Raw genomic sequence first — 144,179 nt, forward strand, 5'->3', positions numbered from 1 at the left:
ACAGCAACGTTTTTTTACGAGACCTAGCGAGTCAAATGGAAATGCTACCAATGTCACGTCAAACACACAGGGTAGACCCAATCGCGTAACGTTTTCGCACACTTTTATTGAAAGAAAGAGGAAGAACAGCTCCCGCGGTCCGATGCTCGCTGGACGCGGGAACCAAGTCGCTCTCTTACTCGGATTGTGTTCCGAATACGGAAGTGGATCTTCCGTCGCGGGCGATGGCAGTGTCAGGAACGGAAAAACAGGTCGATAGCCAAGATAGGGGAGCAAAAACGTGGTCGGGATCAAAAACGAGTCGTAAGTCGGGACGGGAGAGCAGACGTGGTCGTGATCAAAACGGGCCGTAGCCGGAGACAAATGGGAGCAAAAACGGGACAGGCGGGAGTCAGGGTCGAAAAAAAGGCTTGCCTTGTAAAAACAGAGGTTCGCAGACGGACTGACAGCAGGGTACTGACAGGACTAGATCGAAATAGGGACAGGGAGCAGAACCTGCGGGGATTGGTGCCAAATGGGCGGGTACAGGTGATTCACATCAGTAATCATGACAACCAGGGCAAACTCTGAGGTCGCGACGCTGATTGCCAAGCATTGCAAACCTTTCACGGAGGGTACATTTATTGAAAATTGTTCAAAGAGAAACAGGCTGAATAGTCGGCCTTCACACATTTTCAATTTACTAGATCTGGCCCGCTTTCTGAAAAGTTTGAACAACCCTGACCTACAACTATACAGCACCATTTGGTGGTCAAATTATTACACGTGTCCCTTTTAAGTCCCATTGTGCAATATTCGACCACTCGATGGAACTTTATTGTCTAATGCAAACGAAAACCAGTGCCACAAAGCACAGTGTAGCTGCAAGTTGCCAGACCAACACAGTGGCAACCTTAGCTAGTGGTTCCACTATCAACCTAAAAATCAAAATTGGTACAATAGCTCAGGAAGTTTCGCCTGATATCCAAATCCATTTTTTATGTTTTTAGCACCACTTGAAGGGTCTAATATTACCTACCTTCTCATTGAGGCCACCGTACTTCTTTATATTTGAAAATAGTTATTTTTCTTGTTAAAAGTAGACTTGCGTGAGTGGTAAACTCGCTTTAATACCATTTGGTATAAAATACAAGATCAAACACTTTATTCTCGTAAACCCATCTGTGCATGCAGGCAGCCTACTCATTACAATATACCCTTAGGCCTGCATGAAGGTAAAGAGCACCATCATTATGCATTAGTGGGTCACCAAGTACTCTAATGCACCATGCATTATTGATCACGATGTGTACTAATTAAAAGCTGTTCCATCGCTAAAATGAAGTTGCTGGTGCAGACGTCCCATCCAGCCACCTGACTCACTCCTCAGCCCACCTAAGGGGAGGCGGGGCCCAGGGGGGCGGGGCCCAGGGACCTATTTTGCTAGGTTCTGAACATCCAAGCACACGACATGATGTCGATTCACTTTTGCCAAGTTCGTTTTATTGTTGTTATTGAACATAGAAGTATACGATTCATGGTTCACGAATGCTTTAACTGCTAGGGTCGTCGGGGCCCCGCTTCTTGCGGTGTGTCTTAGTGAAGTAAAACCCGGCGGCACCCATCCCTCTCCAAGACAGTTTTTGGATAGGGGTTTGCTCCCCCACAGGAAAGTAATAGGACAGTAATCCCTCAGTTATCACGGTGAACAGGGAGCAGAACACCCCGCGACACGTGAAATTTTGCAAAGAAGCAATGCCTCCTGATAAAAGCCCAAGGGTCAAACTTACCTCGAGATGATGTCTTTACCGACTGAGAGTATACGACTGTAACAAAACATCTATAGATCTACGGATAAAAACACAGTACATAGAATAATAATAATAATAATAATTTCCTTGTATTGTCATTCTGTGTAACAATGTACACAGAACGAAATGTCGATTGCACCTGACCCGTTGTAGCGAGTCGATGCAGCCGCAGCCAACAGAGGGCGCCGCCGACCACTTTTTAAGTCTTAGGAATGACTCGGCCGGGGCGCGAACCCGAACCTCCCAGACTCAAAGCGGGCGCCTTACCATCTAGGCTACTGAGCTGGTATTGTGCTTAACAAATGTTTTTTATTGTCATTATGAAAAACTACAACAAATTTGGAGTGCTTATCCTTTCAGTGTATGAAGGCAATTTAGAGAGCAGATGGCTAGCTGCATGAAATAAGAAAAAACATGAAAAAATGAAGTAAAACGCCAGGAAAAGGGAAAAGAAAAGAATAAGGTGGAAAAGAAAATAAAAAAAAAAAAAGAATTAGCTAAGAAAAATGAAACAAGAAAAAGTTAAACGAAAAAAAAGGAACATATAGAACAAAAGAAAAAAGAATGAAGCTAGGAAAATAAGTAAAAGAAAAAAGAGGAAAAAATATAAAACAAGAAAAATTCATGAAACATTGGTAGAAAACAAGTAAAAAAGACCCTTTGATCAGTAAATCACTAATAATAATGTAATATTATGCATGGACTGAATTACTATTTTTGGTCTATTTATCTAGTAAATTATATTAATATTAATTTTCAATTTTTATTTACAATCCAGTACATTTTTAACCTATTTAAACTTTGAACCTTTTTGTCCTAAGCTACTAATTATCATATTTCCTATAAATGTCAAAACCCGAACAGACGGAAGACCCAGACGCGGAAAGTTTTCACACAAGCTTTTATTTATGGGAATGGGGCATGAACACAAACGCTAGTGATTCGGCGATCGCTGGGCGGAAGAAGTGAGACAGAGAAGTCAGGCGCGGGAAAACAGGAAGCCAGAAGCAGACGAGATCGAAACCGGACAGGATAGTCTGTAGTTTGCAATAGTCTTTGATCTGCAGCCGTTTGAGACTCTTTGTGATTAAGGGCTATACAAATAAACATGACTTGACTTGACTTGACAGATGGGATCGATACCAGATACAGGATACAAGAGCAAGATACGGGACAGGACGAGACCGATACTGCAGCAAGATACCGGACAGGACAGGACAGACGGAATCGATACGCGAGCAAGATACTGGACAGGACGGGACAGACGGGATCGATACAGGATACTGGAGCAAGATACCAGACAGGACGAGACAGGCGGGATCGATATTGGAGACTAGAGCAAGATACCGGACAGGACGAGACAGACAGGGTCGGTACTGGATACTGGAGCAGGATAGTACAGGATAGACAGGATCGATACCGATACTGGAGCAAGATATTGGACAGGGTGGGACAGGCTGGATCGATACCGGAGACTAGAGTGAGATACCAGACAGGACGAGACAGGCGGGATCAATACCGGATACTGGATACACGAGCAGGATACCGGACAGAGTCAAAATACGAGCCTTGCAAGTGCAGAGGTTCATTGACGGACTGACCAGGAGTGAATGAGAGTTTAAATAGGAGGGAAGCCAATCGGGCAACGAGCAGCAGCTGGCGCGAAACGGGCGGGCCCAAGTGAGGGCAATGGGCAACTGTGGCAATAAATGCATGTTTCAATTGCCAAAAACAATGTAATTATTTAGGACACTACAAAAATATTATGCTTTTCAACAGTTTATGTTGTATATTTATTTGGAAGTAGTGTAAAACTGTAGTGCATTGTACTAAACATCCATCCATCCATTATCTGCACCGCCTATCCTCAGTATGTACTAAACATATTTTTAATAAAACAAATTGAGTTCAGAAATATACACAAAAGAAATCATAGTCAGAACAACACTTTCTCGAGTTCTGTATCAAAATGATGCATTTACCTATAAAATGAATTATGGGATTTATGGTAACCTAAAAGAGTCACATACCAGCCAATATGTAAAAATACAGACCATAGTAAACACCGTGTTAAACTATTATGACTCCTAAACACTAACGCACATTAAACATAACAGCACATCTCGCAGCAGCTCACATCAGATTTCATTATTTAAAATAAAAGACAGCCGGCTCCATTCCGGATGCTCTTTCTCCTCTTTTGATTGGTCAATATGATTGTTTCCATTGATTCTGCATTGTTGACGTTACATTTGTTGTGTATATAAAAGGTTAAAGTTGTTTGGTATATTTGTGTTTGTTTGTTTTAATTTGTAAATATTTTTTCAGGTTTAAAGTGTTTTTCAGCAATGTGTTTTATGATTAGCTTTTTAAAAAAAACGTTTTGTTTTTTTGTATTTTGTAGTTTAGTCGTTGCTGCACTGAAAAGTCAATACTTTTTTTTAAATTGACATTTTGTTGTTTTACGCAGGGATCTCAGTTTCTTGACTTTAAAGTTGCTTTGTAGAAAAGGGTTCGAAGTTTAAAGAGTTAAAAGTTCACTGGAGAGTGAAAAAAGAAATGCTATTATAATTTAGTAGAAAAATAGATTTCCTACAGAATCATTAACTCATTTTGTGCATAATATTAGATTTTGGGGGTCTGTTTTGTCTTTTTTCCTGTTTTTTTCTTCTTTTTTATTTCCTTTTTCTCCTCCTGTTTCTTTTTTCCTGGTGTTTTTTTTTCAACTTTTTTCCTTTTTTCTTCCTTATATGTCAAAGTGTCCTTGGGCAAGACACTGAATCCCTAATGCCCCCAATAAGCAGGTCGGCGCCTTGCATGGCTGCATGACCGCTATTGGTGTGTGAGTTTGTGTATGAGTGTGCGTGAATGGGTAAGTGTGAAGCACATTGTAAAGCGCTTTGGGAGGTCTTCATTGACTTGAAAAGCACTATATAAATGCAGACCATTTACCATTTTTTTTTTTAAAATGAGCTTCTTACCTTCCCCCCCCCCCCCCCCCCTTTTCTTTCTTTTTTGTTTCATTTTCCCAACACATCTACTTTTCTTTGGGCGGACAGAACGAATCTGTGAGTAGACACTGGCCAGCCCTGCCCCCTCTGGTAACGCCCCTGCCGCGTACACTATTAAAAATGAATAAGTAAAATATGACGTAGTAATAGTGTTTCTGCTGAATGATCCTAAATTACTTTAAATGGGAAAAAAATATTTTAACCAGCCAGACACTTTGAACCTGTCGCCCTCTGTTGTAAATGCAATTATCTTTTAAAAATATGTATTTATTATTTTTAAGGTATTTCTGAACTTGAAAATGTAGACTGCGACTAATATGAAATGACGTTCTCCTTTTTTATTTTATTTGGCAAATGTTGGCTACACTCACGCGCGCGTTCACGTGCGCGCGCTTACAACAGGCGAACCCCAGTACGCATGCGCGTGGTACTCGTCTGAAGACTGACGGTCTTGTGTGTTATGTTGGCGAGTGTGGACTCCATCAAAAGGGCCACGGCTGCAGAACCGGCGCCTCCACACACCCCAAACTACAAAACTAGCTTTTGTGGACACAGAGTGGACACAACGAATGGTTTCGTCAAGCGCTTTGCGGCGCCAGGTGCCATATTTCTCCCCGAAATGTAGCCCGGCAGCGTGGGAGATCACCGCGGCAGAAGAAGGCAAGCGGAGGGAGGTTGATGCCATGAAAATCCCAACAGGCTACTGAGGAAGATCAGAGGCACGATGAAGAAGATGAAGATGTCGATGATGGACCTGAATGTTGCGATTCGAGGCAGGTAGCGTCCGGAGACTGTTTTTATTCAGTCGCTTTCGGGTGGAGGATGGATTTCAGCCAGCTCCGGAACATCATCAGCAGATATGTAAGCGACTAAGCAGCACACGCCACTGGAAATTGCACTATATCACACACACGCGAGCATGCAACAGCACATCAAAGCTTGTTTGATGCACATTTAGAGGATTCATCTGGACCAGCATGCCAAAAACAATTGGACTTTCCTTTCTTAACAGCAGGAGTAGTGTGGGCCACGTTACTGAAATACTAGGTCCTTCATTTCTAAAGTAATTGTGTCATGCTCAGACTACAGACACCCAACTGTGTGTGCTATTCAGAAAGTAAGTAAATCTACTTATACAAGTGACCGTGTATACAGTACTCTCATTGAAACCACCCACTAAAACTGTTTAAAAATAGCCGCATAATATAATGAATAGAAGATCACAAGTACACCAACCTGTGCAATGGTGAAACATTTATATAACTTGTATTGTGCAATCTGGAGAGCTTGCAATCAAACACTTATCCGAGACACTCCATATCCATTTGTCTTCAGACCGCTTGAAGAATTCCTTCTCCATTTTTGAGTAATGTCCAAGAGGTTTTCCTTTTTTTTCGCCAGGCATGGTGCACAGTAATCCCTCAGTTATCTTGCCCAGAACCCCCCCCCCCCCTCCAGTAAAATGTGAATATCCACAAAGTAGCAACGCCCCTTCATAAAAGCCCCAAAAGGTCAAACTTACCTCAAGATGACGTCCTTACCACCTCAGAGTAGACGTCTGTAATAAAATAACAACTAAAAATCTACAAATAAAATCACAGAACAACAAATTGCAGTTGAATGAATGGTCTTAATTTTCAAAATATGACGAAATTCCAGGGCTCCTCTTTTTAGTGTTAGAGAGCAATTTAGAGTCAGGCTGGCTAGCTACACGCTAGCATAGAGCATCCTCAAAATGGGCCAGTTCTCCCTGATGATTACAACAATCCTGAACAAAGCGGTTTTATGGGTAATGGATCTGGTGTTAGTGAGCTACAGGCTCGGCCGGGGTAGCTTGTGAGAATTGTTATGTAGAAGCCGCAGTAGACTGGGTAACCTGTGGCGCCACTAATGCCTTCTCTCCCAACGGCGACCCGATAACAATCCACAGAGCTCTGCTTCACTGTTTTGGGTGGCCACTAGTTACGAATTACCATATATGTATATTAAGCTTAAAAATAGCCATGTAATAAAATAAATAGAAGTAAATTTGTACTTCAACCTGTGGAAGTGGTGAACTCTTCAAATTTGTGCAATCTCGAGAGCTTGTAAACTAACAAAGTTGTGACACTCCATATCTATTTTGTCTTTTGTCTTCAAACACATCCTTTACCATTTTTGTGTAATGTCCAAGACTTTTTTTGATTTTCCAGGCATGGTTCATTGCAAAAATAGTTTTACAAATCCAAATCCAAAAATTCAACACTTTTGTGCTCACACTTGGCCCATGTATTTCGTTGGTCTTGTGTAAGCGGCGCCCCCTTTCCACAATTTGCCCGCCATTGATGACACAACCAAATATAAGCTTAGAAACTGCCCCCTGATTTCAGGATTTTACAGTTGTAGATATGGCTTGGATGGGAGTCTATAGGTAGTGAGAATACTAGAATATCATTGGGGAGAAATTCTCGTATGCTGTGCTTGAGATGGCGCCACAGTATGTTTGACATTATGCAGCAAACACAACCCCTAGCAAAAAGTATGGAATCACCTGTCTTGGACAAGTACGCACTCCGACATTTTACTCTGTAGAACAAACTCAGATAAAAAGCATGAAAAAACAATCATGTTTTTCAAAAGTGCAACTTTTTAGACCAAGTACATGGAGATAAATATGGAATCATGAAAAACAGACAAACAAATAACAATCAAAACGTATCACTAGTATTTAGTTGCGGCACCTTTGGGTTTTATGAGAGTTTGCAGTCTGTGAGGGATGGACTTGATGAGTGACAGTATTCTTCATCAACTCTCTTTGATTGCAGTTGCCAGATTATCTTTGCAGGTCAGACCCTTGCTGTGGACAATCTTTTTCAATTTCCAACTCGGGTTTTCAATTAGGTTGAGATCTGGGCTATTTGCAGGCCATGGCATTGACCTGATGCGTCTTTCTCCAAGGAATTCTCTCACAATTTTTGCTCTGTGGTATCTTGGAAAATGATTTCATCACCCCCAAACATTTTTTCAATTGAAGGAATAAGAAGGCTATCCAAAATGTCAAAGTCAATGTATGCATTTATTGCAGATTTGACCACAGACATCTCCCAAGTGCCTTTGCCTGACATGCAGCCCAAAATCAATAAGGATTGTGGAAATGTTGATGTTTTCTTTAGGCAGTCCTATTTGTAGATCTTACCGGAACGGCACCGAACAAAAGTTCCAGCATCATCACCTTGTCCAATCCAGATTTGTGACTCATCACTGAAGAAAACCTTCATCCAGTCATCCACAGTCCGTGATTACCCCTTTGCAGGCTTGTCCTTTTGTGTTTAAGTGTCAACGATGATTTCTTTTTAGCTTTCATTTATGGAAATCCCATTTCCTTGAGGCCATTTTGCACGGTTCTGTCACATACATTGACTCCAACTTCCTCAACTTCAATACATGTGTGATTTAGCTTTATTAGCTGCATGCTAAAAACAAACCCAAATGTTCGTCTCCTCTTGTGCTTGCCAGTGGCTGCTGGAATAGTGAACACGGCTGCAAAGCCCCAAATGCAACATTGCGAGCCCAATGTGCGGAATAGAAAAAAACTTGGATGGCCCACTTTAGAAGTTGCTAAGAGGAAGCCCACAACTTGCATACAAAATGATCCACTCAGGGGCCACATCATTCAAAGCACCTGCACCAGTTGCAGGGTTGGGTAGGGTTACTTTAACTTGATTACTTTCAATTTCTTTTGGATTACTCCAACACCAAATATGCTAATAAAAGACAAAATAAACTAAATATGAATAAAGTTATGACTCACAACACGTGGTGAGCTTTCTCTCCTGGCTTTGATCTCTTTGATCTCTGGCAAAACTAACATAAAATGCGACAGAAACAAAACGAAAATAAATCCAAACAGCTTGACAACATCACTTTTGCCGTTCCATGTATTCCGTTACTCCCCAAGCCTGCACAAAATTTAGTAATTTTATTCATATTTAGTTTCTTTTGTCTTTTATTAGCATATTTGGTATTGGAGTAATCCAAAAGTAATTGAAAGTAATCGAGTTAAAGTAACCCTACCCAACCCTGACCAGTTGGATATTTTCTGATATTTTCGCATCCTTCTTTAATTTCTTTTCTATTGTTTTCAGTTTTTTAAAATATTTTGCACTTTTGAGATTTTATATAGAAATCAATGTAACAATCATTTTAGAAAGATCTATTTTGATGATTTTGTCAATGAAAAAACCTCACTCCTTGTAAGTGGATGCGATTTTTACATTAGCACCTTTTAAGTTCAAACTTAAGTAGACACTAAAAGAGGAAAGGAGACATCAATGATTTTGAACTTGCAAGGAGGACAGGGAGAAGGGCTCTCAGATAAGAAAAATCCATCCCTTTCTAAAGCTCTCCTCTGAGCTTCGTCTTTTTATGAAATATTTAAGGTTTCAAAAAACAGATTAGCCCAAAAGGGCGTGGGATATCAGAGAACAGCATCATGATTGGCCTAAACGACAATGATGCAGTCAAAAAACACATAACAGTGAATCTGAATAAGGAACAAACTATTCATGAAATCTCCTTCACTCGTTACTCAATACAAACTAATCAGCATCTCATTGGTGTTTTAGTTTAATCGATAAGCAAAAAAACCCGAATCGAAACTTCGTATGCATTAAAACATTGTTTGATTCTTTGTTTATTGGTTTTGGTGTGGGGCTGGGGTGGGGACAGAACTGGTGCATATATCTGCATACTATATGGTTTGTCCTTGCTAATGGGTGCCCCTTTTTACATTACAAATCATACATTTTTTTATCCGTATTGGGTTCTTGGCTTGATTTTACAAAAATGGGAAATGTTTTTACTAGTGTATTTCTTGTCTTTGTTTTGCCCTGTGGTGAGGGGCCTTCTCCTCATGAGAGGTAAAATAATTCTCCCACCGTGGTCCGCTGTGTGTCGTAAGAGGCAACAAAAGTGGAGGGAGCGAGGGGATTGGGTATGCTCTCCTCTCAATCTCTACTCCCTAAAAGACAGCAAGGCAAAGAAAGGGGGGCGGAAGACCGAAAGGTCTCGCAAACCCTAGTTATAGGGTCACGAAATGTGAGAGGATGTGGAAGTAAAGCGACTGAGTGGAAGAAAGAGGAGATCGGAAGGATGATGACTAAAAGGAAGGTTGACGTGTTAGCCTTGAGTGAAACAAAGATGAAAGAAAAGGGTGGATTACAGCTTGGAGGTATGTAAGGTAGAAGGTCTGGAGTTACGGGTGGACATGCTAGAGAAGGAGTAGCTGTGCTTTTGAGTTCGAAAGCAAATGAAAAACTGGTGGAGTGGAAAGAGATATCTTCCAGATTGATGTGGGTGAGGTTGAAGTGGGGTGTAGAAGTATGGATGTTTATAAGTGCATATAGACCTGGTTCAGAAAGAAGCGCTGAGGAGAGAGAGGAGTTCTGGAAGGACTTGTCCGAATGTGTGGCAAGTGCGAAAGAAGGGTGGAAAATGGTAATACTAGGTGACCTGAATGCTAGAGTGGGTGATGAAACGGTTGAAAATATGATTGGTAGATATGGAGTACCTGGAAGAAATGAGAGTGGGAAGAAATTGATTGAGTTATGTGTGGAAAATGAGTTGGCGATTAAAAATACATTGTTTAAAAAGAGGGACGTGAATAAGTTTACCTTTGTCAGAGTGGACAGTGGCAAGATGGTGGACAGAGCACGGATGGATTATGTAGTGGTTAGGAAAGGGATGTTAAGTAGATTGTTGGATGTGCATGTTTACAGAGGTGAAATGAGTGGTATGTCTGATCATTTTTATGTGGAAGGAAAACTGAGAATAGATGATTTGTGGAGGGCTAGTTATAAAGAAGAGTGTGAGGTAAGAGGTGAAAATGTCAGAGTTGAATAAGGCAGAAAAGGAAAGAGAGTTTAAAGAGAGGATAAGGGAAGAGTATGAACGGATTATTAGAAGAGAAATGGAGGGTGGAAATTGAATGGAAGTGGTTTAAAGAGGCAGTGTTGAGGAGTGTGTGGAATGAGAAAAGTTGGTCGAGGTATTGGGAAAGGAAGTGAATGGTGGAATGATGAAGTATCAGAGGCTGTGACAGAGAAGAGACGTGCCTTTGAGGAGTGGCTGCAAGATAAGAGTAGCGATGCGTATGAAAGCTATAAAGTGAAGAAAAGGTTGGTAAAAGTGGCAGTGGAAGCAGCAAAAAGGAAAGCAAATGATAAATGGTGTCGAAAGATAGGAGTGAACTTTGAGCAAAGGAGAAAAGTGTTCTGGAAAGAAGTGAAAAGAGTAAGAAACAGTGAGTCTGGAAAGGAAGGGAAAGTGAAAGATAAGGATGGTAGATTGCTGGTTAGTGGTAGTGCAGTCAGGACGAGATGGGCAGAGTATTTTGAGGAGTTGCTAAATGTGGAGGATGGGAGAGAAGTGAGAGTCGAGGCGATCGATGGTATGGAGAGAATGCCCGTGTTGGGTGATTTAAATGTGAAGCCTGTGGAAACATGGGAGGTGCAAGAGGCAGTGAAAGAAATAAAAGGGGGGAAGGCGCCTGGGTTGAATGGTTGTACTGATGAATGCCTGAAAAAAGGTGGCACAGCTATGATTGACTGGTAAGTATGCTTGTTGAATGTATGCTTTTTAAGTAGTGTGGTTCCTGTTGATTGGTGTAGTGCATGTGTGGTGCCATTGTACAAGGTTAAAGGTGATAAGTATGAATGTAGCAATTTGAGAGGTATCAGTTTGTTGTCTGTGCCGGGTAAGCTGTATGGAAGAGTCTTGATTAAGACAGTGAGAGAAAGAACGAATGAGGTGGTGATGGAGGAGCAGAGTGGTTTCAGGAAAGGAAGAGGATGTGTGGATCAGGTGTTTGCAGTACGACAGGTGTGTGAGAAAAAAATTGCAAAAGGTAAGGATGTTTATTTGGCTTTCATGGACTTGGAAAAGGCGTATGACAGAGTTGATAGAGAGGCGTTGTGGCAAGGGATGGTAATGTATGGAGTGGGTGGAAAGTTGTTGGAAGCATTGAAGAGTTTTTATATGAACAGCAGAGCATGTGTAAGAGTAGGGAGTGAGACAAGTGAGTGGTTCCCTGTGTTGACTGGTGTGAGACAGGGGTGTGTGATGTCACCATGGCTGTTTAATATGTACATGGATGGCGTGGTGAGAGAAGTGAATGCAAGAGTATTTAGTAGAGGTGTAGAGATGATGGACAACAGTGGAACAGTGTGGCAGGTAAGTCAGTTGTTGTTTGCAGATGACACAGCGCTTGTGGTTGATTCTGAGGAAACGTTTAGAAGGTTGGTAACGGAGTTTGGAAGAGTATGTGATAGGCGTTATGTAAGTTATGTGTCAATGTCGGGAAAAGTAAGGTGATGAAGTGTTCACGTGATTGAGTGGGCATGAAGTTAGAAATAAGGTTGGACAGGTGCTGGAAGAAGTTGAACGCTTTAGGTACTTGGCTTGTGATGTGGCTGCAGTTGGTGGAATGGAGTGCGAGGTATTGCACAGAGTGAATCAAGGAAGCAAGGCTTTGGGTGCTTTGAGGAGAGTGATGAGTAACAAGAGTATGAGTATGGATGTTAAGAGGGGAGAGTGTGATTGTGCCGACTGTGTTGTATGGTGCAGAGACTTGGAGCCTGAATGCAGATTTAAGAAGAAAATTGAATGTTTTTGAGATGAAGTGTTTGAGGAGTATGTTAGGAGTGACAAGATTGGATAGATTGAGAAATGAAATTGTGAGAGACAGAACTGGAGTAGTCATGGAACTGAGCAAGCGTGTTGATAAGAGAGTACTCGGTTGGTTTGGACACATGGAGAGGATGGATGAGGAGCGAATGTTGAAAAGGATCTACAGAGCAGAAGTAAATGGAAGGAGACCAAGAGGAAGGCCGCAATTGTCGGGCCCTGCTGTTGAACAGAAGAGTGTGTGTGTCACCCTGACCCGAGTAACATGGCCGCTTTCTGGTGTCCCGTTTCATCTGGAGGGACGAAAGCATGACCAACTTAGATGCTTTTTTTTTTTCCCTTTTATTTTCTTTGTCATTGTATGTGTTTTTCTTGCTGTCAGTCACCCCTCTTGAGGGATATGACCAAGGTAGATAGATAGATAGATTTCTTGTCTATGTAAAAGATATTAAGCCGCAACATTTCCTGTTGAGTAGTGGTCCACAAAGTCGGCCTACCTCCATATTTTATCTAGCCGTCCAAACAATATCAGAGAACAGTTTGAAGCAGATTATTTATTTACCTAAAAATAACTCAAAGTCTGCGTGTGTTTTTGGTTTTAATTGGATTCAAATCCAGATCGCCAAACTCTCACGGGACTAGTGATATCATATTAAAAGGCATTGATTGGCTCTTATCTCATTATCACACTATCTCTAGTGATGGTGCCAGAGACAAATGTTGATTTTGTTGTGCATTTCACATGTTAGAATGACAATGCATCTATCACTTACAATGCTTGGAATAGAGTAGAATGCTTCTTCTGCGACTAACTTTTGGATCCTGACCCAACATTTGAGAATATAATAGAGTAGAATAGAAGCATTCAATTGTCTTCCAAGCATCGTAAGTGATAGATTAATTGTCAATGTAACATGTAAGATGCACATTGAATTTCACAATTGTTTCTGATACCATGACGACAAATGGTATTATAATGAGGTAATTTCTACTGTCTTTTCACTAGTCATCTATACCAGTGTTTCTCAACTGTTAGGTCAGGACTCAAATGTGGGTCGCGAAACCGGTTTTCAGTGGGTTGCAGGCCTTTGCCTTGGCAAAATAATGCCAAGGAGAAAACAACAGAGGGTGAATTACACTCCTGGCAATAATGCCCTATTCTCTCCTACCTCTTCAGTCAATCGGCACATTCATTTTCTGGTTATTTTGTTGGTTTCATTTCCTTTTCCTGCCCATAAAAAGGTGTCCCAAGAAAATCAGTGATACAAGACAGAAAAGGGTGAAAACAGTGACAACAACAATCATATCGAAGGACACGACTGCGAAAGACAAAATAGTGTCTGCCATCAAAGCGTTAAATGATTTTTAAAATATTCTGTTTTAAGGTTTTTACCAGGAAATCAATGTTTATTAAGCAATTAAATAATTATCAATATTTATATACACACCTTATTAGTATTTTAAATTTATTTTATTACGTTGTTATTTTAAAGTAGTTTTAGGGAGTTGCTTATATACAGTAAGATGTAGGCTTATATGAGAGTATATGCGGTATTTGATGTTGTTTTGGTTTTGCTGTTCATTTTGTTTGTTGAAAAATAAGGTGAACATATTATATTATTGACCAGTTCAGGGTGTCCCCTAACCTAAGATGGCAAGAATGTGTTCCAGCACCCCGGCCACCCTAGTAATGGTAAGCGGTGCAGAAAATTGATGGATGTCATATTATCTCTGCTTTAAATTGCACAATATTTTAATTGGGTATATTTGAGAAGTGGGAATGGTTTCTTGTTTGGGTCGCAGCTTATCAGACCAGTTGAAAAAACCTGTACTCTGTAATTGGAGCTATTTTCACTCTAATAAATTACATTTTTTAACTTTTTTCATTTATAAGATATGAAATTGATGCATGGTCTGATTCGTTGAAAATGGTAAACATTACGTTGTAATAGACATGAATCGGCAACGTTTTCTGTGTAGTAATAAGTTTTATGATGGCCACCGTTTGACTCTGGAATGAATTGAAAATGTATTTCTCTATTATTTCCTCTGAGAAATAGCATTTGAAGTAAAGAGCAACAAAGAAAATCATAAAGCAAACTAGTGGGGCACTTCAGTTTGTTGTTGCTCATTAAGGCTGCAGCTGCTTACATGGCTTCCGACTGTGCCACTTATTCCTCTCAACATGTGAGCTCTGACCTTTGAACCTCACCTTAAAAGTGTCTCAGGTGTTGCGAGGAAACAAGCCTTGCAATTATATTGTATTGTTTTTTTGCGCGCCAGCTGAATAGCGCATAACTGTGTGACACTACAAAGAGCGGAGTGTCATTGAACTCATCCTCTCACCTCATTTGTCACCAGGCTCAAATACAGTGGTACTTATAAATAGGAGCTTTATTCTTTCCAGGATAATGCTCCTAGCTTCAATTGCTTGTGTCAATAGCATATCTTCCCGATATAAAATTATTAAAAATCAATTAGTGCGTCCCCGTCCTCCCAAAAGCTATGAAATAGCTCTTAAACACATCTCCCTGATCACTAAAAACACATTCAAATAGTAATATAACATAAGCATAAGAATGGTACGCCATTAGAGCATCACCCGCATTGAGACGTGGAAACCATTTTTGGGTGGCATTTTCCTTTTTGGCAGGGTCATCGGCACATAAGAGTCGCCTAGGAGAGTGGAATGTCTTTCAGGGAAAAAATGCTGAGTAGACAAAACCAAAAGTGCCGAGTCAGCATTACATGTATACTATAATAATAATATCATTTTCTGTGTGGAGCTCAAAGTATCTGATCTGAGATCATACATTATTGCATTATTGCTCCTTTTTTATGTGTGTGTTTTTTTATGTTTCTACCTTTTATAGTAATTTCAAATTGTGTATGTCGTATAACAAATTACATACGGTTTTCTTTTGTTTTTAAAATAAATAAAGACAGGTCTCGTCTTGACCATCGTCTCGGTTACTGGTAGGTGAGAATATTGTCATTGTAGTTAAGATAATAGTGTTGTAATATTCTACCTTGTCTTTCTTGCTGTTGTTTTTGGTTTGTTATCACTTAATAGAGGGATAAATCGGCAAAGGTTGACAGGTATGAGATTGAAAAACTATTGATCATACGTAAGCAGTTACTGAACAATTAAAGTTAAATTTGCTATAACTACTAATAAGCGTATATACAAAATAATTTTGCATCACAATTTTTGCATTTTTCTGCTGGTAGTAGTAATCCTGGCGGTGAACGGTCACGGGCATTGAGCTGACTCTATCGGTCTCTAGTGGTAGCCTCTGGGACTGCTCGGTAACTGGAATTGCCTTTGTAAAGTAATCAGGAATTTAGTTGCAAATAAAACTTGTGTTCCAAAATTCTTGTGTTTAGAGGTGCTCGTATAAAGCGGTACCAATCTATTTGTACTTTTCTAATTATTTTTGCGTGCCGGCAGCATAGCTTGGAACAGCTTGGCACTAGACAGAGCGGGAGGGTCATTGAACGCATCCTGTCACCTCATCTGTCACCAGGCTAGAATATTCGTATCCGGGCGGCTCGGAAGGGTTGAGGGCCAATAAATCATAAGTTCAATTATGCGGGTATTGACTGAGCGGAGGGCTGTAGAGGGTTGATATATGTCTGGCCCGGCAACGCTAACCATTTGCGCGGCAATATTTCCAGCAGACGCGTCTTTAACGAGAGCCCGTGGAAGTTCCAACAGTGCAATGCGGCTTGATTAACATAGTTCCTCTCTTGGTGTATTAGTGAATAGTATGTGGTCAAAACAACCCTAAGAAAAAAAAAACATGGCTTGCATTTTAATCATCAATAAACTGCTTTACATTATCCGCTGGTTTAAGTTGAAATGTTTAGTAGATGGTTAACACTGTAAAACTTTCTCCTTATACTCAAAGATTGAAAGACTTGGATTTTTAGCCATACAATGATATGCCTAATTAATAGGGGTGGTACAAAAAATCGATTTATATTTATATCAAGATTTTATTTTTGGCGATTGTTAAAATCAGTGTTTCTTCGGAATAGTTTTTTGTCAGTTCAAGTCATGTGTCACGATTACCCATTGCCTTCACCTGTGCCCGCTCGTTTTGCGCCAGCTGCTGCTCGTTGCCTGATTGCTTCCCCTACTATTTAAACTCCATCCATCCATCCATTATCTGTACCGCTTATCCTCAGTAGGGTCACGGGGGTGCTGGAGCCCATTCCAGCTATCTTTGGTCAGTGGGCATGGGACACCCTGAACTGGTTGCCAGCCAATCACAGGGCCTTTTTAAACTCAACGCTTCCATTCACTCCTTGTCAGTCCGTCAGCGAACCTCCGCACATGTAAGGCAAGCACTATTTGACTATGGCTCCCGTCTGTCCCGTCCTTACCTGTAACTTGCTCGTCTGCACCTGGCTTCCTGATCATCTCCGGCTCCCTGACTTTTTCTTTCCTTCGACCACGCGCCGATCTCCTGCCTCGGCTACCCGACTTGTTTCTGCCCATCGACCGCGTTACGATCGTCGTCCCGGCTACTCAACTCGTTCCCGCCTTCCGAACATGCTCCAATCCCGTGAGACCCCTGCTCCTCCTGCTCAGCGATCGTATTGCTGGCGCTTGCTTTCCCATACCTGACTTCTCAGCTTCTGCAATAACGTTACACGTTTGGGTCGACCATCTCTTCTGGTTCCGACATCATGTTTATTTGTAAAGCCTATAATCACAAGGAGTCTCAAAGGGCTGCACAGACCAGAGACCAGACTACAGACTATTTTTACACCATCCCTTGATCTAAAACCTACATGAGGACTAGGAAAAACTCAAAAACCTCAGCATGAGGAAAATGAAGAAACCTTGAAAAGGGGCCGCACGTGAGGTAATCCCCCTTGCAGGATGACCATAGGAGACTAAACTTAAAATATTCACACATATACCATAGACATTATATCCTATAACTAGATTACATCAAGACCAGCATTTAAAATATATATGACAGTGACATTTAAGTTGGGAAAAAAACACAGTGTCCGATCTCTGCTGTTTCTGATACTGCCCTCAAAGTAAAATATTACTATTACGTCAAATACTAGCTTCATTTTGGCTTCCCAAGGCTTATGCATAGACTCTCTATTGGGAAAAGATTTAATTAGCCTGAAATAGCAGTCGGGTCAAATATCGATAGAACAATTGTTATCTTCCCACAGTACAAAATCAATAGCCTGCATTCAACATTGATTTTTGGTCGCCGTATACCATTGTTGCTCTGATAGTAGTATTTGGTCTCTCGTCCTCATCTTTTGTCCATGAGAATACATTATTGGTATGTTTGTGTCTTTATAAATATTTTGTTTTATTTTGAGAGGTTTATACCTGACTTTTGTATTGCTGTAATAACATGCTCTGCTGCCTGAGATTGTTTGTTTAAATCTAGGCTTAAAACACACTTCTATTCTATAGCTTATGAATGACCTATTTTTCTTGTGGACAATATCTGTTTATTATTTGCTTTTGCAACATCCATTGCAGCCTGGTCATCCCTTCTCAAGGTTTCTTAATTTTCCTCATGACGTTTTTGAGTTTTTCCTTGCCCTCATGTAGGTTTTAAATCAAGTCAAGTCAAGTCAAGTCATTTTTATTTGTATAGCCCTAAATCACGAAGAGTCTCAAAGGGCTTCACAGATTGTTACACTATATTACACAAACTATTTTCAACCGACAAGAGGAGTAGGTTATTCGTATGCAATGGAGTAGAAGTGAGTTTTAAGTTTAGATTTAAACATTTCCACTGAGGTTGCAGATCGAATCTCAGGGGGAAGAGCATTCCACAGCACCGGTGCCCGGATGGAGAACGCTCTCGAACCAGCCGAAGACTTCTTTGCTCTCGGGATCATCAGAAGACCAGCACTCTCAGATCGTAGGCTTCGGACCGGGACATAGTGGCAGATCAGATCTGAAAGATAAGAGGGAGCAAGTCCATGTATGATTTTGTACAATACTAAGAGAACTTTGAAGTCACATCTTTGGCTAACTGGGAGCCAATGCAGGTTAGCCATAATCGGTGTTATGGGATGGTGTAATAATAGTCTGTTAGTTTGCAATAATCTATTCGGCCTTTTGAGACTCATTGTGATTTAGGGCGTCAAAAATAAACTTGACTTGACAAATTTAAATATTGCTTTTAACTCATTCAATGTCAGGCGTTTTCTTTTTTTTTACTTATTTTTTGATCAGACGGTGACAGCTAGTTTTAGCCATTTTGACTCAATTTTAAAGGTCTAAAGAACATTTTGTTTTGCAGCTATATGTGCATAGGACATATCAAAAGCTTTAACCCTCATCTTTTATTCAAAAACAATTATGTTTCTTGATTTTACCACAGTTAAGTAAACAGTTGAACATTACTAAATTTCTAAGAAAACTTCCGATAAGAACAGCTTTTTGCAAAAAGATGCATTTCAAGCAGAACTTTCCCGTTAGTATTTCTTTTTTTTTTTGCATTTGTGATATCTCCAATATCTACAGCAATGCTTTCTATAAACACAAGTGGCACTTTTTCCTGCAAAATAACATTTTATTGAAAAAAATGATACATGAACTATTGTTGCGGTTTTGCTTCATTTTATTTTGTGTTAGGGGGACAAATTGTGAGTCTTTCGAGGTTCCTTCGTTTTGCATGAGTTTGTACCTAGTGTATTTGTATTTGACACTATGCAAGTACTTTTCAGCGCCCAATGTTTGATCACTCGATTTGGGTCACCGTGGCAATTGCGTTCCCTTGGGCAACAGCGTTCCTGCGGACGTGCACAAAACGCCATCCCTCTCTGACTAGACAATGACCGTTAGATGCAATCATTTTTATTTATTTTTTAAGGAATACGCTCTGTTAAAGACGTAACTGTCTATTTCTATTTCATTTGTCTATATCTCGTGACTTTCACCACACTGCTTCAGTGCGCCTTCTTGCCACCTACACACACACACACACTCATTTAACAGATAAGGGAAGGCTTCCTCTATGTGTGGACAACAATCTGATAAAAGCCACTCCTCCCCTCTAATTGTGATTTTTTTCATACTGAAATAATTCCCAGAGGCTTGACACTTAACACTGAGCAGCGCCCTACCTTTTATAGCGTAATATTTGGACTATAAGCCGCAAGTTTTTTCCCAAGGTTTCAGCCCTGCGACTTATGCAACGATGCGGCCAATTTATGCATTTTTTTTCTATCGACTGCTCGGGGCGCCAGTGCAGTAAAGGTAGGAGTTGGACAGGTGTTGTAAATGTGTTGAGGAAGAAGCAAGTTTAATGTAACTTTGCGCTTTGTGCATGAATGAAACTAGCATAAACGGACCCTAATTATGGAAAAGGTGTCAATCGAAACGGGAGGGATAACTGCCATTTTGGGAATCATTTGGCAAAACGAACGGATTACAAGAAGCAACTTCCAATGAAGGTGGTTTCCCTTTTTATCTGTCGGCATTATAATGTTTTTTGAAGTAAATATTTTAAATGGATTCTATGGATTGTCCTTGCTGTAACAAGGCTTTTTTCCCGGACATTCAGATAAATTGAAGACGGCTAGGGGATGTACTGTTGACTTACCTCAGCTTTGGCGTTTTCAGGTATCATGTTCCAGACTGATGGGGATGTTTCTATGACGAGTATATATCTTGAATCCTAAGAGTTAAAGCTTTCCAATGATATGTAGCATGACTTATTTCAGTGATTGGTGACATCGTATGGACCAGCAGTGTCAAACTTGTGGCCCGTGGGCCGGATCAGGATGGAATCCGGCCTGTGAGATAACGCTCAGAGAAGCGCAAGAGAAAAATGAGATTCGGGTTGAAATATGTCCACTCACAAACGCTATACTTGTATTTCTTTCTCTCGCTCTCTTTCCTCCCCTTTTCTATCACTCTCTATCTCTCTCATTCACTCTCTGTCTCTCTTTTTCTCTTTCTTTGTTCCTCTCTGTCTCTTTCTCTCTGTGTCTTTTTACCTTCTTTTGCTCTCTCTTCCTTTTTTCCTTTTCTCTCTCTTATCTCTTTCTCTCTCTGTTGCTTTCCCCTTCTCTCTTTCTCCCCTTCTCTCCCTTTTCCCCTTCTCACTTTTTTTCCTTCTCTTTTCTCTACTCTCTTTTTCTCTTTCTATTTCTCTTTGGATTTTGTTTTTTTTGCTCTCTTTCTTTCCCCCTCTCTCACTATTTCTCCTTTTATCTCTTTTGTTTATTATGCTCTCTCTCTATATATCTTTCTCCCTTTCTCTCTTTCTTTGTCCCACCCTCTCTACTTTTCTCTCTCTCTCTTTCTCTTATTTCTTTCTCCCTTTTTGCTTTCTCTCGAATAAACCCGAGAGAATGCTCCTTCTATCGTGAGGCCCCCGAGTTAAAATGAGTTTGACACCCCTGGTATAGACACTTATTTGTTTAGCAAAAGTTTACCGTCTTTCTTTGTAAATATCTCATGTTTGAATACAGGCACATGCAGCTTATCATGAAGTGCGGCTTATGTATGTAGAAAATGTTTTCTCCCTTTAAAATGCACTGGGTGCGGCTTATAATCAGGTGCTCCTTATAGTCCGAATTTTACTGTAATAGTTTTTTTTTTTCAAACAAGAAACAGCTTCTGAAAACATATGTTTATTCATTCGATTTTACTTATTTTATGGCATTGATTGACAATAAAATTTTAAGTTTCGGAAGTAAATCTGTTCTTTAAGGTAGCATGAAACAATACCCTGTGCTGGTGTGTTAGTGCTAGTACACGTGTTATATGTGTCTCCTCTTGTCCCTTTTGTCATGAGGTAATAATAGCTGTGGCGTGATACCTCGACTGAGCGGCGACTGTGAAGCCTGCACGAGAGGGTCATGATCTCGATTAGATGGACACGTATTGCATGTAAAGATAGAAATTGTGCAGCTCGTGTGCCCAAACTAAAAGCATCCTGCTCTCCGGTGAAAGCGGACCGATCCAGATTTCGACATTATCGATATTAAGCAAGTACCGTATTTTCCGCACTATAAGGCGCACCTAAAAGTCTTAATTTTTTTCAAAAGCTGACCATGCGCCTTATAACACAGTGCGCCTTATATATGGCTCAATATTAAATTCGCAAGGTCTCGCAACTTACTCAACAGCCGCCGACTCGATTTTACCCCGAACGTGGAGTAGTCCGCGGTGTATGCTGGGATTTATATACCAGCGTTTCATTGGCTAACCAATGTGTCAATCATCATTTGAATCGATCACTATTGGCTGAAGTTATTCGGAGCCTCGGATTGGCGAGATGGCCAAAACAAACCCTGCAATTGGCCGAAAAAGATGTGTCAATCATCAGTTAAATCGATCGCTATTGGCTGAAGTTATTCAGAGCCTCGGATTGGCTAGAGGGCCAAAACAAACCCTGCAATTGGCCGAGTTTAACAATGGCGTAGCAAGCTTGCTAAAGTACACCATAAAGAAACATGTTTTATTAATCTGTATTTGCAAATAATTTACTCTCCTGGATTTACTTCACTAACAGTTGTAAGAAGACCATGATTGCGTATCATTATTGAACGTGAGAACTTAGGTGAGTTATGCGGCTTTATATTTTCCCGGTATCTTGTTTTAGAACGATCTTGATGTTGCTGTGAGTTGAGTGAATTAAACTCAATTCCAAGTGTATATTGTCATATGCACAGTAAAGTTGTGAGCGAAAAAGAAAATAGAAATGTTTGGCATTTCTTGAATCCCAAGACTTCAACCTTCCGAATGATATTTGAAACGACGCATTTGAGTGACATCATACGGACACCGCATCCGCACGTGTCTACGACACATATTTGCTTCTTTGCAAGCTTTGGGAATGTTAAGGGGGTAATACGTTTGACTGAATCATCTGACTGTTTTGTCGAAGTTCCCATTGTAGCGCCTTATAATCCGGTGCGCCTTATCTATGGAAGATATAGGACCAAAAACTATTTTTTGGGGGTGCGCCCTATAACCCGGTGCGCCCTATAGTGCGGAAAATACGGTACTTGGATTGGAACGATACTATCGTCTTAGAATCAATACTTCCACCCTCCACCAATTGCTATATCTTGCCTGCCACACAAATCTTAGCGCGCACCCTCATCAGAAGCTAAATATAGTATTTTCCGCACTATAAGGCGCACCTAAAAGCCTTTATTTTTTTCAAAAGCTGACCATGCGCCTTATAATACAGTGCGCCTTATATATGGATCAATATTTAGTTGCTAGGTTTCGCAACTAAGGCAATCACCCGCCGACTAGATTTTTCCTCGTAGGCGATGTGGTCCGCGGTGTATGCTGGGATACATATGCCGGCATTTAATTTCCCAGCCAATATGTCAATCATCATTTGAATCGATCACTAAAGTTATTCGGAGGTAAAGCGGGCGGATCCTTTTTATCATTTACAGGCTCGCATAGGCTAAAGGGGCAAAACAAAGCCTCCAATTGGCCAAAAAAGATGAATGTGAATCACATGTTGGGTTGCACTACGGCATGGAGAAAACATTTCTTACTATTCTGTATTTGTAAATATTTTACTCTTCTGGATTTACTACACTCACGGTTGTAAGAAGACCATGGTTTGTATCATTATTGAATGTGAGAACTTAGGTTAGCTATGCGGCTTTATATTTTCCCAGTAACTTGTTTTAGAACGATCTTGATGTTTCTGTGATGAGTCTATTTTTAAATTAAACTCAATTCCAAGTGTTTATATGCACAGTAAAGTTGCGAGCGAAAAAGAAAATAGAAATTAAGGAATGGTTGGCATTTCTTGAATCCCAAGACTTTAACCTTCCGAATTATATTTGGAACGATGCATTTGAGTGACATCGTACAGATACTGTTTCCGTACATGTCTGAGACACGTATTTGCTTCTTTGCAAGCTTTCGGAATGTTAAAGGGGTAATGGGTTTGACTGAACTATCTGACTGTTTTGTCGACATTCCCTATTGTAGCGCCTTATAATCCGGTGCGCCTTAAATATGGAAAATATAGGACCAAAAACTATTTTTTGGGGGTGCGCCCTATAACCCGGTGCGCCTTATAGTGCTGAAAATACGGTAATTAGTTTGTATTGTGTAAATTATGCTAAATAACTGGTGAATCCAGTGCTTAAACACACACACACACACACACACATATAAAATAGTTTTGAAGCCTTTCTTTTGGAAAAAAATGAGCCTCAACGATCTTAAGTAACTGTGGGAAGGAATCTTATTTGAAGTGGTATTTTTGTTAATATGGGACACTCTGACATTATTATTTTTTCATAAATTATTTCAAATCGACAAACGTCAAACAGGTAAAAAAAAAAAAAAAAAAAAAAAAATATTTTGCTTTTGTGGCTCTTTGGGTCAAAAAAGTTTCCCTAACCGCTGGTCTAAATGATTCACTTGATTAGGATATTCATGTGATGACTTAAGAGGATGATAACGGTATAACTGGAAAACTCACAATTATGACTATCTGCAGTGACATATTTCAATATTCTAACATTAGATGGTTCTATTTCTCTTGCCACACTCTCAGCCTCATCTCACAAGATAGTTGTAAATTTGTGTGGTTCTCCTGGCATATGGGAATGACTTTTCACCGCTTCCCACCAGGTTGTTAGTGCATCGCCTGTGTCGAATCGGGATGAAAGGAGGAAGAGGGTCACGGACGGCGCAGATTACGCTGGTGCTAGGGAAGAGGGGAGTGAAGTTGCACTGCCAAATTTAAGAGTTACATCACAGAGTCGAGCGGGGGACGAAGAGACGGCGTACACGTTTTTGTCTTTTTACCCAGAGTAATCCGACTATGTCCTCTTTTTTTAATCCTGTGATGCCGCGGGATGTTTGCATCATGAGACATTTGGAAAGAAGGTGGTTGTGGTATTTCTAGACTGTGCTCTGATTAGACTTTTTGCAGAAATGTTTAAATTTAGGAGATTTACCTTTCGACTTAAAAGTGTGTGCTCAACTCGGTATTGTCTAAAATCCAACTCATTCAATGCCAGCCATTTTCTCCAAATCGGGAGAGTTGGTGCCAGCCATTTTTTGAATTATTTTAAAGGCCAATATATAATTTAGTTGTGTAGCTATATAGACATAGGATATATCGAAATTAAGCTTTTATCCTTATCTTTTAGGTATGTTTCTAGCTTTACCATTGTTTAGTAAACAACAGTTGAACATTGTTAAGTTTCTTAAACACTTGTTTCCAAGAAAATTTCTGAGAAAAACGGCTTCTTGTAAAAAGATGCATTTCAGGCAGGACATTCACTTTGGTACTTTTTTTGCATCTGAGAAACCGGCAATACCTAAAGTATGCTTTTCACAAACACAATGGCACTTTGCTTGTAAAATAACAGTTTATTGCAAAAGCACTGAACTGAAGGGTGCATGAACTTTGCAGAACTTTCACATGATCCCTGTCACCATAGCGATCGCGTTCCCTCGGGCGATCGCGTTCCCTCGGGCGATCGCGTTCCCTCGGGCGATCGCGTTCCCTCGGGCGATCGCGTTCCCTTGGGTAACGGCGCTCCTGTGGACTTTTACAGGATGTCATCCCTTTCTGACCAGACGATGAGGAATGGACTTTGTCATCTTTTTTTGAAAAGGAAAAAGCTCTGTTGAAGAGTTAACTGCCTACTATTATTCGTCCATATCTCGGGACTCTCACTACACTGCTTCACTAAGCCTATTTGCTATAAGGGGCCGCCTACATACACTCATTCGCAGGATACAGGAAGCAAAACTTGGAAGTTAGGCTTTCAGATGTGTGGACAAAGATCTGCTCAGTCGCTCCTGCCATCTAATGGTGATTTAACATACTGAAATCATTCGCAAGGACTTGATAATTACCGATGAGCAGCGCCAAACCTTTTCTAAAAGTTTTTTTGAAATGAAACAAGAAGAACATATATTTATGTCTTGCACTCAGGGACAATACATTGCAATGAATGAGTTAAACGTTTGTAATTGGTACGTGAGTGGCTACTAAGTAGAGTCACTATTGTAAGGTATATTTGTATTTCCTACACTAATGGATAAACAAGTATAATGGCTCACCTGCTTGGTTGCCAGCTCCCTTTCTAGCATTGGTTGTATCTTGGAAGCTTGCTCCCCACTACCAGTGCCTTATTAGAAATGATTTGATGTGTCTTCTGGTATCAGCATTCTAACTCAACATTATCTACAACAGATCATCATGTTATATTTTTTTCAATATGAATGTGACTTGACTCATGTGGTGCAAATTTAGTCACCAAAAAATCATCAACCTGTTTTGATTGATATTCTTGCTTTTAAAATGTTTTCCAATATCCGGTCAACAACAACGTATTAGAATCATCAAATGAATGGATATCAGACCTGGATAACCCATAGCAAAGACAAAATAGTTATATTTTGTTTTTTTTTTAAAACAAAAACTACAGGGAGTGCAGAATTATTAGGCAAATGAGTATTTTGACCACATCATCCTCTTTATGCATGTTGTCTTACTCCAAGCTGTATAGGCTCGAAAGCCTACTACCAATTAAGCATATCAGGTGATGTGCATCTCTGTAATGAGAAGGGGTGTGGTCTAATGACATCAACACCCTATATCAGGTGTGCATAATTATTAGGCAACTTCCTTTCCTTTGGCAAAATGGGTCAGAAGAGGGACTTGACAGGCTCTGAAAAGTCAAAAATAGTGAGATATCTTGCAGAGGGATGCAGCACTCTTAAAATTGCCAAGCTTCTGAAGCGTGATCATCGAACAATCAAGCGTTACATTCAAAATAGTCAACAGGGTCGCAAGAAGCGTGTAGAAAAACCAAGGCGCAAAATAACTGCCCGTGAACTGAGAAAAGTCAAGCGTACAACTGCCAAGATGCCACTTGCCACCAGTTTTGCCATATTTCAGAGCTGCAACATCACTGGAGTGCCCAAAAGCACAAGGTGTGCAATACTCAGAGACATGGCCAATGTAAGAAAGGCTGAAAAACGACCACCACTGATCAAGACACACAAGCTGAAACGTCAAGACTGGGCCAAGAAAAATCTCAAGACGGATTTTTCTAAGGTTTTATGGACTGATGAAATGAGAGTGAGTCTTGATGGGCCAGATGTATGGGCCCGTGGCTGGATCGGTAAAGGGCAGAGAGCTCCAGTCCCCCTCAGACGCCAGCAAGGTGGAGGTGGGGTTCTGGTATGGGCTGGTATCATCAAAGATGAGCTTGTGGGGCCTTTTCGGGTTGAGGATGGACTCAAGCTCAACTCCCAGTCCTACTGCCAGTTTCTGGAAGACACCTTCTTCAAGCAGTGGTACAGGAAGAAGTCCGCATCCTTCAAGAAAAACATGATTTTCATGCAGGACAACGCTCCATCTCCACAGCGTGGCTGGCAAGAAAGGGTCTAAAAGAAGAAAAACTAATGACATGGCCTCCTTGTTCACCTGATCTGAACCCCATAGAGAACCTGTGGTCCCTCATCAAATGTGAGATTTACAAGGAGGGAAAACAGTACACCTCTCTGAACAGTGTCTGGGACGCTGTGGTTGCTGCTGCACGCAATGTTGATCGTGAACAAATCAAAGCACTGACAGAATCCATGGATGGCAGGCTTTTGAGTGTCCTTGCAAAGAAAGGTGGCTATATTGGTCACTGATTTGTTTTTGTTTTGTTTTTGAATGTCAGAAATGTATATTTGTGAATGTTGAGCTGTTATATTGGTTTCCCTGATGAAAATAAATAATTGAAATGGGTATACATTTGTTTTTTGTTAAGTTGCCTAATAATTATGCACAGTAATAGTCACCTGCACACACAGATATCCTCCTAAAATAGCAGCTTTGATATTAATGAGACTTTTGGGTTCATTAAGAACATGGTTGTTGTTCAATAATAAAATTAATCCTCAAAAATACAACTTGCCTAATAATTCTGCACTCCCTGTATTCTTAATCCTTACACAAAGTTTTTCTCATAACCTTAGAACTGGTTGGCTCCTGCCTCATGTTTATCATCACTTTGGAAATGTTGCCCTGTTGTAGGCGACTAGATGTATTTTAGAGGTTCTGGCTCACTCGCAACATTAAAGTAAAGTCATGTTTTTTTTTCTATAGCCTTTAATCACAAGAAGTCTCAGAGGGCACATGCGCTAATTCCCCTTCCAGGATGACCAGGCTGCAATGGATCTTGTAAGGGCATCTACAAATAATAAACTGACATTCTCATAATTAAATATCGTTCATTCATAACTATAGGATATAAGTGTGTTTTAAGCTTATATTTAAACAGATCCGCCGTGGTTGCAGATCAAACCTTGGAGAACAGAGCATTCCACAGTACCGGGGTCGGGATGGAGAACACCCTCAAACCTGCAGATTTCTTCTTGGCTCCTAAGATCACTAGTAGACCAGTATTTTCTGAGCAAAGTCTCTGAGCAAGAACATAAGGGGAAAATAAATCTGAAAGTCCATGCAAATTTATGTGTAATACCACCAGAACCTTAAATTCACATCTTAAACTGAAAAGGAGCCGATGCATGAATAGCAGGAGTACTTGTAGGAGTACTTGTACATGTCCAGTGTTTGTCTATTAGGACAGAATGATGCTGGAACAACCATTGCCCATCTAAACAAAGAGAGTTCATTCAGAAAATGAAAGAGGGCTAAATGAGGGACGCCACCCTCAACATGGCGTTCATTGGTGCGGCAAAGCATGGTGGCTACATGAAGATAGGACAAGACGCCATGATAGTGTGTTACTTTTTGTTGAGATTCTGTATGGAACCGTGCCGTAAAAACTGCTTAGGGTCAGAGATTGCTCTTTTTGGTACTACCTGAGACCGTCTGATTCAAAGCGTGACTGTCAAAAGGTGACCAAGAACCTTTTTACGGCAAAGGCAATAGCACTTTGCCGCAGTAATGGCAGGCCGCCGCCATTGTGTTTCAGCTAATAAAGACGAAGCATTTGGTGTCAGGTCCCGACTGGCCAGGTCTTTTGGTGTGATACAGTGAACACAGAGCCAGGGATGGAATGGAGAACCGGAGGTCGATTGGGATCAGTGAGGATTAATGATCAGATAAGTGCAAACAATAATCTGATCCCTTCCTCTGCGTACCCAGGTCCATAAAGCGCTTTGGGAATGTCAATATGAAGGAAAAGAAGAATGGAACAATGTGGATTGAAGGAGATTAAGGTTTAAATGGGTTTTCATGATGCAGTGGAACGTTTAACAGTGAACGTCATCTGTTCTGGAAGACTCATGATTTATCTATTCCTATTGAGTGCTTTGATCTTGGGTATTGCCGCCCTCTGGTCTGGTGCAATTGCAAGATTCTTGTACTTTACAAACCTCCATTTCATTAAAGCTCTGTAAAATTCCACCTCACATTTTTCAAACCTATATTCGATTGAATAAACTACAAGTGATTTGATAAGTCCTCATCTGATAAAGTACCTGAATGGACATTCTGTATTCAAAAAAGAAACATAGAAGATTTTTACTGGGCCTTAATGAAAAGCCGAAATCATTGATGACTAGGTTTTAATGTTATTTATTTATTCGTTTTGTTTTTTTTCATCTGCGAAGATGACACGAGCATGGAAAGTTATAGAACAATTTTGCAGCCACAAATCACTAGGTTTTCAATACCATATATTTTCACGCCCATACCGATTCAATACCCAGATTTTATGTAGTCATCGATATTGATACCACATACCGATATCATTGGCACATATCAAGCCTTTCCCTCTGCATATAGTGACCAAAAATCCCAACATGTTTTTGATTAATACTGCATTCATTAACAGCTATGTCTATTAATTTACTTTAGATTTTTGAATGTTAAATGGTCACTAGAAGGCAGCTGATACTGAAATTGGCTGAGATCGCAAGTACCAAAACCTTAAAAAGGGCTGGTGTCGGCACAGATTAGGATACTTGGTATCAGCACTCAATCATGACAACAAAAATATATATACACTCACACAGGACTCTATGCCGCACTTATCTATTGTGCTTTTTTATAATTGACATTTTTATACCAGCAATGTTTTTTTTATGAGTAAACATCTGTTCACACACTAGCTGTACATTTTTTACGGCGTGCATCTCAATTTCCCTCTATTTTTGTCAGCAATGACACATTCTCTTCTATTTAGCATGATTAGCATACAAGAATAAAACAATAAAATAATCCATCATTTTTCACGCGGGTTACGCTTGATAGGTAAACTACGTTAAGTAAAAACCATTAAATAAATGGTTTAATGAGTGCACGGATTATTTATGAAATCTCGACTTTTGTGCAGTTCGACTTCACAAACTTTAGGATCTTATTATGATGTCTTTAAAAACTGAACATTGCTTTTGTAAAGATTGTTGTTTGATCCAGCTTTTATATCGTGTATTGCAGCATTGTTTTCTCCCCTCCAGCTCTTGCACTCTCTCTGTGTTTCTGGGTCATGTTGCACCCACCCCTTCTCTCTTCTTGATGGGGTCTCAAGCCAGCTGACACTGTTGGCAGCTTGTCTATTTTTGTCGCTTCACCCCAGCCAGCGCCTGTTGATCGTTTCCTCCGCTGCAACTTAAAGATTTGCATCTCACTGCTCTCTCCTACCTCAAAGCTATCTCTTAATGTTTATACAGCGGGTAAAAGCGTCTCATCATCTATTTTTTACAGTTTCATGCCTTTTAAAAGAAAATCAATGTTATAGAAACAAGTTAACATTATATTTATCAACACAAAATGAATAACAGGAAGGGCCAATGCACAACACTTTAACTCATTCAATGCCCTGTATTAATATGCTTGTAAAGCATTGTCTCTTAGTGTCAAAACGTAAAAATGTTTTTTTTTTTTTATTTATTTAAAGAAACATTTGTAAAAGGTTTGGCGCTGCTCATCAGTATGCATTAGGCCTCTGGGAAATCACCTTTAAGTGGCAGGAGTGACTTTGATGAGATCTTTGTCCACACATCGAGGAAACCACTTCTGACGAACGAGTGTGTGTAGTTAGCCCCATACGATAAGTAGGCGTGGCGACGCAGTGTGGCTAAATCCGTGTGGGATAGACAAATACCAGCAGTTAACTCTTGAACAGAGCTTTTTCCTTTAAAAAAAGATACTGTCCCATTTGTCCCATTATTATCGTCTGGTCAGAAGGTCATAACGTTTTGTGCATGCAATCATCCCGGTGACCAAAGTCGGAAACATTGGGCTCTAAAAAGTTCTTGCATAGTTCATACATCAATCCAGTGTTCTTGCAGTGTGCTGGATTTGGAGGTATCACGTGTCAAAAAAAAGCACCAAAATAAAAGTTGTGTCTCAAATGCATCCTTTCACAAAAAGCCATTTTCAGGAAAACAAGTATTTTCAAGAAGCTTAGCAATGTTCAACTGGTGTTTACTTAACAATGGTTAAGGCTATTTTTTTATTTTCATTTTTTCTAATGAAAGATTGGGGTTCAAGCAGTTATCTCCAAGAAAGCCCATTGACCTTTATTTTGGGAGTAGGATAATCCAACCGAAGCCTTTACAGTACTTACCGTGTCCGTGCCAAAGTTGTGAGTGCTCATTAAAACAATGAAGTGCTTGTTCCAGAACTTTTCAATGAATAATCTGCAATGCCCGTTTGAGCTGTGTCAGCCGAGCCACGCTGCCAACGGATGTTTTCATCGGGGCCAAAGTGTTATGAGGCTTGCCCAATGAGGCTTCATGAAGACCACCTTGAATGTCCGACTGGATTATAATAAAATATTTTTTATCATACATGAGCAGTGAGGTTAAAAGCATTTTATTATATCTTCACCTATGCTTCTATATATGCATACCTTTGTTTCTCTCCAACAGTGTGCGGGGGAGGAGAACTGGGTCGACACTCGGACGGTCTACATCGGCCATAAAGAACCCCCTCTGGGTGCTGAGGCCTACATCCCTCAGCGTTACCCCGACAACCGTATCGTGTCCTCAAAGGTCAGAAGAACCACCTATTATTTAGAACTGCCAAGGGAATAAGGCATATTTTCTCTTCAAGCTATATTTAGTGAAAAAAAGGTTTTAGAGCTCAAAAAACTGAATGTGTTGTTTGTATCGAGATTTGAAACTAATGGACCAAATCAACATGATCTGTAGTTTGCCCCCACCCACACCCGCACCCCCCACCCTAAAAAAAACACAGTTCAAACTTTAGTTGGTGCTCAAACTAAGGCTAGAAGACATCAATAGATTTTGAACTTGCAAGGAGAACCAGGAGATGGGCTTTCAGATAAGCTATTCTATCCTTTATCTTAAACCCTCCTACAATCCACCCTCCCCCGTCTTTTTATTATATCCTCAAGGTTACAGAATACAAATCAGCCCTAAAAGAATAGCAACATTATTGGCCGATGGCAACAGTGAATTGTCAAACAACGAACAACAACAAAGCAAAATAAGGAACTAGCATCCCATCAAATCTCCTTTGCTTTCGTCCAATAGTAACTAACTTATCAGGGAACGATTTGAAAATTGTAAAGTGCGCTTGAATAACACTTGATCATTATCCTCCAAAACAATTTCTTCAAATGTTTAAAATAAATCACTCATGTCCTGCTACTATATGGTGAGGTTTGTGTCAGGTGAGGCACAGTCAGATATACGAATAAATGGACCTACATTTTATTCATCATATGATTGGAAGTGCAAGAAAGCGATACATAAACTGTAGTGTTGAAAAAAATCTTTTTAGCGTCCTTCCTTAACTTATAAATTAAGTCTATGCACTGTTCTTTTGAGTAAAATGCTTCAACAGATGGGTAATCCTTCATTATGAAAAAAAAGTCCGTGCAACAAGATTGAAAATTACTGCACAGGTTCCCTTACTGTTGGCTTGCTAGCACTATCACTCATTTGGGGCTGAGGTGTGCACCAACTCAGAATGCTTGCTCTTACTATCGCCCTCTGCCGTGAGGCAAGAGAATAGAGTGCCTCACTCTGCATTTACAGACGCCCAGTACAGTACTAAGTTACATACTAATCGCATTAAAATTATTCTTTATATAATGTGAAAATTCTGCGATTTTTCAAACCCAAAGCTAAATGAGAAAGTATTTTAGCACTGAATTAATATAAAAATGCTATATAATTTTAATTTAATATGGTCAAGAGCCTCACCTGTCTCTCGTGACTATGTCATTCCCAATACTCTGACTAAGAGCAGACCAAAAGCTCCTTTAAATCAATCTAAGTTGCTACTATTCTAGTGAAAATAGCATGTTTCTTTTATGTTTGGTCTTACTGATACTTTTGTTTTAAAACGCTATTTACTAATGTGTTAAGAGCTTTTACAAATATACAATATATGTATTGATTAGCTGGGGGGAATTTTTATGCAAATATGTACAACGTGTACAGCTCTTTTTATTATAAAATTTATTTTAAAAAAACACTCCGTTCAGTTTTGTTGTTTTAGAAATGATTGAATTTTGAGTGATGTTTATCCTGTTTTTGCATTTGATAGTACACATTCTGGAACTTCATCCCCAAGAACCTGTTTGAACAATTCCGAAGAATTGCCAATTTTTACTTCTTGGTCATATTTCTCGTTCAGGTAAGAGTGAGTCGTCTTGTTAGTCATTAAATGAATTTTCATGATTGTATAGTTCAGTCTAGATAGCCACTGTATACTTTGAAACGGCTGCTTTAATCACACATTCTATATTGTTATGCATTGTTTCTTTCTGTTTATTCCCGGGTCAACCATTTTTCATGAGATTTCAAGTGGCATCGTTTTTGTAAACTCTCTTTATGGTCGAATAGAAGACACAATGATATGTTTGCCTTAACTTCCTTAACTGATACTTCTACTTAATACTAAAGCAGGGATGAGCACATTTTTGGAATCGCAAGTAATAGCCTTTTATCATTTACTTTTGATAGTTGCTCACATATTTTTATTTTATTTTAAAAGAAAAAAATAGTGTAGAAAGAAGTAGATGTTATCAACACAAAATAAATTAGAGCTAGAGCCAATGCATTTACATTACTCTTTCCTTTATTATTATAATTTCAGATTCAGCATTGGGTTCTTCAAAATTTTGCAAAGGTGCAGGGCCAGGAGGAAAAATAATGACTGATACAGTGTCCAATACGGGAAATTGGTAATTAAACAGTAAGAATTAAAGCAAAATGTTATATGTCTTTTTTTAAGCACGGCAATTGATAAAAAAAGAAGTGTTTTTTTTGCTCGGCATTTGATTTTTGTAGCAAATCATTAGGTGTGTTTTTTTCTTAATAAATAAAATGTAAACAATTTAAATCTTTTACAAAATACAGAAAGATGTAGCCATTATATTTACGTAATTATAACGTTGGACTTGAGCGCGGTACACTTTAATGTGCATCTAAGATGCCTTATAAATAATATATATTTTTATGGGGGGGGGGGGGGGGGGGGTCAAGGGGACTCTGGGTACACCAGGGTCTCTAATGGGTTTGTGCTTGCTAAAAATGCAACACAGTGACTTATTTCCTCAAAAAATAGCACAACTTATTTGTGAGCTTGTTAAATTCCACTAATGGGGCCACACTTGTGTGTCCTCATATGATTAGCATTCGTTTAAAACATATTTAAAGCTACGTGCATCATAGCTGCTAATTACCCTCATCATTGTTCTCTCACCTCTCCAATCTATTTGTGCACTGTCCATTTTTCATTTTCTTTTAAATGAAGGGTCAAATGTCGACTTGAAACGGATAGAAAACTAAACAAACAAAAACCTAACTGTAGTTCCGGTTACCAATTGTGCGCCTTGATGGACGGGATGGTGTACTTCAAACGGTGTTAAATGTGGTCTGAATGCGCCATATTTTGGGGGGAATGTTTTTTAAGATTCTATTTTTACTATTTTCGTTCTGCGAGCCAGGTACAAAAGCCCAATGGGCTATAAGCAGCCCGCGGGTCATAGTTTGCCCATGCGTGTGCTACAGAGGCTCTTTAAAGCAACTCTTCACTCTAAAGAAAAACAATGTTCTGCAGGCAGGTAATGTTGCCTGTTTCATATAATAAACTTTGTACTTTACCTTAATTGTATTCTCAATTATTAACCGGACGTTTACAGTATGGAGCAGAAAGCATCAGAGAAAATAGTGACATGGGAAAAATGTAATATACGGGCTTGAAAATCTCTCACCTATAGAAAAAATACATTGTTTTGAACTCAAAATGATGACCTTCATGAATGGTATAGATCTGAGGAGAAAATGTTTTTCAAGTGGGGAGGGGGGTATTGTGAGATTTTCCAGAGTGAATCAGGCGTTTAGGTGGTGTGGGGTTTTGGGGTTTTTAAGGGTTATTGATCTATCTTCGTTATTCATTATCCATTATCCGTTATCGGTCAGTTCATAATACGCTACAAAGCCTAGGAGCCGGGACACTTACTCTCAGCCAAAAGGCCAAGCTAAGGTCCTAGCCCTTAAGCCTTCACATTAACGGGATGCTCGTGAATTTCATAGTTACGGGACGGCTATTTCTAACAGCTAGTGTGTTTGAATTAAGATTTGTCTAGTCAGGAGTACTGTATTTATTCTTGTGTAACGTGCATTAAATTTTATCTCATTATCACACTATGTTTATTCACGGTACCAGAGATGAATGCTAGTGAAAACAGAAAGTTGCCCCGAAAGATATAACTACAAGCCTACGAGCACGACAGGGGAAACAACTCTTGTGCATCTGATGATGAATCACACTGTGGAGGACATGCAATAAATACATTGTAAATCTTATGTTGGTTTTGTATTGTCCTTTTTAGTGCCTCTTAGTGGCTCAAAATAACTTTCATTCAGGAAAAAAAACATTAATTTGAATACTAGGCACAAATGCCAGAACTATCAAACCAATGTTAATTTTTAAAAATAAAAAAACCATAGGTCAAGAAATTTGTAAGTTTCTACATAGTGGAATCCCTTTAGTAAGGTCACCACCATATTTGTCTGGAAACTTGCTTCTATGCTGTGCTCTGTGGCACTGGTTTTCTTTCTCATTATACAATGCACAATACAATAGACAATGCAATGTCAACTAGTGCTCAAATATTACACACTGGGGCTTGAACTGACTGGAATCATGTCTGCATGTATCCAACAATGTTTGTCACTTTCAATGTTTAATTTAATCTGAGAGAAAGTCTTATACCATTTTGTACTGATTTTTAATCAAACATTAGCCGTGCGTGTTATACACAGATAAATTCGATATTTCCTCCACACCCTTCTCACTTTTTTAAGCCCTGATTTATTTTCATGCCAAAATGATTGTGTTTTTTTCTGATTTTAGCCTATTTATTCTCAATTTTCCCATTTGCAATTTTTCAATGTGGAGCTGCAAGAATTGCAAAAAGGAGTAAACTATGAAAAGTAATATAGTCCATAAAGAAATGTAATTGTCAGATGATTTTGGAACATTTTACTTTATTATGTTTTTTTCTGTGCGGCACGGCGGATGGGTGGTTAGCGTGCAGTCCCCACGTTGTGGGGGTTCAGGGTTCAAGTCAGACTACCGCAGCCACACAGTGTGGAGTTTGCATGTTCTCCCCATGCTTGCGTGGGTTTCCTCCGGGCACTCGGTTTTCCTCCCACAGTCCCAAAAACATGCATGTCAGGTTAATTGGCCAGTCTAAATTGTCCCTAGGTGTGAATGAGCGAGTGAGTTGTCTGTCTCTGTGTGCCCTGCGATAATGGGTGGATGGATGGATGTTTTTCTCTATTCAGAATTAGTATCGTTGCATTGATTGTTTGTGTGTGTGTGTGTTTTAAATCACTGCCCTCAATTTTCTTACTGTAGCCCACATTCATTAGACCTGCAGCATAGTTTAGTATGCCCATAGGAATTCCACAACAAAGGAAAACCATCAAGCTTGCGACTGATCATAAAAGGAAAAAAACTCGCACCTGATACATCTCCTGCTCTTTCCCTTCAAGCTCATCATCGACACCCCTACCAGCCCAGTCACTAGTGGCTTGCCCCTTTTCTTCGTTATCACCGTTACGGCCATCAAGCAGGTATATACCACACACAAAAATGCATGTTCACTTCCGGCACACACCTTGCAGCCCCCGGTCTACAATCAGCTGTTCTATTATCTCTACATGCACACATTCCTCTCTGGGTATATTGAATATGCCTGCTGATGTGAAAAAAATGCTAATGAATGCTCTCCTCTGTTCATCACCGGAGCCCCAGGGGAGATGCAGCCGTCCCCTTGATCGGCGCTTCTATCAGTGATAGATGGGGTCGTGCCAGCTAAACAGAAGCGAAATTTAGCAGGACATAAATCTTAACATGTGACACGTCGGCCTGAAATCAAGCGAGCGGGTCACCCAGCTCCGTGTGCACAACTATAATTAATCAAACCTGCTCGATTTACATTTGCACAATTTTCCGCTCGGCCTTCTCCACCCTTCATACTCTTTTTCTTAAAGGTGTTTCCAAACAGATTTTTTTTCAATTTGGCACAGAAGGTGTAGTGTGGCGAAACCCATTACCACAGCCTGTGAGGCAGCTCCAAAACAGACGGCAATTGTACTGAACAGCAATTGCATGGAGCTTATTTCTTCTTGAAGGAATTGGAACTTCGCTTACCCTGTCGCTAGGGTCGTTGTGAATGTTTATTTGGTGTTGCATGCTTCCACCGCTTAAAGCTGCGTGAGATTAACCTCTTACAGTGTGTGTTCCTTGTTTGCCCTCTCCTCCTTTTCAGTAGTTTTAAACGAGGCGTTTGTCGGGATTGGTATGATATTTATCCAGCTAGCTACCGTTAGCGTCGGGGCTGCCGACGACTTTGTTCTGTCTGCTCCTGGTTGACACTTGTTGGCTGCCCGCTGTGAGTTGTTTGGCCGGTTAGCCCGGCTTTAGTGCCCGGTTTGCCATGTTCCTTGGTTTGCATATTCCTGGCTGGCTTTGCATTTGTAGCGGTTGCCGTTTTTTGTTCTTGGTCCGCTATTAACCTGGCTGCTCACTACATGATCTGATCGCCAAGCCTGGCATTAGCGCCAATGTTGCTGTGTCCCTTTGTTTATTCCCGGCCAGCTTCACGTTCGTCACTATTGCCTCTTTTCGTTTTTTGTTCGCGGTTAGCCTGACTGCTCACTGCTTGTTTTTGGGTCGGCCAGCCTCGTGTTTTACCGCCGAAGATGTGGCGCCCTTTTGTTGATCTGCCCCAGTTAGCCCCCATTGCCTCTTTTTGGCTCCTCACCCTTAGTTGTATCGTTATCTTATCCACCTGTGGCACAATACCTAGGCTTCTCCACAAAAAAAAAAAACACCAAATCTTTGCTTTAAACACTTCTTCGTCCAATTAACACGTAAAAAGACAAGGCGGCTTGGCTTGCTAAGGTGCTGGTGTATCTCCATTGACATCACAGCTCAGGTTGACAAAGACAAGACATACTGTCTTTAAAAGGCATTATTTCAGTAAATAATTGGAATAGATAGATAAAATATACATAAACATTTTTTTAATTAAAAAAACATGTACTAATTCCCTAACATTTTGCATGTTTAAGACTTTTGTACTACCTTTAAACCGTCTCCTCCTCGCAGGGATATGAGGATTGGCTCCGACACAAAGCGGACTGTTCCATCAACGAGTGTCCGGTAGACGTGGTGCAGCGGGGGAAAGCGGCGAAGACCCAGAGTCACAAGCTGCGGGTGAGGCGAACGGCTCTTGATGTTGTAATAAGGTCACGGTTTACGAGAGACTCAAAACAAGGAGAGAAGACATCAATGAATTCAGACTTGCAAGAACACGAGAGGACTGTTATTAAAAGCCTCACAATGCCAAATTCCAAATGTGTTCTAAAACCCTAAAACAAGTGCATGCAGGACGATTTTTGGGTAGGGGTTTGCACCTCCACATGAAAGAGATACTGGTTTTCATGGATACCAGTAGCAGGAAAAACCTCCTGATCTGACTGATACAGCACTTTTATCATCTGTTGTTGTTTTCCGGTGTTTTAATTGCTACATAGCGTCGCTCATCATACTGATGCTGTCAGTTGTTTTGGAGTTGTAAAAGCTTTGCGTTTACTATCTCGTGAATTTGAAGTTGTACAAATTTACATCGTGATTCTGTAGAAGAATGCATTACCCTATCCAGAAATCAAATGACATTATCCTGTACCCATATTCTTAAATTTAATCTTACTTTTAAAAGTAATGATTCTAAGTTCCTTTTTCCTTCCATCTAGCTCTGAAATATAAATCTAACACTTTCTCATAAAGTTTAAAATAAAAAATAAATAAAAACAGATCAAAAACCAAAGCAGCTTATTGCATTATTCCTTGTGAACTTCGCTGCGTAAACTGTCTGTCTTGATGTTTTTGCTTGATGTATTACAGCCGCTCTAATCTTCCTCAATGTCTATCACACAAGAAAATAAGTGTTATTCCTAATAAATTCCACATTCACGTGCAGGGTAATGTGTCCCCTGCCGTATTATTTCCTTCGCCATGTCTGCCCCCCTTTTACAACTCCCTCATCCCCCGTGGTCACGAGTGTCTCTCTTGTGTTCCGTGGCCGTGTTTTATGGATCAAACGAAGCGGATTAGCCCGTGAGCCGGCAGAGAGAATAATGACGAATATATTAATCACTCAGATTCGCAGAGCATGTGTCATGTGTACAGTTGCCATGACGACTTTTTTTCATCCTCGCCACGTAAGCTGCTGGCTTGGCATTACCGGTTATGCAACTTCCCAATCCCTAAAAAAGAAAGTGTGTTGGTGTGGGGAAAAGGGACTTCATCTATTATGCATGTTGCTATTGTGTGGCTGTGGCAGGTGGGCGACATTGTGGTGGTACGGGAAGATGAAACATTCCCCTGTGACCTCATCCTGCTCTCCTCCAGCCGACAAGATGGCACCTGCTACGTCACCACCACCAGCTTGGACGGGGAGTCCAGTCACAAGGTGACATGATGACAAAAGCTTAAATTATGAGAAGTAACGCTGTGGTTTTTTTGTTTTAGTTCATGAGCGAAAGCAATAATCCTTTCCCGTACCTTTGTTTTATAATTATATCTGTTGAAATGTTTTTTTTTTCATTTGCTCAGTTCCAGCATTCTCTACTGGTTGCTACCCTATTTTCCAGACTATAAATCACAGGTTTTTTTTCCAGTTTGTCTGGGGATCCTAATTATACTCCGGTGATACTTTTCTGTAAAAGTATTGACACATTTTCCAGGGTATATCATTTTACATGTTTTTACCGCACTAAACCGCAAGAGGCCGCTCTAGGCCTGTGTTGGTAATTTCAACCTTGCCGATAAATGCTTACCCCCTCACAGTGGAAACATCACTTAAATTACTTTGTGTTTTGTTTTTCGGGAAAATGTAAAAGACCAGTAAAGCACAGAGCATTTTCCCCTTGTATAGGAATCACTTTTGAGCAAGTTGAACATATTTACTTTGACGAAATGACACCATATTTTTTACTAATCAGGAGACGAATCTTCAGCAGATAAGGTATCATTTCCCCAAAGTAAACATTTTTCAACTTTCCCAAAAGAGATTTTTATGGATAAAAACAACTGAACAAAAATGGCACCAAAAAAAGTCAAGTCAAGTCAAGTCAAGTCATTTTTATTTGTATAGCCCTAAATCACGAAGAGTCTCAAAGGGCTTCACAGATTGTTACACTATATTACACAAACTATTTTCAACCGACAAGAGGAGTAGGTTATTCGTATGCAATGGAGTAGAAGTGAGTTTTAAGTTTAGATTTAAACATTTCCACTGAGGTTGCAGATCGAATCTCAGGGGGAAGAGCATTCCACAGCAAATCTTATTCTTCAGAGTACAAGCTGTGAATATTGAAATATGCAGAAAAAAAGCAGAAAGCAGAGGTGACAATGAGTCTGATGTAAGCAACGTAGAAGCAAAAGGCGGAAGCGGTCGGATTGTTTACCGTGAAAAGAACTCTGCATGCACCTCGTTTTGACATTATTTATGAAAAAATGTCGGTCAAAATGAGCCTCAACAATCTTCAGTAACTGACCTTATTAATAGTTCATAAAGGTTATCAAATAATCAAACGTCACAAAGTGAAATAAAATGCACTGAAAAATAAGCCTTTGTCTGGGGAGCAGGTATTGTTGATAGTTTTTCTTAGTTTATATGGTGTGGCTCTGCCCCTGAAAAAAAATTTCCAAATATTTTGCTTTAATGGCTAAAAAGGTTCCAAACCCCTAACATAGTGCTTAGAGACTGGTCTAAGTTATAATGATAGTGCATGGTTAGTGAATGAAAAAGAATAGTGCGTCGTGGCAATAGTGCAATAAAAAGAAGGGCAATAACATTTAGAAGCAACAAAATCCCCAAGATAAGTCACATGGTATATATTTTCACAGTTCTGTGCAATACCTTCCCGCAGTAACAATGTTGAATGAGAACCCTATGATTATCCCACATCTAACCAAATACTGTTTTGAACTTACATTACCTCTTATTCCATAGACGTACTACGCCATACCAGACACAATGACCTTTAGGACAGACCAGGAAGTGGATTCCCTTCATGCCACCATCGAATGTGAACAACCTCAGCCTGATCTCTACAAGTAAGTATGACACCTCTCTGATGTCAAAAGTCTAGATCACTTTCCTTAAAGTCTTTCTTTGGTTTTGTTCGCCTGCAGATTTGTGGGACGTATCAGCATTTACAACGATAAAGAAGAGCCTGTTGCGAGGTGCTTGTTTATATGATCATAAATTAACCACTCTTAAAATAATTCAATGTCATAAGTTTGTTCCTTGATAAATGTATCGTAAATTCCTTACTACAAGCCTCTACTTTTTTTGCTCCAACACTGCTGCTTTAAATACGGTGCTGCTTATTCTTTTTAACAATGCATGCGTTCTAAGTACATAATGCCGCGGTGACCTTTTGAAACACTCATGATCCCCAAAGTTACTTGATGTTTTTGCTAACTATATTAATATAATACAAAATAGGAAAAACGGTAGGTTTGACAGTACTTTATTCAACATTTACAACATCCTCACAATAGGTCAACGTTTTCACCTGCAATACAAGGCCTCAATTCATCCTTCTGAATTGAACAGCAGTGTAAGTTATCAATCAAAAACGCTACGCTTCTCTTTCCGTATGTAAATGTCAGGTCGCCGAAGTTTCCTTTAATTCTCGGGGAAAGATAACAAGTGAATGCAATCAGATCCATTACCAAAACAACACACGTCTGTCTTGCAACTTGACACTATTCTCCACAGAATAGTTGCCCCAGCGCTGGCGTCTATAAAAATAGGCCTCACACTTTATGTGGCGGAGCCGTTATTAACGTTGTCTTTCGTTGCAGGAGTGAATATGTGCTTTTTTTTTTTAAAAATCACCACTTTGAATGGTCACATGAATGGACATGAATTAATTCATTTTTATGGCTGTTTAAACCTGCGGGTTGAAATTCTGTGCAACTTTTCCGAAGACACTATTACGTGTCGTTTTTAAACCGGTGCGCTGTGTAGTCCGGAATTTACAGTACTTTTAGTCTAACAATAAAATCCCATGATGTCCAATCTCTCTTCTTTTTTTTCAAGACCCCTTGGTGCTGAGAACTTACTACTCAGAGGTGCAACACTGAAGAACACACAACATATTTACGGTGATACTCTGCTATAAATCGGTGGTTTTCAATTGGTCCGACTTCAGGACTCACCCTAATTAGAAGCTGCAACTCAAATCAAGCATACATTTCCACTCCTCAAATGTATAAAATTAAATGATGGTGCAAAAGAATGTTGCACAAAGTATGAACTCAAAGGGGGGGCAATATTTTTGCAACACCTACTTTTCATTTTTTTCTGTATGTTAGCACAATATAAAATGTTATAAACATTTCGTTTATATTCTCACATGTTATGGATTCTTAGAACCTTTGTTTTTTTCGTTTGTATCTATAACTGGGGTCCTCATTTAGCGTACCGCGGTCCACTACCTGACCTCGGCACACCTCTCTGTGGACCCAGGGCGAATGGCACTTTTTTAAACAAAATGAAAACAACTTTTTTTAAACATGTATTTGTTCGGCACCGATCTATTGTCATGCGCTATTATTATCATTATTTCCTGCGTGACATGGTATTATGGGCTGTCATCTCTATGACAACAATGCGCTGATTGGCTAAGAGAGCGTGAACGCTGCTAGCTTGACTGGACGTGTCATACCTGATAAAGTGGCTGATCTGTTGCTAGAACCAGATAAAGAAGAATACATTCATTTTTAAAAAAACAACAACAACATGGGTAAGGGTTAGTGTAAGAGGTTTAAGTTGAGGGTTAGAGGTTTAGGATTGAGGTTAGGGTTTGAGGGTTAGGGTTTAGAGTCAAGATTAAAGGGTTAGGGTTAGTATTATGTTAGGGTTTAAATGAACATCAGTTATTTGTTTATTTTCCTAGCATTATTTTTCCAAAGCAAAGGCAAGAGATCAAGAGAAAACGTGTCCGCGCCCCCTTTTGGGTCCTGACCCACCAGTTGAAAAACAATGCTTGAAATAATGTCTCTCCATGTCTAATGTTGTTGTCATAGTAACCGTTTGTTCCCACCTGCTCAGCTGTTGCCATCTATACTGGCATGGAAACCAAGATGGCTCTCAATTACCAGTCAAAGTCTCAAAAGCGTTCTGCCGTGGAAAAGTAGGGTCTCGTCTGACCGCACCTTATTATGTTTTGAGCCATTCTGATGATCTCATCGGGACTTCTCGGTCTCCCCCCACAGATCCATGAACGCTTTTCTGATTGTGTATCTGTGCATCCTGATCAGTAAAGCCGCCATCAACACCGTTCTCAAGTATGCCTGGCAGTGGTCTCCGGACCGGGATGAACCCTGGTACAACCGCAGAACGGAGAAGGAGCGAGAGCGCCACGTGGTGAGTTCATGTTAGATGTGTTTATTTTACATAACATAAGGGACATAACATAAGTGAGAGAGACCTGGAAAAAAAAGAGAATAAAAATGGAGGGGTTTTGGTCATTTTTATTGTCTGTAGTTTGTATTATTTGTTGTGCTTTGTAGCACACGTTTTTCAGTTGCACTACACCGGGGGTCAGCAACAAGCGCTTCCTCGTGGCTCCCTGGGGCTTTTTCAAAAACGATAAGGTAGATAGGTAAAAATATGTTAACTATCATATAAGCGTGCATTTATTGAAATATTTGTGGTTGGATAAATTTATATTACTTACCATGAGCCTCATATAAAGGTGATCACCATTTATTTGCACTCTTCTGACTGTAATGTAGTTGATGAATTTCTTTTCAATGGCTGCTAAAATACTAGCGACTGCCGGGCTTTGCAGTTTGTTTTGAGGGCCACATTGACTTGTGCGCCGGCCCTGCTGTTTAACTGACAGCATAAACCAGCCTATCACGGATTGCATGCCGACCTAACACACACACACACACACACACATGCCCCGTGACGGCATTTGCTGTGTGCTGTCAGCTGCAGAACATAATGCACAATATATTGATATCAATCACACTAAAAATAATCTGCAAATCAGTGAACCAGTGTTAACCAAGCGCAAAGTAGCGAGAGTTCTCTATCCTTTGTATAATTAATTTATTTTTGTGGAACCGTTTCTTATTGCAATCCCCCCTGTGTGTTCCCATTATTCCTTTAAGACATAGCTTATTTCACTCGCAGGTTGTACGTGCGTTCACTGACTTCCTGGCCTTCACCGTGTTGTTCAATTACATCATTCCCGTGTCCATGTACGTCACGGTAGAGATGCAGAAATTTTTGGGCTCCTATTTCATCACATGGGATGAGGAGATGTTCGACGAGGAGTTGGGGGAGGGAGCTCAGGTCAACACCTCTGACCTTAATGAGGAGCTGGGGCAGGTACTTGCTCGTTTCTCTACTTGTAAACATTTTATTAACAGACTCGTCAGCATTTGTTTGTCTTCGTTCGCAGGTGGAATATGTTTTCACTGACAAAACCGGCACTCTGACGGAGAACAACATGGAGTTCATCGAATGCTGCGTAGATGGGAACGTTTACATTCCGCACGCAATCTGCAACGGTCAAATCCTCAGCGCTGCCTCCAGTATAGACATGATAGATTCATCCCCTGGTGGATACCGCAGAGTAAGTGTGTCCCTCAAAACTACCTGTACAACCATAAATGTTTTCTTATTGTGTGAGCACAACATTCATAATATCCCTAGCAGAAGTCTAAATTTTGGCTTAATCCTTTTGTCCATCCATTATCTGCACTGTTCATCCTTACTAGGGTTGCTGGAGCCCAACCCAGCTATCCAGGCCAGTAGGCACCCTGAACTGGTTGCCAGCCAGCCGCAGGGCACATCAAGACAGACAAGCATTCATGAAATCATTCATACCCAGGGAAAATTTTGGAGTCACCAATTTTCCTGCCGCGCATGTGTTTTGGAGTGTGGGAGGAATCTGGACTCCCCAGAGTAAACATACGCAGGCATGGAGAGAACATGCAAATTTCGCACAGGAAGGCTAATGGCTGGACTTGAACCCATGACCTCAGAACTGTTTCACGCATGCGCTTATCAGGGGAAAAGCCATAAAAGCAAAAATAATTATTTTTTTTGTTGTTTGTTGTTGTTTTTGTCTTAAAGAGAGAGAGCGCCACTCAATACATTTTAAGACAAAACTCAACAAAACTGCTAAACCCACTCTTTAAACAAAGGCTAATTCTTAGCACATTTGATTTAAATACATGATGTTTGATGATTTGATATAATCTTAGAAATAATAATTTTATAGCCTGTATCCCATATAAATATACCACTTAGAATTTGTCTCCCTCCCGCAGTTACATTAAGAGTGTTGAGGCTCATTGTGACGGACAGTTTTGTCTTAACGGTTTCAAAAAAAAGGTGAAAGCAAATAAATACTGCAAACAAGGATACTAAGGTTTTAACCTTTAATGCAGACAGCGCAGGGCAAAGGAGAAAGAGTACGGGTGCCCCTTGTGTTCAGACATTCCTACCACTCACCCAATCAAATTGCTCTATGTGCTTTGCTATCGCTTTTGGGTTTGTTCGGTGGCTTTTCATCATAAAGTGTCTCAACAATGAACATAATTAGTTTAATAAGCTTCCATATTAAGTATCATTCAGCAATTTACAGCCAACACAGGGTCTGTTGGTGTGACACCTTAAATGTAAACTGTTGTTAAAATTGTGTCCTATATATACGGGACTGAAACCTTTATGCATCCATACTGTCTTGGTATCGCATGTGCGGCAATTATCTCTATATGTAGCAATGTATTAAAGAATTGCATGAGTTCATTTTATCTCAGAGCCATATGTACTCATGAAAAAAGCCATATAAGCCTCGCGAACAATAGGTTCCCGGCCCGTGTGCTTACCCCTCAGCCGCCCTGCTGCCCTTCACCTCATCCTGTAGTTCAAAATAGCAATATATAAACTGCAGCAAAGAAAAAAATGTTTTATTGTCTTACTTTAGCTGATAAATTACAGTAAGTCTTTGCGGTTTTCATTTTGAATAAAAGTATCAATAGATAGGTAACCCTCCATTATGAATATTGTTTGGGGTTTAGGTGTGCGCCAAATCAGAATCCTTGGTCTCAACACAGCCCTCTGCCATGAGGCAAGAGAATTGTGTGCCTCAGTCTGCATCTGCAGACACTTAGCACAGCAATACCTTACATACAAAGTGAATAAAAAATGTTCATGATATAATGTGAAAATCCAGATTTTGTAAAAGAAACCAAAATTTGTGGATTTAAATGAGGGGAAAAAAAGTAAACACTGAGTAAATATAACTATTTAAAATATTTTTATTGCCTACAATTTTGGGGAAACTTACAATTTGAAAGTTTTCTAAGTCGAGATGAGAGCCTCAGTCAGCTCATCTCTCAAGGACGAAAAAACTATTTTTAAAAATATTTTGGGGGGTTTGGGTTGGTGTTTGGGCTGTATTTTAAACAGACCTTTTCTTATTTCTAACATTTTCAGGCTACAGTAACAAAAAAACAGGGAACGAGCATTAAATCACTGTCCACCCCCCCTTCTTTCCTGATTCCTAATGTGTTGCGTGTCCCAGAACAGTAGTGCTAAAAGTAAGATAAAAGAAGGTAAACACAGTGGGAAATAACTTTAAAGGCTCTTTAAACTCAGAGGGGCATTGTTAACACACACTTAATAAGAGAAATATTCTACTTTCAACTTTTAAAGGACACCTAAAAACAACGCACCCAACCTTTAAGATATGTTTACTTTTTACTTTTTACTTTGCCTCATTTTTCTTACCCTTATTCAATTCTGTGTTTGCAGGAGCACGAGGATCTATTCTTCCGGGCATTGTGTCTGTGTCACACGGTGCAAGTCAAGGAAGAGGAGACTGTGGACGGTATCAAGAAGGGCATCCATCAAGGCCGACCAACCTCTTTTTACATTTCGTCTTCCCCAGATGAGGTGGCATTGGTGGAGGGGATGAAAAGGTCAAAATTTCTGAGCAACGCTGCACATTCTTTAGTTTCTAGACTATATGTTGGCTGCGGCTGCATCGGCTCGCTACAACGGGTCAGGTGCAATCGACATTTCGTTCTGTGTACATTGTTACACAGAATGACAATACAAGGAAATTATTATTATTATTATTATTATATGACATACCGTATTTTCACAACTATAAGGCGCACCTGGAAGCCTTTATTTTTTTTCAAACGCTGACCATGCGCCTTACAATAGAGTGCACCTTATATATGGATCAATATTGAGTCACAAGATCTCGCAACTAAGGCAGGCAGCCGCTGACTAGATTTTCCCCTGGAGGCGAATTAGGCCGCGGTGTATACTGGGATATATATACTGGCGTTTAATTTCCTAACCAATGTGTCAATCATCATTTGAATCGGTCACTATTGGCAAAGTTATTCGAAGGTAAAGGAGCCGGGTCTTTTTTAGCATTTACAGGCTCGCTTAGGCTAAAGGGGGGGGCAAAACAAAGCCTGCAATTGGCCGAAAAAGATGTGAATCACACGTTTGGTTGCTCTACAGCCTGGAGAAAACTTTTTTTTACTACTGTAGTCTGTATTTGTAAACAAGAATTATGTGGCTAAACAGACAGCTAGCAACAAGCAACGTCCATCGATGCAGATTCTTCTCGGCGGATCCCCTTAGGTTTGCTGCCTAATAAATTTATAGTTTATAGTTTTTTAAAACAAGGAGAGAAGTCATCAATGAATTTTGAGCTTGCAAGGAGAACAGGAGAGGACAGTACAAAAGTATTCAAATTGTAAAATACACATAAGAGATCAACACTACAGAGTGTGGTATTCAAAGAACAGCAACATGATGAGCCAATAATGATAATGATGTAAACAGTGCATAATAGTCAAAATGACCAATAGCAGTGAGCCAAAGTGAGGAACAACAGTGCTCCATAAAAGTCAAAATAATAAACAGCCTTGGCATCCTGAGCAATTTTCTTTGCAAGAATCCAAATGTAAAAACAGAACCGCTAAAAACAATCAGTGGGATCATTGTGATATGTAATCAGGAATGACTTTGGCCTTTTTTTAATGTTTTAAATGTAATTCAATCTGGTCATCCTGAAAGGGGGAATACCACTTGTGAGGTCCCTTCTCAAGATTTCTTTTTCTTCACGCTGAAGTTTTGAGTTGTTCCTTGCCCGCATGTTGGTTTAAGATCAGGTAATTGTATAATTGTAATCCTGTGCAGTCCTTTGAGACATTTTTGTGATTAAGGGCTATATAAATAAATGTGACTTGACTTGACTTTTTATTGATTAGTCCTGATTTAACTTGGCCTTTTTTACAAATAACAAAAAAAAGCCTCAAAACAGGATTTCAGAGACTTACATGAGGTTATTGGTTGAATAAGACCGCAGAGTAATGTGATCCCATGAACTCAGAACTGTGCCACAAGAGATGCATTGAAGTCACAGTAGATTGCATACAAGTCCCGTTTAGTTGGAAAAGGGAACAATCTTAAAAAACAACGGATTTCACCCAATACGGTACATGCTGTGGTCACCCAATCCATCGTCTCTCTTTTACACGGCGACAATCAGTGAGGTTTCCTAAATGCGGCATACGGGTATCTGTTGCTTTTGAAGCTAGCAAATTTATTTGGTCACATTATGGACATTTTCTTCTGCAGGCTGGGCTACACCTACCTGAGACTGAAAGACAACTACATGGAGATCCTGAACAAAGATGACGAGATTGAAAGGTGTGTGCGCCAAGTCGTTGCTGTGGTTACACAACGGGCAACGTGATGCTATTGATTAGCCAATGGGGGATGTGAATACGGTGATGTAACAGCTCAATCACATTAACCTTCCAATCCACCCTTTGTGCACATTTAAACTGCAATTTGCTGTAGACTTTCTGAGGATAGGGAAATAGGGTCCATAGTCTTAACTCTCATTTTGTAAGTCAAATGTTGATATATGGCATCCATTTGGGGTTGTTAGTTCAGACAAGCGTCACATTTTGCCCCCAACCTGAACATTTATTTTACTTATAAGCCAGGAAGGCACTGTTAGCTATTTAAGTCACTTTAAAAATTGCAAAAATGCACAACTATCCATCACGAGAAACATCTTTTTAGGTCTATCAATCAAGTCAACATCACGCCAAGGAGCCTTTTTGTAGCGTACTCAAGAAAACTCCAGGCCCGGACAACATTCCGGGGCGGGTACTTAGGGAGTGCGCCGATCAGCTGGCTTGTGTACTAACAGACATTTTCAACACCTCGCTAGACCAAGCCATAGTACCATCATGCTTCAAATTTGCCAACATCATCCCAGTGCCAAAGAAACCCCAGATCTTATCATTCAACGATTACCGGCCCGTTGCACTGACTCCTATCATAATGAAGTGCTTTGAGAGACTGGTTAAAGAGCACATCACCTCCAGTCTCCCCTCCTCATTCGACCCCTTTCAGTTTGCCTACAGGACAAACCGCTCCACCAGGGATGCCATCTCCTCTGCGCTTCACCTGAGCCTGACACATCTAGAGGAGAAGAACACCCATGTGCGGATGCTGTTCCTGGACTTGAGTTCAGCATTCAACACCATCATCCCACAACATCTGGTAGACAAAATGAGACTCCTGGGTTTCAACACCCCCCTGCGGAACTGGCTGCTGGACTTCCTCTGTGACAGACCCCAATCAGTGCGGATAGGTCAGAACAGTTCAGATGTCATCTACCTCAGCACGGGCTCCCCCCAAGGCTGCGTCCTAAGCCCCTTGCTGTTCACCTTGATGACACACGACTGCGTCCCTAGGTCCGCCACAAACCACATCGTGAAGTATGCTGACGACACAACAGTGGTGGGCCTCATCAGGGATGACAACGACCTGGCCTACAGAGAGGAGGTGGAGCAGTTGGTGGGCTGGTGCAGGGACAACAGCCTGGTCCTGAATGTTGACAAAACTAAAGAGATCATTGTCGACTTTAGGAAAAACCAGCCAAACCATGCCCCACTTTGCATCAACAACAAGGCTGTGGAGGTTGTCAGCAGTATCAGGTTCCTAGGGGTGCACATTACAAACAAACTCACCTGGTCCGTGAACACTGCATCACTGGTTAAGAGGGCACAGCAGCGCCTGTACTTCCTGCGGAGGATGAGGAGAGCCCACCTGCCCCCACCCTCCCTCATCACATTCTACAGGGGCACCATAGAGAGTATCCTGACCAGCTGTATCTCTGTGTGGTGTGGAGGCTGCAGCGCTACCGACTGGGGTAGTGTGAGGAGGGTAACGAGGACAGCAGAGAAAATAATCGGGACTACACTTCCCTCCATTCAGGACATTGGCCAGAAGCGCTGCCTATCCCATGCTCAGAACATTACCGGGGACCCCTCTCACCCCCATCATGGACTGTTCACTCTGCTAGCCTCTGGGAAGAGGTACTGCAGTGTGCGGTGCAGGACCACCAGGCTCCGCAATAGTCTAGTCCCCCTGGCCATTAGACTGTTAAATGGTCAATCTAACATATAGTTAACTTAAATCTAAACGGCTGCTAATCCGACTTTTTGCACTACTGGCAGTTTTTTATAGCTTGCCACTCCTTGCACATTGCTCTCTGCACTATTGTAATTACAGCGTTATTGTTACAGTGTTAATGTTACTGTGTACCTGACTTGTTAACCTGACTGCCCATTTTGCACATCTGGTTAGCTACTCTTCTTGCACTATCGGCACTATGGTAAAATACTATACGTAGCCAAAATACAATACAACTTTATTTATATCTGTACATTCAAGGAAACTGTGGGGGTCAGATGCATCGACATTTCGTTCTGTATACACGTGTACTAGAATGACAATAAAGTAGATCTGAATCTGAATCTGAAAATGCATTGCTTTTGTCTTAAGTCCACAGTTGGTTTATAATAGATGTGCTCTATCTCTCAAAAAGAAAAAGAAAAATAATTTCATTTTCAACCAAACAATTAAAAAAGTGCTTCCATGCCTCATTTCTTCAGATTTGAGCTTCTTCATGTCCTCAACTTTGATTCCGTGAGGAGGAGAATGAGCGTCATTGTCAGGGCAAGCTCTGGTAAGTTGCATGCACCGCAGTCAGTACAAAGCATTTTCTAGTTTTGATCACGTTTGATCACATTTTGCTTTTGGTAAAATACGACACAAGTATATTCAATCGAGTGAGCTATTTCTCATTCTCGTACAAGAAGAATCTCACTGCACACAAACAGATGTCACAACATTTACCATACTTATATAACATGTCTATCATCCGACTGGCAAACACATTTGTCGAGTATATCACCGACGACACCATTACTTCATCCCACTACCATCAGAGCACTGATACAAGACAAAAAGATTCAGTAAGGCCCGCCGTGAGAAAAGCCTGATCCCCTCCGCCATACCCTCAACAGGCCTCGCTGACGCTTTCAATAAGTCTACCCACTGTCCTATACAGTATGTTTTTCATCTGTTTTTGTAATGTAATACCTGTTATTTTCCAACGGTACTGTCAAAAGAAGTACAGACGCTACCCTACTTTCGAACGAGATAGATTCCGGACAATCGTCTATAAGTTGAATGTGATCGTAAGTTGCTTTAGTACTATATTTTGTATGTTAAATGAAATGAAATGAAATGATCTGCATTTACATAGCGCTTTTCAAGTCAATGACTTCCCAAAGCGCTTTACAATGTGCTCCACATTTCCCAATAGCGGCCTTGCAGCCATGTAAGGCGCTAACCTGCTTATTGGGGGTATAAGGGGTTCAGTGTCTTACCCAAGGACACTTCGACATGTAACAGCTGGGATTCGAACTGGGATCCCTTGATCCCAAGACAAGCGCTCTACCTCTACCTGCCGCCCCTTAGTTAAAGGTTTATATAGGTATGTTTAAGGCTTTCATAAGTAACCTGTATTGTTTTGTACTAAAAAATACACATTTCATAAAATAAAATGTTCTATAAAGATAAATAAAGTGAGGTTTAACTTACCTTTGGAAGAGGTCCTCCGTGGTAAAAGGTGGCCGGAAAAAAGCGATCTAACTATTTTCCCAACCGCATCAAGCTTTCGTATTCCACTTTCGTTTAAAAAAAAACGTCTCGCCTCTTCTTTACACTTTACACCAGCCATATTGAATGGATGCACGAGATATAAAACAGTACAAATGTCAAAGTTCTTAGCGCTGGAGTTAAGTTATAGAATGTTTACACACAATTTAGGAAGTAGAAGCAGGATTTCTTTCTTCTTTGAGGTGGATGCTGGTTGACTTCTCACGGCGCCACACGCCGGTAGTGGCAGAAATAAGCATATACAGTAATGTCCTCTACTCTGAAAAGGTGTACACAATACAAAATCCAACTTACAGCAATGTCTGGATATTTTTCGACATCCCGAAAAAAATGATCGTATCTACCGTTTTTCGTAAGCTGTGTGGTCGTAAATAGGGAAGCGTCTGTACATTTCCCAAAGGGAGCAATACATTAAATCTAAATCTGCACATTCTAAAAGTTGTATTTTGTGCTCGTAGGGGAATACTTGCTCTTTTGTAAGGGTGCTGACTCTGCCATATTTCCTTTGGTGGTGTCTGGCAAGTTGGAGCAAGTGAAGGCACGTGTGGAGCAGAATGCTGTGGTAAGTGCTTGGAAGAAAGAAAATGCCCACTTAAGTTGAAATAAAGCCATGTGATTTCTTATAACTAATCAAAATATGATGATCATGGCGTGTTCATTACTTTTTTTAATCAAACTAATAGCAGTACAAGTACAGTACTCAACTGTTGAGTGGTCATTAATGCCAATACTAAGTACTGATACTACTATATGACATCATCTGAATCAAACCTCTGTATATCTCAATTTTCCCTTATTATTACATGAAATTATTGACACTTTTTAAATTTTTAGTTAGTCAATTATTTATAGTTTCTGATTATAAACTATTCTCAAGTGCTTTTAACTAGTGGTTTGGTAACTACAAAGTCAGTCTAAGAGATTTCCTGACAATATTATGTTGTATAAGCATATATATAGAAGCTAGTCCAAACCTGGTCTTTTGTGTTTGAAAAACTTGAGTTAGTAAGCCAAAACTACCTGTTTTATCACAAACTCACAGGCTTTAGAAAAACAGGTTAACCTTGTTTTGACGCTAGCTGAAGCCTGTGATGTCAGCTTTACTACGAAAGTATGCTCAGAACGGCCGGTGGATCGATACAGAATTATTCTTTCCGTCTTTATATTCTGCAATTAAAATGATAATTCAAATGGAGTGTTACGACCAGAACGGTCTTATAAAACATGTTTTTTCGGAAATCTCCTAGGTTGACTGTCACTTTACAAACAAAAACAGTGACAACTACAAGTTATAATTAGAAGGTGAATTTTTTGGACACAATTACAAACACCGATAAAACATCATACATACAACCAACTAATAATATTATATTTGCAGAAGTCTAATCAGAAAGACATTTTCGCAGTTAATTTTTACACATGTTCCCATCTTGACCACTTTTAATTAATATCTTTAATGATTTCAAGTACTACCACCTCCAAACCTTTTAAGGTACATTTTGAAGGGACAGTGTGTATTTTTTACCACCAGATGTGAAAAAAACCCCAAAAAACCTGAGACTCAAAGTTGAAAAGCAACTGTTCAGTTGTCTTCTAGGGTTACCTAGCTGACTGCCTTTGAAAGACTAGGGTCATATCTAAACTCCTGTCCCCCATTTTGGGTGGACAGACACAAATAGACAAACAAACAAAGTAATAACAAGATTCATTCAGCAGCTAATGGGCTATTTCATGTGTCACCACGATAACAGGAAGGACTGCGCACTCTTTGCGTGGCTTACAAGCGCTTGTCCGAATTAGAGTACCAGGAGGCTTGTCAGCAACTGACGGACGCCAAGTTGGCCCTGCAGGAAAGGGAACAGAGACTGGCCGAGGCTTACGACCTCATCGAAAGAGATTTTGTCCTCTTGGGTGCCACGGCGGTGGAGGACAGGTAGGTCTTAGCAGAAATTCAAGGAGGTAAAACTCCTTCATTTATCAGGATTCATTGGGAGAAAAATGTCTGATCACCGTTTGTTGAATGAAAATTGTTTGGCCTTTTTAGATACCACATTGTCCCTTCTAGTCAAATTTTTAAAATAAATTGTGACACTCAGACAAGACAAGATATTATTGACTATTAGGTAGTTTCCTGGTTGATAGATTGGTGGCCTGACAGTTGGACCTTTTCGTAGATAAACTGGAGATCGATAAATTATCACCACTCGCTAATGCATTGATTTGGGTTTTGATGAATGTTTTAACCTAGTGTTTCTCAATTGGTGGGTGACGGATTCGCCTTTGTAAAACAATGCTAAGATTTAAAAAAAAAAAACAAACTAAGGGTCAATTACACTCCTTAACAGTAGATGGAGATAATGCTCTGCGTATGCGAATTGCTACCATTTTACACCACAGAAAAAGAGCAGTAAAGTTTGTACAGACGCTGCCCGACCCACGAACGAGTTAGGTTCCAGATGCTCGTTCATAAGTTGAATTTGTTCCTAAGTTACTTCAGTGCTATATTTTGTATGTTTATGGTTTAAATAAGTATGTTTAAGGCTTGTATAAGTAACCTGTATTATTTTTTACAAAAAAATTAACATTTAATAAAATAATATGCTCTATAACGCTAAATAAAGTGAGGTTTTACTTACTTTTGGGAATTACGCTTCAAAAGGTCCTCCTCCATGGTAAAAAGTGGCCAAAAATAGCATTCCAACCAATTCCTCAAACGCATCAAGCTTTCGTATCCATTTGAGGTTCAAAAGAAACGGCTGGCCTCTCCTTTACACCAAACATATTGAATGGATACACGAGATGTTAAACAATAAAAACGCCAAATTTCTTAGTACGCTAGCGGTACAGTACACATTGTTTATGATTACACACGAACCAAGAAGTAGAAGCTGGATTTTTTTCTTCGGTGTAGATGCTGGGTGACCTCTCACAGCGCCACGAGGCGGAAAGAAGGACTGCAGTACTATCCTGTACTCGGAAAAATGTGCACACAATACAAAATCTATGTCCAGATATATTTCACCATCCCGAAAAAAATCGTATCTGCCGGAATCCGTAAGTCAAATGTTCGTCAGTCGGGGAGCGTCTGTAAATACAGGTTGAGCATGACAAAACTTAGCTGACTGATACAGCAAAGAATATATGATATTTCATTAGGTTTAAGACAAAGGGGGACAAAAAGCTCAGTTTGTTCCGTGCAGCGAGGTGCTAGAACGTAAAAGCACGAAGCCGTCGTTTCATGTTTGCATGTTGAGTTAAAAACGTCTGGAGCTACTGAAGTGAATCTTTTGTATTTTGTTGAATATGCTCATGTTTGTGTAGTGCAGTGGTTTGCACATTTGCTTAATATGCAAAAGGTCCCCAGTTCAAGACCGGTTGAAACCATATGTTGGCCTGGAGAGGGATGCGAGCCACCAGGTTGTACAAAACACAGAAAATGGTGCCCCTATGACCCTAGTGGTAAAGGGATCCAGCCAACCAATCAATAATTGAGAATTTAAGATATTATTATTACTTAAAGTTGTTTTGTACTTTCTGAGCATTTTGTTTAAAAAAACTCTTGACTAATCAGGGTGGCATTGTGGTTCCTCAAGTAAGACCAGTTGAGAACAAATGATTTAACCTACTCCATCCATTCCCTCAACCCCAGCTACCTGGTGGAAGCTTGGGTATTTAAAAATGTATCAATGCGCAGGCTCCAGGAGAAGGCGGCAGACACCATTGAATCGCTCCACAAAGCGGGAATAAAAGTTTGGGTGCTGACTGGGGACAAAATGGAAACTGCAGCGGCCACCTGCTACGCTAGCAAACTGTTCCGCCGCAGCACTCAGATCTTGGAGTTGACCAAAAAACGGACGGAGGAACAGAGTCTGCATGACGTTCTTTTTGAGCTCAACAGGACTGTTCTCAGACAACGATCCATTTCTGGGTGATGCCTCAAGTTATGCCTACAAAAATTGATTAAGAATAGCTAAGAGGCTCTCGGACTAAAATCTAAATGCTTGTGCAGGTTGTCTGTGGATTGCCTGGATTTCGGTCTGATCATAGACGGGGCCACGCTTTCTGCGGTCCTCAAATCCAAGCATGAAGGTTCCGGGCACGGCAATTACCGCGAGGTCTTCCTGGAGATCTGTCGCAACTGCAGCGCCGTGCTATGCTGTCGCATGGCGCCACTACAGAAGGCGCAGGTGAGAAATGGTGAAAAGCACCAGGGCTGCAACAAATAATCGATAAAATAGGTCAAAAGTTATTAATAAAAGTGTTGGCAACTCATTAGATCATTGATTTGATGCATCGTGTGCTTTATGAGCCACTAAGTACATCAAATCAATGCAAATAATAGTGCACACAATTCCATTGACGCTGAGAGTTGGAGTACCACTTAAGTCAGACAGAGGGTGCCAAGACCGTTTTTTTTTTTTAAGTTTTCTTCCATTTATTCAAATCTTTTTTTTTTTTTTAAATGAACCTCATTACAAACAAAATTGGAATGGAAGTTTAAACTTTGTAGACATTGACTGGTTCATCATGAAACAAGGTTAATATTTTTCAAGGGAACAGGAAGTGCTGCAAAAGTCCAGAGTAAAACAAAACCAGAAAATAATGAAATTAAATAAATAAGGTTTAAAAAAATAATTTCCTACAAGATTTTTGAAACGTCAGTTTACATTGTTGATATTCTTTTGTGGATAAAAAAAATTATTACACATAAAATGAAATATATTGCTCATTCTTTGTTTTGGATGATAAGTCCAAATTTAATGTGATCTTTTGATAAGGTGGTAGGAAAAGACTATCTTACATATTTGGAGCACACATTTATATGTATTTTGGTTTATTGTCAAGTTAATTGACAAAAATGTTTTAAAAAAAATAAATAATTATATTATCGAATAATCTGTTGCTATGTGCACTCGTTTTCTATCCGTCCATAACGTCAATATTTGAATAGAGGAGCAAATTCAAAATGAGTTTGAAAATAAATTGGATTTATCGTTTCATCGAAAAAAATAATAGACTGATTCATCGATTATGCAAATAATTGTTAGTTGCAGCCCTAAAGCGCACACTATATGGTTACACAGTTTTTAATCGTTTCAAATGATCTGCTTTTATCAGATCGTGAAGTTGATAAAAGCCTCCAAGGAGCACCCGATTACCCTCGCTGTTGGCGATGGAGCCAATGACGTCAGCATGATTTTAGAAGCACACGTGGGCATTGGTGAGTTCATCCTGATGCTGTAACACAAACATACCTTTGATTGATTGAAATGTTTACTTTTTTACCGCTGATTATCAGACACAAGTTTATAATCAATTCGAAATCAAGAGCTTTGAAAAAAATTGACAAAACAGAACGAAAAAAGGAATAACGGAAAGAGGCCAAAACTTATTTTGGTCCTATCCTCTGAACAATCTGAACACATTAATCAAATCATATAGGTTTATTAGAATAACAAGGTATTCTATGCAACGTGAAACGTATCTCATCACCACACAAAAAAAAATAATCATGAACAATATATGTATGTGTATGTATAGTTGTATGTAATATATATCCGTAAAATTTTAACTATAGAGCGCACCTGATTATAGGCCGCACCTACTACATTTTTAAAGGAAAAAACATTTTGTACATACATGAGCCGGACCTGATTGGAAGCCGCATGTGCCCACATCGAAACAGAGATATTTACAAAGAAACAGGATACACAAAACGAGTTTTAATAATATACGGTCCGCCGGACTTTTGATAAACAAATACGAGTCTGTACGATGTCACCAGTCATTGGAATAAGTCATGCCACATATCATTGGAAAGCTTCAACTCATGGGATTCAATATATACTCACCAGAGAAACATCACCATCAGTCTGAAACAAGATACCCGAGAACTATAAACCCGAGGTAACTCACCAGTATGTCCCCTGGCCTTCTTCAACTTCTTTGAATGTCCGCTTAAACGGCTTCGTTACATCAAGGACAATCCATAAAATCCAACCGTGTAAAATATTGACTCCAAAACACACAATAATGCCGACAGATTAATAGAAATCCGTCTAAAACATTTATGCTTCGTTTGACGTTGCTTTTTGTAATTGGTTTGTTTTGCCACATTATTTCTGTTTACAAATCATCAGACTGGTAAAATTATCCCCAATATGATAGACAGCGCTCCGTTTTCGATTGACACCCTTTCCATGATGAGAGTTTGTTCAGGCTAGTTTTATTCATGCAGAAAGTCCAAAGTTATAATAAACTTGCATCCTTCTCCAAACATATTTTCCACCTGTCTCACTTTTACCTTTACTGCTCTGGCGCTTCAATGCCCCCTGGAATCGGGGGGAGCATTGGATCATTTTTTAATTTATGAATAAATGTACTCTGTACATGCAGACATTTACATGTCATATTTCTTTATATTTGTTTTTAAATAGATTGGTTTCATCAAATTGATTTTGAAACGCCCACAATTAAAGCAAATAACATATTTTATGTTTTAAGCACTAAATTTTATATTTAGTTTTTTTAGAATTACTTATTACTGTAGTTGTATGGTTTTATTATTTTGTAGTATTTCTGATGTCATATTTTGGCAGTATTTCTTAGTATTATTTGAGTATTGCTGTAGTTTTACATTCTTAGTATTTCTGCAATAGCATTTTGTATTGTTTTCGTGGTAATATTTTTGTAGTGTTTCTGTGGTATTTTTGATATATCTTAGGTAGTATTTTTTATTTTAGTAGTACTGTATTCATATTTTTTTAGTATCCCTGAAGTATTTTTTCATTCGTCAAAATGAAAGCAAAAAGATGTATTAGCTCCCTGTTTTTAAGCACTATTTATTTACACATTTAATTTAGTAGTATTTTTTTATTATTTCTATTGTAATATTTCTGTAGTACTGTTTATCATAGTATTACTGTAGTCGTATTTCTTTAACATTCCTGAAGATTTTTTACATTTCTCAGAATAAAAGCTAAATAATATATTAGTTCTGTGTTTTGAGCACTGCGTTTGATCTTTAATTTTGTAGTAGTTTTGTAGACACACAAAGGGACAATAGGAACAAAGTTGGTACCAAAAATAATCTTTTTTTTTTAGTAGTACTACTTTATTTTCTATTATGTATTTTGTCGTTATATTTTGATCATTTTCATTAGGTGGACTGGATGATCAGCCTAATGGGTCATATGTGGCCAGTGGGCTGTAGTTTGCCCTCCCCTGTGTTAATATGTTTACAACTATTTAGGTTAACATTATAAATAAGAAAACAATTTTTTTTATTCGTGTGTTTACAGGAATAATGGGAAAAGAAGGCCGCCAAGCCGCCAGGAACAGCGACTACGCCATCCCCAAGTTCAAACATCTGAAGAAAATTCTGCTGGTTCATGGCCACTACTACTACATACGTATCGCTGAGCTCGTTCAGTACTTCTTCTATAAGGTACGCAACTTTAAACTGGTGTGAATGATGATCAGAGTGAGCCTTCCCTTTTAGGACAGGAATGAAAATCTCTCATCTTCCGGGAAAACTGACCTACATGAATCTGGTAGATCCAAGGAGAACATTTTTGGGGTAATGAGGGGAGTTTGGTGAAATTTCGCAGCGAGGGAATCGGGTTGTGCGTTTGAATTCTAATCAGTGTAGTTTGCGCAGGCGGCAGCAACCTTATTTATTCATTTATAAAATTGAAAAAACTCAAAGTTTGTGTGCGCATTACACACAAGGTTTTACATTAGTATCTTACTGTATTTTGGCAATGGTTGATCTTTCGAAAAATATCACTCATCACAAGTTTAAAACATTGAATGGAACAGCAATCAAACCCGGGTCTTGGTGGTTAGAGTGCCAAAACCTTACCACCAGACCACCAGTGATATGGACGAAATACAAAAAAGCATTGTCTTTATCTCATTCTTATGTTTTTATTCACAGTACCACAGACTATTATTAGAGAATGGAGAAAACGGAAAGTTGACCTGCAGGATATAAATAAAGGCCATGTAGGACAATGAGGGGAAACAACTCTTTAGTTTATTTGATGATGGATCGGACTTAAAAGCTGGCGCCTGTAACTTCAAAATATTCTACTTGCTGATGCCATCTTCTGGCTGAAATCATCACTCCAGCCTCAGTCAAGCTGCTAGTGCGGTGTATGCATGTCCGTGTCTTTCTTAGACGTGCTAAAATAAACTCTTTTTTTTTTTTTTTTCTTCTTTTGGGGTTTGGTATTTAGACTGTATTTGACAGGTCCTTTTCTTATTTTCACCATTTTCATCCTATAATAAAGGAAAACAACGGGCACGAGCGTGAAATCGCTCTCTGCCACCCGCATCCTTTCCTCTGGGCTAATGTGCTCCGTGGATGGAACACCGATGATAAAAGTAGGATAAAAGCAGATACAGTTGGAGTGGTGGAAAAAATATTTTTTAATGCTTTTTGAACTCAGTTTGGCATTGTTAACACATACATAATAGAGAAGATTTTTAATTTTAAACCTTCTAAGCACGCTTTAAACTATCCTTTTACCTTAAGGGACATTAAATAAATACATTAAATTTAATCTTTATTTTGTGTTTATAGTTTATGTTGTCAATAAATGATCTTAATCATGGTCACACGAATTTAACGACGTTTGTCATTTACAATGCTTAGTTAGGGATGAGAAAAAGTTAAAAAAAAAATGTATTTTAGTGCGTTACACAGAAATACAGTATATCCTCTCACCGCTCTCACATTTTTAACCCCAGACCCATTTTCATACCCGTCACCAACTCACATTCCTGTTTGGCAGCCTATGCCGTTTTCACTCCCCCTCAGTTGATTATAGGACACCATAGAAATGTACCATTCCCTAGTTGTACCTAAACTGCATATTTTTAAATCTTTGCAGAATGTATGCTTCATTTTCCCGCAGTTCCTGTACCAGTTTTTCTGCGGCTTCTCCCAGCAGGTGAGCATTTAATCTGTCAAGTTAGCTCCGTTCATTGCGCGCTGCTACAAATTAGCCTTTCATGGCTTTGGCAGTTTTCGTATCACGTAACGACCAGATGTTATACACGAGTGCGAACTTTATGTGTTTGCAACTTTTATCTACTCAATATGGCACATAGTCGTTACACTAAAAATTGAGAGCTTATGAAATACTCAACCTTGTATTTGTTCTTGCGGCAGCCTTTGTACGACACGGCCTATTTGACCTTGTACAACATCAGCTTCACATCACTGCCCATCCTCCTCTATAGCCTGGTGGAGAAACATGTCACCATGGAGACACTCAAACGAGAGCCCTCCTTATACAGGTCAGAGGAATTGGATAATACAATTATATTGATACATTCTCTCGGTATGATGTAGACTTTTTAAAGGAACGCTATGTAATATTTGACAAGTACATGTTGTGATATTGTGTCGTGCAACCTAAAACAAGTGCTGCCAAGCACAAGGAAGAATACAAAGTGACTCAACCACTCCATTTTTCTGACTTGTCTAAATCAATTTAGAACACAGAAGAAAGTAATGAGTAAATGTTCTGCATTTATATAGTGCTTTTCAAGTCAATGAAGACCTCCCAAAGCGCTTTACAGTGTGCTTCACACCTACCCATTCACACACACTCACACACCAATAGGGAGTCAGCCTTGCAGAAAGCTATTGGGTATGTGCATAACGCAGGGTAAGAACATACAAAATGTAAAATCCAACACGTTAAAAGTTGAGAGATAGTGAAACTTACATCCCTATTATTGGTGTACAATGCAAGTTAGCACCGACTCCCGATACATACCAGTGTTGTTCAAAATAATAGCAGTATAATGTGACTAACCAGAATATCCCTAGTTTTTTATATGATGTTTAATGTTACATGCCAGAAATGTTGCCAGTAGTGCAGTAGATTCTCAGATAACAGACAAGACCCAGTTCTCATAATAGGTATGCTCCAAAGGCTGTGCATTTGAGCAAATAGCAGTGTGGCAACCAATCTCTGAGTTCATCAATTGGTGTTAATCAGGTGGCGCCTATTCAAGGATTATGAAGCCAGCACAGGTTAAACATGCATTTGAGGAAAATGGGTCGTTCAAGAACGGCGTTCTTTGATTATAAAGTTGATTGGAGAGGGAAAAAACTGTAAAAAGGTGCAAAAAATTGTTGACTGTTCAGCTAAAAGGATCTCCAATGCATTAAAATGGGTAGAAAAACCAGAGACACGCGGAAGACTGAAGACAACTATTAAAATGGACGAGAGAATAACCAGAATGGCAAAGGGTCAGGCAATGATCAACTCCAGGATGAGCAAACACAGTCTGCAGTTACCTGTAAGTGCTGTGACAGCTAAAAGACATCTGTGTGAAGCTAATTTATTTTCAAAAATCCCACGCAAAGTCCCTCTGTTAGAAAAAAAGGCATGTGCAGAAGAAGTTACTATTCGACAAAGAACACATCAACTGGCCCAAACAAAAATCGAGGAATATTTTGCGGAATGATGAAAGTAAATATTTTCTTTTTGGATCCAGGGGCCACTGACCGTGTGTGAGACAACCCACGAGCTCTGAATTCAAACCACAAAACACATTTAGGACAGTGAAGCATGGTGATGCAAATATCATGGTCTGGGCATGTTTCTCCTACTCTGGTGTTGGGACCATTTATCGCATACCAGGGATCATGGATCACATTGGGTTTGTCAAGATACTTGAAGAGGTTATTTGGCCTTACGCTGAAGAGGACATGCCTTTGAAATTAGTGTATCAACAAGACAATGACCCGAAACACACCAGTAGACGAGCAAAGTCTTGGTTCCAAACCAATAAAATTAATGTTGTGAGGTGGCAAGCCCAATCCCCAGATCTCAATCCAATTGAGATTTTGTAGGCTGATATTAAAAATGTCTATGTGAAGCAAAACCAATAAATGTAAATGGATTGTGGAATGCTGTTAAGCAATCATGGAGGGAAATCACAACTGAATAATGCCACAAGTTGGTTGATTCTAATCCACACAGATGTAACAGTTATGAAACAAAACTGTGGTCATGCAACTAAATATTAGGATTTCTAAATCCTACCTTGGGAGGGGAAATACATAATAGTTTTGAGTTTGTACAGTCAACAGCAGACACTGATATTTTTTAACACACCCCTTTGAACTATTTGCCCAATTGAACAGCCTTCGAAGCGTCCCCATTATGAATGCTTGGTCTTGTTTGTTTTCTGAGACTCTATCGCACCTATTGGTAACTTGTTTGGCATGTAACAATAAAACATATACTAAAACCTGAGATATTCTGGTTAGTCACATTGCACTGCGATTATTTTAATCAGAACTGTGTTCAAGGGTTGTTTCTCTCAAGAGCAGACGCTCATTATTTTAAGTCATTTCATAACTTCAATGTCCAATATTCTCGCAAACCTTTGAAAAGCCATTGTGCAACCAGGGCACGTATATATTAATGTAATAATTTAGATAATTAAAAAATGTCCTGAATCAACATCAATTTAATAAATTGTGTACTATACGTAATCAAAGTAAATATATTCAAGAAAATTAAGATCACATGTAATAAGAGTCACTACCGACACTATTATTAGTCTGAATCGTCGATTATTTGTTTTTTAATATTTCTCTGTAGGGTATGGTGTTGTTTCCTTGTTTTAATTTGAATTGTGTTCTCTTTGCAAGGAAAAAAAATAATAGGTGTCTGAACTTCAAAGCATTAGCTTCAGCCTACTCCCTTTGAGCACATGTCTTGTATATAGTATTGTATCTGTTCATTGTGCAAATGGTTTATTGTTTCCTTTTCTTAATTGATGGTTGGTGCTTTTTGTATGTGCCTAAATAAAAAGCCACAAACAACCTCTCTTTATAACAAGCCTAAGGTTTGGGGTCTTTGGGCACCCTCAAGAGCAAGATGTCAGAGAGTTATCTCATCTCAGCCCTCTAGGTGAGGCTCATGACATTAAAAGCAAAAATACATTTCTAGATCTACAAGTATTCAAAAAATGCATGCTCGTATGATAAGTCATGTATTTATGCTCATTCTGAACTCAATAATGTTTTATTTTTTACCACAAGATGGGGCTCAATAATACACAGTGTCCCTTTAAACATCATTAAGGATTGCTGTATATTGTGCAGGTCTATCTCAAGTTTATTGAATATTAAGCCAGTTTTAAACCCAAAACAGGGACATCGCCAAGAACTCCCTCCTCCGCTGGCCAGTCTTCCTGTACTGGACATGCCTGGGCGCCTTTGATGCCGTTGTCTTCTTCTTTGGCGCCTACTTTCTGTTTGACAACACTACCTTCACCAGCAACGGCCAGGTGAGCCTCTTTGAGAGTTAAGCTGTTTAAAGGGAATACAGTATTTCATTACTTAATCACCTATATTGGAATAAATACCATGCTTTTTTTTTTGATCCAGGATTTAGAATTGTTTTTATTGTTACGGATAAGTCCTTAGTGAACATTGTCCACAACACGATTTGACATGAATGTGACAAGAATGTCAGAATAAATAGAAAAAAATATCCAAAATGCCTATGCAATTTGGATTTTAATTAAACCCGTGGTTCAAAAGATCATAGGTTTTTAATTAAAAAACTGCATCTTACACATGTATTCTTGCATGCAGCATATCTAGGTATAAATATATGCGGGTGTTACACAATTTTATGCTACAAACGCACCAAAATCGTTGTTTTTTTTCTTTGCCATCCTCTTTTACATGTTATCTTCCTCTATGCCGAAAAACAAATGTCCATTGCACAGAAACCTGAACTTGTATTCTCGGCTGAAAATTTGCGTTATTGTGTTCCGCAGCTAAAAGAACCATAGTCTTATTTATTCTATTCATTTTTATACTCTATTGTATGTGTAATTCTACCTAATTATGGATTTGGCCTAGTGGGACTCATCATCGAGAACAGATGAGGGTACGTAAAGGCACTCTAGGACATGCCTGTTCTATCTTTCTCTGTTCTTTTCTTTATTTTGTTCCTTCTGTCACATTCTGGCCTTCCTTTCTCTCTGTACTTTTGAACTTTCTGTCCTTTTTCCTTTGTTCTTTATCAATATCTGTCTCGCTGTCATTCTGTCTGTTTCGCTTCTGTCTCTCTTTCACCGAAATATGAATTACTTCATTGTTCTCAAATGAGGTACAGTAATTTGTTAAAAACTACAGTCATGTATGTGTTGCACTTGTATGTGCTTTTATGTCATGTGCCAGAACAAGAAGTAGCAAGCTATTAATATTGTCGAGCTAACTAAAACACTTATTCTGAGCCCCCTTGTAACCTCTCTTTCCCATTTTCTCTCTCTTGTTTTTCTGTTACTCTCTTTTTTTCATATCCCTCTCTTCTTCTCTCTGTCTTCTGTGCAGCTCTTTGAGACTTGTTGTGACTAAGGGCTATACAAATTAACATGACTTGACTCTTTCTCTGTCTCATGTCTCTCTCATCTTTCTCTCTCTCCCTCTCTCTTTTTTTCTCTCTCTCTCTTTTTTCCTGCAGAGGAAACTCATGTTTTGCGAGCAAATTTCTTTTTATCCACATGCACTGTTATTCTGGCAGAATTTTAGAGCGGATTGGTCACCAACTTGAGGCCATTTTTTATGCCCTGGATAGATTTTCTTGTGCGCATGAAATGTTCTGGAACTACTGGATTTACCCTTTTGTGTCGTTTAGAAGGAACATTTGTACTTGGCTGATAAAATTTTCACAGAAGGTACATTCCAAAAAAAAAATATATATCTTGAAAATACGGTAATTTGTTAGTTTTATCCTATTTAAAACTGTTTAAAATGTTTTTTCTTAAATAAGCACCAAATGATCAGCAGGAATTGATTGGGTTTTGCTGACAACAAAATGGCGATGTAGGTACGGGCGTGGTCACGTCAAAATGTTGTATTTCAAGAGCCTTGTAAATCAAAGATTTCATGTAATAACGACCATTTTGTTTATTGTGGCATAGATGAAGAAGGTGCGTTTCCAAAAATCAACCTTGCATTTTTTATAATATCCTGGACGTAAAAGTTCTAATGCAACTGTTTTGAACAAGATATAATAACATGGTTCATACAGGTGGTTTAAATCTTTGGAAATGCTTAGATATTAGTGTTGTGTTTTCAAGGATTGAAAGTCATAGACTTTTGGGTGAAGTGCCTGTAAATGCTTGAAATTGTAGCCATGTTTTACAAGTTTACCTTAAAATGACGTTGACACCGCTGTCTAGTGGCTTCGCTTTGCCATTGCATTTGTCGTTCCCTCGTAATTACCGGCAGCCTCATTAGTTTGTATGGCATTATCATATGAAGCGTCATTGCCCCCTAGAGGTTGCACCCAAGAGGGCAGGTGTATGCTACACCTAAACAGGGCACTATGAAATGTGTATTTGTGCAAGGATTACGAAGTATTTTCGGACATTTATGATAGACCATGCAAAAAATGAAAGTAGCGTTTCCCAGTGGTAAATTCTAATGGGAAGAACTTCTTGCAACTGAAAATGTAAGATACATACTGTCATTCTACCCAACACCTATAATGGTGATAGATTTGTCATAAAAATATTTAGACACATATTGTTCAGATTTACACATATATTTGTGATTTATCTTGCAATTGCTGACTTATTTGTGGTTTTGCATTGTTCATGATTTCTTTTTCTAATGGATTGGAGAAATTGAAAACTGGTCTTTAAAAGTCCTTAAACGTGCTTGAACTTGAAAAAGCGTATACACCCTTTAATAATCTAAAACGCTATGTATTGCAATTTATATTATACTGCAGTGTGTACTGACCTTATTTCATCAACAAACATAAAAAAACCCGCATCATTATTTAGGGCAATCATCAGTCTGCTCCTGTCCAAACGTGGATTGTGACAGATGAATTAAAATGAAACTTGGTATTTCCATTCCTATTGACAATAGCATATCTCTTTGCATTATTAATTTTCTATTGTTTTTTATTGTCTTTGTTGTTTCATTTCAGTTGAAACCATGAAATTTATTTGACCTTTGTTGTCCTGATTTTTTTCTCTTTTCTCCCTTTTCTCTCTGCTTCCTCTCTTTTATTTGCTCTTCTTCCTCTGTCACCTCTTCTAGCTCATGACCACCAACACACAGATGGTAAGCCTGTCTTCCTCCTTTTCTGCGCTCTGTCACTCCACTCGCCCTTTTTAGTTTTCATCCTACATATTCATTTCAGTGTGTAGTTTTCTAGTGCTCCATCGTTCCATAAAACTCTTAAACAGTAGATGCTTCCTCACACAAACTCTGTGTCCATGTCGCAGCAATTCAATGATGATCCGACATTAGCATTAATGTCTAATATGTCTTTGTATTTGTGTGTTTTTGTGTCTGGTCAGTTGCAAAAATATTCTTAACATAGCCAGATAGACTGCACGTAGCCATTAAGACTGCACTATGGAATATTATTGTTTTCAGTGCAAATATTCACAGCAGAACCTCTAAAGTTGACTGCAAGCCATTGATGTCATGTCAATGTAGGTGAACCATTGCCATTAATATTTCCCATTAAAATGATATCTTTATTTGAAAAATATATCTATGCAGCCATTTGTTGACAAGATTTTTGCTGATTTGGCATTTATTTATTGGTCATTTTATTGTACTTTTCGAATTAAGTAACATCTAATTAACTATTTTCTATAATGCAATTTCTGGGAATACTATCATTATTATCATCACACTGTATTTGTTTATTTTTATGATTGGCATTTTGTTTATTTCCATCTGTTCATGAAAGTGCTATATAAATGCAGACTATTTACCATGAATTAAAAATCAACAACTTTATGAAACATTGAGAAAACAAAAAGATAAAAAGAGCTGATGGAAAAAAAAGCTAGTTTATCTTGATTCAGTCCCCTTCACAGTCAAATGCAGGGGTCGGGAAAGCTTTTTGACCCAAAGAGTCATAATAGGCAAAATAGAGCGATATGACAAAATTCAGCAAAACCGCCAAACCGGCTTTTCAGACAAAACCTAACTTTTTATTTCAATGTGTGACATTAAATAATTTTTTATCAAATTAATGAAATAAGAGTATGCCAAAGCCCGTGTCCCATACCAAAAAATCATTGAGGCTCAATTTGACCTTCATATTTTTCCATAAAAAACTTTCAAAACAAGGTGCAAGCAGAGTTAGTTTGTAAAAATGTCACAAAATACTCCAAACAAGGACACCAACGTATTTACATTTGATGCAGACAGCGCTGGGCAAATAGAAGTGAGGATATGCGCTGTGTGCATAGCTCCGCCCACCCCTACCACTTACCCAATCAAATCTCATAATAAAGTGTCTCAACAGACAATCTATATTGTTCAATTAGCTTCCATGTAAAGGATTCCTTTGCGATGTACAGCCAAAATGGGGTCTGTTGGTGTGACACCTTGACTGTAAACTGTAGTTGGGATTGTGGCCTTTATATCCATACTGGACTGTGTCCTTGACTTAATTGGTGTCATGTTGGTTATGGACCATTCTGACTGAAATTTGTATGACCAGAATTTAAACTCCTAGTTGTTTGAATTCATGATAATAGCTATATCTGGCACGCTAGCCATAGGTGTCTGACCATTTTTTCAATCATTTATTTAAAAAAACAAATTATTAGAAAATAGTATTTTATGAAAACAAGGAATTGAAACTTATCATCATCGTTAAAAATATTATTATTATATTCAGCTTAACACAGTCACACAACATATTTTTTAGAGAAAAGATAAATAACAAAAATATTATGATTTCTCATCAGACCCTCTAATTGAACAGAATCACACTAAAATACAAAAACAATATTTAAAAAAAATGGATGTAATTTTGTTTTCACTCTTTCTAACATGAGTAGGCTGCTTTTTGTGGTCACTTACTAAAAAGGCAATGGGAAAGTTCATTTTATGGTGATGGTTTTAGTATTAAGTCATTTATTTAAGGTTCAAAAGTAAAGAAAATGATTCCTGACAGTAAAGATTCATTTCCCTAGACCCAGACCTGATCAAAATAGTAAATTAAACTCTTAACCAATCAATTAATGTGATTGATTTATGTATTAAGTTTTAAAATGCATCTTTCCTTGCAGATGTTTGGCAACTGGACTTTCGGGACTCTCGTTTTCACTGTGCTGGTGTTCACTGTGACGCTTAAGGTTTGTATTGGCATCATGTCATTTGTTAATTTTCTCTTTATTAAAATTGAATTAGGGACTGCCATCAAATGATGAGTGTTTAGGTAAAGCTATTGCTATTTTCTGTATGTGTAGCTCGCATTGGACACGCGCCATTGGACTTGGATCAATCATTTTGTCATATGGGGCTCTCTACTATTCTACGTGATATTCTCTCTTCTCTGGGGAGGCATCATTTGGTAATGTTCCATTAGGGTTTTTATCGAGCTGATAACTTCAACATCACGCATCAGTGCATCTTTGGAGAAAGGGACCTTTTTGTTCTCTTCTCGTTTCATAGGCCCTTCCTCAACTATCAGAGGATGTATTACGTATTCATGCAAATGCTGTCCAGCGGGCCGGCCTGGCTTAGCATTCTCTTGCTTATCACGGTCAGCCTGCTTCCTGATGTCATCAAGAAAGTCTTGTGCAGGTCCATGTGCCCTACGGCTTCAGAGCGTGCTCAGGTGAGATTCTCTTTGAATGAATGTTAATCCTGTTACGGTTTCCTGTTCCAATGAATTACCCTGTTCTAGACATTTCTTAGTATATCACTAATCCAACCCTAGATGTAATAAGGTTTATGGGCCTAATGGTTAGGGTTCGCACAGGTGCTTGAAATCTTTGACAATGTTTGAATATTAATGTTGTGTTTTCAAGGATTGTAAAGTGCTTGAATTTTCGGTAAAGTACTTCTGAATTCTTGAAATGATTGCTATGATTTACAACTAGTCAGCTTAAAAATGACACCAACACTGCTCTCTGGTGGCTTTGCTTTGCCATTGCATTTCTTCCCTTGTGAAGTTGGGGTTAATAGCAGTATAAACGCGTATTAGTGCAAGGATAACGTATCAATTTTTGACATGTATTATAGGCCATGCAAACAACTAAGGTCGAATTCCCTATTGGTAAATTGTAATGGGAAGAACTTTCTACAACTGAGATATGTCTCAAAAATATTTACCCATATATTGTTCATGTCCACAAAAATATTCTTGTTTTACTCAAGATCTTAAAAAAATGCACATGCAATTTTAAAATTCACATATGTAAATGGAAGATATATCTGTGGGTCTGCAAAATACACGATTCTTTTAATGGTACTAGAGATATTGAAAAATGACTTTGAAAGACCTTAAAAAGTGCTTGAATTTGACCTCGACGAAGGTGTATGAACCTTTATTGTGTGCATTAAGAAATATTTTTAAATATATCTTGGAACTGAATAGTGCCAGCTGTTTCCCTCCGTTTAAATAGTTTCGACTGAGGAAACAAAACGCTCCTATATTATGTCATTTTATTTATTTCTTTTTTAAAGAGACATTATTTAGAAAGTCCTAGTGGTAAAAAAAATACCTTAATTCATGAAATATAATATTGATTTGACTAAAAAGCAAATACGCATGAACTGTCACAGAAACTTATATTAGGTAGCTTATAATAGTTACTGAAAAGAAGCATCATGTAGCATAGCTTTGTAACTATGAGGTTCTTTTGTAAACATTTTAATTGGAAACAAAATTACGTTTCTGTGATGTTTTAAATGCCTTTTTAGTGGGCTATGAGTTTAACTGCTGGCTTAATTGTTTACATTCTACATTAGTAGATTGACATTTTGCTTGGTACTAATTACAGTGGCTTGCGAAACTATTTGACCCCCTTGAACTTTGTGACCTTTTGCCACATTTCAGACTTCAAACATCAAGATGTAAAACTGTAATTTCTTGTGAAGCATCAACAATAAGTGGGACACAATTGTTAAGTGCAACACACTTTATTGGATATTTTGAACAAATAAAAAACGAAAAAGTGGGTGTGCAAAATTATTCACCCCCTTTACTTTCAGTGCAGCAAACTTTGTCCAGAAGTTCAGTGAGGATCTCTGAATTATTCAATGTTGATCTAAATGACTAACAATGATAAATGAAATCCACCTGTGTGTAATCAAGTTTCTGTATGAATGCACCTGCACTGCGATAGTCTCAGAGGTCTGTTTAAAGCGCAGAGAGCATCATGAAGAACGAGGAACACAACAGGCAGGTCCGAGATACTGTTGTGGAGAAGTTTAAAGGTAGATTTGGATACCAAAAGATTTCCCAAGCTTTAAACATCTAAAGGAGCACTGTACAAGCAAATATATTGAAATGGAAGGAGTATCAGACCACTGTATATCTACCAAGATCGGGCCGTCCCCCCAAACATTTAGCTCATACAAGGAGAAAACTGATCAGAGATGCAGCCAAGAGGCCCATGATCACTCTGGATGAACTGCAGAGGTCTACAGCTGAGGTTGGAGAATCTGTCCATAGGACAACAATCAGTCGTATACTGCACAAATCTGGCCTTTATGGAAAAGTGGCAAGAAGGAAGCCATTTCTCAAAGATATGCATAAAAGGTGTTGTGTAAAGTTTGCCACAAGCAACCTGGGAGACACGCCAAACAGGTGGAAGAAGGTGCTCTGGTCAGATGAGACCAAAATCGAACTTTTTGGAAACGATGCAAGACGTTATGTTTGGCGTAAAAGCAGCACAGCTCATCGCCCTCAACACACCATCCCCACTGTCAAACATGGTGGTGACAGCATCATTGTTTGGGTCTGCTATTCTTCAGCAGGTACAGGGAAGATGGTTAAAATTCATGGGAAAATGGATGGGGCCAAATACAGGACCATTCTGGAAGAAAATCTGATGGAGTCCGCAAAAGAGCTGAAACTGGGACGGAGATTTGTCTTCCAACAAGACAATGATCCAAAATATAAAGCAACAGCTCCAATGGAATGGTCCGCCAAAAAACATATCAAGGTGTTAGAATGGCCCAGTCAAAGTCCAGACCTCAATCCAAATGAGAATCTGTGGAAAGAAGTGAAAACTGCTGTCCATCCAACCTCACTGAGCTCAAGCGGTTTTGCAAGGAGGAATGGGCAAAAATATCAGTTTCTCGATATGCAAAACTGACAGAGACACACCCCAAGCGACTTGCAGCTGTAATCACAGCAAAAGGTGGTGGTACATTTATTAACTCAATGGGGCTGAATCATTTTGCACACCCACTTTTTCATTTTTTATTTGTTAAAAAAGTTCAAAATATCCAATAAAGTGTGTTCCACTTCATGATTGTGTCCCACTTATTGTTGATTCTTCACAAGAAATAACAGTTTTATATCTTGATGTTTGAAGTCTGAAATGTGGCAAAAGGTCACAAAGTTCAAGGGGGCCAAATAGTTTCGCAAGCCACTGTATATTCTCTCGTCTGAACTTTAAAAGAGAAGGGCAAGTTCAGTGACTTTTCCTTTGAAGCGTACCGGATCATAAAGTGGAGGCAGGGACTGAATGGAAGCACTGACAGATTCTTTTTCCTTCTCTGCTTTTTCCTTTCATCTTTAACGAACCGTCATAATCAAATTTCCACCCTCTACTGTCCTTTTTTTCCATTCTTACTTTTCCACACAAATTTCATTACTGTCCTCCTCAATCCATGTTTTCACCATCACCACTGTGTGCACACCCACAACCCATCAGTCCACACCTCGCCCGTGCCTTACCGTGGAGCCCTCCACCATCTTCATGCTTTCTCAGTCATCCAGCAGAATGAGTTTCTGATTGAGCCAAAGAGACCAAGGTGGAGGAAGAAGCGAAGGTGACTCTTTTAAGCCCTCAACTTCTGTATGCATGCTGAGAATTTGTGGGGGGAAGCACTTTAGCACTGCCCCCCTGTATTTTAACTTAAATGGCAGATACTAGGGGTCAGAGGTCGTACGGGTGCTTGAAATGCTAAACATGCTTGAATGTTACTGTTGTGTTTGCTTGAATTTTGGTTGAAGTGCTTGTAAATGCTTGAAATTGTTGCCATGTTTCTTGGCAATCTGACTCGATAAATTATGCATTCAGTGAAAAAATATAAGTCTGCTTAAAAATGACGCTGACAGGCCTTGGTTCACAAACTTGTTCAACTATGAAATAATTGAACTTCCTTCCTCTACAGTTTGACATCATCTTGTGCTGTCAGTAAGAAAAAGAAAATATGATACAACAGAGACCAATCAGAGACTGCAGCAAACTCAGTTTTATTTTCTATGTCCCATTTAGTTAATGATATCTGCGGGTTAATATTTGGCAGGACTAAGTGGCCTCAAACAACAGGGATATGGATTGGCTCACATTGGATTTCATCTTTCAATGGTTTAAAAGAAATTGGAAAATTGGCTTTGAAATTCCTTTAAAAGTGCTTGAATTTGGCCATGAAAAAGGTCTAAGAACCCTGATGCGTACAACAGGTTCCTTTTACTTTCCTGCTTATTTCATAAATGAGTTTTCCAAATACCATTATGTTAAAATACAGGTCCTTCTCTCAAAATAATCATTTAGTAATCATTATTAGAGACTTCTGTAATGTAGTGATTAACGGAGCTACACGGAATTTGAAACTCCGTTACTCCCTGCTGTCATCCCCTGGGTAAAAGTCATGATCGCAACCTCGGTCGGGTCATTCATTCATTATGCGCGTGCAGGTGCGAGCATTTCTTGAAAGTGCTGGAAAAAACTTTTTTTTTTTCATCTTTTTTTTTTAAACTTAACTAAAAACAGTTCTTCTCTTTCACCACTTTTATGTTTCTAAAATAGAAAAGAAAACCTGCAGGGGTAAGCATGACGTCACTCTTTAGCACTCCCCCCAGCCCCCTTTCCTCGAACCTAATGTGTTTTGCCCTGAACAACTCTAATAAAAGTAAGATAAAAGCAGATAGGCGCAGTGGAAAATAAAGCATAAGGGCTCTTTGAACTCAGCTGGGCATTTTTTAAGTATTCAAATTAAATTATTACAATTGAATCCATCCAGGCAGCTCGGCAGTGCAGTGGTTAGCGCATGTCATGAGATCAAACCTTCCTGTGTGGAGTTTGCATCTTCTCCCTGTGCTTGCATGGGTTTCCTCCGGGTATGCCGGTTTTCTTCCACATTCCAAAAACATGCATGTCAGGTTGATTGGCCAGTCCAAATTGTCCCTAGGTGTGAATGGGCGAGTGAGTTGTCTCTGCAAATGGTTGGTAACCTGTTCAGGCTGTCCCCTGCCCACTGCCCGAAGATAGCTGGGATGGGCTCCAGCCCCCCTGCCACCCTACTGAGGATAAGCAGTGCAGATAATGGATGGATGAATCCATTATCTGCATCCTCAGTAGGGTCGCAGGGGGGCTGGAGCTATCTTCGGGCAGTGGTCAGGGGACACCCTTAACTGCTTGCCAGCCAGTCACAGGGCATTACAATTAAATAAATAAAGATAATGATTCACTTTCAACTTTTTAAGGACACCTCAAACTAGGCCCCCCACCTTTAACATTAGACTTTCAAATCGGATCAAAATTTTCCGGCAATGAATTGAGACTCAAAGTGCTGTATAAAATCATTAAGTATAGAATAAAGAAATAAAATCCTCTTTTTCCCCACCCAACAGATAAAAACAACAAATAATAATAATAATAATAATAATTTCCTTGTATTGTCATTCTGTGTAACAAAGTACACAAAACGAAATGTCGATTGCACCTGACCCGTTGTAGCGAGCCGATGCAGCCGCAGCCAACAGAGGGCGCCGCCAACCACTTTTTAAGTCTTAGGAATGACTCGGCCGGGGCGCGAACCACCGACCTCCCAGTCTCAAAGCGGGCGCCTTACCATCTAGGCTAAATACACTGACACACATAATGGTAAAATAAGAATAAAACAAATACATTTTTGATTCATGACACACAACTGAAGGAGATCAAACCTTATATTTTTTTACATTTTGATAATTTTATGCAGAAAAGTAAAAAAAAACCCTTATCTCAATCTAGCCTGAAAAATATTCCTGTTTACTTTTAACTATAAGACAGGTTCATTATTCTTCTACAACTAAAAAATAATGTTTTGAATTACACTTATACTGTTGCTATGTTAACGGAAAAAAATTAAAAATATATATGAGAGAGAAAAATGTAAACAAGAATGCCTTTTTGAATAACAACAGGAACTAAACGGGTGTATAACGAAAATATTTACTAAATGAAGGCCAAATTATAGAAGGATGACGTTTCTAAATGTCCCCTCTAATTTTTTTATACTTTTGAATCAACCATCCAACAACAATTAAAACCGGTATCTGACAGGCCGTTGAGTTTTTTTTTTAAAGAACAACACCGTCACCTGGTGTCGAAAGCTAGAATTGCACGTTTCCCTCCTTTGTCTTACATACCTGACAACCTCAGCCAGTTGTTCCCCTTATTAATGATGGCAATTCCACTTATTAAGTGATAATAGACCTTACAAACACAATGCCGCACCCATTTACTCATAGCAAGGCAGGCTGTGTAGAATTAAAAACAAAGATGATTTGTGTCAAACAGCTTTATTTCATTTACCAAATAAACTACACAATTATTTCAACATTTTTCTTAGTTCTTTCCCCACTTGCAGTACATATAATGTTGTTTATTAAAGGTAGCAATATAATTTAAAAACAGAATTTATTGTACAATAATTGTTATACAGCGTACATAATTAATAATAGACCAAAAAAAATTGTACACTGAGGAAAACATAAGTTGACGTGTAAAGTGACTGTTTTGAAGGACACTTGTTAGTTGTTAGTGTTGTACAGTGGAACCTCGGTTCTCGACCATAATCCGTTCAAGAACCCTGTTCGAAAAGCGATTTGTTCGAACACACAAATCATTTTTCCCATTACAAATAATGTAAATCGTTTTAATCCGTTCCAACACCCTGAATGTTTACCTTTAAGACACAAATAACATAAATGTAACCCAGGCTAATCGTACGTTCGCGTAAGCGTAATTTTCTGTACGAAAGGTTACGCTAACATGAACGTGTAAAAATAAAAAAGGATAAAGAAAAGATTTGTGAATAGGATTTATTACCTTTGTTGTGGTGAGAGGGATGGAGGAGGAAGGAAAATTATTGTTTGGAAGGAGAGTCCCCTTCCATAAAAATTTCGGGGAGCTCTTCTGTCTGAGGGGTGCTCACACGTTCAAACCTCTTTGCTACAAATGACTGGCTACAGGATGTTCTTTTCTCTTAAAATATCTATCCAACGACACTTGCTTCTGCCTTCTTTTTAGCACTTTTCGGAAGTGGTTCATGTATCATTAAAGTCATGATGACTCTGGTGGCTGCAGCTTCATCGGTGTGGTAAATTCAAATTCCATTTGCTACACATTTGTTTAATCTCTGATGTCCCCCAGTGTATTGGAGGTGCAATTCCACCTGAGAAAATTAAAAGGAGCAAAAAAATGTGATGTGAAACATCCACCCCGGCGTTCGAACTCTAATTTTTTTGACCGAACAGCGAAGCAAGAATTTCTCTAAATTTTTGGTCGGACCCCGATTGGTTCGAACTGAGAGGCGTTCGAAAACCGAGGTTCCACTGTACTTCTGTATTTAGGCTAGGGCCGTCGGGGCGCGACTTTCTGTGGTGTGTCTTGGGCAAATACAGCCTGGCGGAGCTCATTCCTCTCCAGGCTGTTTTTCTGCACACATGAAACAGATGAATACGATTTTCATTAAACTTACTTTTTTCGCCCACATTATGTGTAATCTATTCTATTTGATTGAATGTCCTTTATTTTGGTCATTGATTAGAAAATCTTACTTGACGCACATTAATATGTTTCAGTGATTACTGGCATTGAATTTGGATTTCACACGGAATCAGCTAAAGAGAAACTGCATGAAAAAACAAAGTATCTTGACAGGCAGTGGCGTGTGACAATACTGTTCCTAAAACTTCAACCACTGAGAAAAAATATTTTGTCCCGAAATTTTAAATACTACATTGTACAACTTTACCTATCTTTATTTCTATTTAATTGATTCACATATACCATAACCTTTGTTTTTGATACATTTAACGGTAGGTTTTTTATTTTTTTTTTATTAACCCAATTCCAGTAAATATGTACCCGAGCCCAATACTATAGTTTTTTACTGCTCATCAATAATATAGTTTGAATATGACAAATATAGACAAAACAAATGAGGGGCCGCATTGGAAATGAATAGGATAGAATAGTCTTCTTTGTCATTGATAACAACATCGTAGACATTGTTTTTAATAAGATTAGACATGGCATTTGTTTTGGTACTGTGGCTAATTTCCATTTTGTTGTTTTTATTTAACATCAAAACGAGATTTTTGTATTTCAAGAGCAATTTCACTCACTCGTTCAGTCTAGTGTATGATTTATTTTTTGTTTAATTGAAGGTGGGGGGGCGTTGTTTGAGGTGTCTTTATATAGTTAATAGTATAATATTTTCTCCATTAAGTATGTGTTAACAATGCCCTAACTGATTTCAAAGAGCCTTTATAATTTTTGTCCACCGCGCCTATTTGGTTTTATCTTCCTTGCTTTTCCAGGACTAGACGCATATTAGGGTGCTGGAAAGGGGGAGCAGGCTAGAGAATAATTTTGTGCTCGTTCCCCGTTTTACTTTATTTTTTTGTTAGTGTAGCATAAAAATGGCAAAAGTAAGAAAATACCACATTCGAATACAGCCCAAACGCCAACCCAAAAAGATGAAAAAAGAAGTTTATCAGTGATTGAGGAATGAGCTGATTGCTGCTGCGATCAAGCCAGGAGATGGCAGCAGAGAGTAGCAAAATTTCAAGTTACGGACTTCTCCTTAAATAATTAAGTGCCATGCACTGTTTCACAATGTGTGTTTGTCTCTGTAGGACAGCGACAACTTGGCTCAGGACGATGTGGCCGAGCTGTCCATAGGCTGTTCCTACAAAGGGGCGAGCGTCACCTCTTCCCAGCTTCAGCTCGGCGCCGTGGAAACGCTGTCTTTTCGCACCTCAGACCCCCTTCCACAAAAACTTTTGGCACACTTGGTGGAAGGAAGAAGGGCAGATTTGCGCTCCCTCAGCCCATGCAAGTTCCGGCTTTCTGGGGCAGGAATCGCCTACTTCGCGCCGGGCCCAGAAACTTCAGTCTGAAGCCTCAACTTCAGAGTTTTTATTCCAGAAAGGAGTCCGATGGGTTACGCGAGTGGCCATCTTCATCTCAAGGGTGACACTTCTTACAACACACAAGCTCACCGTGTGCGCTTCTTGGCTAATGAACACCCCTTTATACGTACTATCCTTCAATCTCCTCATCCTCATCTTTTGCTTTTCTGACATCTTCTACTTCAGTGGTCGGCAACCTTATCTGTACCACGGACCGGTTCATTGTCTGGCAATATTTTCACAGTCCGGCCCAACAGTAGGATTAAACATGTTAGGGCTTTTTCTAAAATGATAATAACAATAATAATGTCAACAATTATAACATTTAAAAAAATAATAACATTAACCCTGGAGAACCCACGGATCATAATTTTCATAAGAAGAAAAGGGTTCTTAGGTTCTCCAGGGTTATTATAGTAAATCCACTGTGTAATCGTGTAGAACATTTATACGTCCTCATAACATCACACAAAAATCACATTTCATTTTCCAAACCGTTTATCCTTACGAGGGTCACAGGGGTGCTAGGCTCATTCCAGTCATGTTTTTGAAATGTGTGAAGAAACTGGAGTGCCCAAGGGTATGGGGAGAACATGCAAACTCCACACAAGGATGATGGTAGCTGGAATTGAATTTGGGACCTATGAACTGTGAGGCGAACGTGCTAAAAGCAACGCACTCTTTGCTATCGTAACATTTAATGCAAATGTCATGTCAATCCACATGCATATTAAAAATAAATAAATAAGTACTTAAAAATACAAAAAACCCAATGAACCAAGCCCACAAGAAACATGTTGGTGTTATGTGGTCTCTGTGTTGTATCTTGACTTCTGTTAAATTAGGAGTCAAAGAAATTGAAGAATTAAGCTGAATCGATTGATTCCCACGACATTTCCTTGCTTGGCATCTTCCTATCTAAAAGCACTCTTGCACATATTATCCACTTTGAACCAGTTAAAACCATTGGGTCTCACATTTGCACAAAAACGAGGTTGAGTAGCCCCCATAAACAGTATAAGACTAGATATGAAAGACTAAGATCACGTCATGCAGAAAAAAGACTCCACAATCTTTGTGGCATCCAGTAAATAGTTAAAACAGAAAATGCTGTCTCCGTTTTTTTTATCTCCAATATGGCGAGCATTTGATATATATGAACCGCGCTGAGGTTCAGGCGAACCTTACAGATCCATGCATCCCGCAACTCCGGTGTCAAAAGCTTTTCCATGTGGACACATTTTTTACGTTCTGGCATGACGTGGTTGATCATTCGACTCTCTGATTAGCTAAGGGATGAAAAGTTTGGTTTGATTCATCCTTCACTGTATCTTTGGCGTGTGGAAATCCTTGTTTCCAACATGGCAGTTGCACCACCTGACGGCCAACTGCGCCCGCCACACTGATTTGAATTCAAACTTACTATCTCGGAGCCCCGCTTCAAGTATGGTCTGAAACAGAGAAGTGTCAGTTTAACAGCAATAAGCAAAAAAAATGAACTTACTTTTCTTTCCGTGTGGCCTAGTACCCAACTACCCACAGCCCGGTAGGGTCCGATGCCCGGTGGTTGCCGACCACTGTTTTATACATTTAAAGGGAAGTTGAGAAGACACAGTCCAGCCTTTTTGTACAAGGAAAAATATATGTGTTTGTTCACCATTTGGTATGGCCATGTAAGGGCTGCTCTCAAGCTCAGCCCTTTAGGTGTGTATGTGTGTGTATGTAAGTGTGCATGCTGATGCCTGCACTGTATGTTTTTCTATGTGACACACATTTGCCTTACAGGTAAACCCCACAGCAGCAGGCTAGGAGCCAAAGGAGTTGAAAAAAAAGAATGAAAAAAGAGGTAGTGGTGTATTATGAAGCCTTACACACACAGTAACAAACCACCCCCACTACACACAGCTTTTTCTATTCAAACGGGGCGGTTGGGCGGGATAAGAGAGGGATGTGCAGTATTGTTGCCACCCTGCCTTAATTCATAAACGCCTGCTCACAGTAGTTTCTATGAACACATAATTTCACTCACCTTACCTCTGTCCTCTTGCATGTCTCAACTCTTTGCATGGTGATATGTAACCTGGGCTGAACTTCGACTCCACTTTTATTGTTCTGTGTTACCACTTAGCGCGGAAGAGTATTACGGCAACACTGAAAACATGCACGAGAATCACGCAACGAAAGTAAAATAGAATAACACCAAAAAATGGAAACATGAATATTGAATAGTGTGGAACCTCTGTGATGGGCAGTTATATGAACACACGATTCAGTTTACGAACAATTTTCTTCAAACGTACAGTACTTTTTAAAGGTAGGGTGCATTGTTTGAGGTATTCCTAAAAAGTTGAAAGTGGAATTTTTTCTCCATTAAGTACATGTTAACAATACCTAACTGAGATCAAAGAGCCTTTATATAAAAAAAAAAATCCACCACTACTATCTGCTTTTCTTTGACTTATAGAGTGGACAAAATGGGGTCTGTTGTTGTGACACCAAAAGAGTATAGTACTTGAGGAATGAGCTGACCGAGGCCGTGATCATGACTTTAAGAGAGTTGCAAAATTTTTAGTTGCGGATACCACCTTTAAAGAGACTGAATATATTATTTAGAGCACACTAGTGGTAAAAAAAAGTCTAAATTAATTTTTAAAAATGATTCAAATAATAAAAAATACACAAACTATCATATATAAATGATTGTAGTTTGCGATATTAGCATTTATTTTACATAATATGAGCCTTACCTTAAGGTACCTGACTTGATTTCTTTGCCATATAGCTGCAAGTACCCAAAAACCTTCAAAAGCTGGGCAAAAAAAAAATGGAAGTAAGATCACTTTGAGTCTCCTTAGTTTGTTTTCTTCCTTGTGCTTTGATGCAGGAGTTTTTGGTTGCACCCAACCATACAGCGTCATCTGGTGTTCAAATAGTACACACTGCCCCATTAAGAACTGTCTTGGCCGCAAAAATGAATGCAAATTAACATGTTTTTAGTTTAGTAGACACTCAAAATAAGGCGAGAAGACATCACTGGATTTTGACCATGCAAGGAGGGCGGGGAGATGGACTCTAAGATAAGAAATATTCTATCCCTTCCTAATGCCCTCCTCCAAGCAGCCTCTTTTTATCAAATCTTCAAGGTTACAAAAACAGATCAGCCCTCAAGGGTGTGGAAAATCTAAGAACAACCACTTGATTGGCTGATAACCACAATGATGCAATAGTCAAAACAACGACCAACAGTGAGTTCAAACAAGTAACTGGCAACCCATTAAATATTTGCACTCATCCAATAGCAAAAAACTTATCACTTATATAATCATATCAACTAAAGCAAGGTAAATGCTATACAAAATTGTTCTCCTGCTAAATGGAATTGTTTCTATTTATTTTTCTTATACCTTGGTTTTTGGACATATGACTTTGAAATTAGGGGATGCTGTCAAAGCTTTAACAGGACTTGTACCTGATAAAGCTTTAACTTTTGACTGCACTAAAACTGGCTCTAGGAAGAATCTAATTTAGAATTCAAAGTTCCAATGTACAAGAGTGCAAGTACAATATATGTACAGCCATCCAAAGAACTTAAAGGAAAATAGTCACACAATATAAATATGCCATGTTAAAGGTAAAAACATTAGAAATTAAAAAAATAAGTATATATATATATATATATATATATATATATATATATATATATCGTCACTGTCTTGTGGAGGAAACGTGTCTCTTAAATTAGTTTTTCATTTTGCTGAATATCAAAACAGTCCCTCAATGGTCTATGAAGGTGTTATTCACCTTTAAGCAACTTAAAATTAAAGGGACTGTGTTTTATTAAGTGTCACCCAGTGTTCAAAAAATTTCATTAAAAAACAAAATACAAAATACATAAACGATCACATACTCACAGGTCGAGAAATTTCCACTTATTTTAATTAATATGAGCCTCACCTAACGGATCTAAAAATATTGCCTGCCATCTTGCTAAATGTCCCCCAAAAACCAGAAAAGAAAACAATAATTTAAAATTTAAAGCAAAACAACATGAATATCTTATAACATACATTTCTTATGAATAGACATAGGTTGAGAATTTGTCTTCATCTTAAAGCCACAGGTACCCAAAGATCTAAAAATGGGTGGACAAAAAAATGAGATGCAGTTTGGTTACTTTGCGTCTTTGTATTTGTATTCTTCCTTGTGATTTTTAGCACTCGTTTTTGATTCTACAACTCAATGCAGCAGTCTCTAGTGGCCACACAAAACACACTGTCTATCTAAGACTTTTTGTATTTAAAAGTGTCATTGATTTTATTCACCGTTTGTAATTTTACATAATTTCCTCAAGTTAAGATTATGTTTACATGTTTAAGACATCACATAATTGGCTCTTTGGTTGAATTGATTATTTTCAAAGAAAACTTAAACGTAATACACTACCTAATACGAAAAAATATTGGCCATTGTTCATGTTGCCGTGTCCCTAATACTCCTCCGTTGCAGATTGACGGTTACACATGCTCAAAAAGGTCTTTAACCTCCAGATGAATGCGTGGTCTTTGTAGATCATGCAAAACGGAATGTCGGGTCTGAAAAGCAGGCCGAGTGCATGTTCTTTTTGTTCTCCTGTCTCAGTGGTCGTCACTATTGATGAACGGATGAAACATGACACTTGAAGGTGTGTTGGACTCAGCAGGAAGACTTGAATAGGCGACGTCACAATCAATCAATAGAATGTCAAACCAATTTGTCTGTCACGTCTTTCAACTCACAATTCTAGCTCATTCCGGATCAACCTCTTTTTCCTCATGGTTCACTAACAATGGGTATGGATTTAATACACAAAAAAAGAATAGTTTTTTTTTTTTTTTTTTTTTTTTAATAGATTTTCGGGACTCAACATCCTGACCTCAGTGACACTCACTGTGATGTTGCCATGTTTTATCCAGTCCAATATGAAATGGTCCTCTGCTTCTAAGCTAGACGATTGTCGTATGTCACAATTTAGTTGCACTTTAGCGACAGCGCATTCCCATTTCATAATTTATTTTGAGAACTGTTGGATGAGGTCTTGACATGTGCCAAAAACATTTTTTGATTAAATTTTTTATCTACAGGAACATATAAAACAATTGTTGTCTACAGCAGTGGTCCTCAACCTTCTCTGTAACACGGCCCGGCCAAATAACGACAATAATAAGTCTAAATCCACTGTGAAATCACTAGACCACTGGGGATTTTGATGACATAATAAAAGGCATTGTATTTTATCTAATCACATTTTTTTACTCGCTGCGCCATGTTGTACTGGCCTGGAGAGAGATGGGCACCACCAGGCTGTTCTTGCCCAAGACACACCATCGTAAATGGTGACCCTAGTAGTTAGGGACACACCTACACCCACCCCACCATGTTGTACAATGTTGTTTTGGCTGAACTGTTTCTCATAATGCTCCATTACAATGTTGTACAATGTGGCACCGTGAGTACAAATATTTTGATGATGAGATAAAATTGAATGCATTTTCCTATATTATCTACATCCATATTGGTCTAGTAGTTAGGATTCATCTTTCTCACTATTGGGATCTGGGTTTAATTCCTGTTGCATTCATTGCTGGGCAAATTTTGATCAGCGGTATTGTATAACCCTGTGTGTAACGCGCACCCAAAAGGGATGTGGAGCTTAAAAATGAAAAATATGTCTACTGTATACACGGATAAATACATTAGACGCACTAAGATAAGGCAACTTTTTCTTTCTTTGCAGCTCGGTACCAAACAACGGGTGGTTGCTGACCACTGGTGTACAATTAATTTCCATTTTCTTAGGATTTAAAGGCTCAATTTTTTGGGGACCTTCAGAAGCAATCCTAATTGTTCTTACATCAACTTGTGTGTCGTTCTGTCTTTTTTTTTTTTTAATCCAAACGAGGTTTTGTGGGTTACATATTGGTCATTTACGATACATTTCTTGGCATTTTAGTGGTAGTGTCTGTTTTATTTTACTTTCTGTTTTGCTTACATTGAAAAACATAGAGAAAAGGGAAAACTAATTCCAATACCTGTGGTATATTTTGTGTCTGTTGCCATTTACACTCTTATACATTTCACCTCAATGTCCATTAAGATATTTTGTGCATGTCTGCTACTTTTCTATATCTGTGAAAGAATATATTTTAAATCTGTTTGAATGTGGGTTCAAGTTTACCAAAAGGGTCATTGGGTTTTATCAGTACACACTGCACTTTGTGGTTCGGACGTGTTTAGTCGGAAAACGATGGTCTGTTGTCCGTTAGCTATGAGGGGGTTGTTATTCTCTTACTCACAAGTTATTTTTCTAAAACGATTGTAGAGTGTGAAGTGACCAAATAACTTTCAACTGGAACAAACTGGCTTCCATCTCAATCGGTTGTATCTCACCAGCCTTTTTTCTCGAATGTCAACACCGCTTCTTCTGAAGTCCATGCAGCACAAGCAAAGAAGGTGTTCAAAATGCTGACATCTCCAAGCATGACAAAGGTGTCAGAAATGTGTGTTTATAAGAGAGTGTGCACACACGTACACCTTCCATAGAGCACTGGTTGTTTCTATTTCGATATATAAGATATTTCAAAACTAAAAAAAAAAAAAAACATTAAAAGCTTATTTTGTTTTCTTCTTAACTATTTTGCAAGCCTGTCAGTAGCAGATGAGAATAAAAGCACTGTATTGTCATTTTGCTTGGAATAAAGAAATGTTGAAAAGCATCCCGAATCGTTTCCAATCAATGTTATTGTTAATATTCAATCAATTATTATCAATGTTTGTCACACGCTGTTACCTGGAGAGCGGGATGACACTTTACACAGAAAAATAACAACGGATGAAGAAGGTGCTGTATTTAAGTTAGATCAAAAAGCTTCTGCTGCTGGTAACCATGAAAACCAGTACAATCTGTTTCATGTGGGGAAATCCCTACCCCAAAAAACGGCCGTGAGAGGGAAGGGCGCCTCTAAGGGGTTCTTGCCCAAAACACAAGTGGTGCCCCGATGACCCTGGCGGTTAAGGGATCAGTGAGCCATGTAAGTGAGAGAGAGAATGAGAGTTATACGAGAGAGACTATACTGATCTCACTTATTTATAAAACCCCATTCAACTAGAATCAGGGGTTTCAAACCTGAATGGACTTATGACCGAAGTTTTAAAAAAAATATGATTCAAGGGATGGACTGAGCGAATGTTAAAGTGGTTTCAAATGATGCATATAGTCTAATGAACCAAATTGAACCTACTGAAAACCGAACAAATATATTCCCAATTTTAAAAAAAACACTATTCTTATGGCACCGTCAGTAATCTTCAATCTTGAACAGTATAAAAATTTCCATAAAATGAAAATTAAATGAAAGAAGCTGTCATTATTTAAACGGTAAATGGTCTGCATTTATATAGTGCTTTTCAAGTCAATGAAGACCTCCCAAAGCGCTTTACAATGTGCTTCACACTTACCCATTCACACACACACTCACACACCAATCGGGAGTAAGCCATGCAAGGCGCCTACCTGCTTATTGGGGGCATAAGGGATTCAGTGTCTTGCCCAAGCACACTTCGACATATAACCGGCCGGGAATTTAGGCACCATCTATAGTCTTTAGTTTCCTTTTTAGCAATAGCAGCCTCTACTTAAATGAAAAGAGAAATAGCAATTTTCTATCATTCACTTACTGAAATATTTCTAATTTGATTGAAATACAATTAAGTGAAAACATTTATTATGAAAAAACAAAACTCTTCAAGGAAAAGTAACATAGTAGTAAAATGTGAACTATTTAACTTAACTATTTATTTGCAAGAATGAATAAAAAATCTCAGGGGCCTTATAAAATCCTTCGATCGGGCCTGTTTTTTATTGAAACCTTCTCTGTCGAAGCGACCTACCATAGGCTTATCTAACAGCAATTTTGTTTTCTTTACGATCAAGTAAAACAAGCAACACCGAAACGCCGAATGTTTGCAAACAGAACTTTTACTGATTATATAAAACGAGAGTCGGCATGTATACATACACTGTGTAATTACGATTGTCAACAAACACAATGCTAAAAAGCTACCACAGAAAAACACGCCTGGCTTAAATGCTATGTCAGAAAAGAGTATTTTTAAATCAGCGAAAAAGTCAACAAAGACTAAATAAAAACAAAAATCATTTGTGCTTTCCGCTTTCAATATAATGTATCATCGCTTTCAAAGGCAAATGCAGAATGAGAGGAATTAAATTTGCACATTTCTTGTGAAATCAAAATTTAGAACTGCTGTTTTGGCCCCTAGTCTTGACTATGACATATGTAATCTAGCTGAGATAGATAGACAGATGATATAGATAGATAAGAGGGAACATTAACCTGTACAAGCAATTATTATGAATGAATAATTTACCAGTACAGTTTCAGTTATAAAGAACTAAAAAAAAGAAGAAAAGCATATAAGAAGCATTTTTATAGTGTAAATTGAATGATGTATGTATCAACTTGTATTCAATATTTGTTTTTATACAGTTGGTTTAAAAATGTTCAACAATTTTGGGCTTTAAGTGTTAGCTATAGCAGTATTATCACAAAAATTTATTGTCAATTCGAACGCCATTAAAATTAATCACGTGATTTATTCAGGCTATGTCGCAAAATAGGTGTAGCACGGTAGCCAGCAAAATGCTGACAATTCAACCGCCAGTGAAAAACCACCATAAACAAAGTATTAGACACGTGTGAGTTGTGTAATCTAAAGTGGCACTCACTAACTCGTTAAAAACGTATTGTAATTGGGGAATGAATGAGTTTTCTTGGGTCATTAAACCTCACGTAGCTTAGGCCGTTGTTTTCGTTTGCTACAGAAGCTACCAGTGGACGAGCTTGTTACTTTTCAATTGAGGCGATTTATCAAAAGAGGGGAAAACTTAGAACGGTATGAAATCAGGTTTTTTATTTATCTTATGATAATCTCAGTAAATCAAGCTTGACTTGCATTACTTTCATCGTTTTGTTATTGCTCAATTATCATGTACAAAGGGGTGGGCATCTTGTTAAATGGCAGCTGTCTGTGCAGCCCTTTCAGACTCCTTGTGATCAAGGTTTTTGGTTTGAACAATTTTATTGACACTATTAACAGCAAATAAACAAAGTGAGGTTTGAACAATTTTTCTCGACAATTTTAAGGACTATACAAATAAACCTGACTTGCCTGTACTGAGGCGAACTTAAATGAACGATGTCAAGCAGCGTTTTATACAGTACTGTCGTTCTTTTCAGTTTTGGACACAGGGTGTCACTATTGTATCACCGTTGCATGTGAGACAACAATCGACCAACCTTTTCCCTCCCCCAACCATTGTCTCGGCAGGTTTGCAGCATCATTGATGTGAGCGAACGAGGCTGCATCATCATCCCACTCCAGCCCCTCCCCATCTTCTCAGGAATCCTCCCTTTCCCGACTCCTGGCCGAGGACGTCTCCCGGCAGCCAAGGCTGCGTTAGCCAACATCAGCATCGCTCAAGCATCCAAGGAGGCCTCCATCATCGTTCGTCTCATACAGTCAGAACCCCTTGGCATCCATGTCTCATACAAGATAGCGACCAGGAATACACATCATCACGGGTTAGACCCTTCTGATTCCCCTGCGCCCCCCTTCTCCCTTCTCCCACTGTCCCCCACACCCCATACTGTTGCCGCACCAATCTCTCAGAGGAACTGTCCGGTAAAAGCAGGCAAGCTGTCTCTTCTTCCCAGGAAAGATTCTCCTTGCTGGGCTGCTGGTCTTCCGCCGCCCCTCTGGAGGATGATCTTGTTGATGAAAACGGAAGAGATGGATGTGGGGGAGCTGCTAGAGAGGCTAAGGACTGTAACCAGGACTATAGGTGAGCCCTTGCTCAAAAATCTACACCCATACACACACATAGATGGATTAAATGTGTAAAAGTAAAAAAAAAAATCATTTTATTATCCGGTTCATTAAAGGAATAATCAGTACTTGTAAAAATGACATCACATGGCCTACATTATTATTACCTGTAGGAGGAATTCAGTGCACTGTAAAGACACGACTCGTCAATACAATTAGAAAATGTGAAATACAGCGTGATGGATCAAATGCTTCTTTTATATTTTTGGATGGGGGTTTGGGGTTTTTAAGGGTTATTGATCTATCTTCGTTATTCATTATCCATTATCCGTTATCGGTCAGTTCATTATACGCTACAAAGCCTAGGAGCCGGGACACTTACTCTCAGCCAAAAGGCTAAGCTAAGGTCCTAGCCATATATTTTTTTGGTTTGGTTTGAACAAATTTATTGACACTAATATTAAAATAAAACAATCATGACAATCACAACAGCAATCAAGCACATTCATAATATTATGTTCCAATATGATGTTATTACCAGCAAACACATAGTGAGGATTTGAAAAACCCTTCTCGAAAATCCTATTAGCAATCAAACATATTCACAATTTCATTAAATGACATCTTTGTTAGTGTCAATAGATCACCAACAACAGAAAACAATTATGACCAACACAACAGCAATCATGCATATTCACAATATTATATTCCAATATGACGATTTTAACAACAAACACAATGTGAGGTTTGTGCGACAAAATGACTATTAGACCAAAACCGATTCTGATGGGGCATATAGCCATTAGTTACAACATTGGGTGCGCACGCATCATGTCAGGGGGTTCATTATTAAAGCGGCATCACAAAAATTGGCCTTTATGATGATAAAGTTTGCGTGTAACAGTCAGGTATTGATGGTTTCTTGGTTAGTTAGATCTCTTAACCACTAGGGCCGTAGGGGCACAATTTCCTGTGGTGTTTAATCGGCAAGTACAGCCTTTTGATTGTGTTATTTTGTTTTGTCTTTATAATGAATATCTGAAATATGGCTACGGTTTGAGAACTTTGTAGTAGCTAGTTCATACACGGATAGATTACTGGAATTATTTTTACTGACAGACTGTCTAATGCGCGAGTCCAACACTCCATTATCCAATATTTTGTGGAAAAAAATAGTGAGGGGTTTTTCTGTAACTAATAGTGAAACGTAATACCTGGACGACTCCTCCCCGCTTACATTGGCCCTGATCCATGAAGAATAGCAAGCAAACATAGTGCGGTACAGGAAGATGAGAAAGTACGTCTATTCAAACAGGTCAAGCGTGAAACAATTAGGAGAAGCCAATTGTTTAATGAGATTGGTGAAGCAGAGAGAAGTCCTGATGGTGCAGATTTCTAGCAGTAAGCCTCATCGTTTCCACAAAAGATGATCTGCAATCAGTGAGTGAGCGCACTGGATATTAAAGACACACACTTCTGTTGCTTCTATTGAATGTACATTCTTGATTGTCCTATGGGAAGAGTTTTCTTATTTTATGGGGCTTCATATATATATATATATATATATATATATATATATATATATATATTCTCATTGAATTTTATGTGCTCTTATATATAGCCCACTGGCCTCCCCACCACTGTGGTTCGCAATTGTATGCGTCGTTAAAGCCAATGGTGACGAAGATGTGCAGTGGCTGGATGGCAAAAGCTTAGACAAGCTAACACTGATTTCACAAGACAGTAGAGTGTGTCCAAAGAGAGTTGGGGAAGTCAAAATAATATATCTAATATATCTGTGTCTAAACTAAAAGGAAGGTTTATGACTGACAAGACTCTTTAAAAAATGGTGGGTGGGGTAGATAAGTAAGGAGGGAACGCAAGTGTGTTAAAGCAGAGCAATGTTGTCATATGTCAGAAATAAGGTGTGTCATTAATGGATCCAGGGAGTGACTGTAAGTTTCAATAAAGAAAAACAAACATTAAATGTATTAACTTCTCTACTAACAACTATTTGCAGAAACCAGCTCAGTAATATTTCACTCATGTGTAACAATAAAGAATTAGCCTTTCGATGATCTGAGTTGCATTTATCTGGTTTAACTTTAGTTGGTGCTTAACCTTTTTTGTGTGTAGTCTGCCTTTTTCTTAAAGTCAACCTCCATATCCAAGCAATGTTAAAAATAGGACAGATAAATGGATATTTTAGTGACAGGATAAAATATTAATTGTAGTAAGTCACTCTCTTCTCATTGATGTTATACTCTTTTTGAGATAAATATGTTATCATAACTTGTTGGTTCTTCTTGTTGTTTAGTGCTGCATCTGACCAATTCATAGCTAACCTCTATATTTAGCTAACCTATATATATTTAACTTTTGATAGGATAAAATCCATCCATCATCTTCCGCTTTTCCGGGGTTGGATCTCGGGAGCAGCAGCCTTAGCAGGGAGGCTAATTCATTAAGGACATTTAGTTGGATAAGACGTGAGTTATTTATTCATTTATTTACCAGCCGCTTCTCCTCAGTAGGGTCGTGAGCCCACTCAGCTGTCTTTGGGCAGTGACCAATGAAAACCCTGCACTGATTGCCAGCCCCTCGAAAGGCACACTGAGACAACTATCCACACCCTCATTTAAACCTAGGGACAATTTGGAAGCAGCAATCAGCCTGCCATGCTTGTTTTAAGTGCATAGAGGAAGCCCATCGTGTCACCCTGAGAACATGCAAACTCCAAAAAGGGAGGCCGGTAGCTGAAATTGAACCCAGTTTCTTTGAATCTGGAGGATAGCGGAGTGCCCGAAGGAAACCTACACAGGCAAAGGGAGAACATATAAATTCCACACGAGAGGCTGCAATAGCTGTAATTGAACCCCGAACCTCTGCACCATTGGGCTGCGTAATAACCACCCATCCGCCGTGCCGCTGTAGCTTCCCGCCAGTGATGGGTTATTATGTTGGGAACCTTTTTTCTAGCTTCTTTTTCTGTCCCACATAGAATATACATAGGCAGTTTTTGTCAACTGCTAATTTTGTGGTTTACTGCTTGACCAAAAGCACAATTCATGCATTGCTTGTCATCTTCAATCGCTTGTTGCGTTGAATTAACATTTTGCCGTAACTCCAGCAAAGCAGGCATGACCAAGTCAGACAGCGTGTGAGGAATGTTGTGCACAAGAGGGGGTTATGGGGATCAAACCAGATTAACATGGAGGAGTGGGTTTGGGGTCATCAGTGTCGCTTCTCGATAGGGCAATGTTGCATTACCTCCTCCTTTTGCACATGTGACAGGAGCCTATTTTCATAGGAATTCAGTAGAGGTGCAACAACTCATCAATTAATCGACAAGTAATTGATAATCAGACAAAATGCAAACCCTCAGTAATTGTATGGATTCATTTAGTATTTTAAATTCCTTACATCCATACAACATCAGCCAAGATATTCATAGATTTTAGCCGTCTTCAATAAAAGAGGACAAAATATGAAAACGGACACTGGTAGTTGAATGTGAAACTGCTAATGAACTCAGCAAACTGATCTCATTTGAATATTGTAGGTAATTACAAAAGCAGTAAAAAGAGTCAATCTCGCATGTACTCGAGCAGCAGGAATAGTACCCTGTGCAAATTCACCATATCAACACAATCTCGTAAATGTAATATCCAAAAGTACTTATGAATCCTGATGTGCGTTCTTGCATGTGTGTTTGTATGTGGCCTATGGGCTCCGAAATGGCTGAACCAATTTTTTAAATAATTGGCCATTGTTCTTTGGGCCACCGCAAGTGTTTTTAACAAGGTTTCCCGTCGAGGAATAAATACCAACTAAATCGATAAACATCTGCCTTTATGTACAAGCAGCTCTGAAGCCATGTTGCTCTTTGGCACTCCCTATTGGCTCTATGGAGCTTTTTCAGCAAATCACCACCCCAACAACCCTTCCATGTAGAATGCCCGGCAACACTGGGCTATTATGCTTTTTTTTCCTTTTAATATGTATAACATTAGTAAGTCCTCATATCTATTTATTGAATTATCTTTTGTGTGAAAACCTCTGAGCGAGTACTGTATGCCATTTCTGAATTAACTTTTATTTATTTTATTTTTAAAAAATAAATGGGAGTGGGTGTATTTTCGCCCAGACACTTGCAATCGGCGACTTTGGAAACAAATGATTAATATTTTGCACATTTTCTCACATATTATAGGCCGAACCAACACCTACTGTATTTTATAATAAGAATATTTGTTTTTATTCCAAATAGTGTTTCTTTTATGTATACAGGGTTTGGCATGTACACTTAAGAAGTAAAATAATAACGAAAACAATACCCATCGCAAATACGATTTAGTATAATTTGGTACAGAAACAAAGCGTGATTTTAAGGAATATTGTTTTGGTTTCATTACCATTGTGTGTTTTGATATTTTTATAAATACGTATTTTGGGGAATCAAAAGTTTATTTTTCTTTTATTTAAGTTATAATTAGTAAATCAAATAAATGGAAAGAGAGACATACTTTTTTAGTACACCCCTTTTTTTAAAACTTAAAAATAATGTATTTTCTTTTAAACTATTTGAAACACAATCCCTGCCACCTTTGTTTACCACTGAATACTGCATTAATAATAAGTATACTGTACTGGCGTTATCTCTAGGGTACAAAATAGATATCATTACATGCCACAACAGGTACATCGCAGTACAGGACACAATTCTGTTTTATAGTTATAAACGATTCAATAGTTAGTTGCCCATTTACTTTTAGTCTATCACGCATCTCAACTGCATACATTGGCGGATTAAAGGTCGAAAAATGTTTTTAGCAGAAAGAACAAACTGCAAAAAAATCTGTATTACGTTGTTGCTAATGCTAAATTTAGTTTTATGTTATTATTCTGTCTTCTTGATCACGCTGTTGGCAAAACAATTTTGTCCAGTAAAAAGACGTAAACACAAAAATAGTGAACCCCTATATTTTTAAGGTTTTTTATGAACATTTTTGTAACCCATCATATACTGGAAAATAGATTTTTTTCCATCTATGTAGTACCAATTTCTATTACTGCAATTTCAGGTTTGATTTTCTGAAGAGAGTAATTGTGCTTTGCTGCTGTCTAAAAATCATCTATAGTTTTAAATTCCTTCCAAATTGTCTCGTTTAGCTGCAAATAAACACATGTTAGGAGTAAAGCGACTTGACTTGTGGAGTCATATTACTGTTGTACTTCACACTAAACGTTCTGCTCCTTCAAAGAACCAGGCCAAATTGAAACACTAAAAATCCTCGGAAATTGTGTTTGCGTAATATACATTTTGGGTATCTATAAACCATTATGATCACTTGTGTAGGTTCATATTCAGATTGGGTGAAGTGAATTTTGTCATTAGTCATTAGTTGTGTCATAAAATTAATGTCTTTAACAAAAGACCAACTCTTTTCTTTATTTGATTAAAAAAAAAAGTTTTCTAGCATGTTTTAATGGCAGTTAACCTTTTGGGATATGTGTAATTTGTGCTGCAATATGTGGTATATGGCACACACAAATTGTGTATAGTTTGCATTAAAAAAAGAATAACAACTTGTTGAGACGGAACACTGGTAGTTGGGTCACCAACATTTTGAAGTTGTAACTAATTTTTTTTAGGGCTATCATTCATATATGCATTTCTGAACTAATAGCTATTATTATGACTTTGTCATTGCCATTTTGTTTTGTAAAATGTAATTATGTTGGCCATTGGACAAAAAGGCTCAATACAAAAACAAGAGCACTTTCCTTCAAAAGTACACTCAAAGATTACATATATAATAAGCAAATTCAGTTGTATTCCAAGTTATTATTACGAATTCATCCTGCATGTAAAGACACTGATCATAATAATATTGTATTTTGCCAATTAGAAAGCATGCTATAAATAGAAAACCCCAAATGTTGCCCATGCTCTTTCAGTCAAAGGCAAAGGTAGTATGAAGTGTTAGCATAGTGCATTTGCATGGAGTACTACTTCATGCTACTCGAAGACTTGCAAAATCAACTGTTTTTACTGCTATTGTAATTCCCTACAAAATTCACATGAGATCAGTTTGCTAAATTCACAAGCTGCACACAGCGACCAGCGTCCAACTTTGCCTACTCCCTCCCCTTCCTGGTCAAATATTGATTCATGTAATAGGACAAGCATAGCAAACATCACTGTTTTAAAACTTCAAAGCTGTTTTATTGGTACAGGGTGAACAGTACCGGGAAGGAGTCGGTAGGTGAAATAGGGTGTAGGGAAAGCCGAGAAAGATTAGAAGAGGTTGTGGGAGAATATAATTAGCCCTAGCGACAGAAGGGGATTTGTGCTCTACCGGCTGCCGGCTTCTTCCAGCTGGAAAACCTATGCGGCTGTCAATAGGTACACTTGCCATGAGGTATGTGAGTCCGGCGGAGTGAACGTGCATTTGCACAAAACACTGCAGAGCCTGGTCTATTCTTGCCTCTCGTGTGACCCTGTGCAGATATTGCACTCTGACTCAGCTTTTTAGAACTGCCAGCTTTGCATCAAGTCCCCGACGTGGATCTACCGGAGAAAGCAGACTCATGAGACGTTTTCCTCGTTGCAAAATGCGTGTACATCAGTTTGATCTCGTTCAATCCTAGAAGTTCTCTCAAGATCTTTCCTATGTTGGCGCTAGGAGTTACGTTGTGAGTTTGAGAAAAGCAGTCACCTCGAAAATGTCTTTGCACGAGTTCTTGCGGGAAGGCGGTGAAGCGTCGTACCGCATCATGAATCGTCTCAGTCTTCTGATTCAGAACTTGGACATCTCGGGACTGGGCGCTTCTTTCTCTTTCAGCCCGGCCAGCCGTAAGAATTCCTGGAGAGAGTGGGATGGTAAGAGAAGAGGTTGCTGTTTGTATCCTGGCACTCTAAAGTAGTAGTTGTGGCAAGAACTGCAATTTTGCACAATGTAAATTATCGTAAGGATGACAGCTGGTTTGTGTAGGTCTTTGGGAAAACGTGTGTGCGTGTATGCATTTGCTACTTCATAGTTTGGTGAGAATTCAGCAGGGAAGCAGTTTGTTATAAGGTAATTTCATGAAGTGCAATAAGAATGACGTTTTTAATTTTTTGTAGTGTGCATGGAAAATTCAAATTGCAAGGTGAAGTTTTGAAGTAATATGGTTGATATTCTGTTCAAGCAACATCTGGGAGGGACTTATTTATTTTTTGGTTTATGTTCAAAAGTGAGAGACCAAATATCAGTTTAAGTGTTAGTTAGCACATGCATAAAGATGTTTCATCAGAGGCAATATTTTGGATATTTAACAGTGAGAAAAATACTCCATTGGCAGGTGCTTTCCTGATTTTATGTCTTTTTTTTCTGAATTTACTGGAATTTCAACTTATCTTCCTTGAAAAATTGTAAAATGGGGAAAATCACATTTTGGAATCAATGTTTTTTTTTCTATTCTAAAGAACAATTTCTTAGTAATAAATCCAATTCTTAAAATAAGCAAAATTGTCCAGTACCTTACGTATAGACTATTTATTAAACCTACCATTTTACAAGAAAAATAAGTGAAAGATACAGAAAAATAACAATAAAATACAATCGAAATGAGCATTTTTCTTGAAGTCCACTTAAAAAATAATGATTTTCAATACTGTACAAAGTTACTGCCTACTAGTTCGGGGATCAGTATTTTCAATGTCATGTCATGCTTAAAATCCTTGAAAAAACGTGAATTTCTATGTTTTGTTTTCAGAGTTTGAAAAGTGCTTGAATTTTGGGTGAAATGCCTTTAAATGCTTGAACTTGTAGCCATGTTTTTCTTCAGTCTGACTCGATAGACTCGATTAAGCAGACTTAATAGGTGTATCGGATACGCTTAAGTCTGCTTAAAAATGACACCAACACACCTGCTCGGTTAGCTTTGTTTTATCGTTGCATTTTTTTCCTCCATGATTAATGGCTGTTGATATTAGATTGTATGGTGTTTTCATCTGAAGTGTCATCAAAGAGGAGAGGCGCATCAGACCAATATGCCGGGAGGATGCCATTTTTGTGAACAATGGATGGAAAATACGGACAATGGCTAAAATGTGGAACAGATGCTGTCAGTTCTCTCCGGTCCTATGGAAGACAAATCACGGAGATAAATAGCTTAACTGTTTTTTGGGGGGTTTTTTTTAAGTTGCTGTTTGCCGCATGCTAAATCTAAACAGAAAACTATTACACGATGAAATGTGTATTTGTGCAAGGATCATGTATCAATTATTGACATTTATAATGGGAAATGTAAAAAATTAAGGTATCTTTTCCCAGAGGTACATTTCTTATTTTAATGCTACTGGAGAAATTGGAAAATTTGCTTGGAAAATCCTCCTTAAAAAGTGCTTTAATTTGGCCTTGAAAAAGGTGTACGGACCCTGAAGTATTATTCTGTGAGGTGTTTTTACAACTTTCTGGGGCTCATTAGTTCATGCGGGGTTTGAAATGATATTATAAGTTAAACAACAGTGTCATTTGAGAGCAATAACATGCTGCTAGAGTTTTGGGAAATTCTCATTGCGCGTTCACTCCATCAGGCTTTGTTCTTCAATTGCTGTCGCTCTATGTTATAAATACTGCCAGGCAGGCATCACACCCAGTTATTCCCACTCCTGTATTTCTTATTTTGGCTTCCTTTTCTCTTTAGCCACAATGTCTGCAGTGTGTGTATGTATGTGTGTGTAGTGGGGGCTGTGTGTCTGGCGGACTGCATGCAAGTTCAAGCCTGTGCTGCATCAACAAACGCTACCAGCATACAAAGCTGAGTGGCCGCGCAGCACTTACTGCCGTCATTTGGTTCTTAGCCGCAAGCGCAGCAGCTGCTTCGAAGCGCTCGAAGTTCCGTTGGGCTCAGTCTTTCCACCTCCTGTGGTCCATGCAAGACAGAGGCTGGAAAGAATGGTGAGGAAAGCCAAGAGGAATGCTTCTAAAAGGGAAAATACAATTCCAATGGTTACCCTTAAGCGACGTGAGTCAAAGAAATGCTTATATTTTGCTGATTTGTTGCTTTTATAAGGCCCGTCACTTTCGTTGGCAGTGCATGATTGTGCATGATGAGCATACAGTATGCTCCTTTTCTCTGTTGCTCATTTTTTTGTCCGTATGACTTTTCTCTAGTTATGAGAACAAATTTTGTCTCCTAATTTGAAAAAACACAGTGAAACAGGATGGCAAATTGTTTAAATACTGTGGATAGAAAACACAATTGTATCACTTAAAAGAAAAACAACAACTGCCATGCTGTATGTGTGATGAAAATTGTGGTCAGTGGCTCAATGCAATTCTAATTCTGGTTTTCACTGCAAATAGTTTACTTCTGCTATTTCTTTCACAAATTTACTGAAAACAAGCTGGATGGAAATTTGAAAGATTGGAGTGTGTGAGGATATGACGCTTTTTAATGAATTGTATAAAGAAACAAAGTTTTCTTGCTCTTTGTTTACAAGCAATGGACTATTGTTACCCATTTATTTGCTTGGATTTTAAAGCAGCTGGGTTGGTGCAAGGCCACTGGGGCAGTAGCTTAATTGTGTTGCAGCCATTTTCCGAAAAGAGAATATTTGAAAGCCAGGCGATTTTGAGCGTTTTGAATGATCTAGTAAAGCTACAAAAAAATTTTTTTTAAGAGATATATAAACACAGGAACCACCAAATCTATTATTGGGCTTTCATGTTTAACTAGGAAAAAAAATCCAACTTTTTCTAACTCCGGTTATTAGTAAACTGCTATTAAAAATTGGATGGTTTGAGTAAAATTCCACATTTTGGAAAAAAATTAAGAGCACAAATCTTAGAAAATGTTTTTTTTCCCGTAGTTCAATATTTACCATCACCGGTGTCTAATAGGACTAAATATGTCAAAATGCTGTTCAAATGTGAGCCTCATCGATCGGATTGTTTCAAGAGGATTTGGAATAATCCTCATTTTCAGATGTGAAGTTACGGCTACGAAACAAATGTTCTGCTACACACCAATCACTTCTTCATTAGCTTCACAAATATCAATGATTGCAGTTCGGCACATATGTCTCTGACTTTATTATGTGTATGTAGCACCCTCGGTTTCCCAATGCATCAAATCTTGCAGCAACATCGGAGTTACTTTGTTTACATTCAACGAATTGTCCACCTGGGATCAGAATTCATATTTTGTCGTTTTTTGCTCAATCCGGTCAGAAGGGCAAACCACCACAGCGACATCATTGCACAAATAGACATTGTTTTCCCATTTAAATTTTTACCTTAAATAAAGGAGGATTTCATTCATAAAAAAAAACAATGTCAATGAAGTATTATGGTTGTTTCCTCCACACTCCTAAAGTGTGCTCCTTTGCTGTGTCCTGTTTTTTTTTTTTTTTTTGCAAGATGTGCTTGTACGTAACTTGCCAAGTATGGACTGACACGATATATGGATGAGTGCAATCGTGGCATGTTTGCTGTGGGTGCTGATAATGAAATGGAAAATCAACCAATACACATCAGGACTTTTTTAGCAACAGTGGAATGATTCCCGGTTTAGCAAACCGGAAATCATTCATGTCCACAGTTCTTTGCAGGACCTAAATATCCCAGATGAGGAAAACTGCACATGTTCAAGAATTGCACATATTTAAACAGATTATTTGACTGTGTATACTGTGCATGAAAATGAAAGGATTTACCCAACCACCCAACTATTTCAATCGGAATACTCTCAGTCAGACGAAGAGCTTAATCAGATTTCCTAGCACATTTACATGCCTTCACATAACCGGAATACCAGTAACAGGCACACTTCAATTGGCCTACTCCCTGAATGTAAACCTGCTTTTAAGTAAAAACATATTTTAATTAATTTCAAAAGTTAAATTTGCTTATTGGCATCCCCAGGTTTCCTTCAAGTCAAGTCACACTTATTTATATAGCCCTTAATCACAAAAATGTCTCAAAGGACTGCACAGGATTACAATTACACAATTACCTAATCTTAAACCAACATGCGGGCAAGGAACAACTCAAAACCTCAGCGTGAGGAAAAAGAGAAACCTTGAGAAAGGACCTCACAAGTGATAATCCCCCTTCCGGGATGACCAGGGTGAATTACAATTAGCATTACAGTACACAAGCATAGTAAACACTAGGTAAGATATTGAAAATTTGTCCGGAAAGTGCATGACAGCAGCGACGCCCCCAGCCTGTAAACTAGTCCAGAAAGTCTTCATTTGAGAAACTTCATGGAAAAGGGTTTGAAGAGCCACCCAGTTCAAATGCAGAGCCACCTTAAAAGCTGGCTCATTATTGACTTTGAGGCCGCCTTTCAATTACCCACTGCATATCTATATGCCTCACACTCTGAAAAAATGAGATCCATGATAATTACACTCATCTCCAACCTGGAGAGGGCACGCCACGTGTTTCCAATTGAATACCACTGTTTTAAATTAATGGCGCAGCCAGCTAAGGAACTTTTGATGAAACGCTATAATGTTGTTACCATGTGTTTACCCCACACACACACGGAAGTTCTTCTTTTTTTAATTTTTATTTTAAAAAAATCAATCTACCGTTTTGTAACCCTCCCAAAAAAGAAAGGTGTGTCTGTTCAATGTATTCTCTTCATCAGCTTTGTCTTTAGTACTTCTAATGAGTCATTGACCATCGTAAACAAACCTTTGGTTTAACTTATGTGACGTACTAATGTAGAGCTTCGGTGTTTTCGTACCCAATGTTTATTGTACTGATAACTTAGGCAAACAAACCCCCAACGACACACGAAGACACATTTTTAACTTGATAAACAGGCCCTGTTCAAATTTTCCAGCTGACTTTGGAGTGCACACTGTATCTCTTTACAAGTCACTGAGCTTTAATTGTTACATCGCAGTGGAGTCACAGTGCTTTTCTGTGACCGTGCCTTGAGAATTAGGACTTTCTCAGAGTTAATGATAAAGAAATCTTTTGAGTGCTCTTAACAAAGCCCAGGGCTTTGAATGGTCAGAGTCTGTGAATAGGTTGAAGTACATTCAAACGGTTTTTAAATGGGCATGTCAGAATGGGAGTTTTGTACTTTCGGGCACACATCCACTAATCTACAGCAGCAGAGCAGAACAGTGTACAAATAAATGTGTGCAGTTAATGATGAGCCCAACAAACATTACTTTTTATTCTTGTGTCATAACCCCTCGACGATATTATACAGTGGACTCGAGTCGTTTACAGATACTTGATCCATTTAAAAAAAAAAAACACCAAATAATACCACCATATTTAAATAATTGAAAACACATGGGCTGTCACATAATCCATCCATCCATCCATCGATTATCTGAACCGCTTATCCTCAGTAGGGTCGCGGGGGTGCTGGAGCCCGTCTCAGCTAACTTTGAGCAGCGGGCAGGGGACACCCTGAACTGGTTGCCAGCCAGTCGCAGGGCACACAGAGACACAAAACTCACTCGCTCATTCACACCTAGTGACAATTTGGACCGGCCAATTAACCTGTCATGCATGTTTTTGGAATGTGGGAGGAAACTGGAGTGCCCGGACGAAACCTACGCTAGCACGGGGAGATCATGCAAACTCCACACAGGAAGGTTTGATCTCATGACCTCAGAACTGTGCCGCACACGCGCTACTATCACATAATCATTTTTGTTAAATCCAATTGATTTGAAAATCTGTATTTATATCACATTGCTTGAGACGTTGTTTGAAATGGTTGTTTCGCCCCTATCTTCCTACTACGGTTGCCAGAATGACAGTTTTGTGACGATAGCTTGCCCTGGTGGGCTAACAGCTACTTACGTACCACAGCTGAGCATGTGATTGTCACTGAGTGTAATTCAGGCATCCACTTCTTGTTTTTCTACTTTGCTCTTGGAAGCAATTAAGTCTTTTTTTCACTTATTCCCCTTGCAAGTCATTCATGGTAGCCACTCCGTTACAGCCTACAGCTCACCCCTAGCTACTATTGATATTGTTAGCTGCTCCAGGTAAATAAACCGTTTTGTATTTTGGTATCACTAGCTTTCCGCAGCTGGTCATACAATTTAATGTTGCTGAGTGCAATGATTATGTGTCTTGCTGATTGACATTTTACTGTTTGCTCTCGCTAGTTTTCAGGAGCCTTGTTTGTAGCTTCTACCACAAGCCGCTCAAGTTAGCTACTTGACTGCAGCGAACTCCAGCCCTAATAAACTGTAGCTCAACGCTCTTTATAGCAGCTCTGGGCCATTCCAGCTCCCTAGGTCCTTTGTTGCCGCTCCTAAAATTCAAATATTTAAAGAAGTATGGTACTTTGATGAATTGTGTGTTTGTGAAACATGACACAAACAAGAAGTACACTTTTTTTTAACCAATCCTTTGGGGGAGATGTGTGAGTGAGGGTTATTTTGTCATTTGCTGTCCACTGAAAATGACGTAATTGATGCTCAAAACAAATCACAGCTTAGCCTCAAGAAACAAGTTTGCCCAATCGTCATTAAAATGCCATTAAGAATTATGTATACTTTCTTTTAAAAGAGTAAGCTAATCTAAGGTTTAAGATTTCAAAGCCTCACTTTGCATCCTGAAACCAATATTGTGGCCAGAGAGCCTCAAATGTCTGCTGTTTAGGCGGGCGTAGTCAACTGTAATTGTCCTTTTTTGAGGAAGAAGTTACGAGTATCTGGGCGGGAGGGAAGCTTTGAGCGGACAGGGTAGCTTTTGTTTAACACAGGGAAGGTAACCTGAGGTAGGACTGGGAAGTGCGCACAGTGTGGTCCTTTGAGTGTGGGAACAAGAGGGGTGAATGAAAGCCTACCTGTTGTGATGACTGGAACAAGTGCAGCAAGCACACAGCTCTTGAGCTTGGAGCTGAAGGATGGACGCAGAGAAGATTTCAGATTCAGGATCCTTTGCGTATGTTGAGTTGGGCTCTGATTTCCACACTGAACTGGACTATGAGCTGCAAAGTACTATGGGACTGGGCATGGTGAACTTGGTAGAGCCAAGGAACAGGCAGGAATGGTTTGGTCTTGTAACGCCGAAAAGAGCTAATAGGGAGAAACTGCAGTTGAGCGTGGAAGTGGATTTGGGACAGGTGCAGAAAACATTAGAAAGACAACAAAAGAGCCAAAAGGTGGAGCCATGGAGTGGATCCATGCATGCGTGCTTGCAGTTTGTAGAGGAGAGCTGGGATCATGTTCGCATCTCCCTGGAGGAGGTGGAAAAATATTACAGATTTTGTCGCTACTGCCACTGGTTGTGTGGTAAGTGTCTGATGTCTTCCTCTTTGGCTGCTACTGCCACTGGTTGTGTAGTAAGTGTTTGATGTCTTCTCTGTCTTGCTTACCACTTCGAGTAATTGTAAAGAATCTAACAGTCTCTAAAATCGATTGGGAAAAAATGGACCTTTGCCGAAGCTAAATATTAGTTACTCTCAATTGGTTTCGTACATTTCTCTGCTCAAACTACTTTAATTCTCACAACACTGTATCGGTAGTGCAGATCCAAAAAGCATTTTCTACTTTAATTGTACAAGTTTAAGATGTTTCTGTACCTCCCTGCAAATGGTTTGGTAGAATCCCTAATGTTCTGTCTCACCACCCGCATTTAGTCATTAGTTCATTGCATACGTCTTTACATGCAAAATTGTTAAACATGTTATCAGAATGTCAACATGTGTGTGACAATTTCTAATCATTTCACTACGTAGTTTTCCTGACAGCACTCCAAGTTTAGTTGTGCCAATTGTTTTATGTCCAAATTTAGAATTTTTCTTTTTTTCTTCTTTTTCGGTCAATAAATTCACAAAAACTTGTCAATTCTCTTGCACTCAATTTTCCACAATTGTCAGCATTAAAGCCTGACACGAAAGTAACTGTTAGATTGAGAACACGACTAACCAATTTGACTCTCCTGTTTTTACACAATAAAACAAGAAATTGTCATTCTGCTAGGACTGACATGTTCATACACAGAAATTTAATTTTGAGCGATAGACTAAGAAGTTTGTACTAAAAAGGGCTTTTGCAGGTAATCCGTGGTGTTTTGCTACTTGTTTGATGTGTTTTGAAAAATTAAAAATTGTTTTAAGAATTACAAGTCTAATTTGAGAAACTTACTAAAGCATTTGAGAAAAAACTATTAGTGTTGGTCCCAGTGGCACATTGGGACAGTGCTCCATTCTTTGCAGGTTTCCTAACAGGCTCATGATAACATCCACTGGACCTACTCCTTATGTTTGAATATTGAAGCAAAGGAACATTCTATGCACTGCTCTCTTATGACATGCATGATGGTAGTCTTAATTCTTTTGATCACTGAAACTAGGAGACAGAAATTTTGAGTCATGTCGTCAGATTCATCATTAAGACAAATATAGATTTTATTTTTTTAAATTGAACATTAATCACTAGGGCGCTACCCACGACTATTTTAACGACAAGTCACCAACTATTGAGAAGATTAGTTGAATAATCAGATAATTATTCAATGTTTTCCTTAATTTAGCATGAAGTTGATTTAATTAGGAGAAGCCAAATAAGTAATAAGATTGGGGGGACTGATTTCTTCTTCTGAGGGGGGCGTGACAGAAAATAATTGAGATGCACTGCTGTACACCCAGAACAGGCTCATTAGCTGCAGTAGAACAGTAAAACAAATATTAGGTGCTTTTAGTGAAGTACATTCAATGGTGAACAGCAAAGTTTGTAACCCAAAACATTTAGTGATTTTCTACAGTTTGAAATCATCGGCTATAACAACTGCCAATTGTGGTCCTTAGGGTTTTAACAATTCACGTTTGTTCTTCGGAGTGTATGCAAATAATTTGCATATATTTGTCACTGTCAGGCAGTCTGATATAACGCTCAAGCTCATTTTTATAGCGAAATACTGTATACACACTTAACACGTACAATGCATCTTTTGAAAACCATATTAGCTTGAAAATTACTTATACCTTCCTTAGGCAAGTTAGATTCGGTTTCGTTGAACTGTCTCATGTGCGATTTAAATGTTGTGTAACACCAGGTTACTGCCATGATAAGCAAATTCTGCTTTGCAAATTTTGGATGTAGCCTTTTTGTTCAGCCTATCCAGGCTAAAATGGTCCCAAACCTTATAAGTTTTGGCACATGCACTTAATTTTGATACGGTCATTGGTATGTTACCATTTGAGACAGAGACTTTATTGCGCATGAGCGACTAAGAAGAGATTCTAATCATGTAAAATGCCTCACACTGTTGGAAAAACATCAGCGGACAAAAGTCAACAATGGAATTCCATTTATCGACTAACCATCAGCACCATTGATCACGCTGTAAAGGGTTATGAGGTATTGTTCGACAAGCACTTTTGATGCTTAATCTTTCTCTCATGCATGAAACATGAAATGCCTTCTCATTGACTTAAAGCTTCTCCTAATATACAGTGCAATATTAATTAAAATATTGTCTGTGTCCCTTCACTTTTGGTATTTGTTATGTTTACGTTATGGATGCATATTCAAATGTGTTTGATCTACTCTGGGCCAGAATGCTCCTTGCAGCTCGGCACCTAGGAACTATGTCAAGTAGTGGCAGACACTCCAGGTGTGTGACTGTGACCCACTAACGTTTGACTCGTAACCCCAAACCCTCTGCGTGTGCGAAATGCTAATCCCTGCTCTTGAGCCTGTTAAGGACTTTAACCACTCAAACAGCAGCTGGTGTGCATGCGTGAGACTTGGCAGTCTGAGATCAAATTTTGTTTTAATACTAATCTGATTTTTTTAATGTCTGATGTATGTATATAATTTGCTAAAAATGTTCCTAAAATCCACATTTGGCCACTTTTGACCTATTGTGGAATGCTCTGCCCACTGATTCGCTCTGCGACCTCAGTCGAACTGTTTAAATCTAGGCTTAAAACACACTTCTATTCAATAGCTTATGAATGACCTATATTTCACGTTGACGAAATCTGTGTATTATTTGTTATTGCAACATCCGTTGCAGCCTGGTCATCCTGGAAGAGAGATTACCTCATGTGCAGTTCTTAAGGTTTCTTCATTTACCTCATGTTGAAGTTTTGAGTTTTTCCCTTGGCCTCATGTAGGTTTTATATCAGGGGATGGTGTAGTAATAGTCTGAGGTTTGCAATAATCTGTGGTCTGTGCAGCCCTTTTAAACTCCTTGTGATAAAAGGCTAGCCAAATAAACATGAGTTGACTTGACTTGACTATTAGGGCAGTGTTTTTCAACCAGTGTGGCGCGGCATACTAGTGTGCACGAGACCATGTCTAGTGAAAAAACATAGCATTTTCAGTATACAGTACATGTTTTCCTCCAAGCCGAGTAACTAACATTCATTCACATCAGTAGGTGGCAGCACATAATTATTTTCTATGGACTAATTATCTGCTCATGAGATAGTACAGTATATTTAATAAGTTATTCAGTTTAAGATTGTACTGCAAACAATAATTAAACAAATAAAGTAAAAATCTTACACATAGTTTCGCTGATTTTAATTATTATTTTCTTATGTATACCGGAGCCATATCCTCCTAGTGGGTGGTGGCTAGAGTCAAGAACACATTTACATTTTGACTCTTTCTGGGAGATTTAAAAAAAGGGAGGGGATTCCCAGCCCCCTCGCGCAACCCAAACTGATGTGTTGCAACATTTCGTTGGGAGTCATTAGGTGACCAAACCCCCCAATTCAAAACCCTAATGCCGAGCACCAATCAGGAAGGAGATGGGTACCAATGTTGTATGTCTTAGGCTCCTACCAGCAACCTCCTAAGGCCACCCGGTGGTATTCTTATGATACTAAAACACATTAAACACATTTGTTTTTTTCCAATGGCATGTTTTTGTCATTTAAAGTATTTTTTAATTGTTTTAGAAAAATAAAAAGAATAATAAAACTTGGAAAACAGGTTAATACTATACTAAAATAAAAAATTACGATTAGATTATTAACCAAAATTAATAACACATATTAACTCAGTTACCACAAATGATGAAAGCTTAATCTGTCAATCAACATGATTATTTAAGCTTGTTAAGAAAAACATGAAAACTGGTCTTCATTATTTTATGCACTGCTCTCTTATGACATGCATGATGGTAGTCTTAATTCTTTTGATCACTGAAACTAAGAGACAGAAATTTTGAGTCATGTCGTCAGATTCATCATTAAGACAAATATAGATTGGAATTAATTTTTAATTTTTTTATTTAAGATTTTTTTCTAAATGAACAAAGTGTGCCTTGCCTTAAAAAAGGTTGAGAAGCACTTTATTAGTGCATCCCTTGTATGATATCCATCTCCGAGCATGCAGGTGCCAAATAGTCACATAGTTTTTAATGACAAAATGTAGACGTATAAGGCATCCTACAATGTTTTTGTGACATCAGCAATACCCAGCGATGAATAAAGTTGTAGGAGAAAGCAATTTTAAACCCGATACTTCCAACATAGTGTAGTGGTTTCAGTTGTAACCGAATCTTTTGTTGGGTCGTTCCCATTGAGCTTGCAGTCTTAATGAATTGTTCACTGTAGAACTTTTGTGACAAAAGTGATCCAAACTAGGTTGATACTCAAATGTACCAAATACCGTTTTGCAGAGCGATATCTAAACTTAATTATTGAAGATTCATTGGAACTAAAACAAGGTACTAATTCCACTAGTATATAAAATCCACTTCCCTTCCTGATACTTTAAAAGAATTAACCCTAAATCTGACACAGTATTTCCCTTAATATTGGATTTAGTAAATGAATAGTCATGAGGATTGTAAAAATTCAATTACAGTGCTGCCGATACTCATGTTGGCCACTGTTCGGTAAAAATAACAGAGACGCTCGAGCCTTTTTGAATGATTCCCATAGGTGTCTTATCAAAATTGGTGTTCAGTGTCAGTAACATGTGACACTTGGTTATGATCTGAGCTTGTGTTTTAAGCATCCAGTTAAGATGTTACATGTGAATCAACAGTTTTGTTTCTCCTGTTAATAACGTTTTGGTCTTTATTATTGTTATTTGTAGAGTGGTACCAATTTATTTATATTTACGTTTTTTTTTTTTTAATTCTCAAAAAACACAAAAAGGCATTTAGTACTTTAAAATATATTTCCCGTCCTACACTCAAAGTGCAACAGATTAGGTTAAACTGCAGAGAGATCTCAAATGTAAATAACGCATGTTTATTCTAAAACAGAAGCAGCCCATCTCTCTCTCCCTCTATTTATAAGTGCACATTTTGGGAGCATTTTAGCTTTTAATTCACGGGAGTGAACTGATTTTGACGACTATGATGGCGCAATATAGTGCAACTGTCCAAATTATAAAAAATAATATCAATAATTTATACTGAAACTCTCCTCGCACATAGCCTATTGCCAGCCAATCGATTTTGGGGATGAACGAGTTGAATGCGACACAAAGGTCGTGTTATGAAATAAAACTGCAGAACTGTAGAGGGTTAGCTACATAGTGTTAGCATGTAAACATTAGCCAAAGTCCAGCTAGGGGCTAAGAAACGTGGGAGCGCACAAACTTTTGCGAAAATCTAATTTTGGTAAAAGCTAAGCAGCCGCGTCTTGCACAAACCTCGCCACCCCCCAAGTGAGAGCCAGCTTTGCATGGCTCAACTGACTTATTTAGGATTTTTTTTTTGTCGCATCTAATGTAATTGCACTACTTTTCATGGCACTCTTGTTACTACTCATTAGTCTTTCATTTAACTATTTAACCTGGGCCAGTCTCTAAGCACTTCGTTGTAAATATTTATGCCAATATATTCTGACAGTCTTGTATCTTGTTTTTCTCTTTCAAGTCTTTATTACATGTTTACCCTGGAGTGCGATGTCTATTTGCATACAATGTTTCACCATGTTAATATCAATGACCATAAAGACAATTCTAATCTTTTCTAATTTAATTCTCACTTTTGAAGTGACGTCATTACAGCATTGTTCTTTAGAAAGCTTTTTTTCCTTTGGTTTTATTTTTTCTTTCTGCCAAAATCGAATATGCGCTTTTGGTTATTTTCGGCACATGTATTTTTGGTGCCAAAAATCTGGTGCATTTCTATTGCTAGTGTAAAGGTTAACTTAGCACATATTTTCTTTTTTAAGTTTTGATCGACCAAATGTTAGTAATTGTGGTAAATGTTATAATAAAAGTAGTTGCAGTATTTGTAGTCAACATGTAAACATTTTTACTTTCAAAGATAAAATAAAATATGTTTGAAATCATGCATAATAACTCTTGTGGTTTCTTGCAATTCCATGTATTTATGAAGCGTGACGATATCGCATTTTGGTGCAAGATAAATAATGCTGTATGTGTAAAGTTGTTACAAAATGCGAATGCTAATTAATACGTTTGTAGTTTGCCAAACACTCAAAATAAAAATAAAAAATACCAATTAATTTTGATATTGCAAGCCAAACAGGAAAGGACTGTACCTTAACCCCAAAGATGCAAACATTCCAATCTTTTCTAAAGGTCCTCCCATGAGACCTTTCTCTTTGTTAAATGTTTTCATTCGGGGTGTCCAAACTTCTCAAAACGCGTACCTGATTTTTTAAACTGAAAAAGTGTGAGGGCTGACTATTCAGCCTGGTATTCTTTTAACAATTTTACTAAATTCAACCTCTGTGAAAGGTTTGCAGTGCTTGGCGATCAGTTTCATGACCCCGTATCTCGCCTATGTAGCATTTTCATTTGACCCGCAGGGTCTCGTGAAAAAGCGCTGCTGTGCAGTTAAAACACCTTTCAGTTGCTTCACCTTTTCACAGCGTTCGTTTCCATTTAGCTTTTTATAGTCGGCATGTTTTGTCTGGCAGCGCCTCTGGATATTATATTATTGAAAACAGCCACTGTCTCTTGGCAAATTAGGCAGACGCAGTTTAGGATTTCAGTGAAAAATTACTCAAATTTCTACTTGTCATAAAAATGCCGGCCCTCACAGTCAACTTTCCTTTTTTTTAAATTTACCTGGGATGGAGTAAAATGTTCGCACAAAGCCAATGGCAAGGTGGCCAAAGGACTAATGCCATTATCTGCTGAAATGGTGATGTTTTTTTTGTACAAATGTATTTTATACTGTGTTTAACAATACTGGCAGACCGCATCATTTTATGACAGAGGCCGCGGGCCAGTAAAAATTTATTCACTGGCTGGACTTGGGACATACCTGTACTAGGTTATAAAAAGCTGATCCTTCCTAAAGAGTGTGGAAATCAAAGAACAGCAACATGATTGGCAAATAGCAACAATGATGTAAAACTTGCGGCACACAAGCCGAGCATTGCCCCCTGGGATGATACTTTGAGGCTCTTGCCTCAATATGAAAGTTTAAAGTAAGATTCTCATTTTAATCCTTATTTTTATAAATGTATTTTAGATCTTAGTTTGTTTAGAAAATGTGCTTAGTTATTTGTTGAATGTATTTATTTCTGACCTATTTTTACTCATTCTAATATTCTTTACTTAATTTTTACAACTTATTTAATGTAAGGGGAAAATATATTTGAGAACAGTGAACTGTTCTCATAAGATTTTCTTTTGAAAAACCCAATTTGGCTCCACATCACTCAAACCTTAGCTCCAGTGGCCCACAAGAAAGTTGAGTTTAAGACCCCAGATGTAAACAGTTCATAGAAGTCAAAATAACAGACAATCCTGGCATCCGATACAATCTCCTTTGCAGGTTTTCAATACTATAAAACAGAACTCTATTATTTTTATGTAAGCAAGCAGAATTAACATTACTAACTTGTCAATTCAATGTATTTAAATGTTCACAATCGCTCCATTCAACTTTATACTTGTGTTATCCTGACTGCTCCATGAAGAAAGCAATTTATTGAGTTTTTCCATCAGGGGATGGTGTAGTGTGCAGTTTGCAATAATATGTGGTCTGTGCAGCCCTTTGAGACTCCTTGAGATAAAGGGCTATACAAATAAACTTGACTTGGGCAAAGGAGAATTTAAAAAAACATTAAAAAAAGAAAGTGTAAGTAAAGAATCAACACCAAATGACATGGTTGAAGAGGGGGATTTTTTTCTATTCTACATACACGTTTTTTCCCCAAGATTGGATAGATTGAGAAATGAAATTGTGAAAGACAGAACTGGAGTAGTTGTGGAACTGAGCAAGCGTGTTGATAAGAGAGTACTCGGTTGGTTTGGACACATGGAGAGGATGGATGAGGAGCGAATGTTGAAGAGGATCTACAGAGCAGAAGTAAATGGAAGGAGACCAAGAGGAAGGCCACGAATGACGTGGATGGATGGTGTTATGAGTGCACTGCAGGAAAGAGGTCTAAATATAATGGAAGCTAGAGCTCTTGTTGGTGATAGGAAGGAGCAGAGAGGTGTTGTGAAAGGATTGTGGGATTGTGGACGCATTCTTAAGGATGGGCTGGGCACCCGTATGATGCGGCAGGGGTAAACCAGTGAAAGCCGCCGGGCCCTGGTGTTGAATAAAAGAGTGTGTTGTGTCACCCTGACCCGAGTGACATGGCCGCTTTCTGGTGTCCCATTTCATCTGGAGGGACGAAGGCATGACCAACTTAGGTGCAGAGGTGCCTAACTTGTTTGGGTGTTTGGGCAATTGGGTTGGCCATGGTCCAAAAATTTTGTGTGTGTTTTTTTTTTCCCTTTTATTTTATTTGTTATTGTATGTGTTTGTCTTGCTGTCGGTCACCCCTCTTGAGGGATATGACCAAGGTAGATAGATAGATAAATAGACATACACGGTTTTGGATTCGATCTGTGGGAGTTACCTGGGGTTAAGGTGTGGTTGCCTGGAAGAGTGCATCAGCAGCATGTGCTGGTTCCATGAACATTGTGCAGATGTGCCACCACCTCAGGCAACTACTGGCTGTTATTGTCCATGACGCAGCCCTGCTTTATACCAAGTTACAGACATCACAGACAAGATCATTTGTCTTGTCTCTTTTCCTCATCCAATGATGCTTTGTTCCCTGCATGCACACCCTCGCCGGAGGTAACAATAAAAGGGGAGAGGGAATGGAAGCTGTTCCTTAAATGTCACTTCTGAATCAATAACCGTTAATCCTGTCCTAAAAAAAGGCAGACCTAATCAGTTCACTGGTTTAAGATACATTTGGGAGACAAAGTCGGTACTACCTTCAAGAAACTACGGATATGATTCAACCCCAAATAATTATTTGAGATGTTGATGGTACTAAAATATCTCTTTTTTTTACTAGTCACAGCTATTTTAACTGACAGCTTGTATCAAAAACTTTAAAATTTCATGTGCCGCAATGATCTAATCTCAATGTAATTCACAAAAAAATGTACTCTATCCCATCTCAATCTATTCACAAAGAAATCTACTCTGTAAAATGGAGATGTTTCATTGGAAATTAAACCTTTGGTGCCAATTTAGAATGAATAAAGTATATGTATAAGATCGGGGCTGTGCAGAAATAAACATCAGGTGATGCTAGAGTTTCTGGAACTAAACCCTCTTCCAAAAAAGCACCTTTTGGATTTTTTTTGAAAACAATTTTTTTTTTATATTCCTTTTTTTCTTTTTTTTTGATTGCAATATAAACACCTGTGCAGAATGTGTACATTCATTCTAATTTGGTCTTCTATAAAGATATAAACATAAATACACCAGGGGTACACAGATACAAGATACCTAAAACATTCAATGTGCTCTATTTGGGGAATCTAACAAGAAATATTGGTATACGTCTTTTCCACTCCTAGCTCTCGCACTCCAAAATGTCTACTGAATAAGATACAACATTACTGTTATAACCAATGAAACAAAATCTATTTTAAGTCACAATAGGAGCTTAAAATATTCAAGAATCTTACCTGTACTGTAAAATTACCTGTGGTGTTATTAGCTTATTTTGTTGTATTCTTTCCACCCAAAGAAAACACGGCATAGAAATACCGGTACCTACATTCTTCTTTACCAAACATCTCATGTTCCTTAAGGTTTGAAAAAGATTGTCTGCACTCAACTTTTTTCAGATCTTTCCACAAATGCTCATTGGATTTAGGTTTGGACTTTGGCTTTGTCATTATAATACCTTTATATAGTTAGTTTTAAACCTTTTCATTGCAGGTTTAGCTTTATGTTTAAAGTCTTGTTCGGTTAGAAGGGGAAATTGTGCCCCATTCTCAGGTCTCTTGCAGACTTTTCTGCCAGAATGGCCCTGTATTTGGGTCCATCCAACCTCCCACCAACACTTGATTTTCCCAGTTTCTGCTAAAGAAATGAAACCCCAGAGCATGATTCTGCCAACACAATTTTGACAGTGGAGATGGGGTTTTTAGGGTGATATGCAGTGTTACCTTTACGCCAAATGTAATGGGCTTTTGCTTTTCTTTTCTTATGGTATACTTTTGGAAAGGTCTTTCTTCCTAACACGCTTCCATAAAGGGCAGATTTATGTGAGGTACTACTATATTGTCTTATGAACAGATTGTCCCACCTCTACCGTGTATGCCTGCAGGTCAGCCAATGTGATCATGGGCCTTTTGGTTGCTTTGCTGATTAGTTTTGTCTTTGTTTGTGGCAAAGTTTAAAGGGACTGAGCTAAGAATACAACAGGCCAATGTTTTTGCATCACATACTTATTTTTTCGATGTAAATATGATATAAAATGTCAAAAATTTTGGTTCCACTTCCTGATTGTGTCTAACTTGTTGTTGATTCTTAGAAACTATTTTCAGTTTTTTGGGCTTAAAGTTGGAAGCCTGAAATTTGGCAACATGACAAAACGTTCCCTAGTAACTAGTACTTTAGCTAGGCACTGTACAGTGACATCATGTGATGTCGTTTGGCATTGTTGTGATAAAATGTACATAAGCAGTCAATAGTCACTCATTAGATGGAAGTTGACTCACATGTTTAATCTTGTTCTTTGGCCATGTTTTGTGAAGTTGTCGGGGTATTTGTCCCTCTGGGTTTATTTGTACAAGATCATCCAATCATTTTCACTCAAGCACGTTTATTATCTAACTGGAATATTGTTCTGATAATAAACATCCACTCTAGTAACTAAAATAACATCCATTCTATGGAATTATAAGTTTGAGTGTGAAATTTATCCAAGGTTGACTCTTATACCGCTTGACTAATGGATTGACCATTGAAAAAGTGTCATGGCCGTTCTTCATTCAACACAGTTAAGGCTCCTCTCTTAGTCAGTGTCCCCAGTTTGACCGCAGATTGTTAGGCTGTTGATTGGTGTGCTGTCAGTTCTCAGTTTCAGGCTCAACCCTGGCTAGTTTTTCACCTAACCCAATAAAGGATTTTGCTTGAGCTTAAGTCAGTGCATTTACAATGCATAACTGGTAATGACAAATGGAAACTGAAGAAATTAGAATATTTCTAATTTATATTGCATGCTTTGTGTCTTTCCTCCAGATGAGATCATGCAGTTGGACAGCAGCCCTCTCCGTGCTGCAGACATCACCCCTGAACTAAGAAGGCAGTTTGCTTTTTTATCAGGTGACTCATTTATTGCTCTTTGTGTGTGTCTGGTACTTTAACATGTCTGAACCTGATTGCTATCTAAGAGCATCAATTGCTTTTGTTTTGGTTCACTAATAAGGTCCAAAGTCACTGTTCAATGAAAACTATGTGGTGTTGGTCGGGAGATTGTATCCTGTACTGGTCTTTATTCAAACTCCCACCATAACTACGCTGACCACACAGAGTGATGCAAATTGGGTTGACTATTAAGAAAAAATGCTTCATGGTCGTAGGACACACCAAATATTTTTTTTATCCAAAACAAACTTTCTTAATTTACCAGGGTACGTATATGAATAGAAACAAAAACAAAGTGTGTATTTAACTAAGGAGTCTGGTCATATATCACCCCTTTCCTCAGACACGATAACTACAATGTGTCCTTTTTTCTAATCAACTGCTACTCATTTTCATTACAAGTTTAATCTGTCAAGAGGTCATTCTTTTCTAAATGTGAAATAGGTGAAGTGGTCCTCTCTTATCTTTAGAATTCATGTTTGCGTTTTCTTAAGGCAGTTCTTAAAATTTGGAGTTTAAGTTTATACAACTCAATATTCTAGTTACTAAAACATGACAATACGTAACACTTATTCATGCCAACATTGAAATCACAGAAAATATATTTGTTTGATGTAATTCAATGTATCGTAATGTTTTTTTTTAATATTAAGTGTTATTTTTGATTGCTGAGGATTTAGATAGAGGCCCCTTCATCTTTAATTTACTGAATAACTCCAAAATCTTCCTACTAGGAAAGTATTACGTAAGGGATGTTGAACTTAATTGATACTTGGGATCAGTTGTGGGGTCAGCAGCCTCAGCAGGGAATTCCCAGCCAATTCATCCAGCTCATCTGACAGGACCCTGAGGTGTTCCCAGGCCAGCCTAGATACGTAGTCTCTCCAGAGTGTGCTGGGTCGTCCCCGGGGCTTTGGCCGGTAGGACATCCCCAAAACACCTCCCAAGGTAGGCGTCTGGGAGGCATCCTTATCAGATGCCAGAGCCACCTCAACTGGCTCCTCTCAGTGCTGAGGAGGAGCGGCTCTACACTGAGTCACTGCCGGATGACCGAGAAATGTTGCAGAGACGTGTTAACCATGATATGCCCACAACATCCAGAGCCTATATGAACTTCAGGCTGATCTAATCAACCCCTCGGTCCTTGCCACCAAATAGCTTTTTGACCACCTCAGTGACTTCAACTCCAGAAATATGAGAGCCCACCTTAGAGTCCCAGGCTCTACTTCCTCAGAGGAAGACGTGTTGGTGGGTTTGAGGCGGTCTTGTAAGTATTCTGCCCACCGCTTCACAATGTCGCCAATCTCCACTATACACAGTGTTGATGGCACACCGCTTTCCCCCCTAAGACGCCAAATGGTGAACATGAGATTCCTTGAAGCCATTCGGAAGTCGCCTTCCATGGTGTCAACACACTCCTCCCTGCCCGAGTTTTTGCATCGTTGGGTACAAGCCTTGATGGGCACAAAAGTCCAATAACAAAGCACTACTCGGGTTTAGATCAGGGAGGCCGTTACTCCTAATAATGCCCCTCCAGGTCTCACCCTCATTGCTCACGTGAGCGTTGAAGCCCTCCAGCAGTATGATTGAGTGCCCAGGGGGCACACCCTCCAAGGACTCCAAGAAGGGTGGGTACAACAGTCGGGACCCGTCACAACATCCGTAAGCTGAAGGGGGCTACCCTTTTAACTAAACAGTGACATTTACAAATCAAACAACCCGTAATATACAGGTGCTGAGCCGTTGGGCAACCAATATGCCCTCACCGGCTCTGTGCCTCTCAATAAGGGCAAGTAGAAGAGAGTCCAACCCCTCTCGAGAGGACTGGGACCAGAGCCCAAGCTGTGTGTGGAAATGAGTCTGATCATATCTAGTCAAAACTTCTCAACCTCAGACTTTTGGTTCTTCCTCGCCATAGAGGTGACCTTTTCTGTCCCAAAGGCCGGTTTCTTTAGCCAGGGATCCGTGGACCCCTCGTTTGGCTGCTACCCGGCTCTCTTTGCACCCGACCCTTTCGGCACCTCCCACAGGTGGTGAGGCCATGGGGGAAAAAAGTCAGTTTGTATTTTTATTCACCAAGTCCAATGTTGGTCTCAATATTTTAAATACATTTATATAAATACGAATTTTCTTCAGCTTGCCTACACATATTCCAAGACCTTTTGTTTGCTTCTCGTTGCACATCATTAACGGCTGCAGTTTTACAGTCTGATGCATGTGTCAGCTTTTTTTTTTTTCGCATTTGCATATTTTTTGTGACCTCTTTTTTGCTTGGCAGTTGTTTGATTTGTAAATGTCACTGTTTAGTCTCCTGTCTTCATGAGAAACAAAACAAAGGGCAGAGCAGGGTTTTTTCTTAAAATATGACAAAATATGAAGACCATTTCTTTATTTACTGTATACTCACTCATCTAATATAATATATATCTATATTTGCTAAGGATTCTTCCACCAACCAATCTTTTCCTACATCAAAAAGCTTGTGACCTTGATGCAGAAGCAATGCCGATAACCATTTTTATAGACATGATTAGAACCATGACTGCTCACTTGCTGTTGCCGTAGCTACGGGAAGAAAAGATGGGCAAGTCACTGGATTGATATTCCGGGCACAGACGTTTGCAAAGCAGCTGTTTGAGGGAGGCAGTAAGACGGCTTCTGGGAAAAAATAACGAAAGTAATTGTCACTGTCGTGACATAGCATTTGAGACTTCTTTGCTCCCCAATTCTTTTCTATACTATTTGAATCATATATTTTATGTCCTTATTCTTGCTCAGGAGGTCGAGGGGATAATGGCAGCCCCATCATCGTTTTCCCAGAATTTCCATCATTTGGCGAGATTACGGACAGGGAGTTCCACAATGTTCTCACCTACTTGACAAGTGTACCCAGGTGAGGTTGCTAGTTATATTGCTGTCACAGAATGTTATGTTATTATTTTGATAAAGTTGAGACCACGGCTCATTTTTCCCTGGAACATATCCCTGTTGCCATGGTCCCGCTCTTTATTAAAAATAACCTCCTTGTGAACACTCATAAAACACAAGAAGAACAATATTTTACATTTAAACACCACAACTGTGTTAAGCCACATCATTCAACTTAGGTTTATCTGACTTAGAAATGTTGAAACGCATACGGCACATTAAATTATGCTTATTGGCATAGATTTAATTTTCTATTTGGAACAAAAAAGTACTGTATTTTAGTAAAATTTTAAACCTCGCACTGCCGAGGCCTTTCCTCTTGTTGCTGGTAAGAACACTACTGTACATCTCTTCCAGTGGACCTCAGTTCTGCAGTGTGGCTTTTTAAAACATGTACAAGACGTAAGGCCTGCAACTATAAATTCGTAATTGTCTGTATACTGTAAAACCCCAACAAAAATGGATTGACGGGAAATAGTTCTGTAGTGTATAGTAGAGGCTCACTGTAAAGGAAATCATTCTCATGAGTCCTGCATTCATCAGTTTTAATCCAGGGTTGTTATCAGTCTTCTGCAGGGTGTCATGCAGTGGATGAGAAATGGGGGAGGGGTACATTTGTGACCCCAACCAGAAACCTAAACTTGACCCCATTTACATCCTTGTTTTTGTCTATAACCGTGTTTGAGTGCACCGTGTTATTCTGTGTTGAGTTTAACAGTAGAATGATTTCAGTTGATAGGTTACGGTGTGCCGCTTGATGTTATAAAGAGAAAAACCCTCCTGTCTTTTGTGCCTCTCGGAGCCTTTAGCCAACTTAATCATTACCTACTGCTTGTTAAAATAATGAATAATGGATCAGTTGATTTTTTGGGGGGATATTTTTTACAATACTACAATAAAGATTACCAACTAAATAGGTTACCTGTTAACTTATATGTTTTCCCCATATTTGTTGTATGTTTTTTGAATCATTTTAAATTGCGTACGTTGTACTCTATAACATTTTTTTTTTTCGGGGGAAAAATATTGTTTTAATTGTTTTGCTTATCAGACCGATATCGTCTTGCCCATTTCGGCCCGAATTCGGATCATGTCGGTCACCGGGAGCAAGCCAAAAAGTTCTCCACAGTAGATTGATATTATTTTTGCAATATGTAATAGTCTGTCTTGCTGTGAGTAAATAAGAGTGATATGTGAGTGATGCATAAGCAAAATAATGTTTTGTTTCAGGAGAATTAATTTTACTACAATAACAAAAATCTTACATCAAATAAGCAACATCGTCTGCTACATGACATATCAGTTTATTTTGCTTATATTTGAAATTGTTTTTATTATTTGATTCTTAAATTAATTTAAAAATATGGTAAAATGAGAGAAATGAGACTTATTATAATACATGTTTGTTTATATTTACTTTTTTGAAAAGGTTTTTAGAAAGTAATAAAATACAAAAAAATAATACTTATGTAGAATGGTTTGCTAACTGAAGAATATTATTTGTTAAGTGGGCCACATTAATTTAGTCAGTTACTGCACGTGGACAATGCAATGCCGTTATACACAGTAGTATTATTATTAGGTTTTTAAATGGTAGGCTGAAGCCAGTGGTTAATTATAGCAAAAATCACTCTATGACAGGTTGAACATCAAACCTTGTTTTCATAAGCCTGTTCTTCAACCAACCTTCCCCCCTTTAGATACACTCTTTGGCGACAAAGCCGCTTTGTGATTGGCTCACATTACAGCAGCCGCCAACACCTATTGGATGGCCTATTAGATGAAGGGGCGTGACTTAGGTTGAGCACATAACTATTTGCATGCTAGAATCTACATTACCTTTGTGGTTCATCCAGCTTTACTGCATAAGTTCATCCGTGAATAAGATTTACTTTGGGATTGTTACTCCAGTTACTCCCATTTCATGCTGGGAGGATGTGAGCGAGTTTGTAAAGTGCCAAGCCGAGAGGGCCCCCCTCCTATGGTGAGGTTCCTGTCTGAGAAGATAAGAGCCACACAATAACACAACATGGTTTCACCGCTTGTGTCTCAAAGGAAAACTGCGACACCGCTGCTTTTTTTTTCATCTGAACTATTCCTCCCGTCAGGTTTCTTCTATTAATGGATTTTTCCTCACTGCATGTGCACCAGCTTGCCATCGGCGGACGTGGGCTTTATTCTTGTCATCGATCGTCGGCAGGACCGATGGGCGGCCGTCAAAGGGACCCTGCTCCGGATTGCGGTGAGTTCACTCAGATGGGGGCTTTCTTGTTTTGTAAGCATCCGCATCTGCCCCTCTCCAGGTGCAGTAGGGATCCATTTGTGCCCTTCAGGGTGCCTCTGGACTAACGCAGCCCACGGGTTAATTGTTTCAGTTTTTAATCAACAACAAAGCAAACAAACAAAATTCAGATTTATTTTTCACTCATTCAAAGCCACATGTTTTTCTCAAATTGGGAGATCGGATTCCAGACATTGTTTTTTGTTATTTTGACTTTCATTGCAAGGCGTATTGCACTATGTGAATATGAACAAAACAGGCCTACTCTTAATTTCAGAAAAAAAAGAGTTTTCCCCATTTATTAGGATCTAGTATCAGAATTGTCACACACATGCTACTTGCTCATCAATGACAAGATCTAGCTCTTCTTTTTTATTTATTTATTATTATTCAACCATCAACATGATATCTACCGGAAATCATTTTGTCACGCGAAGCTATCGACGTGACTCGTCGCCTTCAATCGGCGCCGGGTTTTTGGACCCAACTGCTGTGTTGGGAGTCATTAGGTGACCAAACCCCCCAATTCCAACCCTAAATGCCGAGCGACAAGCAGGGAGGCAATGGGTACCAATGTTGTAAGTCTTAGGTATGACTCGGCCGAGGCTTGAACCAGCGACCTCCCAGTCTCGGAACGGGCACCCTACCATCTAGGCTACCGAGCAGGATGATACTTTAAACTGTGGTTAAAGGATCCTTCGACTTTCAATTATAATACACAACTTAAAACGTCATTTGCCTGCCATCTAACGACTACGGAAGGCCGAATGATGATTTTGCAAAGGTAGCTTGTCCTAGTGGTGCTTTTAGCACTTAACAGACACTTTCCTCTTGGAGTTGAGTCCTGCATGTGCTGGTTGATGAGTTCAGAAATTCAGGGATCTGGTGCTTGCTATCCTGAACTTTTTTTCCAGTGTTTCCTTCTCTAACAGCTCATGTTAGCCACAGGCTGTTGCCCGCCTTCACCCACTACTGTTTTTTGTAGCTCACCTTCTAATGCTGGTCACAAAAGCAAACGTTGCTGAGTCTTGTAATACAGGGACTTGGCAGCTGACAAATTCTGGTTTAGGCTCACAATCTTTTGTTGAACAGACTTTTGAGTAGCTTCTCTTGCTAGCCACTGGAGTCAATCATTTACGCTAGCTCTGACCAACTCCAGATATTCGCTGTTCTAGCCACTCTGGGTATATCTAGCTCGATCAGCTTTTTGGTGTGGTTTTAATTCCAGTTTTCATGTCCAGTAGTGGAACTGAGCAAGCATGTGCATATGAGAGTACTCGTTTGGTTTGGACACATGGAGAGGATGGATGAGGAGCGAATGTTGAAGAGGATCTACAGAGCAGAAGTAAATGGAAGGAGACCAAGAGGAAGGTCGCGATTGACGTGGATGGATGGTGTTATGTGGTATAAATATAGTGGAAGCTAGAGCTCTTGTTGGTGATAGGAATGAATGGAGAGGTGTTGTGAAAGGATAGTGGGATGTTTAGACGTATTCTAAGGGATGGGCAGAGCACCTGAATGATGCGGCAGGGCTAAACCACTGAAAGCTGTCGGGCCCTGCCGTTGAACAGAGGAGTGTGTTGTGTCACCCTGACCCGAGTGACGTGGCCGCTTTCTTGTGTCTCGTTTCATCTGGAGGGACGAAAGCATGTCCAACTTGGGTGCTGAGGTGGTTAACTTGTTTGGGTGTTTGGGCATTTGGGCTAGCCATGGTCAAATGTTTTGGTTTTTCTTGCTACTTGTTCCTTTTTCTTTTCTTTGTTTTTGTGTATGTGTCTTACTGTCGGTCACCCCTCTCGAGGGATCTGACCAGTGTAGATAGATAAATAGATAGAAATTATGTCCAGTCAGTCACTGGTTTTATTATGTTCTTGCTCAAACAATAAAATGTGAATGTAGGCTTTTGAGTTTTTTATTGTGGTATCCTACAAATGTCCTTAGTGTGTCTTTTTCAAATGTATATGCTTCAGCTCCATTCTAAGATACAATAACATGAATGAATTTTACACACTGTCACTTTAAGTCAAGTCAAGTCCTGCTTATTCGTATAGCCCTTTATCACAAGGAGTCTCAAAGGGCTGCACTGACCACAGATTATTGCAAACTGCAGACTACAAGCATTGCTTACCCCAAAGATCATTTTTGAAAAGGTGGTTGATCTGAAATTTGCTCTCACTATCCCCTTAGGGCGCGTTCCCAGGAAACCTCCAGCTGGTTCTGGTCCTGAGGCCCACCACTCTCCTCCAGCGCACACTTTCCAACATTTTATTTAACTTCAACAAGGATGACTTCAAAATGAAAGTGCCTGTATGTGCCTCAATGTACTTACCTGTGTCTGATTTGTACAAAAAGTGGGCTCAGCTGTCGTTTTCTGGTTCTGTTCCAGGTGATCATGCTGAGCTCGGTGAGTGAACTTAACTCCTATATTGACCATGCACAGCTGAGCCAGGACCTCGGGGGAACACAAGTTTACTGTCACGAGAAGTGGATCACTCACCGTATCGTATGTAACACACAGCAACACGCTTGTTATTTTGCAGTTAGACTTGCCTGTTAAGAGATCAATATAATATGAACTTGATACTCCTTTGTATGCTAAAGGTGGTGTCCGTAACTTCAAAAAAGTCTACATGCTCACGCCATCTTCTGGCTAAAATCATCATTGCAGTCTCTGTCAAGCTGCTTGTGTGGCCCATGCACATATGGGTCTTAAATGCACTCAAAAAACTCTTCTATTTTCATCTTTTTGGGGGTTTGGGTTGTATTTAAAACAGTCCATTTTTTTACTTTCACCATTCTCAATCTTGGATAAAAGGAAACTGTGAGCAGATAAAAGAACTTTTCTACCCACCATTCTGGTTGCCTCTTTTACTTTCAGCCTAATGGGCTGTGTGGCCGGAACACCGATAATAAAATTAAGATAAAACCATGAAGTTGCGTCAAAAAATATATATTTATGGAGGCTCTTTAAACTCAGCTGGGTATTGTATTTACTTAATAGCGAAAATATTTAATTTAAACTTTTTAAGGACACCTGAAAACTACGCACCCCACCTTTAGTGTCTCCATCTAGATTTTCTTTTCTGAAGATACAATATGTTGCCTGACTCATCTTCTCAATGTCTTTTTTTGTAATTTTTGCAATAGGCATTTGTAAAATATCATTATGAAAAATACTAATGGTGATAATGGCGGCTAAGTGATAAGCATGTCCGTGGAACAGCTCTGCAGTCATGGGTTCAGCCTTTCGGTGCGCAGAGTGCATGCTCTCTCCGTGCCTGAGTGGGTTCCTCCGGGCACTCCGGCACTCCACTTTCCTCCCACATTCCAAAAACATGCATGGCATAGCTGGGATGCTCTCCAGCGAATAAGCGGTGCAGCTAATGGATGGATAAATAATAATGATAATAATGATATTATTAACAACCACGCTAATAACATATATATATATATATATATATATATATATATATATATATATATATATATATATATATATATATATATGTTAGAGTGTTCTAACTCCGGCCATCTGCTACTGTGTTCACATTCTCTCATGCGGTGGTGGGCTGGCTTTCCAACCAATTTTCATGTCCCACATTTGTTTATTTTGATGGCAGGCTATCGAGGGCTTTGCATTGATGGTAAAGAAAATGGCCCAGGCTCTGCAGTCGTTTGGCACTGAGCTGGCCGAAACAGAACTCCCCAATGAAACCCAGGCAACCATCCTAATCCTCAGTGCACACAGCTCTCGGAAAGACAAGATGAAGGTGGGCCTTTCTTTGTCAATTATGTCTACTTTTGTATGTGTGTGGTGGCCTTGATTGCCTCTGTATGTTTGTCTAGGATGATCTGCTGGCGGCTCTGAGCCAGGGCAGCAGGCTACTGGAGAGCATCAATGAACCTTTGATACACAACCCTGACCACAACATGAACCAGGATGAACTGGAGAACTTGGCAACAGTGCAGAGGTGGGTGGGTTGCTTTGATTTGGTAGATTTTTGATTCGTCCTATATTGTGATTTGATATTTTATTGGAGATTTTACTGAATAAAAGCAATTGTAGAAACTGAACTGGTAATGGTAAAGTTGTTGAACTTCCATAAAAAAGTATTTGGTTCCATAAATTCTTAATCAGCATTCCAGCAAGAGGTGTGTCAGTTTTATAATATTAGATCATGGAACAGGGTATTGAGATGGCTATCTCCAAAAACTGGAATGACATCACTAAGGTCTATTCTAATTCTATTTTATTCCATGTTGAGCTACTTGTCGAAGCGGGTGCTACCTGCATGATAACTAGCGTTATTTCACCCGCATTCTTAACTACTAATGTGAGCATTGTCTTAGCAGCTTGCTGAAGATAGTTCCTAATGCTAGCATCAGTGATCTAACCGCTAATATTAGCAGAGGGGGTCCTTTAGCATTTGCAGCTCACTGTAATAGCATTAGCGTCTAGAACCGCTCTGTAAATGAGAGGTGTGTAATTGCATACAAACCAGGCTTAGTCAAACGTTCTGATTTGTAGGCAAAACCTTGACTATCTCAAAATCCCAGTTGGTTGCTAATTATCCAGTATATTTTTGGTCTCCTACATTGATTAGGAATATTTTAGATGGCTCAAGCTCTATATGCAAGAGTAAAGAATTGTGCAGCAGGTGTTTTTTATGTGAACACTCCTTGAATAAAAAATCATTTCAACAAAGAGATTTTGTTTGTTTATGTGGTAAACATTGGGGGAAATTCGAATATTTAAATTTGACATTTTTCTTAAAAGTTCGTAATTCTTCGTCTTGGTAATTCATCTGTAGTCGAGTTTTTACACATGCACACAACAGTAAAACCTGTTTAAAAAACATTATTTGGCTTTTTTTTTCTTTTACTGAAAGGAAAAACGTGCAAAATTTATTAAAATTTGTCAAAAGGGAATACTGATAATCACGATGTCATGGAGGAAAAGATGTTTAAACCTTTACATCTGTTTTATTTGATTAAACTCATCCATTTAAAATAAATAGTTTTGCTTTTCGTATTAATATCATTTTTGCTTTAGATGCTACTAATCTATCTATCTATATACCCCAGTCATATCCCTCGAGAGAGGTGACCGACACCAAGACAAACACATACAAAAGCAAAGAAAAAAAAAAGGAAAAAAGTAGCGAAAAAAACACAAACATTTTTGGTCCATGGCCAACCCAAATGCACAAACACCCAAACAAGTTAAGAACCTCAGCACCCAAGTTGGGATGCTACTATTACTACTTGGATTTGTGTCATTTTTCTTGCCACAATTATTTTGTTTTTGCCAGTTGTTTTACGTTCCTTGGTTTTGTCTATTGTGTACCTTGGTACCTGTCTTTTTGTGTGCTTAAAGCTCAAAATCCAATCAAAATATTTAAAATAAAAAATGGAATTTTCTAAAATTTGATGATATTCTCACAATATCCCTCACACTTAGAATCTGAGTTTTCCTATTTTTTTGACACTGCTTCCTCTTCCTTTAACCAGACTGCTATCTCAGTTGGATGAGACGGAAAGGGCATTTGACGAGTTTTGGGGAAAGCACCGAGCCAAACTGGAGCAGTGCCTGCAGCTGCGCCATTTTGAGGATGACTACAAGGAGGTTAGTCCCTCAGATCATCTGACAGTGATAATGTTTCTTTTCCTGCTTATGAACTTGTTTCTGTGCCGCAGGTGAAACATCTGCTGGATCAGCTGTTTGAAAAACTTCTTACCTTCTCTGAAGTGGGGATCAGCCATGTCCACGCTGAGCATATCCTCTGTGACCTCGCCACCTATGAGGAAAGAGTCCATGTGAGTGACTACAGTTTGTAAATATGTTAAAAGATGAATATCTTTTGTTTTTAGGCCCTATCACACTAAACTATAAGCATAAATACGATCATATCTTACATTTGACACAATACTGATACCTTCTTTTAAAAAATAAAGGTTTATAGAAGTAATAAAAAATGATTAAGTGATAAAAACATTTGTGCGTGCACTGTCTATGTATGTGTCGTACTGTCTACATGTGTGTCTTAGTGTCTTAGTGTGTCTGAGGGCTGAGAGAAACACAATTTCAATTTTCTGTTTAGACTATAGAATTGACAAGAAAGCTGACTTTGATTTTGAAACTACAGTGCCTAAAACCAATGCAAAACTACCTGACTGTACCTCTAAACCACATGTGTCAAACTCCCGGCCCGCGGGCCACGTCCGGCCCGCCATGTGATCATATCCGGCTCGCAAGACCATTCTATATTGTTTATATATTAATGGCCCGCTCGCCATCTCATTCTAAACTTGAACCATTAATCCTATTCAGATACACGCAAAGCCAAACCAAGTCTGAATTGCAAAGCAGTACTTTTCACAATATATAGGGCACGTTTTCACTACGATTTACAGTCAAGTTGCCACACACAAAAAAATAAACTTGTTTTGGCTGTACAACGCTAAAGAATCCTTTATATAAAAACTCACTATATAATCTATGTTCAGTGTTCAGATACTTTTTGATGAATCCACTGAACAAATTGTAAATACGCCAAAACACCGGAAGAGAACTTAAAGTAATTTGATTGGGTGAGTGGGAGGGATGGGTGGAGCTATGAAAAAAGTGCAAGCACTCCCTCCCATCTCTTGCCAAAGGTAAGCACATCAGGCTCCCTGTTCTCAGAATGTTGTGACGTTTTCACACAATAAATGCTTGCATCTGGTTTTGAAACCAATATGTATGAAAAAAAGGATCAAAATGAGTTAAACCGATCTTGAGTAATTGCAAGAAAGAGACAAGTTATGTCTATGTTAAGTGATATGTTTGTTGATTTTGGGACACAGGCTCTGGCATTATTCTCTTCTCATAATTTTTATCAAATCATCAAAAATAAATGTGCTGAAGACTAAGCTTTTGTCTGGGGCGCAAGTTTGGCAATTTAGTAAATTTGTCTCATAATATATGGTGTGGCTCTTTCCCAAAATAAAACTAATATATTTTGCTTTCATGGCTCTTTTTAGTCAAAAAGGGTTCCCAACCCCTGCTATATACTATATATATACTATACCTTTTTCGCACAATACTGCAAAGAACTACACAGTGTCCAGCTGCGATCAGAGCAAACGATCAAATCAGAGTCATAAGAGCAAAGAAAACGGACTGATTAGAATTGTTATTTCTGAAAAATACATGTTTTATGTACATTTCTAGGTTTTGTAGCATTTTCATATTTCTACTTTTGACAGGAGATATATTAAGGAGAGCAGAATCTTTTGGGGTATTTAAGTTTTTTTTTTAATATATACATTGACATAGGAGCAAAGGATGAATGTTATTTTAATGTTAAGTTGCTTACCAGCTCAGTAGCCTAGATGGTAGTGTGCCCGCTTTGAGACTGGGAGGTCGCTGGTTCGCGCCTCGACCGAGACATACCTAATTGGTATAATGGCGGCGCCCTCTGGCTGCGGCTGCATCGACTCGCTACAACGGGTCAGGTGTATCGACATTTCGTTCTGTGTACATTGTTACAAAGAATGACAATACAAAGGAAATTATTATTATTATTAAGTTAAGTTCTAAGTTGTATAATTTAACAAGCGTTTTTTATTTAGAGCAAAATAATAAATACTGTATAAGTGATTTGAGGTTTAAATGTAATAATTCTTGTCTGTTTTTATTCATATTTATGTTCCAAAAACATTAAGTTTAAGTGTGTTCAATAAATGTTTATCCAGGTTGGCCCAGGACCTTAAGTGTGTTTTGAATTTTGGCCCCTTGTGCAATTGATTTTGACATCCCTGCTCTAAACCTTTGGCCCAAACATGGAGAAAACTAATCAAAGAAGCAACCAATAGGCCCATGATCACATTAAATAACCTGCAGGCATACACAGCTGAGGTGGGACATTTGGTTCATAAGAAAACTGTTAGTGATACTCTGCATAAATCTGCCCTTTACGTAAGAGGCGCAAGAGGAAAACATTTTCTGAAAGAATACCATGAATTGTCCCGCAAGGCCACATGGGGGACACATGTGGAACAAGGTGCTCTGGTCAGATGAGATCAAAATCAAACGTTTTGGGCTGAATGCCAAACGTTACATTTGGCCTAAGAGTAACAATACACATCACCCTGAAAGCACCATACCCACTGCCAAACATGGTGGTGGCAGCATCAAAAGCTGGAATAGATTTTCTTCAGCTGGGACTGGGAAGATCGTTAGAGTTGGTAGGAAGGTGGATGGAGCAAATAAAGGGTGATTCTGGCAGAACACTTTTTGGAGTCTCCAAAAGACAGGATAGACGCAGTGGAAAATAAAGCATGAGGACTCTTTGAACTCAGTTGGGCACTAACACATACATAACAAATATTTTAACGGACACCTTAAACAGCGTACCCCACTTTCATATCCAAGATAACTACGCTGTATCTTGATTTGCTAGTCGAAATCCCCCTCCTTAAAAGAAAACAATAATACTTTGCTAATCATTAGATATCTTTTTGACCAAAGCTGTGATTTATGTTCTATAGGAGACCCTGGACAGAGCTTTGGCCTTGGCAGGTGTAGGGGATGACCTCATCCAAAAGGCTCACTACGCTCAGGATTCAATTTTACCTAAGAGCAATGAGCTAAGAACGCTCTGCCAGCATCTGAGCGACAATTTGAAGGCAAAGAAAGAGCTGCTCCTTAAAGCCCGAGAGTTGCATCACTGTTTGGAGAGGGTGAGCAACACCGGCATACCTAAAACTCCCACATGAACTGCTATCACGTGTTAATCCTGTCTCACTGTCCTACACAGGCTTCAAAGTGGTGCGATGATGGCATTTATCTTCTGGCCTCCCAGCCTGTGGACAAGTGTCAATCACATGAGGGGGCTGAATCGGCCCTGCTGGAGCTAGAGGGCTTCCTGGCGGACCGAAGCAAAGACCGACTGCCGGAACCGAGTACAATCTGGTTCGATTATGAGGCTGTGCTCAACCAGCAACTCAGGGTACCACCAACTGGTGTTTGAGATATGATTTGGGCAATTGGTTTTCAAATATGACAGTCTCTCTTTTTCCCGATGAACAGGATCAAGTAGAGAAGGTGTTCCAAAAACAGACATCAATGCAGGAGATGTTCGGCAAGCGGAGGGTCAGTCTGAACAAGCTGGCAGCCAAGCAAACCAGGCCGGTGCAGCCAGTTGCTCCAAGACCTGAAGCCTTCATTAAATCTCCTCTCAACTCACCTGGTCAGTCATAGCTTATTTCCTGCAGCATTTAACCGTAGGTTATTTACCTTGTGACTTTGTCCTACTTTCTTGTCCCAGCACAACGAGGTAAACTGGATCGGAGTCACTCAGAGGGCAACGAAATCAGTGACAAAGTCAGTGAAATCTCAAACTGATCATTTGAGACACATTTCAAATCTATGTAATACTTTAATTTGTCCCACAAGGGAGAAAAGCACCTGCAGAATGGAGTAGTTAAACACAGACACGGCTCTTTGTCAGAAGAGGAGGAGAACCTGGCGGTGCTCAGGAGGTGAAGTCTTACATTTTGGCTTGTTTGGCTGAGGGCATGCATTGTTGTTCTTGTCTGTGTTCGTGTTATGTGGATCATTGGGGTCAGAGGCTAGTCCTCCTTTCTTGCCTTTGAACATGAATGCAACATTATGAAAAGAGGAAAATCTGTGTTTAACTATAAGATTTTTTGGTGGCGAAGGGGTTCTAACATAGTGGGTGGAGCTTATTATGATTACCTCCCTGCAGTGTTGGTTTAACACTAAATGATGTAACCTAAATCAACTGACTTTTATCATCCAGCAGTGTTAAAAATGCATTTTGGTGGGTTGAAAACAAGACCAGTTTTACTTTCCCCTGTCTCTTCCCATCAGGCAGATTAGAAACAGAGTGTAACACCAACATCTGGGTATAGAACTTTATTCTGTGTATGCTGGTATTATTTGGATCCTTTACTTTTCCCTGAAACTACTTGCCTGTGTTTATTTCTGCTACTTCCATCTACCTACTCGTTCAGTCCAGCTGCCAAGTTCATTACCTCTATCATAATGTAAATTGCTTTAGTAGCAATATTTAATAAACAAAACAAAATCCCCGCTCTTACATAAGAATTGACTGGACAATTTTTTTTTTGTAACTACTATAGTTTTATGTACACGGTATATTGCAACTCTGTCGCTTTTTGCAGGCACGTCATGAACGAGCTGCTGGAAACAGAAAGGGCTTATGTGGAGGAGCTGTTGTGTGTCCTGCAGGTTCTTGTTTATTCATCCCATAAAACCTCATCCATATCTACCATATGTTTTGTGGCTCTACCAATATCAACTGAAAATGTGTCGGTTGCAGGGTTATGCTTCTGAAATGGACAACGCAGCCATGGCGCACCTCATTCCCCCTCATTTGCAGAATAAGAAGGAGGTTTTGTTTGGTAACATGCCAGAAATCTACCACTTTCACAAGAGGTAGGGAATAGCGCTCTAACTTTTCATGATGTTCATATTGAAAGCTCTGAAATAATTGACACTAGCTATTTTTGCTTCAACCAGAAATCTCTGGATTACCTGCTAGTAGTCTGTAATATGGTTATCCTTTGTTTTTCTTGTGTTTTGTGCTTGAGTTCTTTGTTTTAGTGCAAAATTTAAACCTACAGGACTGCTTTTTAAACGTTTTTTAAAAGTACTAGGCACTGTATTTACAATACTCTTGACAGTATTTCTAAACAAATAATCACTCCGTATTTATAAAAAAACTAGGTAGCTAGCTGCTTTGGCACCCTTTTTAGAAGTACATTTCGAGGTCTGTGATTGTCATTAAAACATCTCTGCTACTTTAGTCTGTGGTTTGTCGACTCCACAAGAAAAGCGACAGCAAAAATAAATTATTGGCACTGTCTAAAATCTTGAAAAGTCAGTGAAAGCCCAGCTTAACAACTTTCAGTTTTCTGATGGTTATGGACGCGTTATATTGCCAAATGTGGCAGTGTTTCTGACCACATTTCCCATTAGGAAAATGGAATTGGAGAGGGAAAGTGACGTATGCGCCAAAGCAGTTTCTATTTTTTGTGAGGATAAATGCCAATTATATCTAACTTTCTTGGTGCCAACAATAGTATAGACCCTTTCACGCCATTTGAAAAGGTATATATAAAATAATTCTATGTCGATTTTTAACTTCCAGAGTTAGGAAAGTATGGATTAGAGCAGGGCTCTCCAACCAGCTAGTTCCCTAAGGACTGCAGAGTAGCCCGCAGATCACTTTAGAAAATAGCTCACCGATGCTAGGCCATTGTGTTTTTCTTGTAAAAAAAATTGTTTCGTAATTGAATGTATTTAACTCTTCTTCCAAAAATTAGCCTGGTAATAGCATAGTAACAATAAAGTAATAAAATTAAAAGTTATTTTCGAAATGCATATCAAACTGGAAGGTAGCTCTCAGCTTCAAAAAGGTCGAAGACCCATGGATTAGAGGTTGACATGTCTCACTTTAAGAAAAGCTTCTTTTGCCCTTATTTTTGCCTGGTTTCTGGAAGGAACCTTTATATCAGTTTTATGTGCTTCAAAATACCATTTCATAAACCACTGAAACAATCATTGAAAATAGTTAGTAAACTCTAAATAGCACCTTCATCGATTGTCATCCATTTTTGTTTTCCAGGACATTTCTCAGGGAATTAGAGCTTTATGCAGATTGTCCAGAGCTAGTTGGGAGATGTTTCCTGGAAAGGGTGAGTAAGTGAAAACATTGTGCCATAACGTGGACAAACTGAGGGTTTTTCATCAAAACCTTGATATAAATTATCTTAAAAAATGACTTGTATCTTTCCTCACTTAGATGACAGACCTGCAAATATACGAAAAATATTGTCACAACAAGCCTCGCTCCGAAAGCCTCTGGAGACAGTGCTCCGATTCAGTCTTCTTCCAGGTACTGTCAATACAATTGTGTTTGTCCTTTGCTTGATTGTTGAGTGTCCTTATTTTACTATCCTCACCAGGAGTGTCAGAAGAAGCTGGAGCACAAACTTGGCTTGGATTCATATTTGCTGAAGCCTGTGCAAAGAATCACAAAATATCAGTTGTTGTTGAAGGTGACAACTCAACTGTTCAACTCAATCTAGAATTGTTGTGATGATAAAGCAAAGTGATTTTCTTTTTTTCTCCTCTTGCAGGAAATGCTAAAGTACAGTAAAGGTTGTGATGGGACGGATGACCTGCAAGAGGCTTTGACAGCAATCTTGGGCATTCTAAAGGCTGTCAATGACTCCATGCACCTCATTGCTATTACAGGATATGAGGTAAAGCAATATGCGTGACAAACATTAGTAAACACCTCTGCCGGAACAATAAGTTTTGCTAAGGTATTGGTACAACAATCCACCTCAATGATACTTATAAGGTGAAGCCATAATTGTAACTTCTGTGCCTCAACTCGATTGGAAGAACAACCTCGACATGGAAGACAGCATAATAGGGAATGGTCTTTGCCATTGTCTTTCTCTTGTTTTTCCTCTAACGGGTTTACCGCTGTCAACTTAAGTCCTTAACATTTCTCTTAATGGAAAGAAAGTCGTTTTTAATGAAAACATATTTTTAAGCCAGTGCTTTTCAACTGATATGCTGTTGCACACTGGTGTGCCAAAGCAAATTTTCATTTTCTGTTGCAATACACAATACAGCCACATCTAGTTTTAAAATATTACACAGTGTCCTTTAAGATGCATAGTGGTATCTGTTGTCAGAGTGAGAGTCCTAGTTCACATTACAGTAATTGATACATGTTCACTTTCTCCACTAATCAGCAATTATATTGCAATCAAAGGCAGGGCTTCCAACTCGCCGTTTTTTGTTTTTTTTTTGTTTTGTTTTTTCCCATGGAGGATTTGCACAGCTTGCACACTGTTCGGTGGACTTTTACTCGAGTAATGATTTCGATGACTACTTTATACTTTTACTTGAGTAATATTATTTTAAAGTAACAGTACTTTTACTTACATTACACACTTCGGCGCTGTACTTCAGCGCTGCACTTTGGCGTCGCACGTACTTAAGCCAAAGCATGCACTTTGGCGCCAAAGTGCAGCTTCGGGTGTACTTAGCACTCAGTCCCTCAAATCAAGTTAATCGTTTGGACTCAGGCAGGTTCGGGCTTTTATACCCACCGGCCTGGTCAGGTCAGGTTGGATTTTTTAGGCTTGATCTTACCTATTGGTACCTAATCTGGTTTAAAAAAACATTATTTTCATTATCAAAAACTTGACACAAACAAACCTGCAAAAACACACATTCCAAATAGCCGTTTCTGTCTTTTCTTGACCAGGGCAACCTTAGCGATTTGGGCAAGCTGTTGATGCAAGGCTCCTTCAGTGTGTGGACGGAACATAAGAAAGGACACGTCAAGGTCAAGGACCTGGCCCGCTTCAAGCCCATGCAGAGACACATCTTCCTGCATGAGAAGGCCCTGCTCTTTTGTAAACGAAGGGAAGAGAGCGGCGAGGGTTATGAGAAGGCTCCCTCGTACAGCTTCAAGCAGTCACTCAGCGTAAGTACCTCGCAATTCTAAAGAAGAAAAAACTGACCCCTGCACAGGGCACAAATTGTGCCTGATATTTTTTTCTTTGTTTTTATTTTTGAAAAAAATCTCTTTTTCTACATATTGTGTGAGTGTGCGTGCGTGCATCAGTGTTTTGGGATGAATTTAGTAATTTTTCACCTAAATTGCGTTTGAGTGGAAGTCAATTTAGGGAAAAGTGTCAGGACCATAACAGAAGAGAAGTTTATTGAGATATAGAGGAAAAACAAACGCCAGCGATCCGGTGCTTGCTGGGCGAGGGAAGCACACCGCTCACAGGATCGGAATGCGGAAGTGGATCACCCGGAGTGGGAGATCGTAGCGTGGTCAAATGGGAAAAATATGTCAATAGTCGGAGCGGGGAATCAGGCCGTAGTCAGTGGTCAAAAACGGATCGTAGCCGACGACAAACGGGGAATCGGGAACAGACAAGTGGTATAGGGATGAATAAAGGGGACAGACGGGTGTCAGAGTCAAAGTGCTTGCCTTGCGTAAGCAGAGGTTCGCTGGCGTACTGACAAAGGGCGAGTGAGAGCACTGAGCTTAAATAGGAGGGGGAACCGATCAGGTAACCAGCAGCAGCTGGCGCCAAACGAGCGGGCACAGGTGAGTGCAATGAGTAATCATGACAAAAAGGGGGGCAAACTGCTGCCCGCCAAATTAAAATGGTTAAAATATAATGAAAATATATATAATAGTACGTAAAGTACTGCTAATTAAAAAAAGGGTTGTCAACCTATCCCCATTGTCCATTTGTGTGCCTACAACCAAAATACTGCAGCAGAATTAAAAAAAAACAAAAAAATTTTAGCGATAAAAAAACAGGGACCTTATATATTATTTTGTTTTCATTCATTCATTTAATAGCTATTAGGAATCTGAATGATTTTGGGAGGCCAGGAGCGGATTAACTCGTTTTCCGTTATTTATTAAGAGAAATTCTCAATACAAGCTCAATGGGAGTAAAATTAAATCTCAGAAAAGAGGGGCCAGTGTATCCTTTTTGATTAATGCGTTGAAAATGGAAATATCTCTGGATATTCCTTCTTCTGCAGATGAACGCCGTGGGAATAACCGAAAATGCTAAGGGAGACAACAAAAAGTTTGAAATTTGGTGCAACTCAAGAGAAGAAGTCTACATTGTGCAGGTATGAAACATAAACTGGCATTTTCTTGCAAAGATAAAATAAAATCTCACAATTTCAACCGTTTGTTACTGTTGCCGCTTCAGGCACCCTCAGCTGAAGTGAAAACAACTTGGGTGAAAGAGATCAGGAAGGTTTTGACAACTCAGCTGGAAGCATGTAGAGGTAAGAATGACCCTGAATTACAGTATTCCAAAAGCATGCATGTCAGGTTAATTGGACGGTCAAAATTGTACCTAGGTGTAAATGAGCGAGTGAGTTGTCTGTCTCTATGTGCTCTGCGACTGGCTGGCAACCAGTTGAGGGTGTCCCCTGCCCACTGCCTGAAGATAGCTGGGATGGGCTCCAGCACCCTCGCGACCCTACTGAGGATAAGCGGTGCAGATAATGCATGGATGCAGTGTGTGTAGGCAGCCCCATGTGGCGAGTAGGTGTAGTAAAGCAGTGTGGTGAAAGAGGGAGATATGAACAAATAGTAATAGAGTTAACTCCTCAACAGAGCGTATTCCCTTCAAAAAAGATGAAAAAGTGTCATCATCTGGTCTGAGAAGGATGACATTTTAGGGAATGCGATCGCTATGGTAACAGAAAGTTCATATATCGGTCATGAATCAGTTCGGTCTTGCAATAAAATGTTATTTTTCAAGCAAAGTGTCCTTGTGTTTATGGCAATCATTGGTTTCATTTTGGAGGAAAAAAGTCAAAGTTCTGCTTGAAATGCATCCTTTCTTAAAAAAAGCTGCTTTTCTTAGAAGTTTTCTGGGAAACTAGTATTTTCAAAAAACGTGTTCAATGATAAACTGTGTTTTACATACTTTTTTATAATAAAAGATGATGGTGCAAGCCTTCTTTTGACATGTCCTATGCTTATATAGCTACAGAACAACATTTTGTGTAGGCCTTTTAAAATCAGTTAAAATGGCTCTTTCAATTTGAGAAAAAACGTCTCGCATTGAATGAGTTAAGAGGCAAAAAGCGTTGGCCATACATTGGTCTACTTGATATAACTTAGATGAAGGTCAAAATCTGCCTGGTAAAAGTCTGTTCTATTTCCTGCGCAAGGGTAACATTCAGTGCTAGACGCACCACCTCTGGCGGTTGTACGGGACTCATAGAGCTGTAGTTACATTGGTAACTTTTGTTTTTTTCTGTCAAGAAGCAAGTCAGCAGAGAGTGCCAGATCAGGTCATCCAATGCCCCCCAGTGGCAACAGTGCCAGAAAGTCAAAGGTAGGTGTGTGTTGCTGTTACTGAAAAATAGTGACATTAATCCAGGCTAAAGTATTTGACTTTTCTCCAGCAGTAGCCCGTTCAGGATGGGCCAGAGGAGTTTCAAGAAAGGAGACGAAAGAAAACAAGAGCAGTGCAACCTTGATGCCAATTCCTCTCCATCGCCAAAGTCAGCCGGAAAAGGTGACATCTTTGGGGATTTTTCATGCATGCTCAAACCACCTTTAATCCCATCTTTTGTCAAATTTGTCCCTCCTCAAAATTCCTTCCTAGGTTGTCTTTTAACTTACCTTACATTTTTCCTTTATTTTTGTATTCTCTGCCCTTTCCTCTTGCCTTTCCTCCCGGTCGGAAGAGAGAGCAACAAGCCCTACCTCACACAGAAGCGCTGCGGCTAAAAAGCGCTTTACTTTGCAGGGCTTCAGTAACCTCAAAGCTCAGAAAGGTAACTGCAGGTCATTTAGTCCCAATCAGGTCAGATCGTCATAGTTATTGTGGGGGGTTTGTATTTGAGCTGATATTTACAGGGTTCGTACTTGAAATGAATGAAATTACATTTTAAGGTTGTAATTTTTAGGTGCTTGAATTTTGGGGGATTGTAAATGCTTGGAATTGTTGCAATGTTTCTCGGCAGTCAATAGACCATGCATCAAATGATGCAAAGTAAAACAGGTCTACTTAGAAAGGATGCCGACACGCTTTAGTTTACAAATAAGTTAAAGTTTAGAACAGGGGTCTCCAATGTGGTCCCTACAAGCACCAGGGTCCCCCCTTAGAACATTTAAGGTTCTTGCAGACCTGTTCTGAAAATAAATCACCTGTGCGGGGTCATTGTGATTTTCTAATGGCATTGTTTTATCTATCTCTCTCTCTCTCTCTCTCTGTCTCTCTCTCTGTCTCTCTGTCTCTCTCACTTCACTTGTCTTTCTTAGATTATTTCTTTCCTTTTATTCATTCGGTTTCTTTCATTCTCTTTTTCTTTCCTTTTCTTTGTATTTAAACATACCGTATTTTCCGCACTATAGGGCGCACCGGGTTATAGGGCGCACCCCCAAAAAATAGTTTTTGGTCCTATATCTTCCATACATAAGGCGCACCGCATTATAAGGCGCTACAATGGGAACGTCGACAAAACAGTCAGATAGTTCAGTCAAACTTATTACCCCCTTAACATTCCGAAAGCTTGCAAAGAAGCAAATACGTGTCGTAGACACTTGCGGATGCGGTGTCTGTACGATGTGACTCAAATGCATCGTTCCAAATATCATTCGGAAGGTTAAAGTCTTGGGATTCAAGAAATGCCAACCATTCCTTAGTTTCTATTTTCTTTTTCGCTCGCAACTTTACTGTGCATACGACAATAAACACTTGGAATTGAGTTTAATTCAAAAAAAGACCCATCACAGAAACATCGATATCACTCTGAAACAAGATACTGGGAAAATATATAGCCGGAGTAGCTCACCGAAGTCGTCGTGTTCAATAATAATGTGCAACCATGGTCCTCTTATATCCGTGAGTGTAGTAAATCCAGAGAGTAAAATATTTACAAATACAGTGCAGAAGAGTAAAATACTGTTTACTCTATGCCGTGAGTTCTACCCAACTTGCTATTCACATTCATCTTTTTCGGCCAATTGCAGGCTTTGTTTTGTCCCTTTAGCGGCCTATGCAAGCCTGTAAATGATAAAAAGGATCCGCCCTCTTTACCTCCGAATAACTTTAGCCAATAGTGATTGATTCAACTGATGATTGACACATCTTTTTCGGCCAATTGCAGGGTTTGTTTTGCCCTTTTAGCCTATGCGAGCCTGTAAATGATAAAAAGGATTCGCCCCCTTACCTCCGAATAAATTTAGCCAATAGTGATTGATTCAAATGATGATTGACACATTGGTTAGCCAATGAAACGCCAGTATATAAATCCCAGCATACACCGCGGACTACTTCGCGTTCGGGGGAAAATCTAGTCGGCGGCTGCTTTCATTAGTTGCAAGACTTTGCGACTTAATATTGATCCATATATAAGGCGCACTGTATTATGAGGCGCATGGTCAGCTTTTGAAAAAAATTAAGACTTTTAGGTGCGCCTTAAAGTGCGGAAAATACGGTACTCCCTATGATTAACTTGGTAATAACATACTAATAACATAGGAATAACATAAGTTATTGTAGAAATGCATATCTAATTGTGTGCCCTTTGCGCTAATCAGTAACAAAAAGTAGCTCTCTGCTTGAAAAAGGTTGGAGACCCCTGCTTTAGAAGAATTAATTTTCATTTCTCTACAGTTTGAGTTCATTGAGTGCTGTCTGTAAGTACAGGAAAATTTGATACAACATAGGCCAAACAGAGACGGTCACAAACACTAAAGAAATGGGGCATAAAACTCTAGACTTTCGTTTTCTAGGTCCCCTTCAGTGAACGTAGCTTCTAGTTTTATATTAGGCTTGGAATTTGTCAAATTTTCCTGTTGTTTTTCCTACAGGTAGCACTCAATGACCTCAGACAACCGGGCTATGTATTGGATTTCTTATTTGAATTGTACTAGAGAAATTGGAAAATTGCATTTGAAAGACCTTAAAAAGCACTTATATTTGGCCATGAAAAAGGTCCACGAACCCTGCATTTTCTTATAGTTGGACAAAAGTCTGGCTAGTCATTTAGAAAAAATCACTACTTTGGTGAAATCAAATGTTATTGATGAGTTCATAACTAAGGTATTCTGTATGACAAAATCTTCACAATCCTTCCATTACAAACAAATATACTGAGCCAATGTTTTGAAGCAAACAGGTAGTACAAAGTCTATGTCAGAAAATAATTCAGATCACATGTAAATCCATTAGTGCCAAACTACTGGTCTTTGCTGTAATTTTGAATTATGGTATCATCATTATTTACTGGATGGCAGACATTTCTTAGTTGTGCCTAAAGTACAATCTTGATGGAACTGAACAGTGATTTTGCAGTTTTCCTGTGTGAAACCAACATAGGTAATACCTGTACTAATAAAGACAAAATACATGATGTAGAAACCTTACTTTTTTCCAATTATTGTACAATTAAATACTGTATTATATACTGAAACCAAAAGAAAACAAATGATTTGTACAAGCTCAATAATTTGTTAAACAGATAAAAGTACTGTGTGAATGTTTTTTATTTATATTTTATTCAAAAAAGCATACCGGACTGTCAAATAATAAGAAGTATGGTGCCTGTTTAGAGAATCCGAATGCAGATTTGCATATAATTTAAATCAATGTTCTTTTAAAGAATGACATTTTTTGACACAAGGAGGCGGTGAATAATTCACATTGTCCCTTTAAAAACACCATCAAATCTTGACAACACTATAAAAACCCCACTTATATTTAAATGCAAAAGGAGCAATTTACTCAGAGGCCTTTTAATAACAAGCTTTTTACAACACCAGCTTTTATGCTGTAAATGTTAGATTGCCTTTTAATGCCACACTTTTCAGACTTTATTTTTCTCAATTTTAGAGGCAAAATTATCATTACGGTTATTGATCAATGTGGTTTATCGTGAGGTCCAACACCGCATGCTTGCCCTTTCAGAGCCGCCAAGCACAGATGATAAAAGTTTCACCTTGCCTATCAGCATTCTGCTCTGTCCAGGTATCACACAACAGGCAGTGACATTCAGCGTAGCCATCATGCTTTTCCCACCGCAAAATTGAAAGCTTGACCGTTAGCGCTTCTCACCCAGAGTGTCGATAGAGTGGACTTTTTTTTACATAGAGATCCTTACAAAATAGACCCCGCCTATGTCCAGTAAACCTTTGATGTTTTTTTACTAACATCCACTTTTAAAAAAAAATCTCTTGTACAGTGGCACCTCTTTATACCAGCACCTTAAGCACAAGAATTGCGGTATTGTTTTAACAAAATTGTACCTTGCCTTTCGGAGGAAAATCCAGGTAACGAGCTATCCCAGACTCTACCACTAGAGAGCGCTTGAAATTGCTTACCACTCATTACTGTTAACCGCTAGCTTCAGCTCATCCATTTTACCCACGCAAACTGCTACAGGTAAAAAGGTGAAAGATGAAAAGTATGCCGTAAAAATGTTACTGTGTGCACGTTCATTCAAAGTTACAGTAACTCTCATTTTAAGTGGACAGTTAGTGCTTACGTATTATTAACAGTGTTTTGTTCTTCTACCTGTCAACCTCCGCCAATTGCTCAGCAATGGACATCAATGAAATATATCTTCTTAACAGCCATTAATAACTATAGACGTAAAAGATCCATTCTTACAAGGGTTGTCAGTCAAGAAGTCTCAAAGGGCTGTAAAGACTAAAGTATATTATTGCACTGTCCACTGATCTAAACCCGACAGTAAAATGTTCTCAAAATACTGATTATGAACAAAAAACATACTTGACTCATGCACTGCCATTGACGGCTATAGATGTAAAATTTCCATTTTACCAGGGAATGAGTTGAGTAAAAATATAGTGAATTAACAATAATGATACGTAACTTTTTCCCTATCATTGCCTACCTTAAACGTCATTGGGGTGGGGTGAAGGGTTGTGTGGATTGGATCTTTTAACCACTAGGGTCATAGTCAATGAACCTTAACTTATTCACTGCCATTGTCATCTGTAGACGTAAAAAACAATCTTACCAAGGTTGGGAGTGAATGAGTTAAGCAATAATAAACTTTACAAACACAACACGGTGCCTATTTACTCCCAGCAAGACGAACTATGTAGAATACAGCCATAACATTAACAATCGATGATATAATTGTTGTCTAGTACCAGTGGCTGAGACAATCCAGATTAAAACAAAAATGGGCAAGATGAAATCAGTCTTTTTTTTTTAAATTCACGTACAAAAACGTATACACTGACCACAAAAAGTATAAAGTACGTGGAAAACATATAAGTTGAAAGATATCATATCTTTGTGTCTCCTTGCACTCGCCCCTTCTTCCTACGCAGCATGCGCACACTTTCATTACGGCGCTCATAACAAACTCGCAATTTGGTTTATAAATATCATTTTATTTATCATTTTACTCTATTTTGTGGTTTTTAGTGATTAGAATTCTGAGTTATATAGCTAATTAGGGTACACTTGTATGCTTTTGGGAGATAGGGAGCGGACCAATTAGTTTTTATTTTCTTCCTATCGGGAAAAGTCGAAAGTTACATGAGCAATTCGAGTTACGTGCATGATCCTGGAACGAATTAAACTCGTGAAAAGAGGTACCACTGTAGCTACCATATTTACTTCCCTCCCTAGTACAACACGAAAGATGTGGGCTGTCTTTAACTCTCTAACGCAAAAACTGCCTCCTTGGAAACACTTTTAGGCTCCCCGACCAGTCCGGATCACAAGACGAAGCGTCAGAGTGACCCCACGCCATTTGGCTATAAAGGTAACTTCCGGATTGCAATACAGTGCTTTGCAAAATAGTTGGCCCCAAAGAACTTTTTATATCATATCTATATATCTATATTTATTGTTTTCAAGACTAGTGATAATCGAATAATCCAGTGTAAATGCCATTTACGAGCAAACCATTCAGTGTCTGATTGCCACATTTTAGGCTTCAAATTTAATGTTTAAAACCTGAAAATATGTTATAAGAATCAACAACATGTGAGACGCAACAATGAAGTGAAACGAAACTAGAAGAGTTTAACATTTAATATTTACAGTGAAAAAAAACAGTAGGTGTTGCAAAATCATTGGCCCCCTGATCTCTCAGCTCAGCCAACTGACTTCAAAAGTTTCGTGATGACTTCTGAATAATTCAATACGGACCTAAATGACTTACAATGACGTATTGCACCTGTGTCTCATTAACTCTCAGTTTAAATGCACCTGCTCTGAGATTGGTTCAGAGGTCTGTGAAAGGAGACATTGCGAAACTAACAGCATGATGAAGACCAAAGAACGCACAAGGCATGTCCGGTATAAAGTTATGGAATCGCTCAAAGCAAGAACAGTGTACAAGAAGATTTTGCAACAATTACACATCTTTCTGAGCACTATGTAAACAATGATACCAAAACATAGAGCATGAAACCACTGCAAACCTACCAAGACCTGGCACCCCTTCGGCCCAAACAAGGAGAAAACTAATCTGAGAGGCAACCAAGAAGCCCATGATCACATTGGATGACCTGCAGGCATACACAGTTGAGGTGGGACAATCTGAGCACAAGACAATTTTCAGTTCGGCTCTTCATAAATCTGCCCTTTGTTAAAGAGGAGAAAAAAGAAAGCATTTTCTGAGAGATGCCATAGAAAGGCCCATTTGGCTTTGCAAGCAGCCACATGGGGGACAAATGCTCGTCAGATGAGACCAAAATTGAACTTTTTGGGATAAATGCAAAGCGTTACATTTGGCATAAGAGTGACACTGCACATCTTTACGAAAACACAATCCCTACTGTCAAACATAGTGGTGGCAGCATCATGCGCTGGAGGTGCTTTTCTCTAGCAAGGACTGGGAAAATTATTAGGATTGATGGGAAGATGGATGTTGCCAAATACTCAGCGATTCTGGTAGAAAATCTGTTTGGAGTCTGCAAGAGACCTGAGAATTGAGCCCAGGTCCACCTTCCAACAGGACAACGACCCTAAACATAAAGCCATATCTTTAATGGAATGGTTTAAAACTAACAATATCATGGTAATAATAATAGTAATACAACGCCCAAGCCAAAGTCGAAACCTCAGTCCTCTATAGCAGGAACAGTGAACCTCGCTCGCAGGCCATGCATGGCTCTTGTCATGAGTACATATGGCTCAGAGACAAAATATAACTGTCGCACATTTCTCTGTGGCATTCCTAGGTCAAGTGATTTCACTTCAACTTAGGTATTACAAAGCAAAAGAACTGTATATATAGGGCACATTCTCAACTCCAGTTTACTGTCAAGGTGTCACACCAACATACCCGGTCTTGGCAGTAGGTCGCTAAGAAACCCCTTTGAATGCAAGCTCATTAAATTATGTATGTTCACTGCTCCTACTTAATGATGAAAACCCACACAACATACTGTAAACACCCAAAGACGGTAGCCTTGCACTCAGACTAGTTTGATTGGCTAGGCGAAGAGAGATGAGCAGAACTCTGCACACAGCGCAAGGCATCTCCTTTCTTTCGCTCAACGCAGTCTGCATCAGAGGTAAATATCCTTATCGTTTGCAGTATTTTGTGACATTTTTTACTAAAGAACTTTGCTCGCATTTTGTTTGAAACCATTATTTTGCACAAAATTGACTCTCAAAATTAACCTTAATACTCTTAAGTTACTGTCAGGCGAGACGAATGTTAAGTGGTGTCTTTATATTGATACAGGCTCTGGAATTCCTTTTTCATAGATTTGATCGAATCTTCAAATGACAAACAATGAAATAAAATGTGCTGAGGAATTAGTTTTTGTCTGGAGAGCGGGTCTGGCAGTTTCGGGTCAAATGGTTCCCGACCCTTGCTATGGAGCAATTGCAGAAAGATCCAAAAAATTATGCGCACATACCATCACCATCGAACCTTGAAGAACTTGAACTGTTTTGTGAGGAAATATTTATTTTTCATGTTGTGAGAAAATTTTAGAGAAACACTCAAAAAGACTAGTGGCTGTGATCGCAGCAAAAGGAGGTATTAGCTCATAGGGAGCCAATCTTTTTGCAACGCCTACTTTTGAATTATTTGATAGCAAATTCTAAAATGTGGAATACATTTGGTTTCTTTTCACAATAATGTCTCACTTGTTGTTTATTCTTAGAAAATATTTTCAGTTTTTTTCCATAAGTTTGAAGCCTAAAATATGTAAATATGTCAAAAGGTTTTTGGGGGCAATACTCAGACAAAGTACAGTATAACTGCTCTCTGTGTACAATAATCATGGTTTAGAATTACTTTACCTAAGGGTGGGCTTCTTTCCCCTTCCTGTCAGATTGGAACAAGGCCTCCCTATCGATGGACGCATCAGAAGAGCACGAAGGATACTCCAGCGGTGAGGAGCCTCTGAACTCTGACCCAGAGGACGACAATGCCAAAAAGCTGGTGAGTTTTATGCACTTCCAGGTTTATAACAATAAATTTGGTACATGTCTTAGTTGTCACAAGGGGCAGCTACTCATCAAGTAATGGACAAAAAATCGATTATCAAATAAATCCCCAACTATTTCATTTAATCATTAAGATACTGTTTGGATCGGATATTCTCCTAATATTTCTGGTCTCACCTTCTCTCAGTAAATTTTTTACAATACAGTAAACCCACATTTATCGGGGGGGGGTTAGTTTCCAAAAATAAGACGTGATTGGCAAAATCCATGATGTAGAAACTTTTATTTTTTAACAATTATTATACAATTGAATACTCAATCAAACATTGAAATGAAAGTACAAACACTTTTTCAATGTTAGGAACTGCTAAAACACTAGCTGTTGCCATGCTTTGCGGTGCCTGCGGGTGCCCGCTAATGACAGTTGTGATTTTCTAGTGAAATTATTTTTTGTTGGGTGACTGAGTCTAATAACTAACCTGGTTATAACATAGTTACAACATAGTTATAACATAAGTTATTTTAGAAATTCAAATAAATAAATTCTACTTCACGAGCTTCATAGACAAACACATCCATTTAAGTATTGATAGTTATTTTTCTCTTTTATAAAGTGAATGAGCAAAAATGTGCAGTTTTTTAGCTACCTATCTGGCTAAATTTATAGCTTTGTAGAGAGCTATGTTCATACCTTTTTAAGCTGTTAAGCAAGCAATCTCGCTAGCTTTTTACTTCTTTTTTTTGCATGCTATCTAGTTCACATTTTACCCTTTTTGCTAATTATCAAGCTAAATGTTGGGCTTTTTTTCTAGCTAGCTATCTAGCTTTGTTTTGTTTTTGGGGTGTTTTGCTTTCTATTTGACCATGTAAATGGCTTTTTACTCTTTTAGCTAACTACCAAGCTACATTTTTACCTATTTATTAGAAAGCTATTTAGGTAGCTTTTTACATTTTTTGCATGCTATATAACTAACATTTTACTTTTTTTTTGCTAGTTATTAAGCTAAGTTTGGGGCTTACTTCTAGCTAGTTATCTAGCTTTGTTTTTAGCTTTCTATCCAACTATTTTGATGTTTTTTTACTCTTTAAGCCAGCAATCTAGCTCCATTTTAGTTTTTTACCTGTTTACCTTACTAGCTACGTATAAAGCTACCTTTTAGCTACTTAGCAAGCCATGTAGCTAAGTTCCTATTTTAGAAATTCATATTACACTGGGTACCCTTTGTGATAATCAGTAACAAAAAGTAGCTGTCAGCTTGAAAAATGATGGAGACCCCTGACTTAAGGTCTCC

General features: G+C 39.0%; 2 protein-coding genes across 6 annotated transcripts in view; both read left to right on the top strand.

Moving 5' to 3' along the window:
* Nucleotides 1-5,253: 5,253 nt before the first annotated feature.
* LOC148352992 (phospholipid-transporting ATPase IH-like) lies at nt 5,254-84,983 on the top strand. Of its 2 annotated transcripts, XM_088352188.1 has the most exons (30): nt 5,254-5,662; nt 31,311-31,433; nt 32,959-33,048; nt 36,420-36,500; nt 38,041-38,148; nt 39,278-39,406; nt 40,952-41,055; nt 41,134-41,184; nt 42,050-42,114; nt 43,064-43,145; nt 43,228-43,378; nt 44,156-44,353; nt 44,427-44,600; nt 46,790-46,956; nt 48,641-48,712; nt 50,977-51,050; nt 52,507-52,610; nt 53,800-53,981; nt 55,743-55,976; nt 56,058-56,235; nt 57,167-57,269; nt 59,350-59,495; nt 60,946-61,005; nt 61,227-61,354; nt 64,237-64,372; nt 67,152-67,175; nt 69,152-69,217; nt 69,332-69,435; nt 69,537-69,702; nt 77,956-84,983. In XM_088352188.1, the coding sequence occupies exons 1-30, from the start codon at nt 5,624-5,626 to the stop codon at nt 78,217-78,219; spliced, it is 3,603 nt and encodes a 1,200-aa protein (XP_088208314.1). In that variant the 5' UTR covers nt 5,254-5,623; the 3' UTR covers nt 78,220-84,983. The 2 variants fall into 2 exon arrangements, with proteins under 2 accessions (XP_088208314.1, XP_088208315.1); XM_088352189.1 differs by lacking the exon at nt 67,152-67,175.
* Nucleotides 84,984-87,867: 2,884 nt separating this feature from the next.
* The window catches only part of mcf2lb (mcf.2 cell line derived transforming sequence-like b), a 58,992-nt gene continuing 2,680 nt past the window's right edge, over nt 87,868-144,179 (top strand). Inside the window, exons 1-30 of one of the 4 annotated variants that reach the window (XM_088352185.1) lie at nt 87,868-88,129; nt 113,544-113,627; nt 116,448-116,562; nt 118,749-118,839; nt 121,066-121,185; nt 121,265-121,381; nt 122,499-122,648; nt 122,725-122,849; nt 124,390-124,504; nt 124,576-124,695; nt 127,411-127,602; nt 127,680-127,871; nt 127,952-128,111; nt 128,190-128,245; nt 128,318-128,403; nt 129,070-129,136; nt 129,228-129,343; nt 130,536-130,605; nt 130,713-130,805; nt 130,876-130,968; nt 131,050-131,175; nt 132,198-132,419; nt 133,505-133,597; nt 133,681-133,759; nt 134,751-134,823; nt 134,894-135,006; nt 135,179-135,268; nt 138,406-138,465; nt 140,174-140,239; nt 142,773-142,882. In XM_088352185.1, the coding sequence (XP_088208311.1) occupies nt 88,051-88,129; nt 113,544-113,627; nt 116,448-116,562; nt 118,749-118,839; nt 121,066-121,185; nt 121,265-121,381; nt 122,499-122,648; nt 122,725-122,849; nt 124,390-124,504; nt 124,576-124,695; nt 127,411-127,602; nt 127,680-127,871; nt 127,952-128,111; nt 128,190-128,245; nt 128,318-128,403; nt 129,070-129,136; nt 129,228-129,343; nt 130,536-130,605; nt 130,713-130,805; nt 130,876-130,968; nt 131,050-131,175; nt 132,198-132,419; nt 133,505-133,597; nt 133,681-133,759; nt 134,751-134,823; nt 134,894-135,006; nt 135,179-135,268; nt 138,406-138,465; nt 140,174-140,239; nt 142,773-142,882 (3,273 nt within the window). In that variant the 5' untranslated portion in view covers nt 87,868-88,050. Of the gene's footprint in view, nt 88,130-94,590; nt 95,000-113,543; nt 113,628-116,447; nt 116,563-118,748; nt 118,840-121,065; nt 121,186-121,264; nt 121,382-122,498; nt 122,649-122,724; nt 122,850-124,389; nt 124,505-124,575; nt 124,696-127,410; nt 127,603-127,679; nt 127,872-127,951; nt 128,112-128,189; nt 128,246-128,317; nt 128,404-129,069; nt 129,137-129,227; nt 129,344-130,535; nt 130,606-130,712; nt 130,806-130,875; nt 130,969-131,049; nt 131,176-132,197; nt 132,420-133,504; nt 133,598-133,680; nt 133,760-134,750; nt 134,824-134,893; nt 135,007-135,178; nt 135,269-138,405; nt 138,466-140,173; nt 140,240-142,772; nt 142,883-144,179 lie in introns of those variants that run through there. The other 3 variants (XM_088352182.1, XM_088352184.1, XM_088352186.1) reach the window with 3 other exon arrangements.

The sequence above is a fragment of the Urocampus carinirostris genome, chromosome 14, assembly GCF_059441175.1.
Source record: "Urocampus carinirostris isolate Australia breed hairy pipefish chromosome 14, RoL_Ucar_1.0, whole genome shotgun sequence".
NCBI lineage: Eukaryota > Metazoa > Chordata > Actinopteri > Syngnathiformes > Syngnathidae > Urocampus > Urocampus carinirostris.

Coding starts and splice junctions, on each gene's coding strand:
- LOC148352992 (XM_088352188.1), top strand. CDS start 5,624: ATGGATTTCAGCCAGCTCCGGAACATCATCAGCAGATAT. Junction 5,663..31,310: donor GGAACATCATCAGCAGATAT/GTAAGCGACTAA, acceptor TCTCTCCAACAG/TGTGCGGGGGAGGAGAACTG. Junction 41,056..41,133: donor CCTCAGCCTGATCTCTACAA/GTAAGTATGACA, acceptor GTTCGCCTGCAG/ATTTGTGGGACGTATCAGCA.